Raw genomic sequence first — 144,179 nt, forward strand, 5'->3', positions numbered from 1 at the left:
TGTGATTTTAGAATTCCCTCAACAAAGGAAACACCAAAAGGGTGATCAACAACACCGTTCCCACTGACCCGGCCCAAGTAAGCCTGGCCCCTCAGCCAAAAGGTTTGCCCACCCCTGCTAAAACTCTTTTGGGCCGCCGTTCAGCTGTGAAATTAATGCATTTCACTTACTATTTACTGACTGTTCAATAATGGATTGGATGCAGTATATATGTCAGTGAAATCATGAAGCCAGAAGTGTATTTTTAACTTCCAGAGTAAAAATAATATCATTAAAAATGACTGAACACCGGCTGCACTGAAGCCCCCCGCCTTCCATTTGCTGTTGTCATCCATTATTTACACACACACGTACATTAAACTGAACCCGCTTTTTGAAAGGCCTTATTGCACACGTGTAGAACTCCGGGCTGCAGCCCTGCACGATCTGCACGTGTCCCTGCTCCCACGCAGCTGATTGCAATGAGCAGCTCGTTATCTGGCTTTGTGCTGAACCTGGTGATGAAGCATCAGGACATTCAGCGGAGGGAGACGTGTAAAACGTGCAGAGCTTCGGCCCTCGAGGACCTGAGTTTGACACACCCCTGCCTTATTGGGACCGGAATGTCTTTGGCGGGTTTGGTAATTTGAAAATAACACAAAAAAAACAACAACAACAACTGAAAAACCTGATAATGCACTGCAAATTTGAGATTAAACATTGCTTCGTTTTGTCATTATGTGGCAGCGCTTCCAAAGGATTGCACGTGTGAGAAGCACCTCTGCAGAGGAGTAACCCCGGGCGGTGCCGTGATTGATTTCCCTGTTACCAGGCGTCAGCCAGGGCAGCAGCCGGTAAGCAGCCTGGCCCTGAAGCCTACAGGCCACACCCCCATTTCTACTGGATTACTCTACACACCATCCACCATCCCTATCTGTCCTCTTTTCACAACTACTTCCCCTATAGTCCCGACTCATCTCATCTCCGCATTATACTTCCCTCTTTCCATCGTTCTATCCCTTTATGTCTCACTCTGTCCCTCCCTTGTTTCCTTTCCCATTTCCTTTATTGCAACCCTCCCCAATCTTTCCACTCTGCTCCTCCGTATAAGAGGGCATCATTAAAGGCTAATGTCAGAGTAGGAAGGAGGCCTGGGAGGATACTAAAATATTTTACTGTTTGTGTGTATGTGTGTGTGTGTGTGTGTGTGCGTGTGTGTGAGAGAGCGAGAGAGCATGAAAGTCACTCCCAGTGTGTGATGTCTCGGTAAAAAGAATGAGTCAGACTGCTCTTATCAAATCAAGCCCAATATTGCTGTCTCTATTTCCCTCTCGCCGTGTCCTGCATCACATGCTGCAGACTGGAAGAAGGACACTGCAAAGGGCTGGAACCAACGATTTAAATCAACTGGACATCATGCTTTCAGAGTTTCCAGAGGTTGAAGTTTTTTTGTTTTGTTCATTTCAACCTTTACTGAGCACGTGAATCCATCATTGTGTCATTCTTTGAGAGAAAAACCGGATGCAGTTGAATCGGTTGCTCTGTGTGTAGGCTCCTTTGTTAAAACTGTCAATGTGTCACAGCATGTACAACAACCTGTCCAGGCATTGTTTTAATGCTTTGTGTTATCAATGTCTTTTTTACTCTCACACGTCTCCGCCCCAACAGCCTCCATAGCGCTTTTGCAAAGCAACGTGTCGCACACATTGTCTTTAACTAAGGCTGCACGTTTCTTTTCTAACATCTAATTTGTATGAACATTACAGCGGAGGACGCATTAAGACCCAATCTACATGACATTTGAAGTGAAAACACATTTTTTGGGGGGCTGTATTATTCAGATAATTTGCATGGGAATGCAATCGTGATCGTTTGCATTCCCCCGTGGGGATAACTGACCCTAAATTCCGTGTCACTTTTTTTCAAGGGCGGTTTCTACAACCTCAATTCCCAAAGATTTGGGGGCAATAATGTATTTCCAATGTGGCAGCTTGTCAGATTTTGGAACATATTTCACCTAGTTCACAATCATATGGTCGACAAATATCTAGATTGCTGGAAATCCAATGTAACAATGATGTAAATCCCTAATTTACAGCATTAAACATGTCCTAAACGCAAAGCTCTGTTTTCAAATTCGCCTTTTGAAAAGCCCAGAATTCTGAGTCGAGTGCATTTTTCTGCAATTTTGAATAACTCAAGGAAATAGCAAAAGTGGGTGCAAACTGTTTTTATAACCTCTATGTTTGGCTTCAAATGATCTGTGCAGCCTCTAAACAAAAAAGACCAAAAACAAAATCACCATTTAGTCGAGGTCATGAAAAAGAAATACTCTATAAAGAAAACTTCCTTTCTGATGTTTTCTGCAAGATACGGCTCAAAGACAAAATTGCAGAAGTGATTATCTTAACGGAAAATAGCTTTTGTGTGTGGCTTCACATCACAAACACGAGGCTACTTAAAGTGTCTCAGCTAAGCTTTGAATCTCAGTCCACTTCTCCGTTTACTTCTTATATCTGATCTCTACAATGAAGCGTTTCTCAGTAATTCTCTGTCAACATGAACACAGCAGGTAGGAGACAGGCTCTGGCCTAGATACAGCCCCTGATCTTCACTCCCGGAAACCCCTGCGGGGATTTTTTTTTCATAACCTGAATGACAGATCTAAATATGGCCTCTGTCCCAGGCAAGCTTCATGTTTCACCCTCATCTCTGGTTTACCACTTTACAGTATTATTTCCATCGTGAGAACAATTTTAATATCGTAGAACACAATAGTAGCTGTTCTCAGGATATTCAGACATCCCCTAAAATCACGTTTTTATACAAACACAATCCTGTGAATTGGTTAAAAGATATAACACATTTGTTGAAGTAATGGTTTCATCCACCCATCTATCCATCCATTCATCCATCCATCCATCCATCTTTGGACTCAGTGTTTTGTCAGAGCGTAAGCTAACAAATAATGATCACGAAGAGAAACCGGAGAGAGAAAGATGCGAGGAATAAATGAGACGGATGGAGAACTTGAGAGACAAAAGCTGCTCATTATCGGGAGGTAAGAAAGAAAGAAAGAAAGAAAGAAAGAAAGACAGAGCCAGGGGCACAACTTGTCTGAAGTGTGAAAAAAAAGATATAAATCCTCACAGACAGCAACTCACAAGCAAAATTTAACACCTCTTGATCTTTTATGATGGTTCTGCATTTCCAAGCATCTACTTTTTCTATCGCTCCTTATTTCTTATATTCAATTCGTGTGCTTTTTGTTCAAGAAAGCCCCCCCCCCCCCTTCATTTCTGACATTTTCTTCTTTGTCTCTTGACTTTGATGCTCCTTTTTTTTTCACGGATCAACCAGGATTAAGTTTGAAATCTGACCTTGCAGCGTTTAATCACTCTTTTAACTCTCTTTGTGAGCCAAAGCTTGATTTACGTGTGGGAGTATATTACATTTTATTCAATGAAAAGCACTTGACTGAACTCTAAAAATGCAGATATGGACAAAAAAAAAAACACATGGAAAATAAAATCCTGCTTCTAACAGCAGCAGTTGAGCCAATGTAATCATATTTGCGCAAACCAAAAATAGCGCATCACAAGATTGCGAAATTGAAATCGTCCATTACCAGGCACTGGAGTTTTCAAGCAGAGGGAGCATGTGTAGGCGGGCCTATCTGTATTCACAATATGAATAATGACCGACAACTACGACACACATCTATTATATTCCAGAAACTGGTCACTCAGCATGGCAGAGTTTCTTTCATCGATCTGACGCAGCAGATTTAAGCCACTTTGTCAGCCTTTGGAAACACATCCAGCACTCACAGTTGGCTCAATCGACAGTATGATTTGGTTTTTGGTGCCGGGGGGGGGGGGCTGCACAGTGATTTAGCTGTTCGCCAACATCTTTTTCCTGACTCTGGGTTCCTTTTGTGCAGATGTGGACTTTGCATGTTCTCTCTGTGCTTGTCCCCCCCCCACCCACCCAAACTACAGACACACACACACACACACACAGTCCACCATTGTGGTTAATCGATGACTAATTTCCCTAAGGTTAAATATTAGTGACTACGTGTCACTTTACCTTTGCAATGTGAGTGAGAGAAGAGGTCAACTCTTCAGCTATAGATTAGAGGGCTAGCGACCTGATTTACGAGTGTCCGATTGAAAATATATGCCTTGTTAAATTAGAAAACTCGACGAGCGACGACGGCAGAAGGACAAGAGAACAATGAGTGTTGAGACAGTGGGATTTGACTTCCCATATTTAGCCTCTGCTCTGGCATCCTTCTGGCTGTTGCCTTCACAATCTCATTAGACTCGCATCACTTTGATCGCTTTCTTGTCACACTGCTGTTTTTCTGCAGTACGTGGTGCATGCACATCTGTGTACTTATCACCGTTAGCATTTAGATACAGGCTTGTGTTTGTGTGTGTGTGCGTGTGTGTGTGTGTGTGTTTGTGTGGGTGTTTTTGTGTTTGTGAGTGTGTGTGTGTCCAAGCTCACGCCCACAAAGCTGTCGGGAGTATGACTCATAGCTACACACACACACACACACACACACACACACACACACACACACACACACACACACACACACACACACACACACACACACACACACACACACACACACACACACACACACACACACACACATTCCCCAAAGCCCTGTCAGACCCAAGTTAAAGTTATAGTGGCACACGCAATCGCATTTCCACCATTTCTCATGCCGTCTCTCCCTGAATAGTTAAAGGGGGAGGCCGCCATAAAAAGCACACAGCCACAGGCGTGCGTATTCGTACACAGGCCTGGCTGTGCCCAAGGTAATTGGTTTGTGTTTAATGCAGCTGAGCAACACAAGCTGCCATCGCTTACTTTTTCATATTAATACATCTGCCGCCGACTCTCCTGCCTATGTGCCATAAATCTGACGTGACTTTGCGCTGCTTAAAATGCACTGCACCTTAACATTTGACACGGAGGTCTGCAAGATCTACCGGGTCTGCTCAGACTATCTGAGGTCCGACTGCTAGTCTGAAGAAATAACAGCAACTCTATCATCTGAGCTCCTGGTTTATGAAATGTCACTATGTGATTGCTTCATGTATTGCAATTTTTACTGTAAACTCTCGACTGTGGCATTTTGCTTGAGTAATGGCTGCCTTGAGGTAAAAGTGTCTAACTCTTTAAAATGCATTAGAGCCTGCTGAGGCTGTGAAAAAAACCCACTATTTGATAAAGAATATAGATCCCACACAAATGGGTCTGATCCCTTATCAAGCCTTTCAGCACTGACACAAAGCAATCGAACACAATGCATCTACATTTGGCCTCATCCAAATACTTTGGATCTCTTCATGAATTCAGTTCTGGTCCAAGGTTGCCCTCTTACAGTTGTGAGGTGTGTCCTCCTGTGTCCACAGCCTTTCTCAGAGGCAATATATAGAGGCCAAAGGGAATAATTAAACCACTGCTTTAAGGCGAGGGACATTTGCTGTGTCTCTATAATTTTAGTTTTCTGTCACATCTCTGTTCTCGCAATTAAAAACCTCATTTGTCCAAAATATGAATAAATAAAAGCTAATACGAACAAACTCTAAGGCAAATATTTACTCATTATGCAGCCAAAATCATGCACACTCGACAGAAGTGTCTTCAAAACCCCGCGACCTTACTTTGTGTTTGTGTTTTTCTAATAAATGTCATCAGCGCCTCAGCAAAGCTCCACCAAAGCCACTCGGGATGTCATTACACAACTGTTTTCATAGACTGAGCGATGCTCTCCTCGGTGGAGGAGTAAGGCGGCATTCATGTGTGCAACTCAAGATTTCCCCTGTACATAATGAAAACCGAGATGAAGAACTGATTGAAACGTTGATGGCCTGATCATCAAAGGAGCAACCATTGCCCGTATGGGAATCTGTAGCATTTCCCTCCGACGACGGCACACGGACAGAGAGACTGAGGCTCACCGGCCACCGTTCCGATGGCTGATCCCAGGAGGGCGTGGCCGGCCAACAGGGGGGAGTAGAGCAGAACGGATCCCAGGATGAGAAGGGAGGGCCCGAGTGCTCCACAAGCAAAGATCTGCCCCACGCCAAGAGGGATGCCACGCATCACCTGGGAAATGACAGAGGGGAGATGGGAACCGCAAGATTTAAATGCGAAGATTCATTTTGAGACACCGAAGCGTGTTCAAGAAAGCGCAAAAATAAGATGCGTGCAATAACAACAGAGCCTTTCTTCACAGTCCAAGTTCAGGTAAATGTGACCCGATTCTCTGATCACAAGTGACCCGTATCCGATCAGCTTTGTGACAGTGTGAGCTTGGCAATTCTGATATTTGCGCACCAGACCCAGGCCTCAATCATACACTTTTACTGCGACCGCTGTCTGAACGGTCAAGTCTGTACGCATGTATGTGTCTTCCACGTCGCCTGAGGAAGTGGCCCTGCTAAAATGTGAATAGTTGCTCACTCGTTTTTTTCCGGCATAACGTCAGGCCTTCTTCTGCACACGCAGATCACTTTGGGGTTCAGACAATGTTCACACTGCAGTCCGATGGAGGTCATGCTTAAAATCGATTGTGAACGATCAGGCGGAAAAGTCGTATCTCAGCAAAGGAATCGGAATTGAGCATCAAGACCTGCTGTAAAAAACGTAGCCTACATCATCTACACTTATCCGGCATTGTATACACATTCATAAAATACACAAATGAATTGGGTTTTCAGTTTAAACTACTACTTTATTAACTCTAACCTTAACCTAACCACAAACATTTTCTTACCTTAACCTTATTCAAGACATTAGCGTGTTCTAACTCCAGCAGAAACATCACATTAATGTAATGTTCACCTTAAAAAGTAATGTTTTTCGCCATGTTGACTTGGTTTTTATCCTCATGATGATGACAATAACAAGTCATCACACAGTGAGCGTGTGCACAGATCTTGTCTACTCTAACAGTAGTACCGTAATGCCCAACAGTTGGTGAGATGTGAAGAGTTTCCATGGTGATTCGACGGGTGCACCTGCCCGTAGTCGATGTTGACAAGTCATAAATGGTCTTTTAATTAAATCGCTGCCACACAAAACTGTTTGTGCATGCCTGCGTGTGTTTGTACGAGACTCAATATGCTGGTGTGCGAGTGCAGCCGGAGCAGCAGCCTCCGCTGAGTGACTGAAGCTGAAGACATTAAATATAAATAGGACCGACGTCATCATTGCCATCTCTGGAGAGCGGCAGAGGAAAGAGGAGAGGAGGGGGAATGGAAGGAGAAGGAGAAAAGGATGAAAAGGGAAAACGTGGAAGAGGAGGGAAAAAAAACATTGAGCAAAAGGGATTGCTTCAAAAGGAGCATAACTGTCATGCTATCTTTGAAAATGTGTCAGGATAGTCGTCTTGTCAACTACGAGAGGAAGGGAAAGGTGCGATCGGTTGAAAGAGTGCAAGTGTGAGGTTTAAAGTGCAAAAAAATAAATGAACTGAGGAGGATCAGAGATAAAACGAAGGAGTTTGAAGTCTTCGAACCCCAGGGGGACACACTAACGTGAATTTATGACATTAAAGGGACAAATTTATAAAAGACGCATGGACGTAAATGTGTGGGAATTAGATGCTGAGAGCAAGAGAGAGAGAGAGAGAGAGAGAGAGAGAGATGTGAAATGATTTACCAGAAACTTGTGGAAAATAATTATTGGGTGTGAGGTAAACAAGGTGCCGCGGGGTGTGACGCTTGTTGATGTAAACCTCGACTCAGTAATCGGGACAACAAACTGCTCAGAGGGTTCAGCCGGTGTGGAGAAGCTGGATAAGATAACATCACAGACACGCTGCCGAAATAAATGTAGCCGATTTGTTCAGTTGTCTCCGTCGGAGACTTTCATCATTACAGACGGTTTCAGCTCCACTGAAGTCAAGGCTGCCGTCAGTGTATATTTGCTAAAGAGGACTTTACTGGAACAAAACAACAAAGGAAGGTCTCGTCATGTATGGGAGTGTTTAAAGTGAGGCATTGATAATGTTTACTTGAAGTTGATGAATTATCACAAGCATTTCTTATTCAATTTAGGGTTAGGGTTTAACACATAGTGAGAACATAAGTGCAACCTGGATTGGTGTTTTGCTAAGATTATGTTTGACAAAAAAACTAAACAAAACTAACTGATTTTTTTTATCTGCAATTGTCTTGGACAACACAACATGTAGCAGATATCTGGGACCTTTTTCTTTGTACATCTAAGTTTTTCCTTTCTTTGAAAGTGACCGCCAAGGTTTCACTTTCAAGAACTGGACTCATCAATAGCTAATTGTTCCTTAACTGGTAGGCAGCCAGAGAACAATTCATCATCATCGAAATTGGCTTCTTCAACTTAAGGGGTGTGGAACATTAAAGTGGATCCCAGCTGACTGCATAATAATAATAATGTCTACTATACACATAGCTATTACTGCTCCAGCGCAGTGTATTTCCCTTCAACTAACAAAGGTTTGTGATGAAAATCTTCCAGTTGTTAATGTAAAAGTACTCATCTTATTCTAATGCGCTTTGTTAAGCTACTCAAATATGGAATCTACACAATTATTTCTTTATCAGACGCCTGACTACATCTGATTGAACAGTTAATTTCACGTTTTTCTTTGTTTGACAATTAGTATAGGTGATGAAAATGTCTATATTTTTACAATCTTGCAAACTACTACTACTAAAATTTAGTATAATCTCAATGTGAAGCCATTTTTAATGATGGTGAATACAGTGAAATGACCCCCAAAAAACTTATCCTATAGTTTCTGCATTCGACATGTTTTTGCAAACTCACTCTGACTTTGAAATATTTACAATTTTCTTGGCCCGGCTGCAGTCTCTTGCGGACCAGTTCTCGGCCCACCAGCTTTATATCTGACACCCCCCCGCTAGAGAGGGTTTAGAAATGCATCTATATGTAACATATTGATCCATGTGTATATACAGAGAATGTTTGTTGCTCACATAACCATCAAGTATGATCAAACTGCATATAATGAATAATGTGTGGAAAGATGTTGCCTTACTGATTTTGATCACATAATCTGTTAAGTTGGCGTCCAAACAAAAGCATGGTCATTTATATTCAGCCGGGCCTCTGAGGACTGAAATGCCAGCTGGTTCGCGGGGATCAAACGTCGCGTGCAGCAGCTCGCCCGCCAGCCTGTATTCTCATATCCCGAGCGCCAAGCTCAAAGTATGCACAATTCCTTTAAATACACCACGGGAACGTATTTATTTTCAAGTGCAACGCCTTGTTCGGCAGTCACCTGGGTAATAGACAGTGAAATCCACGCTTCAAGGTTTTACTGTTATTTGTCAGTCTCGTCTCTGTCTGCCACAGCCGCTGAATCCCCCGCAGACTGCACTCGTCATATCGAAACCTGCCACCAAACAGCAAATACTTTTTCATAGATTTATACAAAACTAGTCAATTGTGCATGCCGTGATTCAATCACTGAAAGCTGCAACAGTTTGTGCCTGATTATAATTTCCAAACAGCAACTCCACCAGTGACTGTTGCTAAGTAACTGGTGAGTCATCGCCGGCTGAGCTCATGCATGTGGTGCACCTATCAGTTTCCCGTTCACTCTAGAGTCAACGTTTCTACCCCGCTGAGACTCAACTCTGGCCTCAGCTTTGGTTTTTTTCAAGGTTTTATAATTTTTACTCATCATACACGATGCCACGTCCTAATGTTCCCCTTTGACGCTTCTAATGAGCTGCACCTGTTCTCGCCATGTGATTACGCGAGTTGCTGCTGTTTGAGAGTGGAGAGAACTGGGAATCTTCGAAGAAATTGCTGTTACTGTCAAGCAGAAGTGCTCTTAGGCTGCGTTTACACTGGACTCCACTTGAACCGTCGACAGCACTGCAGTGACCTGCATGCTATGGAAAATATGTGACTTTACATGCAGCATGCTGTGTTCAGTGTATTGAGTTTGTTCATACCATTATAAGTGGAGCTTATTAGTAGAATGCCTTAGTAGATTGGCTTTAGTAGAAAAAACCACTGAGGGGGATGCATTAAATCATCAGCAAATTACAGCTGTCGTATGATGTCAACATTAAAACGCGCCATCAAATCAGCCCGATATTAAGATTAATGCTAATTTCTTAAGGATGGCTAATGAAAGGCATCATAACAGCAAGTTTGGTAAAGTAGAGTAAATCTCACATGCTTGTTTGAATGAAAGTTGGGCCTAAAATATAACAAAAAATAAAAGATGAACACATCTGCACCAGTGACTCATCTCCGTATTTGTAATAATAATAATGATAATAATAATAATGTATGCTAGTTTCACAAAAATGATATAATTGTTTATTTTGGTTTTAATAAGGTCAGACATTTGTATAATGGTGGCAATATGAAAGAGTTCACCAAATTGAAGTGTTTATTTTTTTATCTACTCTAGTTAGAAAGCCATTGCTTGTCCAATATATCAGTGAGATTAATGTTTTACCATGAACAAGAAGATATGATGAGGCCTTAAAAAAAGTGACTCCAATATTTACATGCCAAAATACTGAAATTCCTTCCAGGTTGTATGTTGACATCAAAAGACTCAAACTCGCATTTTGGATTGACTTTAAATTCTATCCTCCTCTGTTCTCTATTATTTAATACACTCATTATTTATAGCAGGAACAAGTGTCACAGTTTGTGGATTTTCGGGAAAACGGGGTGTGTTATGGTGCAGCGAGCACAAAATGAGCCAGCAAATCATGAACGCATAAGAAAAAAAACAGACATTTTATGGCCTCGCCAGCATATTTCAACCGCCGAATATTAAAACTTCTGTCACATCGCAGCTAACATTATGACTCTCCTCTCTGAAAAAAGTTGGCTTGGACTCAGGGTGTTGTAAAACTGTCGGTATGGGTGAAGAGTGTGCTGCATTTTAAAAATGTGAGAGGAGACAGAGTGCCATGCTGTCAGGTTGAGTTTGTCAAAACATGCATTATGCAACAGATACAAGACAAGGTTTTTGGACATTTCATTGTATTTTGCACCTGAAGGTTTCAATAAAATGGTGTTCATGTTGAGAGTGCAGTCAGCCGTAACTGTTTGATTTTGTCAAAATATAGACGTTTTCATCACGAATACTCCGCGTATTCACAATAACGAACAACTTTGAAGTTTAAATTTAAAGGTTAACATGGTACTAATTAACTGGTCCGGCCCACTCAAAAATAAACTTGGGCTGTGTGTGGCCCAATACAGCATAAGAAAAGAATAAATGAGCAAATGCCTACATAGCTTTAATCATTAAACCTTGAATTGAAGCCCAACGTGATGGTAAATCCCTTACCTGTGCAGCAATCAGCGCCGTGCCGTTGCTCTCCAGCACCCCTGGTGGTACGGCGGGGTGGTGCGGGAAATAGGGGTTGTTCGGTCCAGTACAAAGGAGGTAGAGGATGATGATGATGTTAAAGGGAAAGACAGCGACGGGCAAGTCCCATCGGTCGAACAGTGAGGAGAGCCCGCTGAACAGAAAGACACTGGTGCGAGACAAGAGGGATGAAAAGAATGAGTGTGGGCCTGGGAGCCTTTCTGGGTCTGTTTGCATGTCGTCTCATATGTGTGAGTTTCCTCTCGGGGTCCAAAAACAAGAAGTTGTGGTAAATCGGCGAGTATAAATTGCTGGTGAAGACTGTCATCCTTGTTTTTGTGACGTATGTAAAAGTAGGGAAAATAGTCACACGAGTGTTTCAGAGCACTTTAAAATTTAGGGAAAAGATCGAAAGCTGTTAATTTATTCTTGTGATTTTTTGTTTGTTTTGTTTTAGGGGGGGGAGGGGGGGGAGGGTGGGGTGGGATTGTCGCTCAAGTGTTAGATGGAGCAGCTCCGTCTTCACTGGCGTGTGAAAGCGCAAAGTGCTTCGAGACCTCAGAGGTGAAACTGCCTTTTAAGTGCACTCCATTTATTATGGCACAACTATATATATATAATTTTTATTTGATTATGTTTTTATTTCACAAGATACTCCAAACGAACATGCAAAAACACAACAGCGAGAGGAAAATGTTTTATTTTTTTGCTGGGGGGGCATTTCACTGCATTTTACACCAGGAATAATAAAATTGTCTTTATGTTGAGATTGTAGTAATTTTCAGTAGCAATTGTTTGATTTTACTAACTATAAACATACTTCGTACACATGCTTGGTGCTACAACATATATATACTTTAAAATTTAAATTCAAAGGTTATTAATGCACTATTTTAACAGTCCGGCTCATTCCAGATGAGATTGGCCTGAACTAAAATGTGTTCGACGTCCCTGATGGAGATCCATGACATCAAGTCCATGTTTTTGGACCATGTTCGGACAGTGAATTCCCAAAACAAAACCCCATACGTGCGCAAAGGTAACATGCAAACTCTTGCGATTTGTATTCAAGAAACAGTTAAACACATAATGTTGAGCGTAGAGCGTACGATTCCTACCAGACAAGACTGTGGATAGTACTACGCTGGAAGTATACGAGACGCTATAGCAACAGCATTTATATTCATTAACACGTTGCAATTGTACACGTGAATCTGCCGCCCCTTGGTTACTGTTTACAGTAAAGACCAGCACAGTGTGTGTTTTTAATGAGGAGGAGTTGTTGGAAGCCTGCCATCGCTGCTTATGAGCGCCATTATGAGCCGTGCGTGTGTGTGTGTGTGTGTGTGTGTGACTCACCACGTCGCTGAGCCCAGGCAGACAGGCAGCAGCAGCCACCAGTACCAGTCTCCATTCGAGCTGAACACTCCCATTAGCAGAGACACCAGCATGCCGTTAAAGCCATGCAGACCTTTTGTTACTTCCCCACTATGCACAAAAACACAAATAAACAAACAAAACAAAAAAAAAACCAAGTCAACCCACTGTTTCGTCTTGCGTTTTCTCTACATTAAAGACAAACAAGGGTGGCACATCTGGAGTATAATACATTCTGCATCTTCCCTCGTGAAACATGCTGTTCGGTTTTAATGAGAGTGAATTACGTAATTCGGTGTGTCGCAACTAGAAATAGTTTAGCTGAAATTATTCTTGAATCGCAAAACAAGGTTAGCAGTTTTCACTCAGCTGTGGAGAAATATAGATCGATTTGCTCGATCGGGCTCAGATTCACGAAGAGCTGTGTTTGTTCTGGAGTTTAAGGGCCGAAAGTTCAATCGCTGCTGTCAGAGGCGAGAGTCTGTGAATTTTTCGCATTCCTACGCGGCCCCTTGATCGTGCACCTGTCCTGTCCCGTGATGACAGCCGTAAGGGTTGAGACCAGCACGCCCAGAGTTCCCAGCAGGCCCTGCCAGGGGGAGGCCCAGAACAGAGCGGCCATAATGAGCGCGCCGCTCAGCGGGTTGTTGGCGAGGATCACTCTGGCCACCCCTCTCAGGCCCCACACGGCCAGCTGCAGCGCAAACGGCTTGTCTGGAGACAAAGACGGGAAAAACACAGTCTCAAGAAGTCATTACTTTTTAAAAAAAAACAAATTTCGGCCTTTCATTTGCAGACGGGTAGGCGGAGATTTAAGTAACAATATGCAGCGGAAGCGATGGCGTCATCCTTGTGTTTGCAGTTTGCCTGATCCGATGAAAATGGATGCAGTGAAAGTCGTGGTTGTTTTTGACATTTTCCATTTTGTTCGACCGCCACATTTAGGAGAAGCTGCGCTTCTTTATCCATTGTCCAAATACACCAACGATGGGCCATCATCGCTGAACAGCAACTAACTTGTGCCATTCTTGACGTTGTGTTTCGTTCCAGGACGACTTTGATTGGCTGTCGAGGTTCAATGCTTCTCGTTTCACTGCCCCCTACAGGTTTGGCATGCTCATCGTAGCCCTGAATCAGGTGTATATGCAGGTCAGTGTAAATTAGGATTTAAGTTTTTTGTTTTTTTGTAAACGTAGAGGGAGAAATATGCATTTTTTGGGTACATGTAAACATGGCCTCAGAAGTTTGTGACCCCTCAAATGCTGAGCATATTTACAAAGCCATCGCAATGTGATAAGTAGGAACAGTCAGATTAAATAATGCATTTAAAAGCCTTTCAAAAATGAGATTATTGAAAAACCCTGGTTAAAATGTTTCAGTCTATCATCAGACTTCTTGTGGATTCTGTATGTGATGCAAAATAATAAAAATATCACTATTCCTGTCTTTAATTTAAATTTTGGGGGGAAATAAATCAACATTATTCTACCAGGCAGGTCATTTGAGAACGAGTTCTCATTTACCTTGTCTTGTTGGCCAAGAGGAAGCAAGGAGGTACAAAAAACAATGTGCAATGGGAAAAGAAATGCAGCAGTATTTACAGTGTTTACAGTGCTTTTTTGCGAAAAGCTTCTTCCTTCATTATTGGTTGTATGTTTTTTGTGAAAGAGGAGAACAGAATAAATGTGGAAAGTTTTCCTCACATCAAGGATGAAATTTCGTGTTCCCCAACCGTGAAACTTTATAAACAATAAATCACTTAAATTGCTTTTCTCTTTGGCTCTTTTTAAGGCTGAACTATTTAATTACCGCCCGTGTTAATAGTACGCCACTGACTGAGAGGATTCATTGTGTGGTTTAGGTGATCGCTTTTATGAACTCCTTTGTTTGTTTTATCTGCTTGTTCCTTTTTTTATTTTTACTGTGATGTTTATGAATTGTCAAGGCTTCTTTTCTCTCCTGCAGAGTCATATTTTATCTCTTGTAATTCTGTTTTATATTCCTAATTTGTGCAAATAAAGAATTAATAAGAAGAAGATGGAGGAGGTTGAGGATTTTTATTTACCATAAAATTCGTCACATCTCTACTCTGGAAATGGCTCTTTGTCGATTTTTGTTTTGTTGTCATTTGTCTTTCACTTGAGTCGTGACTAACATTCCTTTGCACACATATACAGAGATATAAAAGAAGAAAATAAATCTCACACAAGCATCTTGTTAATAACCATATACCTGCTTTAATCTGATAAATCACACCACATTATATGCTTTGTATGAGCATTTGAATTATCTCCTCGTATTATTATTAATTCTGTTTATGCTTGTCTCGAGCTCTGCAATGCATTGTTTGAACAATGCTGCATAATACAAATATTTTCACAACGAGGGGTGTTGTTAGTTTTGTGCTTTTTGTGACTAAATACAAAATTTATGGAAAACCTTTTGTCTATGTATGTAATTTTTTGGTAATTTCATTTATGTTGTTTTTGGATATTGTAACACAGCGTCTCGTTGCAGGCTCCATGGCTTCCCCCTCCTCTTGTCTGATTGTTGCCCTGATGGGCTACAGCTGTGCCGGAGTGTGTGATTGTCTTCACCTGCTGCCTGTGGTATATATTCACCATCTTCCATGTGTTCCGGTCATTCGCTTGTCTCACTTTAGACTTCTGTGAATTGCCATGTCCTACTTTCCTGAGTTATCTCCTGTGATCTTTATTTTGGGCATTTAGATTTGGGTTTTCTTTGGTAGAGATTGACATTGAAGGGCACATTCTTCAGAAACTACAAATTAATTTGATGCTAAAAGTTGGGCTTGAAGACAGTAATTGTATATGATTTGAAATATTTTGAAGCCTATTAGATGCTTCTTATTGTGTTAATCAAGAACCCCAGTGTGAAGTATAGATTAAAAATGGTTTTCAAAAAGCCATTACTAAAGCAAACATACAATTATGGGCTACTCCTTTTAAAGTGTCTTGGAATAGCACTTCAAAGTGAGTGGCCTACAAAACATGAACTCTGAGGAAATCATCCCCTATTCTATTTAAAGCGGAAACTATAGTTTTTGTACCTTTTATTGAGGGGGAAAGAAGAATTTCAACTTTTGTGTGTAGTTTCCTACCCTCCATGTACTTGTCCAAGTGTCCCATGTCCCCAGTGCACAACAGCAGAGAGTTGAAGACACGCCGGGAAAAGCTGGCATGTCTCCTGCTGGACTCTTCCACCTCAGTTTTGGTTTCCATCCACATCTCTGCAGCCGCACCACTGTAAATGTGGTTGGAAAAAAAATAAATAAATTGTGACAATCTTTGTTTCTTCTTGTATTTCCCCTTCTTTTGGTTCCCTTCACTCTTAAGTTTGTTCTTCCGGTGCTTCTTTCTCCTCTCCCCTCTGGCTCATGTCTTCTCCCCCCTCTCTGTCTTCCTCCCTGCTCTCCGGTGAGGTTTAAAAGGGGGTGACTTATAAAACCGGTGGGTAATGCATTCACTCAGCATTTGCCCTGCTAAGCCAGAGAAGACCAAAGTCCAACAGCATCGGCGTTGGTCAAGGAGTGATTGCTCCATCCCTCCCTCTCTCTCTCTCTCTCTGTTCACATTTCACAATCACCTTGTTGCTCTGTTCCTCCGTCGGAGTCACTGACATCTCACACCTCATGTTTGTCCATTTAAGCTACTCGTCCCCCCTTTTTTATTGCACAATGTTTGTCTTTGCTTCGTTTGTCAAGGCATTAACGGGCGTTGTATTATCTTAACCTTTTTGGCTTGGTGTGCACATGTGCTGCAAAACAACTGAAGGCAATGGCAGCATGTCAGATACCATCACAAAGGAGAATCTTTTTACTCCATCTGAACTGGTTTCTTTCTTTTTTTTTGGGGGGGGGGGGGGGTTTGCAGGTGGAAATCGCTGCACCATTTAGGAATCCCTGACAGCCCCTCTCTTTTTTGACATTTCTCAGTTACCCCTTTACTCCCTCCGTCTTTGACTTGCTTCAATAAATACATGCGCCTCCATCCGCTTGTCTCTGCTCCCCGGCTTGTCACATCAATCACACACTGGGGAGCTGAGGAAAAGCCCGGCAGACACACTCCAGAGTGGGGCCATAATAGGAGGGGATAGATGCAGGGAAACGTTGTGGAAATTACACTTTGACCTGACATTTTTTTTTTTTTTTACAAAGACAATAAACAAAGGACACGTGCAAGTGCACATCGACACCACATTAGAGGAAGTCGCCACCGTTCTCTCAACAGTCAATGTTTATTCATGTCAATTATTCATTTTGTGTGTCTGTCCTACTGCAGACTCATTATAATTCGGGCTTAAAGTCGCATAAACTCCAGACTGTGTCCTTGTCTAATGTGTAACAGATGAGAGAAGTACAGTAAATGAATACAGAGCCTCCAGACGTGTGTTGGCGGCAGTGACATTCCTCATTCAACCTGCTGGTAGTGTGACAAAGGAGTGTGCAGCTCTGCATTCATGTCCTGTTTGGGAGCAAAATATAGTGCATGCCATTGTTTTCATGTCAAAATGCATGTACAAATTTAAAGGGTTAGGTTTTAATGTAACTATTCACTCCAACTTTGGCATCAGACAGTCGTGAATCCACACAGAATCTGCAAAGCTTGTATGTGTGTGTGTATATATATATATATATATATATATATATATGAAAGGATATGCTACCACTAGATGGAGAAGCAACATTTCGAGCATGCCTTGCTACTTATTCACCAATATTACCTCAATAAACTTGTCAGCTGGTTTACACCAGCATTCCCAAGTTCAACAAGAAACTTGTTTTACAGCACTGAAAAAAACCCCAACAACATAGTAAAGCTCATATAGTAGCGGCATTAACTTTCTATTAAAAAAAATGTTAAAGTCTAACAAAGGTATACATCAATTTACTTTTTTTAATAAAAATAATTGGATGAATAAATCAAATACCAAAAAATACAACAATGAATAAATAAATTAATAACTTTAACTACAAACAATGTAAGTATCCTGGACAAGCCAAAAAGGACACACAACCCAGGCTAAACAAAACTTTATTTTTGGTAATAATAAAAAAAAAAAACTTCCAAAAAAAACCTGAAATAAGTACAAAACTGCGCAAGGCAAGCAATGATGAGAATGCAACTTTACAAGGGCTGTCCCAAAGATCACAGCCTGAGATAATCATCTGATGGTATGCAATTTTCACAAACACCGCCTCAGTGCACCACGTGGTGTGACTGCAGCTACAAGCTGTCAATAAACAATAAAAAAGAGGCAGAAAATGATGTGACAATCAAAGCAACACTCGCAGAAAAAGCTAAAATGTTTACTCATGTCCACATTCTCCATCGATGGCAAATTGAACTCTTTCTAAAGCTAAACGAGGCAAACAGCGGCATTCTCCTTTAGCTTATTTATTGCCCGAAGTCAGTTGTTTATTGGATCCATTCTGATGTAAAAGATTTTAGATTTAGATTGCACTTTTTTTATTGTACTGTATTATAATTACTTGAACTCTTATTTATAAAGAAAAAAAGGATTATGTGCAATTGAGTACATTCTTATTTTACCAATACTGTGGATAAAGCAGTATAGAGGATAGGATAGTGGATGTATTTCACCTCAGGCCAGTCACAAAAAAATAAATAAAAATAATAAGAAGAGATAAAAATGGGAGAATTGGGCTCAGTTTACAGAAACTCCCCAAAGCCATGAAAATGTAATTACTGAAGTGGCTGAAGGAATCCAATCTCCAGCGCAAACGAAGCGCAGAGCCCTGATAACATCGCAAACGAGGTGCTGGAATCACAGCCCATCTGGACTTCAAGATGCAATTTTCACACTCTTCATCACGGCATTTAGTCTCAAAGTTAGGTTTTTTTTTTTTTTTCCCCTCCAGAAGCCAACGCTGAAGGGCTCCCTTCCTGTTTAAACACTAAATCTCTAAATCTCTGTATGAGGCAGTTGTGCTATGAGAAATGAACAAATATGAAAACGCAATGATAAGGCGAACTGTTTATCAAGGAAATAAAAGAGAAAGGGAATGTTTTATTACTCTCTGTCTCCATAGAAATCTGTATTTCTCTCATTGTTCTTTCTCTCATAGAGACATTTTCCCACTTGAGTTGAACACAAAACAGGATTTCTTGATCACTTCCCCTGCGTATAAGAGTCAAACTAAAACATTCAGTTTTTATTGAAAAATAAATGTCCAATTATGTCACAGCAAACAAAAAAGCGACATGACACATCTGTATATTACTGCAGTACAGTAGGTATCTACTGCACACTACAATAAACGTCTGTGTAAAACAAGTGCAAATAGAAGTCACAACCAGAGTTTTATAAGTGTGAGACTTTAAATTCTTATGTGAAGAAGACACTTTTCACATATAGTGTGTGTGTGTGTGTGTGTGTATGTATAGATAATAAATCTGAATTCAATTGGCTTTCTTTTTCAATAATATGTTGTCTGCTCTTTCCTCATTAAAGGGCCACTATGTAAAATTAAAGTCATGCCTTTTTTGTCCATTGGGTGGTGGTGTTGAGTCACTTTACAGTCTGTCATACTGTCAGGCTGTAACTGTTTTGGCTCCCTTTTGGTTGATGGCTTGTTTTCAGTAATGGGTCCAATGTTTAACTAGTTTATATTAATCAGAGAAAATCATGTTATTATTTAGCCACATTGACAAAAACATCGATACATTGTATTCTCACTAAGAATGTATCTGTTCTGTTGTCTCTGTGAATGTTCCCGCTTGTAAACAATAACGTGATTCTTCATTTAATGTTAGCAGGAAACATTCAGTTCTCATTGCTCAAAGAGTGTGTTCCATTCAAAATAGTCTTACTCGCATCACATCACTGATGCGCTTGTACACCAAGTACAAAAGAGTTTATTTGTGGGTTTAAAAACTGTTTGTAATGTGGGTTTAAAGAGGTTAACAGCAAATATGTATGTGTTACGGTGAAACATTCAAGTCCAGGAAATATTTAACTTGATGCAAATTATAATTTAAAGGGCAGTAATGACAAGCTGAAAGAGAAAAGGAATAGAGACTGTCACAAAGTTTTGAAGTTGATTATATAGTTGGGGGTTGTATGACACTTGACTGCACATGCAGGACATATTTAAAGTAGTTAAATGTGGATAAGATGCATCTCCCAGCTTATCTTTGTTTCAGTTAGCACATCGAACAATACAAATCTGGTAGCTGCAACATTCAAGTCATAATCGATAGTTTCCAGTTTTTTCCAGAAAAAAAAATCACTAAATATTCAGTTTGGCCAAATTCTTAATCTAATACTGACTGACTTGTGCAAATGTTCTCTGATCTTGATAGGTTTTATTTTTCTTCCATTTGTATTTCTTGGCCTGCCGGGGTCCAGCTGGGACCTAATACCCGTTCAAGAGGATTTCTTAGTATTTGGATTGCAAAGAAGATATTACTTATATCCAAAAAAAAACCCCTTCAGACTCTTTGTTCAGGCATAATGTCCCCCGTCGCACACTTTCTACCGCTCACTAAAACGCTTGCTTGCGCGATGAAATTAAATCCAACATGTTGAAGACCCTGTTTATACAACAGTGAAGTGAAAAAACAAATAATTTTAGTGTTTTTGTTTCAGAAAAGTTTGTGTTTACACAGCAACATTTTGAAAATTATGTCAAAGACATAAACACTACACAAAACGATGTAGTTTTAATGTAGGGCCACCAGTGGATGTTGTTGTTAGTTTTTTGTGATGAAACTATATACAGCCTCCAAACAATATGCTGTCAACATTGACAAAAGTCAATGAAGTTTTATTGCTATTACAGGTGACTCTCAACTGTAAAACTACCAAGTCCCCGGAGAATGTGGACATTGAGTCATGACACTTTCGCAAAAGTAAAACTGAAATTGTCTTCAGATGCTGAATATATTTGTTGGTTTTTTTTTCCCTCGTATCGGCATACACACACATCTGCAGCATTTTAATTAAACCCGACTTCTCAACCATGAGTATCATTGAAACCGGCTCTTCTTCACAGTCGATTAGGAAAAGCATTGGAGAGTAAATAGATAGTGAAGGGGGGGACGAAGTGGATGACTGATGGATGGATCATTCGTGCTGCTCTGGTTGGAAAGCCCTCTGGGCGATGAGTGGAGCTCCATCACTCTGTTCATGGCCATCACTTTGTCTCTGCCAATCTCTCTTCTTTCTCACGTATCTCCAGATTTCTTTTATCTTTTTCCTATATGGAGGTATAGTGTGTGTTGACTAATATACCTTTCCTGTGTAAACATGCCACCCGTTCTCTAAATCGTCTGGTAACATTAAGGGTCATGGGTCAGGTTGTCCCCGACTTGGTCATCAGTCTTGTGCAGGTTTGAAAGCGCGGCCCTGACCATGGCTCTGACAGATTGGTAGCCTAACTGTGCTGCGTATTGATCAATCACATGATGAATGCTCCCGCGAGGTCAGTCTCCCCTTTTCGGAAAAGAACAAATCATCTCCTGCATACAGATGTGCCTCCATAAGTTCGCCATGCGATGATTGGTACATCAGACCGGTGCATCGCCTTCACCCATAGCCGGGTGGGACAGGCTCCAACTCGGTTTGGTTTATTTGGATTTGTCCCCGGATTTGTTTTTGCAGCCAGTGTCGTTCTAATCCACTTTGAAGACTCTCAGAATGGATTCTGCGAATCGGCTTCTCTATTTGTACTATTCTTTTAACTCGCAGCGCTCTCTTGTTTCACTCACGCTGAAACGAGGACATCCAAAACAAGTCCAGTCAAATGAATAAACGGCAGGAAAAGGGAACAAACAGCATGGAGGCGATGGGTGACTGATAAGCGTCTGTGACTCACCACCTGGGCCTGTGGGCTTCTCTGCAGGATGCCGTCCACAGGCTGCGAATTCTGCATATGAGTGTATGGATTAGGAATAGCTATGTGCAAATCAAATACACACCGACAAAGAAGTAATGAGAGTTTTTAATCTCAAAGTTTATTTATGTATCGATTCAAAAAGTGCTGCAATATGTTGTTTTCTTTTATAAACGTTTGTTTCAGTTGTGTATTATTGATGGTGACAGGCCAAACTGTGTATATCTCGTAGCTTCATTCTGCAATCCTGGAGTATCCTGGTGGTAAAAAAAAATTAAAAAAAATGCAGTTCTTCACTTGGGGAATCCCACGGCGGGATCAAATTCCAGCTCATATCCTTTGTCCTTGAACACGACACCAATCAATGGCACTCTGACCTCCCCTGTGAAAGTCATTAATGTTTGATGCTGTGTGGAATTGATCAAATCGTATATGTTGTTGCTGCAGGACTGGGCTCTACCACAGGCAGGCCTTCAATATTAGTATATGCTATTCTCCATTTGTACTCTGGTGGGGATATAACTCAACGCTAAGACACGGAACTGAACATCAAGATGCCAAAAGAAAACCGGATTAGAATGACAAAGATGACAAAAAGGTTCTTTGCACAGCTTTGTGTCACTCGTGCGTCGTAGGTCATGTAGATCCTTCATTAGTTATGTCTATTTAAAGAATTGGTTTCTGGGACGAAGCAACACACTTTAGAGTTGAGCTTTCATTGAATAAAATGAAAAAAAAAAAAAAAATCTATTTAAACTGTGATGTCGTTGCATATCCAGCTATTTTTTTGTTCCCCTATCAAATCCTCGATGCAAAGTCCTTGATCTTAAAATAGTTTTCACTGACTGCGTGTCGGCTGTTTGATCTGAGGATGTGAGTACAGCAGATTTCAGTGAAAGCTTGACGGGGACTTCAGCGCGCTCCTCCCTGCAGGCCGACCGTTAGATCAGCGCTTTATCTGGCTTCGTCTGAGTGGCTGCTGAAAAACAACGCAGAATGGAAGTAAAGAAATACGTAAGAGATGTGGCAAAAACTAGATTTCCCCCGTGTTTACAGCCTGTTACAAGAAATTCTAATCCTCCGAGGTGAAATAACGGCAATGTTCTTGTCTCTAAAATTATTTATTTCATTTATATGTAAACCTATTGAGGAAAACCCGGGAAAAAATGCCATCGTGCTATTTGAAGGGTCTCAAACAGCTTGCAAAGCAAATCCCAAATTCCATGCAGCTTGTATCCTCTCAGATCGAGATATTTTAAGTTTAAAACCGCTGAAATAATCCACAGATTTCACCTTTCATCACTTGCTTACAGCTCCAGACACGACACCCACCTGGTACTTTATGGCTGGTGAGATCATCATGATTCGAATTGCCACAATCCTGAACTAAATCAGAAAATCATCACACTGCTCTTCCCTGCTAAATAGGTCAAGAGCAAACTTGTTTGCTCCAGGGCTTTAATGTACTACATATATTAGCACACATAATTTGAGTGTACTGGATTTCAAGTCTGAGGTAGTTGGTGAAAGATCACAAAATCTTTAGATTATAGGACGTTTTTAAATCGAAACCCAACATTGTGTGTGCACTGGGATATTGTGAAACAAAAACTAGACTACTGGTAATTTTACAATTTCACTGGACTTGCTGTAGAAATAAATCTTTTTTGAATATGCAGATGTGTTTTTTTTTAACACAATACTGAAGATGCACTCAGGGAAAAATTCCTACTTTTTTTTCTTAAGTTCTTCACATTAATGCCTTATACCAACGTACTGAGCCCACCAGTAGCTTAAGGCACTATTCACACATTTCCAGTGAAAAAGCATTCACGTTTCAGAAGAATTTGGCATTTACACAAAAAACGGAAATGGTAGAAATGCTGAACATGATGAACTTAATGCAAAGAGGATTTTCAAAGCTGAACCATGCAAAAATACAGTTTGATGGAGATTCTGATTATGGCTTAATCAGAATACTGTTACAAAATGCTTCAATCTTGCAGTAATCTATGCTTTTTCTTCTTGGGAGGGTCATATGATTGAGATGACTGAAAACGGCTGTGTCAACCCGGTCGATAACTTCCCTTCTCCCTCCCCAGTGGCTGATCAATTAGTCAAGCGCAGCAGGCGAAGACAAAAGATCATTATGGAGGCAAAGCTCAAACAATCACCTCTGGCCCAGTGTGTGTGTGTGTGTGTGTGTGTGTCGGTGTGTGTGCTTGGTTGATTGCTGTTTGTGTCTGTCAGTAAACATGTAGGCTGTGCTGCTTCGGGTGTGGAAAATCATTAGGGGCTTCTGGTTTTCCGGTTCTCAGCCTCTTCTCCACATTCTCCCCCGTTAAAGTAGCCGCAACGATGAATCTGTCTGCCCACCCAATCCAATGCCCCGCTGAGGTTTGACAGATGTCATCAGTAATCTTAAGGGATATTGCTTGCCATTTTAATGTGGCAGGAAAATGTAGATCTCGGTCTGGTTGACATTTCCAGGATTCAGCATCAGCACACTCAGTCGGTCTGGTATTCCTCATCCCTCCATCAGTTTTCTTCCTTAGAATGTCTGCACTGTCAATATCCCGCACGCTTAAAAACACACCAGATCTGACCCTCCACTAAGTCCACCAGGTCAGCCTTACTCTGTTGTCTATGGAGCTCCCTACCCATGTTTACCCTTTTCAAATCCAGGTTGATTCTCCTAAATCCACAGAAGAGGAAATAGAGTAGATGGATTACTGATGTCAGATAGTAAGATTTCCTATGACCACCTGAAAAGACATAAACGTGTATCAATTTGTAGGCTCAGTTTCCTCGGAGCATCTTTATTTGGGTTAATGGTTGACCACAGAGCCCTTTTTAGATGAGTTCTGTGACTTCATCAAGGGTAATATTCACCTTTAAAGTGTCTCGGTTTGACAGAGTGCAATTCTCTGAGAATTTCATGCAAATGAAGTCTCTGCACAAACAAGGTTTCTGCAAGCAAACTGCCTCTTTTGCATCGAGCGCAAAAGCATTCCTCAGCCGCATCTCCACCGAGCCCGGCAGCTGTGATCTCCACCCAGCTTTTCAGAGCTGATGGACTACCCCCCCCCCCCCCCCCCCCCCCGGCCGGTCTGACCTCGAAGTGGATGACCGCCCGTCAATCAGCTTGACGGTTGTGACTCTGCGCTGCATGTTAGCCGTAGAAATTCATGAGGGAGTGAATGAGAAAAACAACCCGCAGCACCCGACTCAGAACCACATGAAGCCATTGAAATGTAATGGCTGAAAATATAATACAACATAATATTAATGTATATAGGTTAATGCAGGGGTGTCAAACTCTGCATACAAACGCCACAATTTAATTTGATCGACGATAGGTTCATTTCCACCTTGTCTTGATGAATATTATTTACTTTGTGATATTATTATGATGCTGTTGGATTTTTCAGTACCAACATTTCATTACGTTAAAAGGGTGACAGACTGAGTCAGACACAAAGAGGTTCAGAGATCATCTGCAAAGCATAATACTGTGGCTGTAAACAGGCAGAAATCACAGCAGTAAAAGTGGGTCCAGAAACAAACTCTACTTTTCAGAAACACTGCTACTGGTCATGTTCACCACAACCGTAGTAAATAGTTTTCTGTGCATGTTCAATAGAAGAAAATTAAGAATAATGAATATCTGTATACTCTCATTGTTAATTTGTGCAGTATTGTTCTCTGCTTACGTGACTGTGTGGCGTCATTACAAAAACAGCACCCACTAGTGGCCCAACATGAAAATTACATCATTTTCAGGGTTTATCTCTTTGCAAACAAACATCTTTAAAGCTTTTCTGAAATGAAAACACAACGATGAGTTTTCACTTGAAACGATGTCGCATAAACGGATCAAGCAGAACATGCAAAGAGTGCTGTGCCGCATACTGCCACACGATGCCGCCATTGATGACGCCATTACTTTCTTTCTAGCGCAAAAAGCGGCCATCACTTCTATGACGGATCAATCTAAATGTGAATGCCATGATGAGCACGTCGGTATTCGAAATGTTCCAGAGGCAAACGGAACCGCAGAAGATCATTTATCAAAAAGATGACCACAGCTGTTGGCCGAACGCACATGAGTGACGGAGAGTCAGCTAAAAGGTTGAAGAGGCGATTACACCGAACTTCACCTCAGACACGAGCGGAATGTAAAATGTGTGGGACGGCACGCGCGTGACAGTGTCTTGCATTGATCCTGGTTGGAGCGCGCTCCGTCTTTAAGGTCAGTTTTGACATCAAGGGTTCACTGTGACTGTGGGTCTTGTTGATCATGGAGTTCAGAGTCTGAATGAGTCACATCGTGCTGGCATGTATATAAAAACATGAGTAACAGGAAATGCATCTGAAACATGCAATGCACAAAGGACTGTATTAGACGTTTCGCAGGGTGCGTACAAATGGGACTGAATACAAAGTGAAGAGATAGAGATGTGGGAGGAGCAGGAAATGAGTGAGGGGGTGGCACGGGAGCGATCAAAGGGAAGTTTTTTTTTCCTGGCTTCAGGCTGCATATGCATGTTCACGACACATGAAATTCACACTGATCCCACACTCGCGTTCGAATGTGGGATCCTCCGTGTTCAGATTCGGTTGCACTTTTGATCTTCCCCCTGCTTTCCTCTCTCTCTGCAGACCGATAGCCACACCTTCCCTCCGTCTCTGCAAGTCACTGGAGGAGACGCAGAATGATATAAATGATGAAGGGGGATATGGGAGCGAGGGAGGGAAGACTGGAAACTTAATCCAGAAGACAAATGTCTACAAGGCAGCAGACTGTAAATAATTCAGTGGCGACTGCTGGGTATATCCCTGCGTTTCTCTAAACGCATCAAAAATAAATCAGGATCAGATTTGAATGTCCTGAAGTCTTTTCTAAATCTCTTTAACTGAATTAAGAAATGTGTTATATTTCAGTGTGAAAGTATCTCTCTCTCGCTCTCGCTGTCTCTCTCTATATATACTGTATATATAAGCCTTAAAAGTTTATCACAACTTACTTTTGCGTGAAAACAAATGTCATAAATGTGATGTAGAGCAGCCAAAATATTACATTGCTTCAAGTGCAGGAAGTCACTATAGCTGTTGCTTTCAAAGCAAAAGTCTCAAATTACAACGTATTAACAATGTACATTTATTGCCGATAGATCTAGTATTAACAAAGCTTTGGAGCATTTTCAGCATTTTGGCTCGAACTTGGAAATGTAATGCAGCTCTAATATAACTTGATTCACTATATTTAAGAGAACAATCAAGTCTAAAGGGAGAAGGTATGTCCCTCTATGTTATACATGCTTCTGTGTATGTGAGGAAAAGAGTTTGAGGATTATAGCCAAGTCTTTAAACTGTGTTCAGGCAGATTCCAGCCCATAACTACGCCTCCCCCCTAGCCAAAACCTTTGTTCTTATTGTGCCCTCCAGCATCCTCACAGCAAATAAGAGTCCCTAGAAGGCTGTGGATGAACTAACGCCCGACAAAATGAAAAATTGACTGACTTAGAAAAAACCAACTAATTATGGATTCCTTCTCCTCTCGGAGGACCAGCAGCTTTTGGTCAGCCAGGAGCGCGTCACAAACTAATCGGACAAAAAAAAAAAAAGAAAGTTGAATGGACTTTTGAGACTCTTTATCAGTTTAGGATTGAAAAATGTTTAGGAAGGTTGGATAAGTTGTGGGATGACATTTCGATAGTGGTGAGTGGGGCGACTGCTGAGCTCTTCATCGTAAATCACGAGTCAGATGAACATTTCTGATGAGTCTCTACAACTTTTCTTGAACTAGCTGAGGTGAGTAGAGTAAACATTATATTCTTGTGTATCACACTAATAAAACAATAACGCTCTTGGCTGCGTAAAGAAGATAAGCTGATGTAAAAAGACATTTGTTAGGAATGACTTCTCCACATGGTTGTCCAACGTTTAGATTTAAATCAGTTAAATAAGTATCTTTGTTTTTAATACATGTTGTTTATAGTTTGTAATCTGTACATTTCTCAAACAATTCTGTCCGATTTAACTTCATGTTGATTTTAAGGTACACGGCCACATTGGATATAAACTTGGGGGGGGGGAAACAAACTATAAAATAAAAAGTTAAAACAATTAAATATTTCTTAATGTTTTGTTGTGTTTTGTTGCTACGAATGTTGCAACGAACCACTGGAAAGTGCTTCTTCCAGTTCAATTGATGGTGAACCCGTTTATGAGTCCTGAGACATTTCAAGACAAATCAACGTGGTGTGTTTATTGTGGATTTATTTTCATCCTCAACGACCATAAAGCTGCCTTTAACATCTGCAGGCGGCTACAGGAATGACATTGAACTACCCTGTGTCCCTGTTGCATGTCTTATTCATTATCATCAATCTATCAAACATGTTTTTCACTCTGCGTTCTCCTGCAGGTAAATGGAGAAGACTTCTCGCTTCATTCCTCCATAAACACAGGGGACACACCTCAGTGCCAACAGCAGAAAGTTATGAGTGTCGTGCCAGGCATTTCTCTTTCATGCCCATTATCTCACACTACCTCCTTTCGGTTTCCTCCGCCTCCTCGGCAGGCTGACCGAGCAGGTCCGCTCAGCCTGATGGAGTTATCCGCCCCCTCACTCTCTCTCCTTCCCACCTCGGTTTTCTCAGCTCCAGTAAAGCTCTGCCTTCTGCCTGACACTCCTCCTCCTTCGATTCCGATGCTTCTTCCTCCATTTGTTATCATCGGCCTGCACGGCTCTGCCCTCCTACCTTGGCAGTGCTACAGTGCTCTGTTGCCATGACAGCCAAGGTAATGTCGAAGCGAGGGCTCACCAAACCTGTTTTTTAACCTTTTGTTACGTGAACAAATGACTCGCATGCACACAAAGACACAGTTTGCAGCCCTCAGGCGACTGCAGGCTTAAAGGTTCGGCCTTATAGACTCAACAAGATTTTTGTTGTCGATTTCATTTAGCAGCCACTCTCAAAGATGGGGCACCTGTGGCCTTCACACTGTTGCTATAGCAACCCAGATGGATCCCTCACTTGATCAGACTTTGGAGGCAATGCTCCAGCTTGTGTCTCGTGTGCCGGAGGCCACAGTTCATTATCCACTGCCTTCAAATCTCTGCGGACCGTCTGGCACACACGGAGATGATCTATAGGTCAGCTGGAGTTAACAGTGGAAATAAAGCCGGAAATATTTCATTCACAACTGTGGATGCTGTGATGAACCCCGGCATGGTGACCTGATTAATGTTTCATTCTCAATTCACATACCGTCTGGGATTGTCGCTTGAGCTTTGTAGTTGTGTTCTAGATGTTAGAAATGATCTGTCCTGCCGGGTTGGGGGAGCGGTGGTGGAAGGGGCCGGCTCCATCATGTTACTGTCTAGATAGAGCTGCTCAGGCTGGTTTAATCTCAAAACAGTTGGAAAATATTTGGATCAGTGTGATAGTTGTAAAAAATATATGTAGCACTAACAAGAGTATTGTATGTTGTCCCCCACTCACCCCCCGACCCCCCACTCTCTCTCTCTCTCGCCTCTCAATCTTCTCTCTCCCCATGTTGCTGCCTTCTAATAAAGGCAGCAACATGGGGAGATCTTTAGTCTCTTCCTGTTGCAAGAGCAAAAACTGTTCTGACTTCAGAAGGCTCTCAATCACATCATATGGTCTGCCCATGCTGCTGAACAGGACAAGGGCAAAAAAAAAAAAAAAAAGAGTAAGAGTGGGAAGAAAGTCCGATTTCATAACAAAAGCAAGGCAGGTGTGATCACAAAATAGCTAGAATACATCTTGGAAAATGGATGAAAGGACAAAACAAGGCACAGCAGACAACAATCACAGGGAAATCAGGCATGGAATATTGAGGCCTTCTCTGTCTCTCCTGCCACTTCACTTTGTCTTCAGCCTCAGGTAAAGTTGTCCCTGAAAGGAGCCGTTAACAAATCGTTGGTTCTCTGCAGCGCCGGCGATATGACTTCAACAATAGAGCAGCCTTGATAAAAGGCTTTGTGTCGAGCCAAGTCTTGCATGTACAGCATGTAAAAAGGACTTCCATGACTGAAACCTTGGTAGATACAAAAGAAGGAATATCGACTGAGGGAAAAAAAAACTATTTCTTGGAATTACATTTCTTGAAAATTACGAGTGTGTGTGTGTGTGTGTGTGTGTGTGTGTGTGTGTGTGTGTGTGTGTGTGTGTGTGTGTGTGTGTGTGTGTGTGTGTGTGTGTGTGTGTGTGTGTGTGTGTGTGTGTGTGTGTGTGTGTGTGCGTGTGTGCGTGCGTGCGTGCGTGCGTGCGTGCGTGCGTGCGTGTGCGGGCTCGCAGCATTTGACCCTAATCTTATGTGGACTAAGAAAAAAAACATATATCTATCTGTTGTGAAAAATTGGAAAAAAAAAAACCTTGCGGTAGAAACAAATATACACCAATGATTTTATTACGTCCTTGGCAATCACAATACTTACAAATCTGATACCCAGTGTACTTCAGTTTATCCCCACACCATAACGACAACCATACACCTTTGGGCACTTGCCCACATTGCTCATAAGTTAAAAAAAGTCCCTCTTCTACTTTGGTTTTCATGAGTAAAACCACTCATTAAGGTTTTTGACCACATCAATCTTGCCTTTGTTCCTCTTTGCTGCCAAGCAGGCCATGCAGTAATAGTCACGACCCCACCAAGGACGACATATTTTGTAGTTCTTCCTCCACCTGAGGTGCTTCTCGATCAGAGATGGATTGTCCTTGGCCGTCAGCAGGTACTGGGCCAGGTCCTGTGCTGTGGGGAAGTCATCAACGTGTATGAAGGCCTCTGAGGGCAAGAAACGCTCGTAGTTCTCCCTGGATGGACCCAGGACCACAGGGATAGCGCCGCTTTCCACTGCATTCCACAGCTTTTCTGTGATGTAGTCGGTGTGCTGAGAGTTCTCGAATGCCAGGTAGAACTGGTACTGATTGATCACCTTCAGCAAACTTTGTCTGCCCTTTGGGATCTTTTTGCCCACCTTCCCAAACAGGTCAATCTGGATGTGGTCTTTAAGGAGCTTGTAGTAGGCAATGCGTGCGAGGGACTCATCCCAGTGACTGACCCCCCAGGCCACAAAGCGGGGACGAAGCAGATCAGAGGGGGAGGTTCGTCCTTTGAATGTAAATGCAAAACGGCCCTGGGGTAGTTTATCCAACTGTGTCACTGGGATCAAGTACCCATATGGCAGAAAAACATCAGAGTCTTCACGGTAGCTCACTGTGAGGTTGTAAATACCTTCATATTTCCAAAGCCTCTTGGCATTTGTTGGGGACTCAGTGTTAAGCCATATCCACTTCTGTCCAGGTGGCCGCGGTTCCAGAGGCAGATAACCGATGCGAGAGGCGACATACTGGTGGTGGATGAGCACAGCATCAGCTTGACTATACAAGCTCCTGTTATCAGTGACCTTGCACCCACTGATGGCAAATGTCTCCCAGCAGTCGGATATTTTGACGTGTTGGCCAAACGGGTGTGCCCATACCAGAAGAAGCGTTTCCTTGCTCTTGTCCTGGGCGAGAGGAACAGATGGCTCAGCACTGGACGGGTCCGACAGGAGTAGGAAAAGAAACCCGATCACTACCAAAGAAATCAAGGAGTAGATCCATTTAAAAAAAGAGTCCAAGCTGTGGGACAAATCTGAGGTCATGTTTGCTCCGTCAGCTCTGTTGTTTAACAAACACCTCCTTGAGAAAGTGGACTATAAGGGAAGTGCCAGTTGGAATGTTGGCATGAAATAAAACCTGTTCCACAGCCACCTTCTTATTCACTTGAACACCTCTTTGTATTAAACGCCTCACTGTTTGGGTGTTACTTTCTGAAAATGGCTCCCAAGGTATACTTTTTTTCGGAAAGCAGTCAAGTCTGTCTCCATGGAAATGAGGGGAATTTTTATCCCCCGCCGTAGCCGATAGGCCCCGAAGGGGGATCTTGAAACAGTCCCGTACGTCCGTACGTCAGTCCGTTCGAACGTTTCTACCTATATCTCGGCAACCCCTGGGCCCACAGTGACCAAACTTCACATGTGGATACATCTCAGAGGGGGAAGGGATACTATGGTGACCTTGACCTAATTTGCCAATTAAGTAGGTCAAAGGGTCACGAAGTGCTTAAAAACACATTTTGGGCTCTGGAGGCCTAGGTTTTTGAGCTAGGGCTCTGAAATTTTATACACACCTACTAGTACTCTGGGGACACCCTCCAGCATACCAAGTGACCTGACCTGGACCTTGACCTTGAAGATTGGTAGGGTCTGAAGTTTGCTCGTCATGGTTGCAAAATTACGGAGCCCCTCTGGTGACATTGGTGAAAAAAAATTATTGCTTAATAACGCGTGGCCACTCCTTTGTTACTACAAGAAATATGAAAGAATATTACTGTAGGAATTTGGAGAAAAGTACTCTTAAACTTGAATCTGTTGGTTGAAAATAATGATCTCTCGCCTGTTTTCAAAATGCAATAAAAAGGAATCCTTCATAGGTTTATGCCTGATTCCACTTCAAGGCAATACTAGACATACTCTTTTGTTACTGCAAGCAATGTCGAAGAATATTACTGTAGGGATTTGGAGTAAAGTACTCTTAAACTTGGAGCAAAGTAACGAAAATAATGATTTCTCACACCTGTTTTCAAATTCCAATTAAAAAAGATTCTTCATAGGTTTATGCCTGATTTCACTTCAGTGCAATACTAGATATAGTCCTTTACCAGTACCAGTAAGATCAAAGAATATTACTGTAGAAATCTGGAGAAAAGTAATGTCAAACTTGGATCTGTTGGTCGAAAATAATGGTCTTGCCTTCATTAATTTGCTCCAGGTTTAAAAGTACTTTTCTCCAAATTCCTACAGTGATATTCTTTGATGCTGCTTGTAGTAGTAAAGGAGTATGTCTAGTATTGCCTGAAGTGGAATCAGGCATAAACCTATTAAGGATTCCATTTTATTGCAGTTTGAAATTAGATGAGACCATCATTTTCGATCAACACATCCAAGTTTAAGAGTAATTTTCTCCAAATTTCTACAGTAATATTCTTTCATATTTCTTGTAGTAACAAAGGAGTATGCCTAGTATTGCGCTGAAGTGAAATTGGGTGTAAACCTATGAAGGATTCCATTTTATTGCATTTTGAAATCAGACCATCAGTCTTTCTGTCAGCATTGCGGCCGTACGCTGACCTGTGTTTAACCGTAAAGGCGTTAATAAAAGTGCAGTTAAAATTGAGTGCCGGCTGACTTGACGGCAGTTTAATAACGCGTGGCCACGACTTATTTATCTCGTTCCCACGCCTTAATAACGCGTGGCCACGCGATTAAGCAATCTTTTTTTTTTCACCAATGTCACCAGAGGGGCTCCATAAAAAATACATGTATTTTCATATAAACATTTCTCCTCATTTCTCAGCAGTTCCTGGGCCCACAGTCACCAAACTTCACACATGGACACTCCACCTGGGGAGAAGGGGCACCATGGTGACCATGACCTAATTTGCATATCAGGTCACAGGGTCACTAAGTGCATAAAAACACCTTTTGGGCTCTGGAGACGTATTTTGACATAGCTTATGAAGAAGACCTTTCAGATTCTACATAATTATCTACTAGGACCCATGGAACACCCTCTAGTGTACCAAGTGTGCTGCCTTAGAGCTGGCTTTGTGAGAAAATATAAAGCCCTCCGGCGGGGGATTAGCCGAGCAACGGCCTTCTTGTTTATTTTTTTTTAAATGCTCCTGCTACGTTTCTCTGTAAACACGCGGTAAATGCAACTTATCTGAAGTTGCTAGATATCATGTGCGCCATGGCCGTAGTAAATAGTTCTTCTGCACATTAAAAAAAACTACGAAAATAAATAACAGTCAACTCATTGTCTGGTATTCTCGCTACATTGTTTTCAGTGTTACTTTCTGTGTAAATGGACATCATTTTCAAAACGTTGTTGTCTAAACACAAATACATTCGAAAAATGATGGATTTTCACTCCAAATATGTAAACGGGGCTTCAAATGATTCAATGTCATAATAAAAACAAGCTGAAATGCCACCAACGAGCTCTAGAAACGTTTGTTTTCTTCTCATACAGCTACTTTGAGACAAGAAAAAAAAGTTTTACAACTGAACCCTCCTGAGAATCATAAAAGCTTTAACATACATAGTATCCTGCTCTAACACACTTTTGCTGCTGTAGTAAAAAAAAGCAAGGCTTTAGCACTAAATTCACGGGAAAATCTTGCCTCTTGTTCATATCTGTCTCTGAGCTTCTGCTGTGGATTGTGAGCTACCTCTTTGTATTAAATACAACGTGTGTGTGTGTGTGTGTGTGTGTGTGTGTGTGTGTGTGTGTGTGTGTGTGTGTGTGTGTGTGTGTGTGTGTGTGTGTGTGTGTGTGTGTGTGTGTGTGTGTGTGTGTGGCATTTGACTCTAATCTTATGTGGACTAAGAAAAAAAACCTTGCTCTATCACCTCCAAAATTGTATGCAATCTTCTATGGACTAATATCTGTCTGCTGTGAAAAATTTGAAGGAAAAAAAAACCCTTGTGGTACAAACAAACATACACCAATGATTTTATTAGATTGGCAATCACAACACTTACAAATCTGATACCCTTTCATTGAGAAAAATCCCTCTTCCATTTTCTTTTACAAGTCACACCCAGCGTACTTCAGTTTACCCCCACCCCGTAACGACAACCATACACCTTTGGGCACTTGCCCACATTGCTCAAAACTTAAAAAAGTCCCTCTTCTACTTTGGTTTTCATGAGTAATACCACTCATAAAGGTTTTTGACCACATCAATCTTGCCTTTGTTCCTCTTTGCTGCCAAGCAGGCCATGCAGTAATGGTCACGACCCCACCAAGGACGACATATTTTGTAGTTCTTCCTCCACCTGAGGTGCTTCTCGATCAGAGATGGATTGTCCTTGGCCGTCAGCAGGTACTGGGCCAGGTCCTGTGCTGTGGGGAAGTCATCAACGTGTATGAAGGCCTCTGAGGGCAAGAAACGCTCGTAGTTCTCCCTGGATGGACCCAGGACCACAGGGATAGCGCCGGTTTCCACTGCATTCCACAGCTTTTCTGTGATGTAGTCGGTGTGCTGAGAGTTCTCGAATGCCAGGTAGAACTGGTACTGATTGATCACCTCCAGCAAATTTTGTCTGCCCCCTGGGATCTGTTTGCCCACATCCCCAAACAGGTCAATCTGGATGTGGTCTTTAAGGAGCTTGTAGTAGACAACGCGTGCGAGGGACTCGTTCCAGTTACTGACCCCCCAGGCCACAAAGCGGGGACGAAGCAGATCAGAGGGGGAGGTTCGTCCTTTGAATGAAAATGCAAAACGGCCCTGGGGTAGTTTATCCAACTGTGTCACTGGGATCAAGTACCCATATGGCAGAAAAACATCAGAGTCTTCACGGTAGCTCAGTGTGAGGTTGTAAATACCTTCATATTTCCAAAGATTCCTAGTATTTGTTGGGGACTCAGTGTTAAGCCATATCCACTTCTGCCCAGGTGGCCGCGGTTCCAGAGGCAAAGGACCTCTGCCTCTGGCGACATACTGGTGGTGGAGGAGCACAGCATCAGCTTGACTGTACAAGTCCCTGTTATCAGTGACCTTGCACCCACTGATGGCAAGTTTCTCCCAGCAGTCAGATATTTGGATGTGTTTGCCAAACGGGTGTGCCCATACCAGAAGAAGCGTTTCCTTGCTCTTGTCCTGGGCGAGAGGAACAGATGGCTCAGCACTGGACGGGTCCGACAGGAGTAGGAAAAGAAACCCGATCACTACCAAAGAAATCAAGGAGTAGATCCATTTAAAAAAAGAGTCCAAGCTGTGGGACAGATCTGAGGTCATGTTTGCTCCGTCAGCTCTGTTGTTTAACAAACACCTCCTTGAGAAAGTGGACTATAAGGGAAGTGCCAGTTGGAATGTTGGCATGAAATAAAACCTGTTCCTCAGCCACCTTCTTATTCACTTGAACACCTCTTTGTATAAAACGCCTCACTGTTTGGGTGTTACTTTCTGAAAATGGCTCCCAAGGTATACTTTTTTTCGGAAAGCAGTCAAGTCTGTCTCCGTGGAAATGAGGGGAATTTTTTATTTTTTTTTTAAATGCTCCTGCTACGTTTCTCTATAAACACGCGGTAAATGCAACTTATCTGAAGTTGCTAGATATCATGTGCGCCATGGCCATAGTAAATAGTTCTTCTGCACATTAAAAAAAACTACGAAAATAAATAACAGTCAACTCATTGTCTGGTATTCTCGCTACATTGTTTTCAGTGTTACTTTCTGTGCAAATGGACATCATTTTCAAAACGTTGTCTAAACACAAATACATTTGAAAAATGATGGATTTTCACTCCAAATATCATGTAAACGGGGCTTCAAATGATTCAATGTCATAGTAAAAACAAGCTGAAATGCCACCAACGAGCTCTAGAAATGTTTGTTTTCCTCTCAGACAGCTACTTTAAGACAAGAAAAAAAAGTTTTACAGCTGAACCCTCCTGAGAATCATAAAAGCTTTAACATACATAGTATCCTGCTCTAACACACTTTTGCTGCTGTAGTAAAAAAAAGCAAGGCTTTAGCACTAAATTCACGGGAAAATCTTGCCTCTTGTTCATATCTGTCTCTGAGCTTCTGCTGTGGATTGTGAGCTACCTCTTTGTATTAAATACGTGTGTGTGTGTGTGTGTGTGTGTGTGTGTGTGTGTGTGTGTGTGTGTGTGTGTGTGTGTGTGTGTGTGTGTGTGTGTGTGTGTGTGTGTGTGTGTGTGTGTGTGTGTGTGTGTGTGTGTGTGTGTGTGTGTGTGTGTGTGTGTGTGTGTGTGTGGCATTTGACCCTAATCTTATGTGGACTAAGAAAAAAAACCTTGCTCTATCACCTCCAAAATTGTATGCAATCTTCTATGGACTAATATCTGTCTGTTGTGAAAAATTTGAAGGAAAAAAAACCCCCTTGTGGTACAAACAAACATACACCAATGATTTTATTAGATTGGCAATCACAACACTTACAAATCTGATACCCTTTCATTGAGAAAAATCCCTCTTCCATTTTCTTTTACAAGTCACACCCAGTGTACTTCAGTTTACCCCCACCCCGTAACGACAACCATACACCTTTGGGCACTTGCCCACATTGCTCAAAACTTTAAAAAGTCCCTCTTCTACTTTGGTTTTCATGAGTTATACCACTCATAAAGGTTTTTGACCACATCAATCTTGCCTTTGTTCCTCTTTGCTGCCAAGCAGGCCATGCAGTAATAGTCACGACCCCACCAAGGACGACATATTTTGTAGTTCTTCCTCCACCTGAGGTGCTTCTCGATCAGAGATGGATTGTCCTTGGCCGTCAGCAGGTACTGGGCCAGGTCCTGTGCTGTGGGGAAGTCATCAACGTGTATGAAGGCCTCTGAGGGCAAGAAACGCTCGTAGTTCTCCCTGGATGGACCCAGGACCACAGGGATAGCGCCGGTTTCCACTGCATTCCACAGCTTTTCTGTGATGTAGTCGGTGTGCTGAGAGTTCTCGAATGCCAGGTAGAACTGGTACTGATTGATCACCTCCAGCAAATTTTGTCTGCCCCCTGGGATCTGTTCGCCCGCGTCCCCAAACAGGTCAATCTGGATGTGGTCTTTAAGGAGCTTGTAGTAGACAACGCGTGCGCGGGACTCGTTCCAGCGACTGACCCCCCAGGCCACAAAGCGGGGACGAAGCAGATCAGAGGGGGAGGTTCTTCCTTTGAGTGAAAATGCAAAACGGCCCTGGGGTAGTTTATCCAACTGTGTCACTGGGATCAAGTACCCATATGGCAGAAAAACATCAGAGTCTTCACGGTAGCTCACTGTGAGGTTGTAAATACCTTCATATTTCCAAAGATTCCTAGTATTTGTTGGGGACTCAGTGTTAAGCCATATCCACTTCTGCCCAGGTGGCCGCGGTTCCAGAGGCAAAGGACCTTTGCCTCTGGCGACATGCTGGTGGTGGATGAGCACAGCATCAGCTTGACTGTACAAGTCCCTGTTATCAGTGACCTTGCACCCACTGATGGCAAGTTTCGTCCAGCAGTCAGATATTTGGATTTGTTTGCGAAACGGGTGTGCCCATACCAGAAGAAGCGTTTCCTTGCTCTTGTCCTGGGCGAGAGGAACAGATGGCTCAGCACTGGACGGGTCCGACAGGAGTAGGAAAAGAAACCCGATCATTACCAAAGAAATCAGGGAGTAGATCCATTTAAAAAAAGAGTCCAAGCTGTGGGACAGATCTGAGGTCATGTTTGCTCCGTCAGCTCTGTTGGTTCACAAACACCTCACCAAGGAAGTGGAGCACAGAGACGAGATTGTCGCCACGTATATGGAGAAAGAGAACTAAAGGGAAGTGCCTGTTAGAATGTTGTCATGAAGTAAAACCTGTTCCTCAGCCACCTTCTTATTCAACGGAACTTCCAAGGTCTAATTTTTTCAGTCTCCGTGGAAATGGGGGGAATTTTATATATATATATATTATTTTTTTTTTTTCAATAAATTGTCAAATTATTTAGCCCTGGTGGGTTTAACCATGTATGCAAACCAGGTTTCATACCATTGACACATAAATGTGTCGAACAATTGTAACGAGGTATCATGAAGCTTACTATGTCCATTATTTGTACATAACTCCATTAAATAAAATCACTATTTGTCTCTTTGTACATGTTTTTCTATGTTTTCCAAATGTTTTAATGATAATCTAATAAACTCCAGAACGTGTATTATTATTGTATGAATATCTAGAATCATACAGTGTGATTTTGTATTTAAAGGCTTGAGTCAAGTGGAACAGCTACAGAAGCCCCATGGAGCCTGTGTAACTAAAATATATTTGAAGAGTTAACTTAAGTACACAAAAAGAAAGATGTATTTGTCACTTCTTAGTTATTGCAAAATGTTAGAAATACCTTTCCAGGAAAGTTACTCATAAATGTATTCAGTTCCAGCCGATATATAAAGTTTGTTGTTTGAAACTTAATTGAAAAAGAATGTAGAATTGATTCACACTATTGACTCGACTGTGGGCTACATATCGATGTACAACGAAGACTCCTCAGCTGAACCCATTGTTTCCTGCATTCATCTCTCAAAGACACCCATGCCAACACTGAGCATGCTAATATATGCGGTTACGACGAACGCAGCACATCCCTGCAGCCATATCACTCTGTGGAGTACTTATAGCATCCGAAGGGCTTGGAGTCATGTGGGAGTCTCGACGTTTCTCTCTGTGAAGATGACATTAACGTGGTTGAATGGTCGATGCCCCGGCTGCAATCTGCAAAGGACATATTAAAGCCTGCTTCAATAAACAGATACAAGCCAATTGTCTGAGCCTAATGGACATGAACAAAAGATATAGATCTTTTGAAAAGTCTCTCTGCTGCATTATTGATTTCACATCTCATAATTCAAAATGTATTTTGTGGTGTTGGTAAAAAAAAAAAAAAAAAAAAAAAAGATGATTACACAGTGTTAGTTGACAGTGTGACAGAACAAAAAAGGCATTATAGAGGAACCGGATGATGATAACAATTAATGTGTCTGAACATTATTATACAGCATTATTATACAATAACTGTCGGCAAAAATAAAGGGTTTACTCAAGTGGAAGTTTGAAAGATAAAACATAAAGTGACAATAGCTGTAAATACAAACTGGACATTTGCTGACAGTTTGTTTCTTGTCAAGATGTTTAGAGACAATATTGGTTGTTCTAGCTTTCGACAATATCGAAAGCTAGAACTATATTGTCAGAAATTACAAGACAAAACACCCTGTACAGAGTGCAACTTCGATCAATGAGCCTGTTATGGTCTCAAACATTTCCCGGAGTGCATGAATACTTACGAAATTTACAACTTTGCTCTGAATTACATGGTTTTTTTTTCTCCACTTTAAGTTGTTCTACTTCAACAGCGTCCTAATCTGGTTTCCTGCTGATTCTTCGCAGGCACGCACTGTTCTCACTGCTCTTCAGTATATTATCTCTCTGTCAGTGCAGTGTCCCTTCATTTCTTGGCCAATTTCATATTATCTTTGCTGAGTTGTATTTGCTCTGCGTGTTGTATTAACTCCATCAGCTCTTGTCCAGACTTCTTTGCTCTTTGCTGCCTGCACTCGGTGTCAGCTTCACCTCCGCCACCCTGTCTGTCTGTTACAGCTCACTCTGCTAACTCCTCACCCCATCTCACCTTTTCAATGATGTTCTATTTCACTGAGATGCACCTGCGGTTTCTCGGGACATATTTAGTTTTACAGATTGTAAAACATACACAAGGTTTTACTGTTTTGCCTCTTTATCTTTATCTTCTATGTTTTTCATGCCCATATAGCCGACATTTTATGGATTTTGCTTTATGTTTTTATAGCCCAGGTGGAAGATTTGTGTGTGGCAGAGGAGACCCATGAATGAAGAAGTGCTTCGGCCTCTCCCCTTTATCACGTGTGGAAAAAACAGAATTACTAAAGGTATTTGAATTAAGACTCAGGAACTGCCTAACCTCCCATGCAGAGTTACACATTGGGATCTCTTCTGTTTTTCTTGGTGATTTCAATCACAGTGTCGTACCACACTAATATATTGTCAGATATGTCTTTTGGCCATTTTCCCCTGAAACTATAGAAACATGCTTAAATGGTGACTCTAAAACTTGTCCAAGATGTATCCTGCCTTCGTCTTTTCTCTGCTAGGATTGACTCCAGCTTGTGTCTGGTCCATATTGATTGAAAGGAAAATAACAGAGCATAGAATGCTGGTGCTTTAACATTTTTTTGATGAGATCAAAATTACATTTGCCTTTTTATTTTTCCTAAATGCAATGTCCCGACACAATCCTGAAAAGTCCTCGGACACTGCAAAAGGGCAGTTCACTGTTGGCACAAGACTAAACCAGCTAAGTGTCTCCGTTGCAAGAGCTCAGCATGAGGAGGTGGGATTACAGAGATGGGATGAAGAGTGGCCCCTTTATTACTTTAAAGAGACGACAGCCAGGTTTTAAAATAGAAGGCAGCATCAGACGTTACGACCTCACGGGTCAGATCGACGGAAAAAGTACAGAGTGACAGAACATCATGCTTCCTCCGAGGCTCGGCCGTCAAACACCTGATGTCACTTCAATGTGAGATGCGAGACGGGAGAAGTGGAGCGTGAACACAGAGGGGCTTTAACCGAGGATATTTTGTGGTATTTCTGAGGGAAGAAAGAAGAGAGAGATAGAGTTGGGGGTTGGGGATGGGGGGTGAGCAGCTCACCAAACCACTTAGCTGATATTAAATTCAGGCCGGATGACTTCATCCCTCAGCACTTAGCCACTCAGCAGTTACGACATCATCAGACTTGGATGGCAGCCCACGATGATGTCATCCCGGGAGGGGTCACTTACACCTCGTGTTCTGAATATAAAATAGCTTTTTTTATGTGCAATAGATGTGTTGGATATAATCAACTTATTATGTTATCTTTCAAGGTGGTATTATGTGTCTGACATCTCAGGCAGGGAAATGAAAGAAACATGCGCACTCATAATTGCTTTCTCAGAACTTGCCATATTTTATAATAAGGTACGTACATTTACATTTCAGCTGTCTTTGTGCTCACAGTAAGGGGACAAAACACCTACAGTAAACATAATGTGGCAGACACAAGCTCACGCAGTCGCATCAGCGCAAACACTCACAGACTCACGCACCCAGGCACGCTCGCGCACATGCATCCACAATTACTGTCCCCAGTGCACTCAATCGGTTCCATTCTGTCGTCAAACAACCTAATTTAGGCTCTCATGTACTTCGGTAATGATATATGAAATACCACTTATACTTACAAAACATGTTCAACAAATCAACCAGAAAAGTACAAAACAACTGAACATAAATTTAAAAAAAAAAACTAAACAAAAAACATTCTACATCTTCATGAAGAAAACATTGTCATTATAAAATAAACTTTAATCACATTTTTACAGCGTTGTCAGATGGGTTGTTCGTGGGTTTATTTTTTTTAATTTTTTTCTGCGTCGTATATGATAGGCTCTAGGTTGCTATTTATAGGAGGAAGAGCAGAGGAAAGAAAAGAAGGGGAGGAATAGCGACATTTAAGACATTCTGCACTGTACAGAGTTACAGTGACGACTGGTTGTTGCCATGGCGATGATGCTGCATGTCACCAGGTGACTTTAGGTGACAGTCTTTGGAATTGTTTAAAGCTATGGGGGGGTTCTTCTTGATCATGCCCGGCCTCCCACTCACCCCCCCCCCCCCCCCCCACCCCCACCCCAATAACTTCAAAGACAAGTTTTTGAATGATTGATTGGATTATGACATCACTTGAAATGATTCTCCCCACAACATCAAAGTCACCCGCCCCACCCCCTCCCTCCCCCAAAGACTCAAAGTCCAATGGACACAGGCAAGCAGGACATCCGGCCCTGTCAGTCCACATTTGATCCGTTCCTGTGGTTCAGCAGGATTCGGCAAGGATGACGACGCGTTGAGCTCTCTAATCCTCCGACATGACGTGCCACCTGGCGATCTGGCGGCGCGGGTGGTCACAGATCTCCCTCCAGTGCTCGCCGGGGATGCCCTCCGCCGACGTGCCCAGTGTCAGGCGCCCGATTACGTTGTTGGGGCAGCGCGAGTTGCCTGTTTCCGAGTCCATCAGCAGCAGCTCCACACTGGTGTCCCTCAGGCCCTCCTCGGAGGGCAGGTCAAAGACGAAGAGCTCGTTGAAGACCGGGTTGGGGGAGCACTTCTTGACGTGGGTCTTCTTCTTGCACGCTCGCTTCTTTCCGTGATACATGTTCACCTTCACATAGGAATCTGGAGGAGAACGAGAAAAGTCCGTGAACGCCTATTCGTCCCGCTGGTATATTATTCCCAAAAACCAGATCAATAACGGCGATCGATGGAGCGGAAAAGATGGATGACACTGATGAGGACAAAATAGGCTGGCTGTGTAAACACTTGTGTGTGTGTATCCGTGTGTGTGTGTCATTTAAGTGCTCTCCATCACATCCTGCCCAGATTACTTTGCTGCTGTCATTGTGGAAACTATCACGGCATTTAAAGTAGCTTGGCGGTGTGGCAGGAAGCTAGAGATGATTTTGGTCTCAACTGTTTAAGATGAAGGAGATGACAGTGCAAAGATACGATGAAAGGCTGAGTTAACCTGTGAGTCCGCTGTTTTCGGTCTTGGGCAGGTGGCGAGCTTTGAGGACGACCACAGTCAGAGTGTTGGTGGTGGACTGGTAGCACAGGGAGAGCAGCAGCTCGCCGCGGCCTGACGACTTCTGTGGAGAGAGGAGCAAACGGGTGAGGAGAGGTGGAGGATAAAGATGGGGTGAAGTGAGACACAACCACAAGGTGACATACAACCAGATGACAGGTGGAAAAATGGACATAGAAGAAGAGTTTCAAAACAGAATTGCGCAAACCCATCGACGACAGCAAATGAACAATGTCCTGATACACTGTGATTTATTCTACAAAGAAAAACTAGAATAATGATTAATAATGATGAAAATGTGTTTTGTCTGTTCAGCCATAGCACATATGAATAGTTATAGTCTAACTGCAGATATTGCCTAATGTATTGTATTCATAATAGGAATCAATTGGTTTCATACATTTGAATAACTGCACTGATGCAGTTATCAATGGCCAAAGAGGCAACATTAAAGGAATTCCATAACATTATTTGATCAATTATGATATTTATAAAAAAAACACATCTAAAATTAATATAACTTAATAAGGCAAAATAAAATCCCTGAGTACTGAAGCTGAATTGAAATGCAATAAAAGTGTGTTTAAGAGACTTTGTCTACGAATTTGTCATAATATTGAATATTTCTCCATGCTTCACTGATTACATTTAAATGTTTTTTTATTTTATTTTTCTTGTAATTCTTTTTGTAAATTAGTTTTTTTTCATCTCTGGCACAAAAATCCAGCTCAGGAATGATTATAGTCAAGTGCTAGAAGAAGAGGAATCTGCATTCACAGTGTGGAATGAACAAGACATTCTCACAAACGAATATGCAAATCATGAGACTCATCATGAGTCTGTCACTTAAACATTCTCATAACTTAACTGCAAAAATGCATCGCTGAGAAACTGACTCCTCTTTCCATCAGAGCTTTGGCTTCCCCATTGCAACGCACTCACACACCTACACTGTACCCAGAGGGAATAATGTCTGGCATGCTGCGACCACACCTAAGAACATGTACAGCTTTTCTTCTTCATTATTAAACAAATACAAAGGAGCACACAAACTCCTTGCCCTGAACTAGAAATGCACCTGATGACTCTCTTGGAAACAGCATGCAATTATTGCTTATTACTGTTGTTCATTCTATACCGGGCAGACAAAGGGAGCCACCACCCTGTTAGCAAGAGGCAGCGGCTCTTCAGAAGTGACATCAGATGTCTTATAACAAAAGAATTCGATTGAGGCTCTTGATTACTGAACATAATACTGTTGATTCTCTCTCTCTTCAAAGCATCAAAAGAGGTTTGTCTTTAAATTCTTATGGAGTGGGGAAAAAGCTGACACACAGCCAATGGATACAGAGGACCAAGCAATTTCCCCCTGAGTTTAACTGAAAATCTATCAAAGGAATCTCAAAATAACCCTCTGCGAAGAAAAATCACAGATCTTACAACCAATGACTGATGCACAAAAGCATGTTCAGCCTCCTCTCTACAGGCTTATGAGATTTGTCTCCTCTGGGACCCAAATGAGAAATGCAATTGAAACAAAATATGGTTAGTATGAATGTAAGCAGAGCAGAGGAGATGCTGAGAAATATCATCCTCTTGATTGGGGAATTTCGAGAGAGCGTTCAGTGGAGATGGAATGACATTTTCATGCTTCTTAGAAACAAACTTCCATTTGCCCACACTTCTCTGGAGTGCTCTATCGTATCAGGGATCGTTAAAGATACTTCGGATAGCTTATATTCCTCCCAGGAAAAGTGAGATATGAGCATTTCCACTTCCATCTGGTAGGTGCTCAGCTTCCATTTTAGAAGTCCTCAGCAGAGAGAAATAATCAGCCCAGAAATCTTTAATTACTCTGATACTGGCTCCACATGCAACCTGAGATATGCTCACGTATGTCCGGTAAGAATGGTGCTGTTTACCGGACCACATATCAGTGATACGGATCATATCATCTAACATTGCCATGATTGAGCACTATATCTTAGAATTATATCTATGAGCCCGTTCCACTACAGTTGCTCTTATTACTGACATTTATCTGAAACAATGCCCGACTGGAAATGAACAGCTGTGCATTTGTGGTTATCTCAGCTGCCGGGAACAGCCGGTGTGGAGCAGAAGCTTATTGACCACCTGCCCACAGATCCCTAATTGTGTGGTGTTGGTGTCACTCCCTCTATTCAATACACCGTTGGGATTGGAATTATCACGTGATATCTTTACTAGAACTAGAGCTAGAACAAAAGCAGAGACACACTGGGAAAGGAAACGTGCAGCATGAGATCCACTACAGACATTATATTACATTGTTCTTTAAAAATATCAATATTGATAAAGTTCCACAGGATTCTGATTGGAAAAGCTCAAATCAAGCTTAAACAACAACAAACAGCCACAAGCAGCAGCTTTAAGCATTCTGGAGTTCATTGTTTAAAAACAAACAAAACCAAAGATTTGCATAATGAAATCATCAGCAGTTTGTCCAAGTTGGACAAATCATCAGTTTGCGAATTCTCGATGTTCCAACAGATCTCGCCTCGCCTTCAGAGGGATATAGCTTCCATCTGCCCATTTTTCTCCATTTATTCAGTCCTAAATATTTTATAACCCCGCCACAGAACTTCCTAGATGTAAAACTTGAGCCACCAAGCTTGTAATTACTGAAATGATTAATTTTTAAAGAATTGTTATGAAGAAAAAGTCATGCATTTGCATGATTTGAATTAATGCCTGTGATTTACATACTGTTACATCTCAGTGAATTTAAATGAATGATTATGCACCATAGAAGTGGGAGGATTTTGTGTGCTACAAATATTCAGGCTTTGAGATAAAAAAAAAAAAATACAAATCATTTTCTGCTGCTTGTTGAGTTGATATTTTTTTTTGCTATTCGAAGGCAAATATCCAATGAGTTTCCTGGTCTGATCCATTCCAGAGAGGAGTGGTGGTTTGACAATAGAAACAAGCAGACATTGTGGAATGGAGTGTTATTTTGGGAAATCAACAGATCTCAGATCTTACCTTGACGTTTCTCTTGATGATGTCTCGGCTCATGAGGACGCGCCCCTCAGACAAGTCGATACCAGACAAGGGCACCAGCGTTTCTCCGATGACTTCGTCACGAGAGAACCGGTCGAAGCTCAGCACCATGAAGTGAAGGGATAACTCCGACACCCTGGCCAGCGGGATCCCATAGAAGCTAAAGGTCTCGTCAAACGCCGGGTCCAGCGTCTTCCTCAAGACTCGGGTCTTCACCCGGTGCTTCTTTTCTGGCAGCAGGGTCAGTTTGATGTAGGGGTCGGAGGTCAGCGACTGCTCATCAGTTGGGCTCAGACCATGGGCTTCCTGGATCAACAAGCAAGTTGTGAGTCTACGAAATCAACAGCGATTTAAGATTTGACGCAACCTGCCAGCACAGCGAAACAGCCACGTACCTTGATGTGGACGATGAACGCCTTCTTCTCCGGTTGGTACTCCAGGGAGAAGTGAAGGGTCCCCAGGCCACTTTCCTTCTCCTCCGCCTGAGGCCTGTCCACGGCCGGGGTGGGTGCCTGGCTGGAAAGGGTGCTGGACGGGGAGGGAAGGTCACGGCGGTCCATCGCACCCGGCTGGGTGAAACCTGCATGAGGAGAAGGCAGCTCCAGGTCTGGGGAGCTTCGCACCTTTTGATGGTGGTGATGAAAAGGTTTAGTGGTAAAGTTGCCATTCAGGTCCCTCTTCTCCAGATCCAGATGCAGAGCCGTCCTCGACCCGTTTGGACTCAAAGCCAGTTTACTGGCGCTGGTCGGACTCATGGGCAGAGTAGCATGGCAGTTCCCATTGACGTCGGTTTTACCGGCGTCGTTGGATGCGTTGGCAGGCGCAGCGAACTTCTTCTTGCCGCTGAGGCTCTCCGGGTAGATGTCGACCCCTTTGAGCATGTGCACAAACTTGTAAGGAGGGGTCTTCTGGGACTTCGTGTTTTTGCGTTGGCAGCAGATCCACGCAAACGCTGACACAGTGAAGACGAGGCCAAAGACGCTCACCACAGCAACACCTACTGGCACAGCCACTGTGGGGGTGGACACAGAGCAGGGAGGAAGGAATAGAGAAGCCAATTACACTCTGTGGCGAACAGTTCCAGCAAATAAAGTGGAACAAGCAACTGCAGAACAATCACCAATATTCAAATCACACAACTTCAACCAATTTCATTTTAGCACAACAGCAATTGAAGGCTTTGTTGTATGTGGATGACACAGACTGAAGTCTTGACTCAGATGGACGGAAATTTTCATTCCTGTCTTCATTTACCAAACATGGTTAAAGATCATGATGCGGCCGGTGTGCGTAATGGCATGCTGGGAAAAAAAACATGCAACATCATAGGTGACTGATTGAGGTCTTGTTGGCAGTTTGGCAATTATGAAGAAGCTCTGATCATCACATCTGAATGATTGTTTGTATTTAAGCAGAATTCTAGCTAACCCTACAAAAAAATATATTTTTCAGACATAAGAAGTACATAAGAATGCATTGCATCCATAATATGTATGGTTTCCTTATATTTTCCTTGTGTTTCCAAGTTTCCTTATATTGGTATTGTAAACTGTTAACACATATAAATATATGTGTCTTATGTATTCCTCCCACCATAGAGGCAAACATCCTCCAACTCGGTGAGGAAAATGGTCACCACTTTTCAAAAACCATTTTCTCATATTCAGCAGTGGTGGTGCGTTCAGGGACATAATTCCTCTTAATAGCACTTCTGTTTCCTGGAGGATCATTATGGAGACACATTAGAGGGATATTGGCCGCTGAAAAAGCTTCGGTCCTTTTGTTTTGCGGCGTTGAGCTGTGACTCAACAACAGTGGAGCTGCTTTCTCATGCATCCCGTTTGATGGGCTCGTTTTAGAGGAAATGCAGACCATTTCCTGCAGTTAAGAGGGCAACCCGGTGGAAAAGCACTCAGGTCAACCCATACAAAGAGAAGTGATGTTTGATTATTCACTTTGTAATCAAAAGTGTGTTGAAGAAATCGGAAAATTTTTCATTGTTTATTTACAATTTCCCCATGGCATCAAGACAAATCTGACACTAAAATACATATTTTCACATAATGCTACATTAATACGTTGTTGTAGCAATAGTAAATGTATTATGGTTTAATATTTGTATATCTTGTTGGTTTTTAAAAAGAACTATTTTCTTAATCTGTTTGAGATAGTTGTAAATCCACATTGGAAGAGATGGCCTTAGGATCAGTTGGGTCATTTCAGTTTCAGATCACAGCCTCCGTTCACACTGTTTTCTCCCTCATCAATATTTCAGTTCGGGTTCCTGGGTGGAGTGGGTTTTCCAGACAAACAGACGGATGGATGAGGCAATACAATAAACAGGAGCTCCCCAAGCTTCACCCGGACCGGATGAAACCAGGTAATAGATCTGTGTCGATGTGAACACATATAAATACCTCCGCCCTTGTTAACGCTGCAAGATGGAGGCTGGAAATCAATTAAAAAACAAACAGAAACCACCTTTTTTTCCCCTCCCCGCCGATTACTCTCTAGTAATGTATTTTACTACAAATACATTGAAATGTCTGGGTAAACTCCGTCCCTTTTAAATCAAATGAGATGCGGGACTCACCGAGCTGAGCTCCATCCTCCAACACTGGAGCCATGATCGCTGTCCAAGGTGCTGAAATGTTCCTTCTGCTTCCACACGGCTTTCTCTCTCTCTCTCTCTCTCTCTCTCTCGGTCTCTCTCGTTTCTCTCTCCGCTTTAGTGAGGTTAAATTATAGAAAGGCTTTTCGTCTGGTATCAATAATTGAAATCAAACCACGGCTCTGTTTTCCCAAAGAGAGAGGCTGCTGCGTCCTCAGCCTGCTGCTGGTACCCTGCGATGCGTGAGAGTGTCTCAGAGGCGGCAACACCCCGTTTCTCCCCCCCCCCCCCCCCCCTCCTCCATCCCTCCATCCCTCCATCCCTCCTCCTCCTGCCGGTAACGCTGAGCTCATCCGTGCTGACGCAGTGGTGACGGAGGCTGGCTGTGAAATCAGGACCCCGGTGAAGCGGCACAGCCAATCCTCTTGATTGATTGTTAAGGAATGGACTCCCTTAGTCTGCATCGTATGAGTGTGTGTGTCCTTATTTGGTATTGCCTTCATTCATTACAGTAAGTGGGGGAAAATTGGCCATCCTCTCAAACGTACAGTATTAGAGAGTGGTCTCATGTTGGAATTTTGTTATGACTAATTGCTTTTTTGCTACTGGAACCAGGGTTTGAATCCCTACTCCCTACCTGAACCACGTTTTGAATCCATACCCCCTACCTGAACCAGGGTTTGTATCTCTCCTCACAATTTGCCTGCCCTCTCCTTTTCTCTCGTTGTGTATCCCCTCACCCCAACCAGAACTGTAGAAATCCTGTTCCTCTTGGCCTGCTTCTTAAAAAAAAAAAAAAAAAAAAAAGTTAAAAGTGGTTTATAAATAGTTGTTTATAAATAAAATTGAATTGGAAAAACATGCATGTGAAGATATTTGGTGCTTCAATAAATTATTCATAAAAAAGACAAAAAAACATCCCAAAAGAGTAGGAATTTTGTCGACATGGGGAAAAAAGTCAAAATAGATCAAAACAGTTGAAGAGAGACGGCAAAAGATATTTAAAAAGAAATCAGGCCTGATTCTGGGCTATGAACCACTGCATGAGCTTCATGAACACTTTCATAAAAACATGGACCGTGAACTATATTGAGACAGACAAATTCCCATGTTAAAAAGTCTCGCCTCCTATGAATCCGAAACCATTTTGAAATGGTCTCAGGCAAAATGTAAAACTGCTCATCGAGACACTTCAATCAAAGATGGAAGTACATTTGCTTTTTTTCTTCAGTGAAACAGATTGGTAGGTTTTATTTATCCCAACTCATGTAAACTGTGAGGACGAAGAGGGTTACTTACACGTGTGATAAGACACCATCGATGCTTTATAAACTACATCGCAGTTTAGTGGTTTCACATGAAGCCAGTGCGCATGAATCATTAGTTCTGTAGCGCCAATCCTTTAAATATTTAATACAGTTAAATACTGACATCTGGCGTCCAGAAGAAATAATGCAGCTATCTGGAAAATGCAATGTACTGAGAAAACAGTTGTCCTGTACATCCTTTTATTACTCGATTAACAATTTTCACTTGGATTTTCTGTGGAATGATGAGTTTAAAAAAAAAATGCAATTGATGAAGGATTCTGCTCCTTTTTCCCCAAGGTGATTTTTATCTTTCAATTACTGGCGGTTCTTCAATACTGCAGTGGGTTTTTAACGACAACAGGATGCCTGTAGTGGGAGAAAATTAGCAAAATTAAAAGGCTGCAAAAAATATAATTGTTGCAGAGGACTGACACCAACAAAGTGTTAAAAACAAACAACCTCAGAGGAGTCGGTGAGGAGTGGATCCTCTTCAGCACTTTTATGTATGTGTAATAACAGAGAAAGCAACAAAGGGTCAAACTGTTGGCTGAATGAATAGATGTCAATTAAGATTGTTGAATCAAATAAAAATCTAACAATTCCATTGCAATCATACTACAGCATCCATAAGGCAGAAACAAGTCACAGCTTGTTGGAAAGCTTGTTTGTGTGGTCGCGTTACTTTGTCTTGAACTCTGTCCTTTATAAAGTTTTACCTTGTGTTGTCTCCTGTGGAACTTTTCAGTTGGTCAGCCATGTCAAACCATCAGTTTTCTCCTTCTTGTTGGCTGTATACCTGTTTGGCCCTGCCTTAGTTTTGTAGCTGGTGTTTTTTTGTTTTGTAACATTACTTAAACTGTGGCCCACGATAAAACCTTCACCCCACACAGGCTGCCTCTTCAATCTAGTGCTTGTTACTTCCTGTCCCCACTTCCTCTTGCTGTACCAGTGGGTTCTTTCTGTTATCTCTGCTTGTGGGATTAACGATCATGCATCTGTGTGTTTGTGTGCTTATAGTTGTTGTGATACAGAAGAAGAAGAATATATGTATGGCTGTTCTGACGCCATGTTCATTCCACGGGAGGAACACTTTCTTCACTCCCTAATGCCCAATAAGCCTCAACAACTCTTTTCTATCGCACAATGCAAAAAATACATATTGTAACACTTGTCCATCATGGGCCCACGACAATCGCATAAAAAAGCAAAGAAATATTTTTTATTGCAATCATGGCACATTATTCCAAAAGCAGAAACCTCTGCATATCACAATCTGCACCCACCACACAGTCCAGACGTCCCTGAAGGCTCGCGTAAACAGACGAAGAATGCTACAATAACAATAATAATAATTTTTTTAAAAATTGTTTATTCACTCCGCTTAAACAATCTGTTGTTCCCACCAGATAAGAGATTGCTTGTGTTTGCCTCTTCGTGAAATGGAAACTGAATATGAAGGTTTTTAGTCAAATGAAACATAAGAGGTAACAGTCAACTGTTCTTTTTTTTTTTGGTGCTTTCTGAAAGAGAGTGAGAAAAATGCAACCTTGAAGGAGTTGTTGCCATTCCACACACACACACACACACACACACACACACACACACACACACACACACACACACACACACACACACACACACACACACACACACACACACACACACACACACACACACACACACACACACACACACACACACACACACACACTGGGTGGAGATATATGAAGCGTCACTGCATCAATCCTCTCATTCGTCACCGTCTTTGACACCCTGGTAAGTTACGGACACTTTAACTTTGGACTTGCTCATTTATTTGTAGTTTAACCAGCTTCCTCTAACAATAACAATACATTTTTTTGACAGTCAGAACAATAATGGCAGAAGCACAGAAAAGCAGAGGACTGGCTGGTTTCAGAAGCGTCCGAGGAGTTTCCCTTCTCTTCACGCTGATGTGCTTCTTTTGCTTCGCAAGCACAAAGACCAACACAGTCTCACTGGTAAAATCACAAGTTGGGCATTTACTGAATGCAATTTCATTTGTTATTTCCATTTGTTATTTTTTTTTGTTATGTAATGCACTTTATTACAGGGGCTCTTGTGTGTGTGTGTGTGTGTGTGTGACCTCAAAACGTATCTACCCGTCTGTTGCCTCTGTGTGTTTTCAGGAAAAGGTCAAGGCAAATCATCAAGAAGCAACTCAAAGAATGAAATGTCTGACGGTCGGTTGAATATTTGCTCTTTTGTTTGTTTGTTTGTTTTTTTACAATAATTTCTTACACAGTACTTTTAGTCATATGATTGGTTGCAATGCAGTAAAATGACATGTCATCGCAGTGGATAATCTGGTGCTCGTCAGTGACGCTCTAGTTTGGAAGGATGACGTGAAACAGGGAGTTGAGATGCTCGAGAGGGGAATTTATTCAGACATGCAGCCGGAGATTTCCCACACAAGACAACAGAGAGACATTCAACAGGCAAACGCAAACACAGGCATCAACATTCTGCCCTCCTCAGATGCTCCCTCATCCCATACATAAAGCAGCCTCCTCCTAATCTCCTCCTTCCAAGGTCTGTTTCTGGCATCTCAGTAAACTGCAGCAAAAACAATCCTGATTAATGGGCCCCAGCTGACAAACGCTCATCACATCGGTCGGGGTAGCACCGACCTGGCAGACGGGAAGTTAGTTATTATCAGGAGTGTCCTGGGGTGACGAGAACAAGAGATGTCTGTGTCTCTCGCGGATAAATCAAAATCCACATGTCGGCCAAAATAACAGTCGTGAAATACTTTTTTTTTGTGGTTTTTCTCCATCAGACTTCACACAAGAGGCTCATGGCATTTCATCAAGGATGGACGGGTGAATTCAAGAGGACCATTCACACACTGAAGCTGGAGGATGAGGAATTTTTCCACTCTCCTCCGTTCGTGTCCTTCCTGAATAGCTCCATGCAGAAATTGAAGGATTTAGACGAGTACATCCAGAATTTGGAGAGCCAAATGAACGAAACGGAAAAAGAACTGGAACTGCAGGGGAGAATAATTCAATGCCTTGACAGCCAAAATGAACTGTAGCTTTAACTCCAGTTCATGTGTGTCACTACATTTCTGGAGGTGGGTCTCATTAGATGTCTTTCAATCTTCAGTTTGTAGTGTCAGAAACAATGTCAAATTAGTTACAATTGCATGTGTTTTTGTTTGTTTTCGTGACATCAATGTCTATGTGATGAATATTAAACAACATCCTCTACAAATACTAACCGCTTAAGCACAGAGGAAGTGTGCTTCCTGTTTAGCTGCAGACGGCGTGAGCAAATTGACGCCCACATGAGGCCACAGGCTGATTTGTAACCGAAAGCTGGTTTCAGCCACCGATGCTCTTCTATTTCTGTATCAAAGATAAACATACATTTTGCTGCATTTATACTGCTTCTGCTCTGAATTTGCAAATACGATTACCTCATTTGTTTCGAATCTACTTCAAGATTAATAAATAAATCAAAGACTTCAAATTTGCCTTGAATTTTTCATGTTGAAGTAAAGTTTACGGGCAAGAGATTTGATGTTTAGTTTTACCAAAAAAGCACCAAACAAAAGCAATGGCTTTTATACTCAAAGCTATTACAGTTACAATCCTGTCGTCACTTAATTTCTTGCTCTGCACTTTTAGGTAAGGTGAGAGTCCAAGATGGTCTATTTTGTGCTATTATTTGCAAAAAGTGAGCACTTGCAGAGACTTCAGGTGTTATTGCTCAAAAAGTGAAAATGACTCAACTGTTGAAATGTAGATGAATGGTTTCCACAAAGCTCTGTCCAGATTTAACGCCACATGCATCTTGCTATGAGTTAACAGTGATGATTAACACAAACAGCTCAAGAATAACAAATAAGTGACGGGAGAATAGGGAAGTGACGATTGAGAGTGTCCTCACATTATCTTAGTGCCTTATATTGCTAACCTCCCTGCTGCTGTACAAATAGTCCATTGTGTTTTTTTTTTCAATAGTCTCTGTACTGATTTGCTGCAAGTGACGCTTAATGTGAAAATCGTTCCAATAATAAAAGAACAGAAAAGTAAGAGAAAAGGAGAGATTATTGCACCTCATGTCTTGTCTTGAAGCAGTTTATTTTAGTCTTTTAGTTTGTACGAGTCTGCGTCTCCAGGGAGAGCAGATGACGTCGCATTTGTTCGAAATTCAATTCTCTCACAACTTGGAAGAAGAGTATATGACCACGGGAAAACTGCAACGGTTTTATGTTTTATTACAAAAAACGACATGACGGAAACAATACACCTCCACAATCACAGAACGAGGCGACGGTGGCTCTGAGTCCGGTAAGGTCCGTTATTCATGAGTGAAATTATTGTCTTTCAAGAAGTGCTGCTTCCGCCTCGGGACGTGAAGTGGCAGATCTGTGCAGCAGCCGTCACTCCGTTTGCGTCTCGCTGCTTCCTCTCCGGGGGACAGCCCCCCCGCCGTGGCCGCCGCGGCCCGTCTGAAGCCTCTGCAGTGGATTGAGAAAAGCTCCAGAGTCTCTGACAGTGACATCTCTCTGGTTAAAGTCCTTTGGTGCCTTTGAACCCGTCGTGGTTTTTGGGATTTGAGTGGCCAGAGAGACAAACACAGACACAGAGACGGAGGAGAGGCGCTGCGAGCAAAGTGCATTTGTCCTTTGCGGTGGAAGCGATGGAGAAGGTAAACGACGACAACAAAGGTTTCAGGAGAACGACAATATGGCTTTTGCGTGCCTACACACGTAGACATTCCATCTTTGATTATTTTAGAACGTTTGAAGAACACAGATTAACAGCTCAGGCTGTTTGTATTTACATGGATTTACACGTCTCTCTCTCTCTCTCGTCCTGAGTGACTCGAAATACTCGGCCCGTGAGCTTCTGTCATCGTACGTAACGGGTTTCTCTCACATGCTCGGACATAAACTCACATTTGCATTCATACTTGTCTATTTGTGAGTTTCTCTTGATGCCACAGTTTCCCGCCGCTCAAAGGCGGTGGCCGCTTTTGCAATCCTACTCGTCTTCAGTTTGTTTGGAGGAAGCAAAAAACAACGACAAAAAAAAAACAGTTTGTTTCAAATACGCCTCCCGACTTTCATATCGAGCTCTCTTCACACCTTGCCAGCGGTGCGGGCGATTTGAACATCGGGAAGCTGGCGAGCTCCTCGTCCAGTCCCTTCAGTCCCTCGCCCAGCCCGTCTCCCAGGCCCTCGTCCACCTCGTCCCCCTCCCCCTCCCCCGCCTCCCGCTCGCCTCCCTCGGGCCTCACCCTCTCCCGCTCCCCCGTCCTTCCATCCAGCATGTCTGCGGCCAGAATCTCCGAGGCGAACTTCAGCCCGCCGCTGCCCGCGTTGCAGTTGCCGTACAACGAATTTCCGTGGCCGTTGCTGGAGTTGCTGTTTATCAGGGAGCTGCTGTAGCTGTTGCCGTGGTGACCGCCGTTGCCCTGGTTGCTGAGGAGCGTCGTGGTCGTGGTGGAGGTGCCGTTGCGTTTTTCCGTGAGCCGGAAGCCCTCGGACAGCAGGCTGGCACTGCTGGGCGACTGGGGAGTGGCCGAGGAGCCCAGCAAGTCCCTCCCCTTTTCTGACGACAGTGAGTTGTCTGGGAGGTGACGGCCCTGGCGGGCAATCGTACGCCGTCGCGTCACGAAATAGAGGAGGAACACGCCAAAGACTAAGCCTCCACAGAAGACTATAATGTAGATGGCCAGGACATGACGGCCTCCAGCTGTTGTCCCTGTCCCTCCTGCAATGGGGTCTTCCAGCGTCAGCTGATACTCCGCCCTGCGGCAGGGGGTGGGGTCTCTGACGTCTGGCCCCGCCTCCTGGAAGGGACAGACGAGTAAAGAAAAGTAGTGATTTTAGTAAATGTACAGTAATTGGAGAAAAAGGGGAAGAAAAACTAAAAAAGAACAAGTGAAAAATAGAAAAACACTTAAAAAAAAGAAGAAAAAAGAGAAAAAAACAAGAAAAAAGGGGGGAAAGGAGAAAAAATGTAAAGAAAAAACAAAGAAAAACAAAGAAAAGAAAAAGAAAGCAAGAAAATGGGAAAAAATTGAAAAAATAACATAAAAAGCAAAAAATGTAGGGGAAAAACAAAGAATAAAGAAAAAAACCCGAAAAGAAAAAAGAGAAAGGTGCAACAAAAGAAAAAAAGAAAAAAAAAGAAAGTGAGACTTCCTGCTCCTCTACCTGGCACGTGCAGATGTACGTTCCCACGTTGTCCTGGCTGACAGTCACCTCCAGGTCGGAGTGGTGCTGCCGGGTGTGTCGGTGGGGAGGATACTCCCAGCTACAGGGCCTGGGGGACAGCTGGACGCACTGCAACAGGATCCGCATGTCCTTGGAAACGCGCAGCACCCTGGGAGTCGGGGTGCAACGCCCTGGAGGACGGAACGAGAAGAGAATCAGCCGGGAAACAAACGGAGTGGAAAGACATATCTTTTGATGACGACAACGTTCCTCTGATTTGAAAATTCATTCGACTCGTTGACGCTCACCTTCACCTGTGGGACATTTTCTCAAGGCAGCATCCACCACATCACCTGGTCCGGGCCTGGGCACAAGACAATTTTGTACTTAATACAGATGATTTCAGATAAACTGGGTTTTGTGTCTATTTGGCAGTATACATGTAGGTCGCAGGTAGGTCACGGGCCCCCTGCTGTACTCACTCTAATGCAGAGTCCTCGCAGGCTTCCTCGGCTGTGCTCCACACACAGCCCAGTCCTCGGGCTCTGGCACACACCTCACAGGTGGTGTACAGAGCGCAGCCCACCGCTGGAACACGAGCCAGAGACAGGGGGCTGCCCACCAGAGCCCAGCTCTGGAAACACATACACAGTTTTTTTTTTACAGCTTATCTGTGGCTCACAGATATTTCGTGCAACATGCAGAGCATGTGTACGGACGCATGTTCTCTACCTCGTGCATTAATATGTTGTTAATAGGCTCAGGGGAGGGGAAGAGGGAACGCTCCTCCAGTAAAGTGGCGTTCTGGCCGACGACCGCCACCCGGTGAAGCTCCCCACGATCTGCAACACAAACACATTTACATTACAAGATTTATTATTGATTTTTCTTTTACGAGCACATAACTACCTATCCAGCCACAAGTCCACCATAGAGGGATAGAGAGTCACGCATAGTCACGTTGACAAGTGGAATCAAAGTGGAATCAGACAGTTAATACATGTTTATACCCACACACGCCCAGGAGAGAACGTTGTAAACCCCCGACAAGATATGTTCAATTCACCCGAAAACCCACAGCTTGTCTGCATAAAGTATTATTTTTAACCCGCATGCAAATGTTCGATATCCATATGCTCTGCCTCCTCCTCCCCTCACCTGTGCCAAGATGCAGCACCGCCCCCCTGCGCTCCTCCTCGCTGCCCGACAGAGTGACCGCCAGCTTGGTGTACTTGACTCCCTTCCGCACCAGCAGGGGCGCCGCGGTGACGCTGTTCTCCATCAGAGGGTGGTCCCGAACAAACGTCAGCACCTTGTCCGGGAGCTTGAGGGAAGACTCGAATCCCTCTGCCTTCAGTGCACTGTTCAAGCACTTTAAGGGAAGATCATTTTTGAGTCATTCATGAGATTGTACCGAGGCATTATCCCATTTATCCTCTGCTATATATTTCATACCTGGCCAGGTCTCGGTGTGGGAACAGGCTCAGGGTTGATCCAGTTCTCGCAGGTTTTCTTCAGCTCTTTGAAGGGACCGTCCATCGCTTTGGTGATGTCAGACAGACTGAAGACGCACACTGCGGACAGCTCATCGCGCTCCCTGCAATAGAGAACACAATGGTTAAATATAATGTTGAAGAAACGCAAAGGAAATCAAAAGTATTTGTTCCCAATTATCACTCGCCCAATGAAGGCTTAAAAGCATGTCTAAAATACATAGAATTGTTTAAATTACAAAAACAAGGACTATTGTTTAAAACTTTCTGGTCTACAAGTGTTGTCTTCCTGACATATTGATCTTTATTCTGACTTGTGTTTTCACAAAAAGCCAAACAACAACACAGAAAGCCATTTTAACATATCAGTGACTTTTTGATTGGTCTAACTGGGGGCATCTTGGTTAAAAATAACAAATCACACCTCACTCTTCAGTGTTATTAAGACACAGGGACTCAACACCTTTGCAAAACTGAAGATTTTATGGTGAACTAATTGAAATTAGTGCTGACATTTTTTTATTTTTTGTGATAATTTTCTATATGTATTTATGTATTAATAAAGTTTTTGTTTAAAAAAAACAACCTGCACCAGTGATATTAATATAAAAAAGTAATGTATTCTGCTGGCTGCTCACCACTGTGAGGTGAACAGTCCGTAGAAGTGTGTGCTGCCGGGGTCGCCCGGGCTGTGCTGCACGGTGAACACGTCGGTGAGGATGTTGTAGCGCTGCCCGCTGGGTTTGTCCTCGCACACCAGCTGGGCCTTGAGGAAGGTGGTCCATCGTCGCTGCAGCGTCTTCATCCCTCCCACATCCGACTGATCAGAGGCCGCAGAAGCACAGATCAGCCAAAGACAGTCAAGGGATCAGTCGGTCATTTTAAGGGGGGGGATGGGGAGGGGGGGGGGGGGGGGGTTACCTTGCAGACCCGAGCCACCCTGGGCACTTTGACTTTGGTGTAGAGGTCGTACTCTTTGGCCACCTCGGTGAAAAAAAAGTAGATTCTGTCGTCGTCTCCTGACGGGTTGCTGTCCTCGGCCTGCTTTATGAAGGCGGAGCTGACGAACTCCGGGTCTGGAGAAAACGCCAAACGCACAACTTCCCTCAGCGCTGCTGCGCGTCGATACGACGGGCAGAAAGACCGTGTTGGATGTGTGTGTCTCACCGCTGAGCCAGTTGATGGATCGCTCCGTTCGGATGCGCTCCTGCTCGGGGCCCGTCGCCCTGGAGATGTCAAAGAGCGTTCCCAGGAAGTTGCTGGTGGCTGCGGTGTAGAGGAGCCCGTCTGAAGAAAAGACAGCAAGCGTGGCAGATACGGTCACTGGCTGCTTATAGAAGAAACATCAAACCTTCACTTAAACGTCCACTGGTTCTTTACCCGCCATTACAGCCGTGTAATGCTGGCTGGGTTCAAAGGGACATTTGCCCTTTCCCGTCTCCATCTTCACTCCTCCATCCTCGGCTTTCTCCAGAGTGAAGGACGAAAGATCCTGCAGGTACGGCAAAAACAATACACTTTATTTCTATAGACTAGTGTTTATAAACCTTTTTTCGCGAGGGACTCAAATATGGAGAGAAATATAAAATCATTAAATAACAAGCCATCAATCTTGGATTGCGAGAGGAAATTGGAGCCACAGTGGCACAAGCAGGACCACTGACCACGATACTAAAGTGTAACCTGACACCAGAACATTCCGGTAGCAATTATCAGGGTGTGTCTGTGAATGTGTGTGTGCCACTGACCAGGAAGGCACACTGGGGATCGAAGGCGTAGGTCCCACACACATAGATTTGTCCATTTCCCAGAAACTCCAGCAGGCGGATGTAGTTCTTGCAGTCGACCTGCAGAGGGAGACATACACAGAGGAATGAGGAACTATACCTTCACCTCTATAATGGTTAGTTTAAAAGGGCTGACTCAGCCAAACACAATAAATATTCCATATATATGAATGCATGTTGTGTATTACAGTTAAAACTAATGGAGTAGTGATATATCCTCACATTGATTATGTTCTAAAAGGAAAAAACATTTTAAGATAATCTATATAGGTGCAAAACAAGGTTTGTGACCTGTATATGACAGTATTTGTAATTTATTTATTTTTTTGTATAATGATAAAACATGATCCCACAATAACCATACTGGGTCTCCACAGAAAGGCTGGATTGAATTCTGAGAATAGTTGGAGTGTCAATAAATCCAACAGGAAATTAGAGTCCCCCACTGGGGTGTGTTACCTGAGATCCCCACCGATGCCAGCAGAGACCACCTTTACCCACTCGCACACTCATATAGTTCAGTGCAGTTCATTTTCATGGAAATAAATACAAAAAAAAACACCCCAAAAAAGATACACGTTCCTTTGTAGAATCTTGTACACAAAGCAGGCGGTATATTCAGTCTGTTGTGGAAAAAAACAGCCCTGCTGTCCCACCCAGGTTACCATGAAACCATGACGCAGGACTATTTCATTAGGTGTGTGTGTGTGTGTGTGTGTGTGTGTGTGTGTGTGTGTGTGTGTGTGTGTGTGTGTGTGTGTGTGTGTGTGTGTGTGTGTGTGTGTCATTGCGTGCTGTTCTGGCTGAACTCCAGGCTTGAGTCACCTTCTCCTCATGGGACCTCATCCTCGATGATGCCCAGATCATGTCACCCAAATCACCCCCCACCACACACACACACACACACACACACACACAGACACACACACACACACACACACTCCGATACAGAAAGACAGACAGAGGGAGGCGGCGGGCGCTCAGGCTGGTAACAATGGGCTCAGCTTGGGATTAGCTATTTCCATTGGCCCAAATTAACTTCATTCATACTAATTGGCTTTATTCACAATCTGGCATTAAGTGGTTCGAACAGCTCCAATTTGTTTTATTTGATTGTGTTTGGATTCAGCCGTATTCTTGATTATAATTGAGTCGAAGAAAAAAAAAAAACCCAAAATTATTTGTTTTAATGTAAAAAGCATTTGTGGCTTCGAGTGCTCACAGTAGAAATTAAAGGTCCGCCACCAAAACATCTGAAAAGCTTTTCATGCTGGCATTTACATACTGAAAGCAATTTCTTCTCGGTAATTATTCTGCTGAGATTTGCCTGCTGTGCATAACTTTCTCTGCATTCACCTTCCGTTATCTCTTTTTCTACTGCAAACTTTTCTTCTGCTGAGTATTTTTGCAGTTCACCTTTTCTGAGCTGGTGGTCTTCAATTAGTATTTCTCAAAACACCAATTGAAGTTTTTCTTTGTTGTGGAGCAAAGTATACATGTTTTGTTTTTTTTTTGCAAAAACCAAACAGTTACTATAACGAATGACCGGAATCTCAACATAAATCCTGTTTTAATGATAGAAGATACCGAGAAATGTCCATAAAACATGTGCAACTGTTGCATTTTGCTGCCTTTTCCATGCATGTTTTTCCAAACGCTTTGAGGCTAATTTGCTGTCATTTATGGTAGCATCCCTGTTATCTCAGCTTGGGTCTTAATGTTGTGTTGTCTGCTACTTCGAAGAAAATAATTGTTCATTTAAGGTTAATTGTCACAGTTCGCTTGGTGGGTAGGGTTAGATTGGAGCCTCTTGCATGCCGATCTTGGCCCACGGGCCTTATATTTGATGCCCCTGCCATAGAGCATTTCCACAACTTCCCTCTTTTAATTCGCTGTTCTCATCAGCATCATGCTCGATCTAATATATTCACGTCATTGTAAAGAGACTAAATTAGCCGTCGAAGAGGCAGATGTTCCGTATAAATCTGTCTGTCAACTCTTTGGGCAAACGTTCTGCCGTCTCCGATTGACAGCGCATTTCTACGGGGACTCAATCCACAACTGCACAGTTGAAACTGTCAACATCCATTTCAGTTCAAACTGGAAACTCTCTAACCGCCATGTAACACTTAGCACAAGTGTTGACAGGCAGCGCCGAGCGTGGAAACCCAGCGTGGAGCACGAGAAAACCACAGAGAGTTCAAACAATAATCAATGATGCAACAAGAACTAGTTTTTCATTGAAGACTGATGATTGCACAATTAGCCACCCTGCGCCTTGTAATAAATGTGCTGCGAGGGGATCGAACCCCTGTGAAATGCAATTCCATGTGTAATTTCGACACGCCGGACTTCCTGTGGTTGATAAACACTGATAACCCTGTGTAATGTTAACTCGCCCCGATTTTGTTTCTGATTCTGCATGATTCATACACACACAGGCAGGTAGCCTGTCGTTGAGTCTGTCTATTTTCACCCATTCCAAGCTGTCCCTCTCCCTCCTCTTCCTGCTTCCGTCCCTCTCCTCCTCCCTCGTCTCGCACCTTCTCACTCGCACATTCATCTTGTAATCAGTGGCTTCGCAGAAACCCCCCCCCCCCCCCCCCCCCCGACAAAAACAAGCCTTTTCTTCTTCTAGGGGCGGAGAAAAACAACATGCAGATAAAATGGGTCAAAACTAATTGCACTTCCCAACAGTTGAGACACTGACCTTCCATTGACTTTATTTGTCGTTATTTTTGTCCTTAATTTTTGTTTTTTCCTCGATTGAGGCATTTTTAAGCGTGAGACCGCTTCACTTTTGTTGGTAAAATCCCCACAAAGCAGTGAGGAGGAACAGGCTGAATGCAGCTCCAGTTTTTACTGTAAACAGTGTGGACTCACAGAATAATGAGATGTACAGCCTGAGTGTACCGTACGCTCTATTTAATCAGTTTCCATAGTTAGTTACTGGACATCTGCGACTTTGCACACACCCTCTTATACTCTCATTGTGTTTGTGTCAGTGCGTGTGCATGCATACGCACACACACACACACACACACACACCCCTGATGAGGCCTTGGCATAAGTCCCAGAACTTTTCATGTGACGCCTAACAGCACGAGGTAGAGACACAAACACACACACACACACACACACACACACGCGCACACACACAGATTGTAGATGCTGCAACAAATTTTAGTTTTTATCTTCTGAGGATACTTGAATCCAATAAAGCACGTCAAAAGCATTACTGTGAGGATTTGCATTCTGGGAGATACTGCTGGTTTGTTGATGTCAATGAATTTTTACATTGATATTACCTGACAAACAACACGAGGCAGAGGGTTTTTACAGAGGATCTGAGCAGTTTCAGGACGCTTTGTTAGTTCAAAATGTTTTAACTGAGTCAACACTGAGTCAAACGACCTGCTGTTTCAGGAAGCAAGTCATAATTGAATGTCCTGGATGTTCCTGAGTTGCAACAGGAATAATGGAAGGCTGAGTCACAGTGAAACACACTAAATATACCTGCCGGCGACCTGTTGGGGAATTCAGACGGGTCTTTTAGGGTTTGTGTAATTCACAAAGTTTGAGAAAGGAGGAAGTGTGTTTTGAGGTGAAAAACACCACTGACGTTCTCACCTCGGTTTTTCCCTTGGCCACACAGGACCTCCTCTTCTCCTCAGGCACGTCCCAGATGATCTGGACAAAGAGAAATGACACGCGGGAAAGTCTGGATCAGTCTGGATCAGTGGCTGATTTGCGGTTCCTGTCAAACTCTTTTAGGAACCGTTCATTTTGGAACCCCACATTATTATGAATCTAGCTTAAAATGATCAAAAACATATCTACATCAACTTAATTAATAAAGGATTGTGATCATACGTGTGACAACATCCATCATGTGCCTTATCACAAAGGGGTGACGGAGGGAGGGAGGCCAGTAAACCCAACAGACCCGTTATTCCCCTGCTACAAGCACGATTAAATGAGCTTAGAAGAGGCCAGCGAAACTTAAATAGTATAATACATCAAAAATATAGATAAAAAAAACCATACTTGGAGCTCAGATTTGTGCTGCTCCGATGTTTTCCATTGAATATGGTTCACCTTAAAGATTTGTATATTGTCTCATGAGTCGCATTTAAAAATGTCTGCTCATCGATGGCACCTGCAGTAAATTCCGTTCTACAACTGTGATTGATGCTCGTCACACACGCGCACACACAGTACCCTCACCGTGCGAGGGCTTTGGTTCATTCTCTTGGTGTCCACGGCGAGTATGGCGTCCGTGGCTCCCAAGAAGAGCGTCTCCGACGAGCGGTCCAGCAGGAAGGTGCTGAAGTTTCCCATCTTGCCGAACGCCCCTCGCCCCAGGACGGCTTCTACAACCCGAGAGGGAAAGAGAGCGGGTGAGATTTCACTTGTTCACACTGTTTAACACGACGGCGCAGAAAGCATCTGCTTATTGCGTCTCTCTGACAGAATGAGATCAATTCACCAACATATTCCCGGCAAGAGGTTTAGAGAGATAAAGAGATGAGCGACGGAGTGATGAGAATAGGAGGGAGGGATGAGTGACCCCGGTTTCACCCGGCCCTCTCAGAGCCTCAGATTAACTGTTTTAATCTCTCTATTTCACTATTTTAGTGGCTCCTTCCTCTCCTAATGTATTCCTCCTTATATGTCTTTATTTTGATTGCGGTGTACTAAAATGCTGTTCCAATGCGGAGGGAGGGGGGAAAAAAAATCCGACAAAATTAATATCAAATGGATTCATTTTTTAAATAGTTTTCAATCAGCTATATTTGCCGGCTTAATCTAAAACCCGTGGCGTAAATCAAATCCCGGAATCCTTTGAATTGTGTTCCACTTTTTGTTTGCCACTCGCTCGTTCTCTCTCCTACGGTTTGTGCAACAGGACAAAGACCGAGTGTGAGTGTGTCTGTGTCCCAGCTGCAGAGAGGAAGGACCACAGCTGTGTGCAAGGCAGAGGGTGTGTGTGTGTGTGTGTGTGTGTGCATGTCTGTGTGTGTGTGTGAGAGAGAGAGAATGTTTGTGTCTGCATCTTTGGCGATTGTGCGAAGGTCCAGAAATGTGTGGTGTGAGAGGTGGTTACAGATTGCATGTTCTCCCTGTGTGTGCAAGGGTTCCAGTGTTTATCCACAGCCGATAAACATGCATCTCACAGGAATTATGACTTTGAATTGTACTTTGTGTGTGTGAATGTTTGTCTGTGTGATGTGATCAGTTAAGGGTCTGCAAATTGCGGCTCAAAAGCGAAATGTGACTCTTCAGCTCTCTGGAAATTATATGCAGATCAATTCTCATCCCATTATTAATAACAAACCCACCTATGGGCACGAATAAAGTAACCATGAAACTTTTTTGTTAATTTTATTTTCATACCTGGCTTATTTAAAAAAAAATACAATCAAAATACACACTTGATTAAAAGTGCTGAAACTGCTTAAATTGCTGTTTAGAAAAATGCACCGAACTGGTAAAAAGTCGACAAACTGATAAAAAATTTTAAAAAAACCAGGAAAAAAAATGTTTGGCCCAAAAAAAAGCTGAATTGGCTAAAAAAAACAACAAAAAAAACAAAATGTCAAGAATAGCAAAATGGCTAAAACAACCAAACGAACTGAATCAGTTAAAATAACAAAAGCTAAAACAGCCAATTCTAAATTGTAGTCATTAAAGTCATGAGTTTCGTAAAACTGCGTGTGTTTCGTGGCTCCATAATAATTTTATTTGGTTTAAAGTGACAAAAATGGCCATTTTGATGAGAAAGGTTTCAGACCCTTGGTTTCTTGTTTTGTCCAGCTGGGATGGACTCCAGCGTCCTGCGAGCCGGCGTCGGATAAATCAGTGACGCATACGACACAGACACTGCGCCACAGACGACACGTCGGGATGATTGATGAGCAGCTGACTCTAATGAGATCGGCACGCGATGTTCATTCAACATCAAACTATAAAGACCGCGAGCTGAATCCAATTGTAAACGTTCATTACAAACTACACTTGTGCAATTAAACACCTAATGAATCATGACTAATGATATTCATAGACATGACGACATTAAAACGCTGTGTTCACTAACACCTTTTTCTTACACAGAGGGATGGACTGTTGATTTGAGAGAGCTTTTATGTTGTCAGTAAAGAATAAGGGAAGTAATATATATTTGTCAGATAGTCTATTAGGAACTATTGAATGAGAAGAACTGGAAGTGCATAAACGCAAGGGAAACGCAGACTTTCTGTCAATTTAGACACCAATCAACCTGATATACATCTCTATTTACTGTAGGAGACTGGAGTTAAAAAAAAAAAACACAAAAAAAACAAAAACTCATTGTGCATGCAGATGGAGAACATGCAAACACGGCACGGAAATGTTGTGTTTGCATGTTATATGTTTCTAATATCAAAATTCAATTAATTCTGAACTCGTATGGTAATGGTAGAAATGTATTCTAGATATTGTAAATGTAGATTTCTAGACATGGACGATTCTTTTCTTGAAAAACAGCATGAAAATGCAACAATCTTGGATGGATATACAAATATTAACATGAGAAAAATGGTTATTTTAACTAAATTAAACTGAAAATATTATGTACTTGCAAACAGTGAGTGGCCATATTTCAAATATCATTGTGGTGCAATGCTTGATCACTGTTCTTGCCACAGATCTTCACAAAGATCAAATCTGATCCAACTGGACAGTGTAATTCTGCAGGTAGAGATAAGAAGGTGACACTGAGACACACTGCGAGGGGGAGTGGATCAGGCAGCAGAATCAAGATAGCAAACGTTTGTTTACTTCTCCAGCGAAGACAGCTGGTGAATGAGAGCCAAGTTAGAGTTTGATCGAGTTCAGAAATGACACTGAGGAAAAATATCTCTTCACTTTGAGGAGCACAGATGGAGTTTAGAGGAGTCCGACCCCCAATTTGGCAGCTGTCGCACTGAAAGATTTAAAACTGCGACGCCCATCCCGCTCCTTCTCTTGTGGGCTTCAAGCACCATGTCGGGATATTCTGATAAAAATGCCACTCGGCGTCGACATGCTTTTCCACTTAAGAGGGCCGTCTTACGTGTGTCGCTCAGTGAAATGAAAAGAGCACACCAGCATCTGCCTGTAACTGAATCATGGACCCCCCCCCCCCCCCCCCCCCACCCCCACCTTTCCCCCTCATCCAGCCTCATCTGCGTCTGTTTCCCGTAACATTTCACATGAATGTCATTCCTCATTCACTGAGGAGCCATCTGTTCAGCTGGAAGCCTCCGGGCGGTCAAAAAGCGCGAGCTGCTCCGATTTGCTCGCAGTGGGCCGGCGCTTCCTGAAAACCAGCCAATGCGAGGAAGCGGATTGAGATCGATACAAAAGGGAAAGAGGGATTTCTGTTCCGGCTGCTTTTTCATTTATTTATTTATTTTGTGTGTGTATGCGTGCATCTGCGAGAGAGTCTCGCTGTTGCCCCTGATTAAAAGTTTTCCAGTGCGCGGTCCTTCGTCTACTTCTAACACCCGGAGCTATTGAAATAAACACTTCCCTCCTCAATCTGTCACTCAGAGCTGACTTCAAATGATAGCCGAAGGGGATAAGAGGCAACGCCATGAAAACATGAGAGGCCCTTTCGGTCTCATTCGTCAGCTTTTTTTTTTTTTTCATATTTGTGTCCCTTTTGTCGCTTCTCTTCATCTGTGCTGTCAACCGTCGATCTTTTTGTCGCCTCACAAGACCAGCAGCTTCTTCAAACTCTCTTTATAGCCTGTTTCCTCTTACTGGGCTGATACACACACACACACACACACATGCAGAAAAGCAGACGTGAGTGTTACTGACACAGGCCAAAGGCAAGGTCTGAAGAGATGTCCTTGTAAACTGTACTCTCCGGCTGCATGGGACAAGACAACACACACACACACACACACACACACATTACATACACACCCATGGTGCCACCACCTGCCGTTCTCCCCAACGTACAGGGATGATTCCTCGAGCGACACCATCTGCCCCTCACACCTCTAAATCTCCACATCTTCGCACACCCCACAACCAAAAGCGCAAAGGATACAGAACGTTACAAGCTCCTCTTTTTCATGTGTCTTTTATCTCCGCGATGACATTTGTCGACGGCTGTCAGAGGAAACTCTGTGAATAAATTTGACTTGACGCACGACGCCAAGGAAGAGAGGAGGACGCTCTGCAGGTTGGGGGGGGGGGGTTCTATGCCAGCGGCAGCCTGCAGCTCACTGTGCATCAAAGCTCAGATCCTGCATCTCCGCACATGTGATATATGTAAGTGAATGTGTAGTGGGAATATTCCCAAAAAGTCACATGTTGCATCAAAACACACTCGGGCTTTGCTCAATTTGTCTTTACTTTTAGAGCACCGTGCCAGAGAAAACCAGCCTTTTGGTCAAAACTTGCAATTTTCTCACAATTAGTTTTGAAATCAATCCGTTCTGCTGTATTTACTTTTTGGTTCCTAACATTTGGAGATAACTTCTTGCTGAGCAGGTAAGATTTTCAGAGCTTATTGACAGAAAGGTGCTTTCTGTTGTTGAACCAGCAGAAAAGCGGTGTGAGTGAGAGGCAGATTAAAAGCTGCAGGTTGGAAAACTAAAGAAAAATGTCAGGGAGGCTGTAAAAATGGTCCCACGGGTGTGAGGGGAGCTGCAAACTGCAAAGCTATCATCAAAACTGTCACTCATTTTATAAGAATAACATTCTGGCTGCCAACTGTTGACTTCAGCTTGAAATCAAAAACATAGAATTAATTAGTTGTGACTTATAAACAAGTTAATCATCAGCATGTAGTCAAAACAGCATATAGTCGAAACAAATAGTTGCATGTACTGATACAGTACATGCAACAAATTCAAAACTATGAGTTGTAGACAATCACTTCAGAATGACTTTTAAAATTTTATGAAGTTGTCAACTTTTTCATCTTTCATTGTGAAACACAGGAAGTTCAGTATGAAACTAAAAACTGCAGATTAGTGTGACGGAAGACATGAAAATGTGACTTATGAGTTGCATTTGTGACATTTGGAAGCCCCAATGACAGAACGAGATGAATCATCTCTAAAAGACAAAACAGAACAAAAACCTGACCAGTCCCTCTGCTTATGAGTAAAACATGAAAACGTGAAGAGATGTACCCTGGAAATCTTCACATTTGCTTAGACAGATATTTTCAGTATGCATCTGTTAATATAGAAACAATCCTCATATTCACGTTTGTGAGCAAGTTACTATCACAATCCATTTAAAGTGTATGTTTTTGGACTTTTGAAAGAAAACATAGAAAACTTACATACATCACCAAAACACAAAGTCTCAACCCACAAGCCTTTTCTTTGTGAGTTGTGACCACTACACTGCAATTACTGACTGAGCGTACAAGTCTATCGAGTTCTGTTATCTGGGGTCTAATGAAAATGCCATTTGACTCAGGACAAGGAAATTACAAGATCATTAGATTATACAGTTTATTAAAGTGACTGCACTCAATGATTGTTTTCCTCAGTTTGTCACTTATAAATCTTTCTTCTTCTTTTTTTGCCAGCCACTGCAGCCGCACAGAAGAAATGCTCCTCCTCTCTGAAAGTGATGTTAATTAGGAGGAGAACTTTTTTTTTTTTTTCATCAAAGGGAGTCTTTAAAAATATAGCAGTGGTTACTCCATTAACATGCATTTGAGTTGCTCTAACATGACGTGCAATGCACCTGGGACAGCAAAGAGATCGCCAGTCCGACACAATAAAAATTATTCAGATGATGTGTCGAGCCAACCTGGTGACCTTATGCATGCTGAATATATAAAAAAAAAAAAATCCCACCCAGAGTAAAAAGTGACTGGTGTGAGTATAAATGAATAAGTAGTCCTAAAATACAAAATTCTCTCCCCTGCCATGAATCATTCATTCATTATACATTAAACATGACAGAGAGGCAGTCAGGGAGAGAGCCCAGCAGTGTGTGTGTGTGTGTGTGTGTGTGTGTGTGTGTGTGTGTGTGGGGGGGGGGGGGGGGTGTCCATTAAAGGTTTAATAAACTGACTTCTGCTGTGGGGGGACCATCCTTGGTCTCTGGCTGCAGGGCATTGTGGGACCAGACCAACCAGGAAGCGATAAATTATACACCTCCCTCCTTCATCTGTCAGTCAAAACTGACGGGATGGAGAGAAGAGATGCAGAGAGGCACGCGCACACGCACACACACACACACACACACGCTCCTGCCCCCTCTACTTCTAAACACACACACACACTTCTGGGCTCCTGTGGTGAGACAGGACACAGCTGCACCATCGACACAATCCCACACTCTGCAGAAATGCACATTTATAGCACGATCATCCACTCAGTACCATTTTCCAATTTTCCAGCTGCAGTTTCCTGGTGAATTGTTCTGCAGCAGTCGGGGGGGGGGGGGGGGGCAGACGCACTTCATAGGTTAAAGGGATCCATCAGCAGCTGATTGTCCCCGATAGACGGCGCATCCATTAACGGGGCTCCGCGCCATGCTAACACTTCAGCATGCATTATCCTGAACGGCTGCAGACAGCAGTGATCATCCAACAGAGACTTCTTTCAGGAGGACTCAGCCATACAGCCTAATTGTTTGAAAAAAATGATACTAGTTAAGGCTGATATTACCAGGTTTGATTGCATATTTTGGCTGTGCCGTTAGAAAAGGGATATATTCCATCCCTGCACAATTACGGGAAACTGTAACTGCTGCTACAGCACTGTGTCGTCTGCAAAAAAATTTACATTTTTAACGTTTCATGTGTTACTCGATTTTCATTTAAATAATCCCTCTTCATCTTTTATAAAAGGAATCTGCCGTTTAGAGGTTGTGTTGTTGAGCGAAAGGGAAAAGTTAAGGACCACAAAGAAGTTTTATATATGATCCTTCACATACACTAATACCATTACTTATTCAACATCATCCTGACTCAATATTATATTTTGGGATTGTGTGTCAAGTCCTAAAACATTACAATAGTTATGATTCATAACTCTCTAATCAAAGGGTTTCATTTGGTTTCTTTCTAGAAACTCAAAATTGACTCCAAAAAAAGCAGACGAACTGGGGAAATAAATAATAAATAAAGACTGCGGTATACTTTATATCACAATTAGAAAAATCACAGTGTCTGCAAGAGCGTCCAGACCATGAAAGCGGTCAGTGATTGCGCTCGTAATGTTTGGTTAACCTCTTGTTATTGTTCTTAAGTGGCTCATTGTCTTTGCTTTGATTGATGATTGAAGTCGACTACGGTATTCACGCACATCCTCTCTAAAGAGCCACGGGGAGGGAGGCCCGGGGCTGTTTGATGGATTAAATTAAAACACAAACATGTTCAAAATGTTTCCCTGCATCTTCTTTTAAGACTTTTACACAGAGAAAAACGTGGCAGTGTAATTTGTAGCATCAGTGTGTGTGCGAGATCAAGAGACAAGAAAGTCAAAGAGAGGGACACAAGCCTCCTCTTGTAGTAGTCACGGTCAATTTCAGCCTCGTTTCGGGCCAATAAACTGCCTCACAAAGGCATCAAAGCCCGTTTGATCTGCAGAGAGACTGACAGTCATTTAGCTCCCGTTAGCATCGGTCGCTACATGCCAATGCAGCCGAGAGCTCCGGCAGCGAGAACGCGACGGCGCCATGAAATGCATCACCTCGAAGGTGAAAAGTGAATTTCAATGAAATGATTGTTTACGTGAAAACACACAACATTCAGAGAGGTATTTATCCAATCTTCAGGTTTTGGAAAGAGCAATCACACCTCAAGAAGTCACCTTAGATCACAAAGTGCGAAATAAATGAACTTTTCACGTCAACGTACAAATATAACCGCTGATATAGAAACGGCAAAATGTACGACACAGACTATACAAACACTTTACGTCAACAAGGTCGCTCTTAACTCACAGCAGCTCGCAAGGTCGTTTTCTGCAAGCCTATTTTCTTTTTTGAGTGAGATATATTAGAGCCACAGCAAAGGGCTGCCTGTGCGCTACTGCGCCTGCAAATTTCATCAAGTCAAATGTTACAGCTTGTAAGAAGTTTAATGGCCGCCTTAATAAAATATCAAACCAATTTCGCCTCCGAAATGAAACATCTGAATGCAAAAAGCAGTTTGTGCTGTTGTGTGTATGTGTGTCTGTGTGTGTGCCTTGGGTTAAGTTCTTTATTAGACAGCAGTGTGCTGAGAAACCACAAAGTCTTTGGACCTTTAAAAGTGAAATAGGGTGTGTTTAATAGCGCCACATATGGCTTTTTATTCAAGTTATTAAACTGCAAGTTTTAGAGTTGTTTGACTTTATTTATGTTGCGAATCCAACCACAGTGATATATTATAGTGATGGTGTTCTGGTCTTATTACTAAATAGGGTGTATTTTAAAAGAAATTTAAAAAAAAGTGTCCATATTTTATAGGGAGCCGTATTCTAAAAAAAAGACCTTATCGTTTCAGGGAGTGAAAAAAATACAGGCAAAAGTTCATACTCTTTATTAAAAAAAAAGTAATGGAATCACATATTCTTAATCTTAAAGAAATTGAAGTTCGAATTTGAACTGAAAACATTTTTTTCCTGTGAATTCAAAAGCCTGGAGAGACTATTTTCACATAGTCACATACTTTATATAAAGGGCAAAACATAATGTAGCTTGTTGTCATAAGTTTGATAGTGTCTCAAAATCCGACACAAATTCAACTTGCTCTTGGCAAATGTGCACTAAATGTAAATAAATTAAGAATTGACAACGTATGGTCACTTAAGAGGAAGGTACGACGCATAGAATTCGGTGTGCAACGATACCGATACAGGTATTGGGTGCGATACTGCACAGTGTACTCATACTTGTAAAAGATTTCCGATGCAACCCAACGAGTATTACTTCATCTGTCGGCTTAACAGTATCGGTACTCGGTATCGGCAAGAAGTTAAAGGTTGGTACTTGTGCTTGTCCTTCAAAGAAGTGGTATCGGCACTTCGTGCATAAATTCTTTAAATAGAAAAACGTGGCTCGTGCTTTGAAGTGCATCTATCTGGATTTCCTCCTCGCCACTCAAGAGGTGAAGACATCAAAACACTAAGTGACCCTGAGACAAGGTCGGCGTCTCCTCCGAGGTGCTGCTTTGCTGGGGAACACACACACACACACACACACACACACACACACACACACACACACACACACACACACACACACACACACACACACACACACACACACACACACACACACACGCACACACACATTCAGGCCAAGCTGAGGTCCCGAGGGGAATGGAGGATTATTGGAAAATAAAGAGGAGGTGAGAGAGGAGAAATGAAGAAGGAGAAGAAAGTATATATAAGGAATGAAATGATACAAAAGACAAGGTGAGAAGGTGAAGTCAGCATGAAGGAGGTCCAAGGCTTCTCACTCCACCGCTCTTCCTCTTCTGCTGTGCGTTTCTACATTTCCCCGCTTCCTCTTGGCTCGGGTTGTTGCACCCGTTTGTGTTTTTTTTTTTTTTAATACGAAAATGAATTCCTTTGTGCGTGGATCCATATACGTACCATCACTTCTCTCCATTTCCCAGTTTCCCGTTTCCCTTTGAGTACCTCTTCCCAATTTCCCAACATCCCCCTCCCAACTTCTGTCTCCCTCGCTCCCTCTCCTCTCTCTCTGGCTCTGGGTGATAAGCAGTAGCACTACTAATCAGGATTGCCCTAAATTCGCCCATGCCCTGCAGGATTAGTGTGCGTGTGCGTGTGTGTATGTGTGCGCGTGTGCATGCCGGTTTGGAAGCAGTGTGCCGCCAGCGTTCATCAGGAGTGTGTACATAGAGTCCAGTGTGTATGTGAGAAAGAGTTTCTGTATGAATGAGTCATTGAGTCGACACAACACAGCTATTTTTATCTTACAGTAAGACTGTACTGCTAGAAATATATATATATTAAAAAAAAACATCCAGTTACATAATTGACTGCCCCAACATAAGATCCTATGCCATTCATTTCAAGAGAACTGATGACTGTATTCAGTGTATTCACATATGATGTTAAAGTATTGAATATTAATAAACTCAACGTGCAAATTAACATGTAAATCGCTTATTTGAGAGGCGGAAACTACGTTTTAAGTCCACACATTCCAGGAGCACGTAAATGAGATGATTCTGGTGTCAAATTACAAGCGCGCCGAGGGACCAACCCTGACGTTGGGATGATTTTGATGTGCTCGTGGATAAACGCCATCTATTCAGAACATCTGCAGCACTGCCCTCCAGGGGTGAGTACAAGTGAATCGCGGTCTCCTGTGAAATCTAAACGACCAGTTTATTTATCACACGTTTATTGTTCTATGGCGCAGAAGCCTCACTCACCTGCCAAGCTGTGTGTTTAAGTTCTGGCCAGTGGATTCAGACAAAATAAAGAGAGAATCGGTGTCGCTTAAATGCAAACAGCGCAGAAGCAACCATAATATTTGTTCCACCACAGCAGCTTGTTGTTGAATGTCTTTGGCTCAGGGAGTCCTCCGAATGAGGCAGCGTGTACGTGTGAAGTCACATAGCAGGCCCCGGTCTGTATGTAAATCATCGGGCAGCTTTTCTTCTCAATCTGAGGGGTTCGTAGAAGTCTGATAAACAATGCTTGAAGTACAGTTGTTTATCTTCCACCCACAACAGTGTTTTTTTAATGGTTCCGTGCATCATGTCCGAGATACTTTTTAAATATTTTTCACATGAAACAAAGTGATAAACTCAATGTACGTCGCCCCTCAACATGAAATGGACACCACTTGTATGAATGTTACAAGAAATTTGCATGTAAATTCAAGTCAGCAGCAGCAGGATATTAATCCAAATATGTACCGCCTTGTGCAAGAATTAATATAGAATATACAGTATGCCCTGATAGCAGCGATTTATACAGTGGGTGAATTGCTGAAAGGCAAAATGAAATGTGTGCAACAATCGATGCAACCGCTTGTCACAAGCTACATCAAACTGAGCACTCCTGAGATTCGCCAGCCGGAGGAAAAACGTTATCCTTTCTGACTGACTAAACACACAGCTTGTGTTGTGATTTTCAGTTGAGTAACAGTGCCGCCACAGATGTTTTCCCCTTGGTATGGAGAAAACAACGGGGGGGGGGGGGGGGGGGGGCAGTGAAAAAGAGACAAGAAAGGGTTTTAAATGGGCAGACAAAAGACAACATTTACAAAAAAAGCTGTGAGATTCACCCACTTGTGTCAAAAAGGACCTTCAAAATTGTTCACTCACAGATTTCTACCTGATGCATCTGGATGCACAAACGCTCACACAAGCGCACGAGGATACGAGCTGGTTTGTTTGCGCCACCACGCTCTGCACCCAGTCTCCAGTATAACTGGAAAATCCCTTTAAAACTCAATACAATTCACTGTGCACAAAACCCACGCTCCGAACGCTTCTCATTAAAAACTGCAGAAACTAAAATCTGCATGCGACGGGAAACACTCACTCACACTCATCCTGTCGTCTTCTGCCAGTGCTGAAGCAACAGCTGGTCAGTGTCACACAGGGCGACCTCTGCTCTCACAGGTCAGAGGTCGGAGTTTACACACTGTTCAAGCTGGAGGATCAATAGGGACACACGTGTGGCGGGTTAGCGAGGGGTCCAGGAACACGCATGTGCAAGGAAAAATATAGCTGGCAATATTTGAAGGCACTGAATTTGGCTCTCAGTTTTGTAAATTTTTGCCTTTGAAATTAAATATTAACGTCAGCGCAAATATTACATTTCTAATGATATAAGCCATTTGGACCACGTGACAACGATGGTTTGTGTAATGACTTCATTCCACCACACCCGAGACCCGATGAAGTGGAAAAATGGATAAAGGTATTGATATCGGCGTCATGTATTGGCGAAAACAGCTGTGGCATATTGGCATATTGGATATCAGTGAAAAGAGATCAATAATGTGCCTCACTGGTGAAACAGGAAGTGCCATGTATCTCAGCAACAATCGACACGGCACTCAATAGTTAATCAAGAGCCACTGAAGGTCTGCGCGTACTTTGGTACAAACCAGCCGTGACGCTTTCTGACCAAGGACAACCTGCACCAGGAGGATCGAACTGGTTTGAGATCATTTTCATATTGGTCAAAAATATGTCACAACAACATAGAAATAAGTAAATCATTCTTATAGATCAAAAAAAAGAAGAATCACAAGGCCAAACAAATGCTGCGAATCCCCAGTTGAAAAACAAACATACACAAAAATATAGTTGGTCTGATTTAATTCCTCTCTATACATCATATGGCGAATGAATGCTATAACATTTGTATAAATTCATGGCAAGAATGTGTCCAGGTGTGATTACAAGGCTGCAAAATCACCTAAAATTAAAAACCCACACAGCTCAATAAAACCCAGCTGAAATCTCAGCCTGTGTACAAATTGTTAAAACCGTAAAACTATTATATGTATAATAATGAATAGCCATAACCACATAAATGTAGGGGACACCCATCATATCTGGCAACGCTGGTCAGCCTGTGTAGATCCATTTTCAATTGGTTGTTAAGTACGAGCTGACAATATGTAGACAGCATGACCAGGGAATGAAGAAGGAGAATTAGATTTTTTTTTTTTTCAAACAGGGCCCAGCCTTTAACAGCATTTAGCATTTTAACAGAGCCGCATTTTGACAGAGTGCTTATCCATGACATCAGCAGTCACATGGAGAAGAATATCTGAATTGGCGTGTGAAAAAAAATCGGAATTGGAGTTTTCACATGGTCACAAAACAGGCGGGATATGAATCACGCTGAGTAATAAAATCTGAATTGGGTCGCAACTAACGAGGCCCAACTATGTCTCTTGTTTCAGGCTGCTTATCTTCTCTTCCTCAGGTTTGATTGCTATGTTTGATCACCCCGACATCTTTCACCTGTGCCTGAGTGTGTGAGTGCCATCACCTGGTGGATTGGGTATAAATGGGCTTTTCTTGTCTCTTCTAGTGTTTTCTGTGCCTCGGTGCTGCTTCCTTTATGTGTCCGTCTACGTTTTTAGCGCCTCTGCATTCCTGTGCGTCAGCTGCTCAGCGTCTGATTGTGGACATCGGTCCAGAGAACTTCTTTGGTTCCTTTGGATGTTTTGCCCTCAACTAAGCTGGTGTCAAGGCCTCCCAGGGCAATCTGCATTAGTGTGCCCTTCTCATAGCTGACTGCAGATATAGTTGCACTCATTCAAGGTGAAGAAACATCAGCATTTCAGGGAAACTGGTCAAGACTGTGAAAAACTACATGCACAGCTTTCATTGCATGCAACACACTGAAGGTCATGTTGTGCAAGAATACCACAGGTTTCTGTGTAAAGGTCACCACATGAACCCCCCCCCACCCCCCCACCCACCCACCATGCAGGATGCAGTAGGTGACAATGTGCTCCAGTTTACAAGGAATCAATGAGGTGTTTCTGACTCACTGAAACACTTACTGGACAGAGCGGTGAGCGAGTAATAAATGTTGACACGACGGTTTAAAAATTAACCAGAAACAATTTCCTGTCTGCTGCCGCTGACAAACAGCATTTGTACGCCTACACAGCTGTTCACACATGCACAGTTCCGATTTTTTGTGTTTTTTTATTTAGGGGGGGGTGTCAAACAATAGTCACATTTCTCACTTCCTAAGAAGATGACCGAGATCGAGAAGAGCACAGAAAAAAATAAACTGAAAACAGCTTTTAGCAGTCAGCCAGCAGCGTGGTCCATTAGTGAATCAGATAGTAATTGAGGCTAATAGGGCAGAGAGACGGAGCGAATCAATAATGAATACATCATTAGCTGACTCTTGGCCTGGAGCAGAGGACAGAAGTTAAAAACACTCATTTGGTTGGCATCGTGTTTGCAAAGGGGCTTCAAAACACAATATACAGCACAATCATAAAAGATGTAGGAAAAACTAGAGCAGTGCTTTGGTTCAGGTATGTCTCATTAACATCAGTCAATGCTACTTCCATCTGTAAAAGAAGAAAAACTAAAATCTATCCATTGCAGCATTTAGGAAAACCACAGACACACATGGCAGGTGACCCCACATCCTCAATCCCACAAGGCAGCCCTGTAATCACTCCAACACACTGCTAAATGGTGTCATTATACATTTGTTTCCATGATACAGAGTTCCATTGCATGGCATTTGAGAAACCTGACCTCATTATTAAACAAACGCAGCATGGTGGTTGTTTTTTTTTTTTTTTTTTCATAACAAAAGCCAAAGGTTGTTGGTGTCGTGTGTCTGATATTTGACATTCATCCTAATGCCCTCACAAGCCAGAGCTGATGTTCAAAAATGTTTTCTTTTTTGGAACAAAAGGGTCAGCTCTTTGACATTTAATATTAACATTAACAAACCTCTTTGTGTCATAGGATCCCTCAATATAATACACAATCTCTGCTTGTGTAATGAGATGGATATCATTTTCAGAAGGAAAAAGATAATAATACATTTGATTTGCATAATAATACATTTGATTTGCATGTGTCGTGCCAAAAACAGACCGGCTGTCAGAATGTGCACGGCCTGCTGCGGCGCAGGCGCACATCCGTCCAGCGACAGTGGGTGTATCCGAAACGTCATTCGTCTGTTTTTATGGCATCCATCAATCCATCAATGCTGCATATTAAGTGTTGCACGAAGTGAAGGATTTTCTCCTCCCGTTCCCGTTTAAGATTATTTTCCTTACATTAAATAGTGTAAATATAAATGATCCTGTCAGCACAGCTTTTGTGGTGTGATTATATTCACAATCACGAATAAAAGCTACTGATTACGATTGCAAGATGTGCTCCCTCTGCAGGCCGTGCAGATTCTCGCAGCTGGCCTTTTTTTGACACGACGGCATGGTCACGGGAATAAATAGTGTTAATGTGGGACTATTTCACAATACTCATCTATTCACATCTCCAAAGCGGCCATAGCGTTCGTCTCGTTTGAAAAACCCCACAGATTGCTTGAAAATGACTTACGTCAATTGCGCTGGGGTTCACGGTGTCTGGAGCCGGGCCTATTCTTGACTCGGAACAAAGTCGCCAGTGTGTTGAGTGGAGTTTGGCGGCTGATGCGGCGGCCAGATCAAAGCCAGCGACACTTAACCACAAGCAATTGACTAACCCTGAGGGGAAGCGTGCATGTTTGCGAGGGGGAGCTGTGCAAGAGAGCGAGAGTGCAACGCGGCCTTCATTACTGCCACGCCAGTCACTGTTGCAGCCAGATGGAAGAACCATCTAAACCAGATATTAGCTGGTGTAAATCTGCCCCACGTTTCACTCGCCAGGTACTCGGTGCTCCCCAGTGATCTGAGACTTTCGCTCGTCCTGAGTGGGGTGAGACGGTCTCAGCGGCTTGCCCTCGCCCCGCTCGCCTCGCCTTTCATTTGTCATTCAGTGGAAAGAACAATGGATGCTTTGTTTGCGGGACACAAGTGACTTTGTAATGCCTCTCGGTTCTCGCGTTACCAAAAATAATCGCCTCTTTCTGGAATATATATATGCGGCTCGGGCTCAGTGCTCCCTCGTCAAAAGTCAAACCGACACACACCTTGCCGTGCGCTTGTCGGCGTGTTTATAGATTTGAGGTTGTTGCACTCCGGTAGGTAGTCCTCAACAGCCACTGACACAAACATGACACCCTCTTTGACCCCTGACCCCCTCTTCCAATTCACCCTGACATTTTCACACACTTAGAGCCACAGCAACTGCGTTTCAGTATCAGCAGGTGTGTGTGTGTGCGTGTGTGTGTGTGTGTGTGTGTGTGCGTGCGTGATGACTGAGCGGAGAGGACGATGACCTTGCAGCTGCACGGAGGCCAGTCAAACAGTGTGTTGAAAACATGGAGAAATTCCAAAACAGAAAGGCAGAAAATGATAGAGGGAGGGGAAAAAAAAAATCCACGATTCCGCTACAAAGTCGCACTTCCGCCTCTCTCTTCTATCGTTTCCTCGGATTCTCACCCTCCGCACTCGGCTGCCTTATCAAGGTCAGCTGGATCGCAGTTTGTTTTGATGCGCCTTCAAATTGCATTTGTTGGCGGTTCACTCTCGCCGCGTGCGCGTGTGTGTGTGTGTGTGTTTGAGAGTGTGAGTGAAAGAGAGACAGCTATTTTAGAAGTTTGTTAGCATATCACCCAATCACACTGGAGGAACTCCACAGGGGGAGAGAGAGAGAAAGAGGAAAATAAGAAGAGGCACAAGAGAATCTGAATAAATAACAGCGAAAAATGAAGGATGGGGCATGTATATAAAGAAAATGCAAGCAACTTGTCTGGAAATAGCTTATGAATGGCTAATGTGGCTTAACCCAATAAAAATCGATTATTTTCATTGCTGGATGACATTGAAAGACAAGCCTGATTATTCACATGAGTGAATGGCAACACTTTCTATTATTTTTACATGTCTTTATTAAATTAGGGAGTTTAAACAATGAAAAAATGTGTTTTATTAAAATAAATAATGGTTTCACCCTCCACATCTATGGTTTATATTTTATATTTTACCTTAAAAAACGGAATATAGTTATGATATATGAGCTCTATAGTTATGAGCGCCATTGTCATAAGTGCATGTGTGTAAGGTGAATTCTAATCCTAACACCATTTCTAATTCAATATGGGACTGGTGCATTAAACTACGACAAGCAGTCATGAAGCTTGACAACCCCGCAACTGGAACTATGAAACCGTTTATACCAAATTGCTCATTTTTGAGTTTCTGATCACATAAAAAAGTGACATTAACAGAGTTCAACTAAATCCGACTGTAAGAAAAGACTGTTTTTCTTTATAGCTCTGTCTTTTTCTCCGAGGCAGGGACTTACTCATGTGAAACACAAAGACAAAAAGAAAGCGGAAGGTGCACAGCAGCAGCATTGCAATGAAGCCAATTCCATTTTCTGAGTGTGTGTGTGTCGGTGATATATAGCAGTAAAGGTCAAAGGGTTAAGTGCTCTACTCTTGTGAAATGGGTGCTGAGGTCCTCTGTGTGTCTGCAGAACTGGTATCTTTATCCGTCCTGCAGGCTACTGTCAGAATCAAGAGACCAAACTGGAAGAACAGCTGGAGCACCACCCATCACGCAGCCCCCTGTCTTTTTAAGGTGGATTTATCTTTGGGGGGGAAAAAGAAATACCTTCCAAACTACAAAACCAAAAGTCATATGGAGGAAGGATTAGCAGTGATCCAGAAAATCGTTCCTGATGATGAACGTTGCATCCGAAATGTAAAATGCACCCGTGAATGTTCAACTGTAAATGTCTTGGATGACAAACGTGTCGCTTGATGAAAATGTCAGTTTTCCAGGAAGATGTCGGGAACACGGCCTCCGGATCTCGAAGATTATAAATCTCCAGTCCTTGGTGATATAATCCCGTGGCCAAGAACACAAAATGAAAACATCAGGCGAGCAAAAGAAAATATTGCACGCAGGTCTTTATTTAGACGCTATAATCTCTGACTCTAATCCATTGTGTACTTTTGGCTTGTTATTCAGCGAATGTCTTCACAGCCACACCCCTTACACACACACACACACACACACACATACATGCTCACACAATGAAGCGTGAATAAAACATGCGTTGAAACTGTTCAGGGTGTGTGTGGATCAGTACACTCTCTTCTAATGTCCATTAAATGAATGCATCGGCATTCACTTTGTGCAACAGGCATCAACATCTCCTGTGCACAAGAAGATTCAATACTAATTTTCTATTCACTAACAGAAGAACAAACGTTTTTCAAATTTGAATAAGATTTTAACTGAAGGAAGATCCGCAATTTGAATTGTCTAACTTCATGCAACCTTCAAGTGTGGAAAACAAGTTAAATCGACTAACACACCCAGGCTCAGGTTTCAAGATCAAATGCACAAAGCGTATTAAATATCCTTTTTTCTCCCACAAACAAAGCGTCAACAGAATGGTGTGAAATGCAGCTTTACATTTTTACAAAGGTTTTGGGAAGATCAGGTTTGTATTCAAACAAAACAAATCTAAAAGGTAATGTAGAATTTAGATATGCATCAACCCATTCTTTTCTTCATACAGGTGAGTGAGAACCTTATAATCATGATCAGGATCAGGATCTTTGTGTGCATGAGAACGATGCCAAAAGACACACGTCTACCCTTTGCATGTGGAAAGCCTGAGAAGGTGTTCTTCTTCTGCATGACTTTTCCAGTTCAACAATGTGGTATGTGACGGTCATGGGCGTCTTTGTGATGCTACTGTACTGAGAGTCTGGTAATGTAAGACAGGTGAGAGCTTCTTTTTTTTCTCTGACACAGGACCTACAAACAAGTGTTAAACAAGAATTTTGGCCCAATGACAAGAGTTTGACATACAGAAAAGCAAACGCACAAGATCACACATGCACAGGGGACAGTCGCTGGTTAATAAATGATGTGCTTAGTTTCCACGTGGCTGAAGCTCCTGTGCTGATTCACTGCGCTGTCAGTGAGGGAATGCACACACACACACACACACACACACACACTGCATGCACACGCCATTAACTCCAACCGAAACACTGAACATGAAGCGTGACGTTTTCCTGAGCTCCGATGTCAAAGGCAAAGCATTTTAACACTGAGGCCATGTAAGGGAGTCAAAGGGTGATGCAGAAGTCAGCGAGGATTGTTTACACGAAAGTTTTTCAGTGTGCCAAGACAAAGCGGCGGGGGTGAGACAAAGTTCAGCCAGCGAGGCGCTGCTCCACAGCACCCTAACCCTAACCCAGCTCTGATGAAACGTCAAGAACTGATGAGTCACTGCGGGCTATCGTCTCTGTTGCCTTTTTAATTTCCCCAAAAAGACAAGTGAGACCTGATAAGTGCTGTCAATCAAGCTTCTCACGCAACAGAGCAACAAGAGTCTTTACAACGGCAAAGATTGAGTTACACAGGCAGTTCCAGTACGACAAGTATCAGCATCACGCCTTGTCTACTCGACAAGGTTTCAAGTGAAAAAAAATATATCATCGTTACTTTTTAGTTCACGAAAAGTTTCCCGTTCACAGGCAATGTTTTGAAAATAATATCCGCTTGCAATGAAAATGGCAGAAACACCGAAAACGATGTCGTTTTTCATGTCGGGCCAAAAGTGTCCCAGGAGCCTAGAAGTCATGACACTCTGGAGGCCCGCCATGTTTGTTGTTGTCCATCGACTGGCGTTTTCAGTGGCTCCAAGCATCGTGTATCCAGACACCCAAAATGCATCAAAAGTTTCCCATTTACACTTGACAATGTTGTGTAAACCAGGTCTGATTGATGTGCAGATGAAGCCTCATAACACCATTCCTGCAAAACATAATGCATTATGACTTGAAATATTCTCCAGCCTGAAGAAGGAACTTAATGTAAATATGTGGCAGGGGTGTCGTTCATTTCCAAAATTATTTATGTTAGCTGATGTGGAATATTTGGATTTTCTCTGCAAATTTGCTGTAAGAAGACTGCATTGTATTTGGCACTTTACAAATAAAGTTGAATTTAAATAAAAATTTAACAAATCAGTTAGATTTTTTTTTTTTTAAACTGAACAAAACTAAACTAATCATACTTTTTTGACTCCACATATATTATATATATTCACATTTACTGTCAGAAACAATGTCACACAAGATCCAATAAAGTTTTTTAACAACTCACCCACTGCATATTGGAAAACTATAAATATTCCCACTACTGTGGCTTACAAATATATCATTCATGACGCTGTCTTGTCAAGTTCACTATCCTTTGTTTTGACTCGTTATTCATGCCTTTTGTTCCAGCTCGCTCCCAAATGCTTTCAATTACCTTGAATTAATTGTCAAAGCTCCTGCAACAATTATTTACGACTGCAGTGCTGAAGCCAAGAAATTAATATTTAATTTGCCCGAAGAGAGCCGGGTTAAGTGATCATGTCAATAAAATTGCTTTTGAGATGGTTCTTGACATTTTGTTGTAGTAATGTATCAGCGCACACACTCAAATACGAGCTTCATCGTCACATAGCCGTCATAGAAATCAGTGTTGTCTCGTCGTGGTTTTTACAATACTGTATCCAAAACTACCACACATATACGGTACAACAAACCCCAGCAGTGACTGTGATCAATACAAAGACATTATGGCGTTCCTCATTTCTCCCCTATAATAAATTACTGACCACAAATCGATGTGCTCTTCCATATAGGGGAGGAAGGAGAGAGCACAATGCTCAGTGGCTGCCATTGTGTAATGCAGATGTTCCGTTTAGCCTCTTGTATAAATGTTTGTAAGATCAAGACACTAAACAGTGGGAGACGGAAAATACCACAGATGTTTCAGATTTTCTCCAAACACCCGTTAAAATGTGTCAGATGCCCTCTGCCGCGAAATACTAATGTGACGGTAAATGTGAAGCTTAAAAGTCTATGGAGCTTTGACATTTATATATATATATATAAATAAAGGGAGTGTTCAGAGGAAGTGAGATATACACGACTCACACACACATAAAGAGGCTGCATTATGGTGGCTTTCACCTCTGCAGCTGCATCTGTGAAAACCGCATTAACCATAAGTTATATCCCTCCCCCACATCCTGGCCCTGCACACAGGCTCACACCTTCCTCTACAAAGAGCGCTTGGCTTTTCAAATATGCATCAACCGCTCAGCTCACACTCATCAGAGATACAAAAACTGAATAGTCGCACGTCTCTCACTTCTTTATGGATGGATTTCCTCACAGAGCTGTGAAAGAATGAAATGAAGGTTTAAACCGGTATCAGGCAGGTCTGCCTTCCTCACATAACGATGAATCAAAAAAAGTCAAGACAACCCTGATTATATGACTCGAGCTTTTACAATGCACATACAAAAGGGTTTTGCGATCCAACTTTTGTATTTATAGAAAATTAAATTTGTGAAATCAAGACAAAAACAACATCAAGCAAGTCCAATTCATTTTTCAACCAGCTGATTGTCCTGTTAACCACATGCAGTGCGTATCACGGTTGATTGTTAAATCAGATTAAAATAAGAGTCTAATGATGAACAGCACGCTCCTAGATAATGTTTTGGTTTACATTAACACTAAAAGAAAGTGGTGTGAAACACATTTTAGTTGATGGGCTAAAAAAACACCCCTATTTCATCTTGAGTCGGTAAAATAGAACCGTAATAACCTTTAATTTAAACTTTAATGTGTCGTGAAAATGTTTATAATTTCACAAAACCAAACAGTTACCACTGAAAATTGTTACAATCCCAGCAGAACGCCATTCTTAACGATACCCTCGTGTGCAAAATCCAGTCAAACATCCAAAGAAACTGTTGCATTGTGGGTGTTTTTACAAATTCACCCTGGCAGCATGGCCTTGAGGCTAATTCAAGTTTGCTCACAGTGATTTCAGTTGCATTGTGTCTGCTACTGTAAGGAATTCCTTCCAAAAAAAAATCAATGTTTTCGTTAAAAATTTGTAAAAATTATTTGCATGGTTTGGCGGGCCGGATCAGAGCCTTTGTGGAAATTTTTGTATGGAAGAGTACAAAAATCTTTTGTTGTTGTACGAGTTCCTCTGAATTTGTATCGTAATGCCAAAGAGGCATCACCTTCCAACATACATTTGGACCTTCATTTGGAGAAAAAAGCCATAGCTGGGACACGTTCAACTGCAGTTAGCTTAGCTTGTCTTAGCATACAGAGCCTAGATTCGTGTGCCTGTCGGCGTCTGTGAAGGTGAATAATGACCAAAGTGTAAACGAGTTGTTTTGCATTGCAAACCGGCTTCTGGACTGTTATAATTATGAGAGCTCAAATATGGAACCGCCATAATATAGACGAGCACTGATCTCCTTATGCACAACGCACACCCGCAAATGATCTGAACGCTAAATTTTGCTCGCAAATTAGAAAAACGGCGGCGACGAAATAGAGGATGTTGGAGACAACGCGTTCGATTTCAATGCACTTTTGTCACATATATCATTTTGAGAGGCTCCAGTTTCTCTGGATAAACACGAGATGTTTATCCTTTTGGTTTATTTGAGTGATTCCGCTGAACTCGGTTACATGCAGACTGTTCAGTATCAAAACAACACTCACACTAGAATAAACACCCGAATGCGGTCTGGCCTGTCGTTAATCTTGTCAGTGGGGTTGCCTCCATCCATTTATCTATCTCCTCGCCCCTCCTCGGCACACACACACACACACACACACACACACACACACACACACACACACACACACACACACACACACACACACACACACACACACACACACACACACACACACACACACACACACACACACACAGTGACAAATTGCTGACATGGGTAGAATATTACAGAGTCTGGAGAAGAGACTCCCTGGAGTCCGACCCTCTAACCTGATTTCATATATCTCTCTCCTATTCTCCGTCCCTCTCGGGCCACAGTCCTGCATACATGCATACATATCCACACACACACACACACACACATAGTGTGGGCGCCTGCGCGCATCCTCATGAGCAGAGGTTTAAAGGTCATTTCCCACGATGCCCTGCAGCTCCCGGGTCCTCTGTGACGCCATCGTCACTCCGGGCAACAAGGGGAAATAAAGAGGCGGGGCTTTCCTTCCTGACACCGTCTCCCGATACAATGGAGACTCGCGCTGCTTTGCGGAAGTGCAGGAAAGGTTTCTCTGTGGTTTATGCAAACTGCTCGTATGTAAATGTTTGTGCTTGTTTCTCTTGACTCAGCTGCACTCGGAGGAGGAAACAGGAGAGCAGGTAGCCTCGGGGGATACAGAAATCAGAAGTTTATGGCCTCGGTTCATAAACCAAAGTACCGTAAATTCACAAAGAACCAAAAATCAAGCAAAGGAAATCACTGCGAATTGAAGCATAACTTAACAAGGAAGTATATGCAAATAAAGTAGAGAAATAAGTATATTGTACCAAAAAAAGAAGACAGAAGTTAAATACCAATATGGGAAAACACGTTTTTGGCTTTTCTAAGAAATCCCATAATAGTACGGAAGTGTCAATGTGAACACACTTCTGTACTTAATAAAACTAAACGAAGTCCTGTTCCTGCAACCATAATAAGATCTGTCATTTATACACTTTTATACGATCATATTTCATGCCACTGCAATTCCTCAGAAAAAACATTGAAGTGTGTTCAGAATAAATACTAAGAAAAATATAAAGGTTGAATGTACAAATCGCAACTTTCAGGGAAAGTTTTTCTTTTATATTGTGGCCAATTTGATTTTTTTTTATTACAATGATTACTGTTGCGTTGTTGCTACACTTAATTAAAGTAGACATATTCCACCTGAAAATCAGGACATCGGAAAACTAAATATAGATAGACTGGCAGCACAACTTAAGGCATCGTGTGGTTCACGTTGTTATTCCAAGAGGTTTAGAACGTCTTTTCCAAACGCGGAGGACGAAGCCCAGTGAGCAGGTTCAGGGAGGCTCAAGCTGACGATCGGCGTGAGGAGAGGAAAGATGAAAGACGGGAACAATCTGCTGTGGAACCTCCTGACGGGAAAGATGATGAAAGAAGAAGAAGTGCGAGCGGAGGCGTGTGTCAAAATTAGAGAAAATTCCTATATGCCTTTTGGAGATATTGCATTAGTTCATATGATGACAGACACACGTATTTATGTCATGCAGGCAGACAAAACAGTGCCTGAAAATCCAAAATAAGTTTTGGATTGTGCATAAAAAAATAAATAAGTGAATAACGGTGGCGCTTTAATAAAACATACAAAACTACGATCTGCATGCAAAAGGTTTAAGTAGTTGTATAAGTGAACACATGCTTCACTGTACACTTGCCTGGAGGCTGTTATGGAGAACCTATATCCCCAGGTACTGTCCGCCCCCTCACTCCTTCCCGCCAATCACACAAATATGCAGGACCTGTTCTACAACCACAATGATTAGCATGTGTGTGTGTGTGTGTGTGTGTGTGTGTGTGCGCGCGCGCATGTGTGTGTGGTGAAATAGTGAAATTGGGTCAGCTACAGGGGGGTCAGTCATCAGCTACAACCTGCCAGCTCGCCACGGTGCCAAGAAATGAGAGGAGGAAGTGAAAGACAGAGAGAGAGAGAGAGGGTGAGCGAGCGAGCGAGAGGCGGGCAGACAGGTTGTAGCACTACAGTGTGAGTATGAGGCAGTGGGAGAGGTAATTGCATTAGTCTTTTCCTGGAATGCAACTTTTACAGTGGCTGCATCCTCCATGTGCTTCCTCCTAACAGCTCAGCGGCTAACTGACACTGCTGCAGGGCTTGACCTCTTTTATGAGAACTTCAGGTTCCTATTTTCAACACGCATTCTGCATATTTAGTTACATTTCTATTAAAATGCAACACACAACTTAGTGCAATAATAGGAGTCCAGTCATCATCGAGCCATAAAGCAGGACATAGTCACTTTAATGTACAGGAATGGAACCAATATAACAATAATAGTTCATAAATGCATCTAAATATAGACACCAATGTTATCCTGCCTTTACAGTAACAACATTAAGCATAACAACTATTTGCCATGTACCACAGTGAGATCCATAGCGCTGTAATCGTTCATGATATAAGTGTATAGTATTAATGAGGTTATCACTTACCTGGGGCAAGTTGAGTGCTTTTCCCTACATATTTCCAAGCTGTTTTATTTACAAGCACATTCATGCAGATGTTTTATAATTGATGCTGCAAAAAAGAGCAAGTAGTTTCCCAGCAAAATCAGGCTGCTTCGTGTTTTTATACTCATAAATTGTTGATTTGACGGCCTTTGGACATCAACTATCTTGATATTGAGAGTTTTCCCTCATCCTGGCGTTTAAGTTTCTGAATGATATCTATCTTTTTCAGACTTTTTTTCAAACTGATCTCTTTCTTGTGCGTATTGCGGTACATTTTTCACTTCAAACAACAGCTATTGGGCTCAAAAACAGGAAGAAGAAAGATATAAAGAGAAGATATGTGCTCAATATAGCACAAGCATGCAGTCTCACCAGCAGGTTCATCACTTCCTACAGCAAATCAAATGCTGAAACTATAAAATATTGACAATTTATTCATCGCAATTAGGAGCCGGAGCGAATCGTAGATGATTATTGGCGAAGGCAACAAATGACTTAAAATGCATTGTTATGACCCAGGCGATGATTGTTATGGTTGATCTGCTGCGTCTGTGTGTTGCTGTGTGATTGGCTGATGCAAGGCAGGTGTGGTGATCGCTTGATTGATCTGGCACCTGACAAAGAGGACGCCGGATTGGCTCACTGCAAATCAGGGTTTGTTTTTTAAGCCGTCAGCTGCCAGACGCTCGCGGCTTCCGTTCCTGGTGCTTGGGTTGTGTGCCTGTCGTGGTGCTCCCAGACCAGAGACATAACAGCGTGTTTCTAGACTGCAGGATAAAACTTAGAGTCCATCATGCATGCAAACCTCAAACCGCTGAACCACAGCCAATGACAACTGTGACTCTATTAAAGGTGACCAGTCGGGAGTCATCAGATCACTCCGTCCTTGCTCCGATGGCTCGGCGTCTCTTTGTACGCACAAAGAGGCGTGAGTCAGCGCGGGGCAGCGACACAGTGCAGGTGCTGTACGCCCCTGCTCCGGCTGCTGTCGGCAGCAGAAATACCAGCCGTAACTCCAGATGAGCGCGAGGGGGGGGAAGGAGAAAACGAATGCGGAGTGGAGTTTATAAAGTATTGAAAGGAAGCGTCTCATTACATCCCGTCTGCGGAGATGCTCGGCACAACTCTGGAGAGATGCTGCGTCATTACATAAGAAACATCAGTCGTTCGTGCGTGAGGACGGCGTGCGTCACGATGTGCAGCAAAAACAAACAGCACAATGTGTGTGTGCAGGAGATACACACACACACACAGGAGCAGAAGTTACCTCAGTGCACATAACTGATGTTGACCTCTCATATTTAATTCTCCTTCCCGACAAACCAAAATATTTCCCCATCTCCTCCCTCTTCAAGTTAAACTGTGCTCCTCTCTCTCTCTCTCTCTGTCTGTCTCTCTCTCTCTCTCTCTCTCTCTCTCTTGCCCTCCCCACAGAGTGACTTTCCCTCTCCGCCACCTCTCCCTGTCAGGTCCGGCTCCATCCACTGTGTGAGCCAGCAGGGGTGGTCGCTCTCATCTAATAAGCCCCTGTCACACAGATTAATGCCCGCTGATGATCAGCCTCCCCCCGGACCGGGTCGGACCAACTGTCTGGCTGATTAAACCCAAAGGGAGCAACTGAGCGGGTCACACGGAGCGGGCGAGGAGAGGCTGACAGAAAAGTGGAGAAAAACTCCTTTTTTCACCCCCCCCCCCCCCCCCCCCCCCTTCTCTCAGGCTGCCGTCGCTCGACACGACATGACAGCTCACATTGACTTCCCACTTTTTCCTCTTTCCCTGCTTTCGTGCCCCTTTCAGTGATGAAAAGAAGAAGAAAAAAGAAGCTCTCCCCCCGCGAGTTCTCCTGCTTTCTTATCCGACTATGATCCCTCCATACGTTAATTCGTAAAACTGATTTATTCCAGAATCTACCGCCTTCCTTTTCTTCCACCCTGCTTGTCTGTCGTCTTTCCACATTTCCAACCAGGATCTCCGTCTTATCCTCTTCGAAGCTATAATCCCGAAAACGCATCAGCTCATCCATTTCATAGTGAGCTAATTTTACTATAAAGACTCTTGGATTGTCAAGGTGTATTTCAAGGTATTGGCTGGATAGCAATGCATTCTCTAAGAAGGAATGACATACTCGCCTCTGTGAGCCAAAAGCCACATTAGTAACCCAGTAAATGTAGATTTCTGTCATTAAAATATTATTTTTATTAAAAAAATACAAATATATCAAATTAATCTATTGATTCTAAATCACCTGAGACCATACACTTCATTATTGACCTGTTTTTGGGGGTTTTTTTGCAAACAAAACGGGACGATTATAAGTTGAGAAGGTCTTATTTCCCAGTTTTGGTATCAGAAAGTTGGTGACCTAAGTAGTTGGTGAAAGGAGATTTCTTAACTCTCTCTAACACCACTGCCATGTTGATCCACATCAGACCTGCTTCTGGAAGCTCTGATGCATCTCCAACTTTTTCAGTGGGAAAGTTTCAACTTGACCCCATTCAGACGGATTCTTCCCCACTGGGAAACGGGACTGGGGGAACCGACCATATGCTCTGCATTCACACTGGCATTTTCAAACCTCCGAAAAAAAAGTAAACACGCAAGAGATTTCTGCGTTGTAAAATTATGCAACGCGGCTCACATAACTTCCGCAACAAAAGCTTTTGTACCTGGATAAATGATCTCGTGGGATTACTGCGGTGGTGTTTTTTTTTTTTTTGTAACCAGCTGAGAGCTCTCCGTTGCTTATGAACTCTATCACGGAGTCGGAACTGCAGCGGGGAATTGTCCTCTGCAGATCCGCTGCGAGGATACACCTCTCTTATCCGCTGGTGTGTTTGCAGTGGAGTGTATTGACAAGTGGAACAATACCCGAAATTCAGATTGAGTTTCCGTTTACGGGACTCAAAATGATGGATGAAGTCTTTTGTGGATTAAAGAAAAGCTTTTGATCAGCAGCAAGAACAACAGGACGCAACTTTAATCTCATCCACCCCCCTGCTGTCTTAATCAGCAAAAGGCCTTAAAGCCTCTTGAGTAGCCTCTCAATATGTAAAAAAAAAAAAAATCATCTGTTGGGCCTGATTTATTGGTGTTTGCTCGTTTGTGCCAAACACACCGTCCTGTGCAAATCCACACGCTGTTGCATGTATCTTGTATTGCGACATTTGCATGCCGTTACCTCTGGAGTTGCTCATGTGTGTGTGTGGGAACACCTGAGGGGAGGAGCCTAACTGGTCGCCTTCGGGAGACAGTCACATGTGAATAAAAAAACTGGAGCACTCAAAACAGAGTGAAGGAATGTTTTATTCTGTGTGTGTATGTGTGTGTGTGTGTGTGTGTGTGTGTGTGTGTGTGTGCCTGCATGTAAATGTACATGAATTTTCAGTGTGTGTGTGTGTGGCTTTTTGCTCCAAGTGGATGAAGATTAATGACCCTTAGCTCATTCTTGGCAAACACCAAGATCCCGTGAGTGCGTGTGTGCGTGTGTGTGTGTGTGTGTGTGTGTGTGTGTGTGTGTGTGTGTCTGTGTGTGTGTGTTTGACCTAACAAGGAAAGCTTTGTCCGCTTTTCAGCTGCACCTCGACCTGCTGATCAGCCTCGGTCGGCTTGTGAATAATGCAAGAGCGAGCAGAAACTGTAAACGGCCGCGAAATCTCCAGTTGCATTTTAAGGAATGATAAAAATCACTGCGCACTTTCGCTACACATAAAAATATATTCCCGGGCTGAGTTGGAGCTCAGGCCCCGCTATTAAGCATTTTGTGTCCGACAGCTTCCTCTCCACGGTTATTTTCATAACATTGGCGGTGCATGCGACTTGACATCTTTATCAGAGGGGGTTGATATCTGCGAGGCCACTTTTACAAGCACTGACTGCTTCACAATGGTCGGGCTGGCTCGCTGACAAGCCGTCAAGAGTGAGCACACCCATACAAAACACACACAGATACGCAGGCGCACAAAAGCAATGAATTAGAAGAGACAAAATATATACTTTGTGCATTTCGGAAAGCTCTTGGTTTCACTTGGTACTGTTAACATTAATCTAGTTGTGTGGCTCTTTGGGCCCGTTTGACACTTCTTTTGTGGATCGGTCATGTGACTTTCCGGCTGACAATGCACACATATCTCTGCGACAAAGGTTGTCGCTTAGTTTTGTGGTGACGAGCAAGCATCGCCAGGGAACTGAAAGCGTTCGTCGATGCTCGTCGCCGGTCATCCGCATTTTATTATCCACGAACTGCTATAAAACTAAACGTGTGAGGAGAAGAGTTTGAGATTTAAAGAAGCATTAGCATCTAAGATAGAACGGCCGCTCCGTCTTTGTCCCGAGTTGAGTTTTTTTTTTTTTTTTTTTTTTCCATCTCCGAGGGCGTCTCTGTTTGAAGTGCAGCTACGATGACACGCAGACTCCCTGCTCATTCATAATGCAAACCAGTCGAGCTGACTAAACCAAACACACCCATGATGCTCAACGTGACACACACTTTGTACCGAGGACACAGAACACGGAGCAACTTTATTTTGCCGTCAGAGCACAAAATAATTAACTATCTTCATGCAGTTGCGTACAAATTTTGACTTTCTCTTATTATCTGTCTCCATGTTTTCTTGAATCAGCTAATTGGTCTGTTACATACTGAGTCACCCTCCAGTTGGCTTGCTCGTCGCATCTTTCTTAACCTTTCCACAAAAAAAGAAAACAGTCTCACTATTTATAAATGTTGTTAATGGGCTTTAAAATAGAATGAGCTTGGTACTTTGTGTCTTTTCCAGTGAGTGTATATTGAGCGTTAGTGTAGGAAATTCATAAATGTGTACTTTTTTTTTTAGAAAATAAAGTACGCCGCTATTTGGGCAATGAAAAATAACACCAGTCTTCTTAATGTGGACGCTTTACCCCATCAATGTTTTCACAAGGATGAAGGCAGAAAATCGTTTCTGATTCTTTGTTGAAGTCTGAAGCACATAAAACCATTTTAATAGCCTGTAAAAGATAGTTTTTTTTCCCACTATATTTCACAGCTAAGTTCGTTCATAAAATCTGAATTATTTTGGATCCAAATGCTGGATAATCGCTTGGGTGTGTTCAAATGGAGACTTAATGCACAGGATGCAACTCCAAGTCGAGGCTTATCGTTTTTCACTTGATAGCATTAATGACATTGGAACCAATTTGTTCTGGTGATAAAAAAGTAATTGTAGGACAGTAAAACTCTAATAAGATTTCTAAGATGTCAAAAAAACAGCCGGGTTTTCACATGCTGGCTTACCTACTTGAGCGAAGTGATGCTATCTCATTCAAACTTTAAAAGTTTAACCCTGGTATGCAAACAACCTATTTTACAATGTTTCTGCTTTATATGCCATTTATTACTCCCCATATACAGATTCTACAATAGATTTTCAAAAACAAAGACTCGCCAGATGTATTGGATTTAAGTTTAAAAACTGATTAAACCCTTCTTTTTTTTTTTTCAACAAAATTAGCCAGAATGAGCTGAAGCGCATCAGTTTAAGCTTTTATCCCTGGCTAATTTTTAAACCAGACTAAAGTACAAGAGTACAAACTGGTACAATGTTCTTGCTTGGAGCTTTCATAAAAATATTTTGTCGTAATTTAAACTAAGTTCACATTGAAAACATGACAACATCTGAAATGTTTCAAATACATAATGGCCAGTCTCTCCTGCAGCCATGGGGTAATAAAAGGAATCTAAATGTAGTTGTTTTCAACACATTGTTCAGATCTTTGACAGCCTTGACAGCTCTGTTTTTGAAATCAATTTGACATTTTGGAGCTTCAGAGATCCTGTTGTGTGGTTTATTACATAGATTGTTGGCTCAGGTAGGGACATACTGGCTCTCAGGCCGATCATTCAGCAATTGTGTTAATCATTCACACAAGATTATCAACATAGGCACCTAAGCCCTGTAGGTCACCTGATCCACTTCCTGGTCTAACACATGAACACACACACACAATTCATAAAACACTCTCGAACACACCTTGTCTAACATACACACTAACATGCACTCTCGAACATGCACACATACACACGAAATCTAACACATGCACAAACACACACATACCTACACTTTGCAGGAGGTCATTAATAAAATAATTTTACATGAGGGTTGGGACAAGCTTATTAGTCCATGTCACACCACTAAATTCCCTCTTAAGCACGCGTGCACACACACACACACACACACACACACACACACACACACACGGTCAGACCTGACCCATATGCTTGGGTGGGATAAGTCCACTTTAAATCTTAGTGTCTCTTTAATGCAAGTCTTCCAAGTCGGGCTCTCTGCACAATAAACACACACAAACAGTCCTATTAACAGATTGCGCCCCACTCAGCCCCATTAGTTCAGTAAGCTGAAGGCTTTCATTTGCCAAATTAAACTGCATTGGTTGAAGCATTTGTTTCCCCCAGAAGGACTTTGTGTTGAGGAAACACTTTCACGGGGCTCTTCGACAGTGAAATAACAGAAACAGGTGGCATTGTTTACATGGGGTTTATGTGTATGTGCGGGTGAAGTTGGGAATGTTAGAAGAGGATATTAAAGGTTTGAAATGCCTTTCTTCCACGGATGATTATGTGTGCATCACGGCAATGTTAAATATATAAATTTAAATAAATTTCAAAACATGGCATCGAAGGAAAATGTTGGTTTTTAATGTCAACACATGAATTAAAGTTGATCAATGAATGAAGAAAAAAAAATAAAGTGGTTTTTTTTTAATGTTATTTTTGCATACAAGTTCTCACTCGCTTGCAACACAGTTTGCCAACACAATAAAAGATGCGATGTTTTATTCATTGCGTGGGTTTGTCCACGTCTGTGCGCATGCGGTGCCGTTCTAACACACCAGACAGAATGATATTAATCTAATCTGAACTGCTGGGGTCTCATTTCCATTCGGCTCCACGTGGACCGGGACGGGGAGCCATTATATAAAAGCACTTAAGCTTATGAGGTCGGCGAAGACGGGGCTTGAGGGGGGGGGGCTCGATGCCACAGAACCATCTGACTGTTACAAAAACTTTTAATTACACACTTAATTCAGTGCCACACCGTTTGGGTCAACGTATAAAATCACAGAACCGAATCAAGTTCTCTGGGGGTTTTTTTCTCCTCATTTTTGTTCAGATCTTTGATCAGCGCTAATGTGCTCTTACCGTGATGCCACCGTCTATTTCTGTTGTGTAGCGCTTTGTGATGTCGACATGCTCTCCAGATCAGTGTGATAATGCTTTTAGGAGGCTTTTCCAGCCTGAGTGATGCTGCACACACACACAACCACAGGTTTTTAGGGAAGCCTGTCCTCCATTGTGATGTTAAGCTCGAAGATGAAAGTATGGTGTCTGTCTGGCACTAAAGACTCTCTCTCTCTCTCTCTCTCTCTCTCTCTCTCTCTCTCTCTCTCTCTCTCTCTCTCTCTCTCTCTCTCTCTCTCTCTCTCTCTCTCTCTCTCTCTCTCTCTCTCTCTCTCTCTCTCTCTCTCGCAGACACACACACTCTCACTCTTCTGTATTCCCCGCAGACACACACACACTCACACAAAATACACAAACAGGCTCAGCAGACACCTCAATTATGATAATGTGGCTCAGCATTAATGTATCCTTACAGCACGGCTGGCTTTCAACCGTGTTGTGTGTGAGAGTGTGTGTGTGTGTGTGTGTCCCAGACAGCAGGAGAGGAGGGGCAGCTACTGGATCTCATTTAACGCAGGTTACCGACTCCCTGGCAGAAAAATAGGGAGACACTGAGGCATTCAGCATTTTTAGCTTCCAAGACATTGTTCAAATGAAGGAAATATTTGCAAAACAGAAACAGAGTGGCTCGTGTGTGCAGGGAGAGAGAAATCAAGTGGGAAACAAACAGAAACAGTCAAAATAAAGGGAAAAAACCAACATGAGGGCTTTATTTCCAGCACATGAGCCTGAGGGAGATGAACCTTTTTTTTTTCTCTGAGTGGAAGGAAGTCCAGATCCACAAATCATGTACAAAATATACAATCTGAACAACGTCAAACAATAGAACTATACGATATCAGCAACCTACGCCACACCAATATGCAGCACTTCAATGAGACATCATTAAATATTTTTGGAAATCATCCAAAACTGATGTATAAATGAGCCAAAATGCATTTTATGAGCCTATTGGCTTTACTACAAAAAGCCTTTGGCAAATCTATTACAGTGTAGTGAAGGTTAACAATTAGCCAGCGTCACCCTAGAAATATCTTTTGCTGTAATACTGTGGATTTGGGTGCGTTTCAACTGGATGGATTTTGATCTTTCTCTCTCTCACACACACAAAAAAAGGCGATTTGGGCCAAACCTGGCAGCGCAGAGAGTTGGCAAAGTTATATTGGCCTGTATTAAATATCAAAGCCCAGCCAAAACCTTGAGTACAATACAACCTATAGTGCTTTTTAATGAGGCCTTATGTTTATTTCCATATTTCCAGCTCAAAATGTGGTGAAGGGTATTTCTCTATATCGGGGGGGTCAAACATAAGGCTCGTGGGTCAAAATCAGGCTCCCATTAGGCCAAATAACCTAGCAAACTGTTGAAATTTCAAAGAAAATTGTTTTCTAATAAGCGCAGCGGACATAACACACCCTAAAATGTGTTTGACACCGACCGCTCGACACAGTCAGTTATCGATCAGCGGCTCAACAAATTGAATTCCCGGCAATCAATGATGCATTTTAGCAAAACGTGAGCAAAAACCAGAAAAACGAACACGGTAGGTCTCCTCTACAAAATATTGAGCACAAAAAGCAGAGTCCACTTCATTGAAGTAGCACATGGCTCCTCTGAGAAACACCTCGAGTGGTCAGTTCTCAACCACTCCTCTTCTTGAAAAGGTGTCTGCTCACTCACTCCACTCTGTCCTGAGCCTATTCTCCTCAACGCAGTCGTTCCCTTTCTCCTCCTCCACCTCCTCCTTTCTTCCTACCGCCTCCTGCTTCCTCCTCTCCCAGACCTCCCTCCCTCCCTCCCTGTAATTACCACCTCAGTCTCCAATTAAAAGAAACCACAATAAAGGGAGTGGAGGAGGGAGACCGAGGGGAGGAGAGGGTCGGCGGATAGAAAGACAGAGGGGGGTTATTTAATGAGCGGTTTGTACACAGACCAGTGTTCGTGCTCCAGATCTGGTAGCCGATACAGGTAATCTTTAAAACCCTCACCTTGTTTCAGGGCAGAACATGAAAGAAGGTGTGTGCTCGTGTGTTTCCAGGCATGTGTGTTTGTGTGACAGAGACTGCAAACAGTTTTTCCTTTTGTGTTTTGCCTCGGCCCGTTTCCTGCCATTGAGGTTTCCCATGTTGCCCTGCTTTTCCTTAAGAGCACACAAACACACATTGGCAGATGCACAACACACACACACACACACACACAAATTCAAATGAAAACAGAGGAAGAGACAGAAGGTCAATATGCCAAAAAATAAGAGGAAAGCAACAAGTTATGGCGAGAGAGACAACAACAAGCAAGTCGATACGTAAAATCACACCAGAGAAACGCTCCGCAACAGAAGACTCCGTCGATCGATAAACACAAAGTAGGCACAGCAGGGTAACCCTCACTGGCGAGATGTCTTTGTGTGTGTGTGTGTGTGTGTGTGTGTGTGTGTGTGTGTGTGTGTGTGTGTGTGTGTGTGTGTGTGTGTGTGTGTGTGTGTGTGTGTGTGTGTGTGTGTGTGTGTGTGTGTGTGTGTGAGAGAAATGGGCCTCGCGGTTGTGTGCCAGCTAAGACTGCCAAAAGACACACACACACACACACACACACACACACACACACACACACACACACACACACACACACACAAAAGGAGTGTGAGAGAGGAGAGCGGAGAGGTGCTTTGATTTAATGCGCCGCCAAACTGAGAGCGGCGGCGAGGAAACAGATAACTCGCTTCATTATACAAGCACACACACACCGACAGAGGGTAGCCACAGACGACCTTTATCGCTTTACCCCTCCCCTTTTTTTTTTTATTAAATTTTTTTTTATTCACCAGATCCAATGCTCTTTGAAGACCGCGCCGACTTTATGACCAGGTGTGTTTGCTTGATCGTAGCAGGAGCGGTAACTCGCTCTGCATGGGACACTGAACACCCTGTGGTCTCTCTCGCTCTCTCTCTCTCTCTCTCTCTCTCTCTCTCTCTCTCTCTCTCTCTCTCTCTCTCTCTCTCTCTCTCTCTCTCTTGATAACCGGTCGAACCAGAGCGTGGCAGTGTTTACAGCCGTGGACCAGCTCAACCAGACGGCCCAGTTCTCTTCCAAGAGCTCGTGTAATTACCTCCCAGTCCCATAATTTGCTTGTTTTCACTTGGCTAATAACATCTATAAAGATTACTCTCTACAGTGACCTTTTCAATCACATGGCTCCCTCGAGAGACAGTTTACAATAGACTGCGACATAATCCCACATCTGCTGTGTGCTAATCAGCTAAAGACTCTCTTGGATATACATGCACCGACTTTGATGATGACTTTTTAAACCTCCGACGTGTTGAAATGCTCTCTGAGGCAAGAGCACGGGGTCAAAAAAGGCCTTCGTCACTTAGTTTCTATTGTTTGGCGGTGCATAATCCCCAAACGAGACTGCATAAAGCACAAACAAATCTGATCCCCGAAGACCTGGGGGGTGAAGGCGGCTGCTGCTTAATCCAGTCTTAAACTTAGACCAGTGTCAGGTCCCTAAAATGCACCGCAGCTCGGCCGGCTCCTCGCTACTGCGGTGGAGTGGAGCTCCAATCAGGTAACTTCTATTTTGGGACTAATGCCAGGCAATCATTTTGTTTGTGGATGTCTAAAAGGCAGAAGATTACCGAGGCTTAGTGAAACTTCCGCGGCGTTGTTTTTACCGTCAACAATCTCCATTGATATTGGAAGCCTGGAGGAAAGTGGAGCCCACACAAGCAGTGAACACACACACACACACGCACACACAGACACACACACACACACACATACATACACTCAATACTGACAGTAACTTTGGTGATTCTCCAGATCACACCGTTGGATGAAGTTTAATTTCTTTGAAATGTTAATAAGCACAGGCATCGCTGACGTGAGAAAGCAGTAAAAATGGAATTTCCTCTCCATTCAAACTCAGCAGTCTGCACACGGTGGCTTTCTCCAGCCTCCCAACTGTCACCCGGAGTGTAAAAAATGCCAGCAGCCGCAAATCTGGTTTAAAAAAAAAAAAAAGCTGACTGCTCACTGCAGCGCCAATGTGGGAAGTGTAACGTGTCCACCTTTTAACCAACTTCTGGCAGCCGGACGACAACGTGCAGGTTCGTGGTCTCAGCTGAGAATCGAGGCGCAGGGAGATAAAGTGTTTGTTTGTGTGCATGTGCGTGTGCGTGTGTGTGTTTGTCGAGCAGGATAGAGATCCAGGAAGTGTAGTATTCTGCTCACGAGATGGGAGTGAGGGAGGAGGGTGGGGGGGGGGGGGGAGAGAGCTGTGTGTGTTTCCTTCCTCCCCCTTCTCCAACACTCCTCCCTTTGCCTTAGTGCTGACACAGGCGCGACACAAAGAGCAACACACAAACACACCAACACACACACAGCCTTCGTCTTCAGTGTAAATAAATCACATCAGAAGCTCAAGTCACTCAATTATGAATCAGATACCCATTACAATCCAAATATCTGCGTTCCTCTCGAGGGGCAGCAATTTGGAAAGTTTCATCGGGAGAAGCCGAGGAACAGAGACGCATGCGAGCGTAGACGGAGCCGAATATGTACGGAGTGCATTCACACTCGATAACGAATGCACTCGTTGACCTGGAATCACACACACAAACACAAACAGCTCAATCAACTGAAACCTTCTGTTGATACCAGACATCCAATCTGTCTGAGCACACGGCCGCCAAGCCTCCGGGGATCACCGTCTACCTGCGACGACGCTCGACTGCGCTCTCGCTAAGAAGCCGACAGGTTAAGTAGATGCAGAAATACTAAGAGGATTGAAGGAGACCCCGCGTGGCCCCTGGTCTGACTTTTGACGCCGTGAGGCCGATCACGTCCCGGTTGTCTGGCTGGCTTTGTCCTGAACAAGACCGATCAATTATTCTCTCCCTTTTTGTGTCTAATGGCATCAATATCTCTTAGTTTGTCTATATTTTCAAACTAAATGTTCCCAATTAGGGACTTGTTTTTGTGAACTTTGCCTTTTGTTTTCCATCCTAATGCACGTGTGTGTACGTGTGTCTGCCTCCAACTGCCTCCCAAACACTTTAGTATATTTTAGTATCATGTGTTTTGTTGAAGACTTAAACAAGCTTCGCTTTTCAAGATTTCACATGCACAACCTTTGTCCCGGTGTACAGTACTTGAGTATCTCTTAAGGTGAGTGAATGTTACCTGTCACAACAGTCCTTGAAGGTCCCTTGAGTATAAACAGAACATAATCTTCTGCTGCTGCTGCTCCGCTGAGTCTCAGTGTTCTCAGTGTTCAGCAGAGGATTTGTTCTGTTTATTCAACTGAAATGATGAGAGAAAGAAAATACTGGTTCCACCAAATTAGCAAATTCTGTTATTTTGTGTCTAACATCATTATGTGAAGTGTGTAGGTGGAATACAACACATTACTTTTTAACAGTGTTATACACTTCCACATTGTATTTGCTCGTCACTGTGTCGTCTGTGCCGCTTCTCCTTCAGTTTTACTTCACCTTGAGCTGCTGACCAATACAATCAATACTGATTTATATGACTGATGGGGGTAATAGACCGGAGTCAGCAATATTGAGGAGCATAGCCTCTCAGGCAGGAAAAGGCATGCTTACTGATCCTGGGTCTGTCCAAATTCTATTAACTATCTAAGAATATAGAGTGAAAAGGTTTCACTTTTACAGGAAATTGAATTGCATTAATTGACTTTTTGACCTGCTCTATCAGATTCAGGGTTATTTTGGGCCAATTTCATTTAACTATAGGCCAATCGTGTCAAACATGCAGCCTGTCGGCCAAAATCTCAAGATGTTCCAATTTGGCCGGCCAAGCCACCAAGCAAATGGTACAAATTTCAGACTGACATTAGCCTCAAACCCATGCTTTCAGGGTGAGTTTGTAAAACTCGTCAGGTTTTTGGGACATTTCGCTGCATTTTGCACCAGAAAGTTTCATTAAAATTGGCTTTAGGCTTAAATTTCCCGTAATTTTTGGTACACGTTTTCTGTTTTCGTGAAAATATAGACATTATCATCACATATACAGCTCCACAACAAAGAAATGTAAAGGTTATTATTGGATAATATAGTATTATTTTACCACTTCGTGTTTTTTTGGGGACTGTTTGAGAAAACATGCAAAGTCAGATCCCAAATGGGGTTGATGTTGTGAGGCCAGAGTGCTAGAAATTACCCCACCATGCGGCTCTTTACACGAACAAGTGGCTGATATTATAAGCGGGCACGTTAAGTGTTTGAAAGCTGAAAATGGTTCTCCCAGTATTAGGATTGGTTTTCTATCAGATGGGATTTTCACGCAACAGAGGGCCGGAGAGGCAGGAGATGAGAGAAGAAAGCAGGTGTGAATCCCAATGAGTCGATGATATTATGCTGCAAGCCGTCATCACTCCTTTCTGGAAGAAAGAGAAAAGAAAAAAAAAACCCCACACTAATGCGCTTTCAGCTTAAAGCCTTCAAAATGAAAAATGTAACTCCAGAATACTGAGCAGCCTCGAAGAGAGCAACGCTTCATGTCATGACACAGCACATTTCACAGGATTTTTCAGAGCGCGGGAGTGAGAGCGAGGAAGGAAAGGAGGAATGAATGAATGCAAGATGAAGGAGAATTCCACCGTCCAACCCACAGCATCCTACCATGTGTTTGACCTGTGGCCTGCAGGTTAAACTGGCCTCGGCGCTCTTATCTAGGGGAGGAGGGGGGGGGTCACATGAGAAATGAGACATGCAGATTCGGGGGCAGTGCAAGTGTTCCAATCACGGTGATCCAATGAAGGGGAATCTGCTTGTGTTACTCGTCCGTGTGCGAGCGTGAGAGAGGCGGGGAGAGTGTGCATGACCTTTGACATCTGACTCTGTTCGCCCTTTACGCGGACAGACCGCAGTCACAGAAATGCCTGTGTGGGCCGACCATTGACAAACAATGTGCGGGTGTTGCATGAACAACTGCGTGCGTGAGCGCCGCTAATATCATTCTCAGAATCCGAGGCTTCATAGAGAGGGCATTATGAGGCAACGCGTATGAGAGTCTAATGAACTTTACTGACCAACGTAAGAAGGAGGGAGACAATCTTTAAAGTGGGATGTCAATGACCGCTCAGAATTTACTTCTCTTACGCACTTTTCATTAACTTCTTTCCTCTCCTTTTATGCCCGAGTCAGTTTTAATGAAAAAAAAAACGAGTTGTGGTGCCTTGATTTTGTGAAGAGACTTAAGCACAAGCTGTGCGTCACGACAACATTTCAAACGAAGATGCGTCGCTTTTGGGTTTTCGTTTCAAAAAAGATTCACGTTTGCACAGCAACATATTGAAAACAATGTCTGGTTAGACAGGTGAGGGCAAGTAGTTGGCGCTGTTGTTTGTGATGAAACCACGCATTCGTAGAGAGAACAATAACAGACATTTGTATGGACAGACAACAAAGTTGGATTGTTATTATGATGTCCGTCAACTATAAAACTACCAAGTCCCAGGATAATAAGAACTGGCAGTCATGACACTTTGGAGGCCGCCATTGTAGTTATTATCCATCTACTGAGCCTGTGCACAAGACGGAGCGTTTTCAAAAAGTTCTACCTCGGAGGGCCGTTTACAAAAATCTCAGTGGCACAGAGTGCCCAAAACACAATCTAAAGTTTTGCCTTTTCACTTGAACACGCCGAGTGCCTCTCATGGAAAGGACAGCAGGAGCTGGGAAACAGCCCCATAAAGCATAAGAGAACATAAAAAAAAAAAAAAAATGAAGTGGGATGAGAAAGGAGAAGGGAGAATGAAGAATAAAGCTGAGGGGGGAACAAAGCAGCGAGACATCGACACGCAGCCACTTGAGGTGTTTCGGCCAAAGAGGGCCGCCGCAGATAGGAAAAGGAGGTTTTAAGAACGCACTCAAGCTACGTCCGGGGTGAGGGCTTATCAAAGCTGAGAGAAGCGCTAAAAGCATTCCCTGTTCTTATGTGCTGCCCAACTCCAGCAGGACCTATCGAGTACACTTTCGTGAAGCGGAGGGGATGAGAGGCTGCAGAAGAATGGTGGAGGATTAGACAATGGGAAGCAGGGATAAGAAAGAGGAAGCTGTTTTCGTGTCTTTGCATAAGCGCGTCACGCTCCCCCAGTGGGAGAGACAACAGCGCAAGCCCCAACCAAAAAAAAACCCACATAATCTACTGTTGTCCACATGTACTCTCACAGGCAGAGCTCGGTTCAGACGGTTTAGTGGTTACAAGCTTCCTGGCCTCATCCCTAGACACTTCTTCTATGTGGAAACGCAGCAAACACGAGAACGCCGGACGGCATTTGTCAAAACAAGTTCTCTTATAAACATCGCTGTGTGTCACTGCACGTGAATATAAAGGCCACAACATGTCTTAATAATATGACGTGGGTTTGTGAAAAATCAGCTTTTTTTTTCCAGCCGGCCGAGCAGCGGCTGCACAATTCAACACAGCAGACGCATAGTTTAAAGTGATATACATCTGAGAGTGCGTAACATATTAGTAAGTGCAGAAGATCTGATGCATGAAATACATTGAGACACCGATCGCTTAAACTTTAGCCCAGTGCTCATCGTTTCTGGACGATATGAGCCAAAGTCTGTAGCGATTAAAATACTGTGTCTGACTAAAATAAAGGAGAAATGACATTGTTTACCCTCACAGATCGCAGATCCGTGATCACAGTGTAGACGTATGGAAATGAGATGAAGTGAAAAGCAATTCATTTTTCAAAATTATAAACCGACGCATCCAGTTTGTAAGCGTTAATATGAGGCAGATGGTAGAGTCAGTTCAAAAGACCATCACAGGAAGTAGTATTTTCACGCATCAGTGAGCGCCAGTGGTAGATGCTTCCTTGTATATACATTCTGCCTGCTCATTCAGTGGGATGCATCAGGTTTTGCATGTGAAATTCACAATAAGCACAGGCTAAACCAGTTCTAATAAGCTCCACCTACCTCTCACCCGAAACACATACTCGCACAGAAAACGGAGAAAGGATGGTGTCAGATGTAATTCCCACATACGTCGACATAAGCCAAGTACAAATGTTGACATGAAAACAGTAGGAGACCACAATAGAGCAAAACATCTTGAGTCACTAAAAGTCACTGGGGCGAGAAATCCTTGCAAGGAGATTCTGTTAAGCCGCTGTTGACAGCAAACAGCAAAAAATGATTGGAGGGGGAAAGCAGGTGGCTGCTGGGTGGCCTCCAGAGCAACATCAAGCTCTGATACCTGCATAGTTTCTGATTAACCATGCTAATCAAATTAAAACTCCTCTCTGCCTTCGCCCTGATCTGCGCGGCCGCGGCTCCAGCGGGAGCCAGACTCTCCCATGTGTGTCGACACCCTAATGAGTTTCATGTGAGGGGCATTAAAGCTAAACCGGATGAGGGGCTGCTCCCATCCAGTCGCAAGAGAAACGCATGCAAAAAGCATGGCGGTTTCACGGCAACGTCCCTTTTTGTTTTGCACGCTGTGACGTCACACATCAGTCTTTTAAATTCTAAATGATTTCTAAACATACAAACGGCCACATTTCATCTCAAATAGTGTCCTAATAAACTTTTAAGTTTAGACTTTAATGATTTTCTTTGTTGTGGTAAACAGAATGTATTCTTGAAAAATCTAATAATTCCTACTTAAAATGACTGCAACCTCAACATGAAGCCCATTTTAAGGAAACCCTCTGCTGCAAAATATCGGGGGGGAAAAAAAAAAACTTGCATTATGCATGTTTCTACAAACTCGCCCTGCCGGATGGTTCGGCCAGATTGGAGCCTCTTGCATGTCGGATTTGGCCCACGGGCCTTATGTTTGACACCCCTGCTGTAAAATGTCTACACAGCCTTATTTGTTGCTTCTTTCAATTAAAACCCGACTGTCTTGTGGTAACTTCATTACACAGTGTGTAATTTCTGCAGAGCAGTTTAACGGCCTCGCCCCCCCCTCCCCTCCCAAAACACATAAACAGAGATCCAGTGCAGTTCCACATCAGTCTAATTAGCCACTCCACCAGTTGTTATGATTGTACAAGCACAATACAAGCAGATGGATCATAAGTGCAACGAGGCAGACAGAGAAGCGCATCTCTTCTGACGCAAGACAAATGTCACGCATGTCAACAAGGATATAGCAAGAGAAAACATTTGATCTTCTGGTGATGCGTAAAAAGTCACACGGTCAGTACTGGCATGCTAATTCATACTCTGAAAACACATGAGCGTCCGTCTGCGTGTACGTTTAGCAGAACGCAGGACGTCTAGATGTAAACCCTGCTTGACACAAACACATCACCAAACAAGTGGCTTAAAAAAAAACAAAAACTACAGTCTTATGTAAGATGCTTTCTTCACTCATCAAAACACAGCCCCGCCGGCACAGGGACACACACCCTGACGGGGCTGAAACTAGTTTAACTCCCCATGTGAGACTCTTCAGTGATTTTAATCAAGACAACAAGCCGTGCGCTCAGCATGCGGCCTCTGACACTTCTGATTGAGCAGGAAAACTGCTGCTGCTGCGTGACATTTAGGCTCCTGATGCACTTCTGCTCCTTTGTAGAGCCTCCATATGAATGCTTCCCAGTCTGCTCCGTCCAACTCACGGTTATTCATTGGCTCTCAATCAAACTGTATCTGTTGCGAGGCTGGCGTGCCATAGGCCACTGTTGCATAATGACCGAGACAGAGAGGGAACTCAACAGACAGTGCATTCATTCGGCAGATGAGCCTGACTCTCTGCACCAAACAAGTGCCCAGAGGAGGAATTTAGATGTAGGTCGCGAGCAGATTGGAAAGACAAAGGTTTAAAGCACAATAAAGCCCCGCTGCAGCAGTGGGGCAAAGCCCATTAATACAGTCAGGTGACTGGAGTGCAGGCTAATGGTCAGTGGATGGGGTGACGCAAGATCTACATCTTTTCCTCCTGACTGGATCTGGATGTAAACACCATCACATGGTAAAGAGAGAGAGCGAGAGAGAAAGAAAGAAAGAGCAGGCCAAGAACAAATAACCAGCCACCACGTACAAAAAAGGGAATGCAAGACAACAACACGGAACATGGAGAGATAGATGGGAAGTTATTACCTGCAAACAAAGAGAAAACATTCAACAGGGACAAAGATACTCAAACATACTACAATCCCATCTCGAAATCTGTGTGACTTATTATGTTGTTGTGATGGATGTCTCCTGTCATTTTCGTTCTGTTTCCAATTTTAAGTGTCAGTCCCTTTTTCAGAAAACAGGAAGGCTGGCAAGTCTGTGCTTCTGACCCTGACGGTCACAGCACAAAGAGGGAGCTTGTTAAGAGAGCCCCGAGCTCAGACTTATACAGCCACACAAAAATCTGTCTGCTTTCTTTTTTTTTTTTTCAAACATTGTTACTCTGTAACTCAGTATTTTACACACCACGGAGGACAATCATTGTGCTCAATCTGAACATAATCCCCCAATAACATTTTACACAGAACCTTCAAGCAAATATGCTTTAACTGGATTACTCGTTAAATCTCTGCATCCCTTCTATTGAAGCAAGATGCTGAATCACTACCAGCTTGCAGAGCCGCTGATCCTGACCTTTGCCTTCTCACTAGGAGGGCAAATGAAAAAGACAAATTCCCCACATGCGTCAATCCCTCCAGCGCGAGAGCGCGTTTTGACTGAACTGTCCCTTTAAATCGCCGCTACGCGTCTGGATCGGCCCCGGTGTTCCTGCCCAGTCTGTGTGTGCACTTGTTGTTGGCGTTGAGCAGAACAAGTCTGGCACCTGCTTGCTTCGCCAGCATCACCATTTATCAAGCCACAATAAAAGCAGAAGGCAGCGGCTTGGCACCGCGCTCCGGGTGCGTAAAAAAACAAAAAAAAACAAGGGGTTGCGGAGCAGAGGTGGATTGCGCGCACAGAGCGAGATGAACTTTAGTGTGAGGCTTGTTTTTCGTCAGAAACCGACATGTATCATTTGCATCTCTGCAGATTAGGTGATTCACATGATGGAACATGCAAAGTCCTGCAAACTTGCATGTGTTGTGAGCTTTACGCGCGATTGTTAACGCGCCACCTTTCATCAAGCGTGCACCCATTTTCACTTCATTTGACTCATCATCCAAAATAAAGAAGGCATTTTTTTTTCTCTAAAGCGTGCTTCAGTGTAGTTTATCACCATGCATGACTTGTTGTTGTTTTTTCTCCACCTGTGCGTGGCACGGATGCACTCACCTCCCAGTCCGCCCAGGGTCGCAGCCCCGGAGCCACCGGAGAGCAGCAGCACCAGGGAAAGGACCAGCATCACACCGCAGAGGGCCATCCTGATTCCAGGAAGGTGGTTCTGGTTTTGATTTTTAACGACAAAAGTCCCGAACTCGTGGTTTCAGCTGCGACTCATCCTTGATCCCGATCGGCGTCAAAGCGCACAGTCCTGCTCAGCTGTCAGCGCCTTGTTGGTGATGATTTACTTAAAAAAAACAATTTAAAAGGGGAAAAAAAGCCTCCAGGAATATTTGATCTTGTATTTCTGCTACAGGTTTTGTGGTTTCCCGTGCGTTTAGAGCTGCACAAAGCGCGCAGAAGTGCGAGCGTGTACGTGTGTGTGCATCCGCTCCGCGCAAAGCGTTTTATTATCCACAGCAGAGGAGCGACAAGCTGCTAGGCAGTTGATGCACTGTTGTAGTTGTGTCCGTGCTGTATTCCGACCGCAAACTGCGCGTCAAAGTAATCCAAAAGTGTGCGCAGGAATAATGTCCGGTGTCCTGGGCTGTGATGCGCCGCGCAGCCCCGGCTCCGTGCCCCGGTGTCGCTCCTCTCGTCCCGCAGCTTACAAATAAATGTCCGCTCGCTCTCCGTCCACGATTATTGGAGGAATTGCACGCGATCCAAACCGTCCCAGATCCGTAAAATGGTAATAATAATAATAAAAAGCAAAAAAAAACCAATGAAATTCAGAAGCGCAAATCCCAAGCCGTAAGAGCGGGTTCACAGTGATATATGGAGGCTGGTGACCGGCTCGAGGATGTGCTGTTATAAGGCGCGAGCGAGCTCCGTTTCGAGCCCCGCCCTCTGCAAGAGGCAGCGTCAGGGACGGCAGGTAAAGGCTGACGTCACGGCTGTCAGGTGCGTTTTTTTTTGTTTTGTTTTGTTTTTTAACATTGATGGGTTTTTTTTTCTCGTATATCTAATTTTATTTGTGAGCAAATTCCATATTCATGAGTTTGAATTCTCAAAACAAAAACCTATTTTTTTGGTGTTTGAATCAGAACTAGACCATTAACAGTCAAGATGTAATATGTAGGCAAAAAGTTTATTACAGATTATTACACAGATTTATATGTTTTTTGTTGAAGCAAATATGCTTGTGTGTTCAGATTCAGTTCCCACTCTGGTCTTTTCAGGCCCCGGCCCAATGTGGTCTCATTTCCTTAATCCTGTCTGTCGTGCGTTGGAAGCCATAAGGAGGTGGAACACCTCGAGAAAAGATGATTAACAGTAGATGTTAGGTCAACCTGGGAGCCTTAACCACCCTAATAATGCGTAGAACAGATGTATTCAATCCTTGGAAGTATTCATAGAGAGGCAGTGCTGTACATTTAATGGTTTTTTTTTTTTAATGATTGACTGTGTAGCAGCCCTGAATCCTTTCTTTTCCCACTTCCTCTCTTTTTCGCCCCAGGAGGAAAACCGGAGCGGCTGCCAGTGCTGACCGGACGATTTCACGGGGCGTGGGTTCAGACATGTACCCCGACTTCAGGATAAAGGGAGGGTTCAGAGAGGAGCAGGGATTAAAGGATTTTGCTTGATGAAGGAGATGGGGGAGGACTCGAAGGAGGACAGGGGTCAAAGGTGAGGCAGCGATGTTAAAGGAAAACCAAACGGGGCCAAGACGTGAGCGGCGCCGTCTCTAATCGAGGCTGATTAGCCTCACACTGTGCGTCTCTCATCTTTATACAGCCGATGACTTTTGAATGACTGAACATCATTCAATATCACAATGGACGTCTCTATCAGTGGCAGCTGCGGCGACCGTTGGAGCGGAGGGCGTTCTTCAAACCTTTCTTCTGACTTTTTGACAGGGTGAGCACATTTATCAATGAGCACACTGAAAGTCATATCAGTATTCATGTAAACGGCGTAATCCTAGATGCTTTGTAAGCTTATGGTTATGGGAAATCTCGTCACCACACCCGTTTTTTCCCCTCACCAGTACTGTCTTTGTGCATCCATGCGTGTTCATCTGATGAATGTTGTTGTTTTACAACAGTGTAAAAAAAATGTGTTAAAAAGATATACGTATGCACTTCTGGAGTTCAAAAATAAAAGTTCAAAAATAACAGGAGTTTGAGTTTTATGTTCTTGTTTATGCATCTGTTTCAAAAGAAACCTCAAATTAGACTGAAGCATCAATTATAAAAAGCATGTAAACACATCAGATCTAAATATTACTATCATTTGAATATTCAATTTTTTTAAATCAATGTAAATGGGCTCACTGTCTGCATGAAAGTCCAGATCTAAACTTGGTAAAAACACAATTTCTGCATCCAATTGGTTATCGGTTAATTTTTTTGTCCATGCAAGTGATGTATCAATCTCCATTAGTCAAAATTTTTTTTAATTAAATAAACATTGCATATATGAAAAAGTAAATGTAAATTAACCAAAGCGCAAACAGACTTTAACCATAAATGGAGCCTTTTGTAAAACAGCACATCCTGTGGATGACTGAAGCTATGAGCTTCCTCTAAAGAGCCAAACTCTACAGGAATCCCATAACACGGCAATCTCTCATTACATGCTGTGCAGGCTTCCTTAGTCCCAAATAATCCACTTTACTGCCCATTGAACACATCTGCCAGTGGGATGAATGACACAGCCGGTTTGCCGCCAGTCAGCCACTGAGAAATCGGCTTGTTTCCTTCAGATTTGGTCAACGTTGCCTCCAGGTGGTCACTGGCACGGGCAAGCGTAGACAGGAAATATCCACCATACTAATCCCATCAGAGTGCAAACAAGCATGAACCAGGTAAATTTAACATAATCTTAAAATATGGCCTCCTAGTAAATAGAACGGTTTCAGAGTGCTGCCCTCTTATGGACAGGTGATGCAAATGCTGAAAATATAAAACGGCCTTTCTTTCTGGATTGTACTGGATCATGGTATTTCAAAATATATAATTAAAAAAAAAAAAAAAAAGGGGGTTAACAAAGGATAAAAAAAACATGCACAGATGCTGTCATAATGATTGAAGCCGTCAAATCATTGTGCCCACCCCGGCTTGGATTGAAACACGAAATTAGCATAATTTGGGCGTACAGATTGTCATAAATTAACTACGAGCACCAACCAGAGACGAGCATGGTGTTAAAAGGATTGCCACGGCTGCTTATCTGTCCCCGCACATTAATATTCAAACCCTGATGTAAGGAAGCGGCAATACGTGACCCTGCACTCCTTTAGGCAATATGTGTGTGTGTGTGTGTGTGTGTGTCAGATTGCACGGTTCCATATGTCTGTAAATGTGTGATTCCACGTGGACACCTCCTCCTGCATGCGTGTCAGCTAAGGACCCAGACGGCGGCATGTAGGTCAAAGGTTTCTGTGCTTCTGCACAAATACGTGTGTGTGACTAATGGCGGCAGGCCACCGGTTGGAGATGGAGGGATTGTTCTGGAGGGAGGGGTACGGCCGAGAAGAATAACTGGACGGGGGAAAGAGATGGAAAGGGACAGACGACCTACCTCCTTCCAGTAAATGTGATTACACGGCTCAGAATTTCTGTGGGAGCTGCTCCTTGATCGGCGTGAGGCAAACACACACAGACGTGACATTGACCTTGTCCTCTGATGTCATGGAGACACGGAGACGGTGGTTTTTGCTTGGAAAGTGGCAATGCTGTCAGTGGCCCTGTGCATTAAATCTGGCGAATCTGTGACTGCTCTAATTGCTCTGTCAGTAACGCATGCAGGCATGGATATTAATTCTGTTCCAGTGCTTACTCAGTCGCCGCTTGTGTAATCCTGTGTGTGTGTGTGTGGGAGGGAGGGAGGGAGGGAGGGGTCACAAAAGGCGAGGGACTTCTGCCCCGAGGAACAGAAGGGCAGACATCCACTCAAACACAGAGCAGAAGCACTCATTTAGTTAACAGCTTTCATTTCCTTAATTAAAGTGGAGACGTAGTGGAGCCTTATTGTTTGCCCCACTATCTCTCTCCCTCCTCATCCCGGCCTCCCGTCGCACTTTCCACTTCTTGTGCGGTGTCGGCGCACATTTACCCCCTTCTTCTGTCTCGTTTTATCAATCGAGCAAAAGCATAAAAATGCGGCATGAACAAGATTACAAGACGAGAGAGAGGGGGTCAATCCCTTACCGCCGAGAGATATCCACTCCTTTACTGATTGTATTGCTACTGGCTGCTCGCCAAATGATTTACCCCCTGCGTTTCACCTCCGCTGAGGAGGAAATGGAACAAACAGCCCAAAACCTTTTTTCCCACTAATCCTCCGACAATGGATTCTGCTGTTTTACTGAGGGGTGGAGACGGGAGGGATGGAGGTGGCGGGCCTGAACTGCCGTACCGAGCCCAGGTAAGCCCACAGATCTGGATCAACGCTCAGCTCGTAGCATTCGACTTGCTTCGCTCCGCCCCAAACGATCCATGGAAATGGGCATTTATTTTTTACCTGTGGTGTGAATGACACGCAAACGTTGACTGATACAGTGAAGCGTAAAAGCGATCGGGAGGGTGTGAATGGCACAAAGTCCTCCAGAGGTTAAAAGTGTGATATGTGAGGACCACTTTCTCAGTAAATTGTGTCAAACCTGAAAAAAAAACAAAAGAACAGAGTGAAAAAACGATGACGAAAATACATTCTGCATTTCTAAACTTGCTCCTCTCGTTTGTATACTGGTGTGAGAGAATTATTTTAAATATGCATATAAAAACTAATTAACCCAACAGCCTTGGCATGTATTCCTATGATACCAGCTCAGCCTGCCGATGATACAGCCATGCTCACTTTGTTGTAGGACAATGAGCAAACAGTCCCTACCCCGGATGTGTAAAAAAGAAGTTAAAACTTCAATTCTACCTTTGAAGCTCTGATCTCAATCTCCAGCACCGGCGGCTCGCGGGAAACCTGCCCGAGATCGAACGCCGAGCGGCGCGGCCACTTGAGGTAAACGCTTTCAGTCTCATTTGGCCTCCAAGGTGAATGGCTGCAATTACCCTTCATCAAGCTTTGATTGCAGTTTTCATTCAGTTTGGCTTCGCTTAGCGGCTCAGCGAATACAAGTGTTTTGTGTGATGTCATCTCTGCTTATTATCTTGCGCTAAACAGAGCAGCCGTGTCAAGATGACACAAAAGAAGAGGTCAAGATCAGGGCTGCAGTTAAGAAACATTAGGAGAAAAAAAAAAAAAACATTTATAATTTTCAAAGAATCTGCTCGGCTTTTTCAATAAGAACACCAGTGGAATTTTTGGATATTATTTTTCTCTTCCTCATATATATAGAAGACTAATCCCAGAAATGTTATGACTAAATGAAGTTAATCTCTCCGCATTTATGTCACCCCACAGGCCACCACAGTCTATACATACCAGAGTGGCTTTTTGGCAGTGATCAGAGTGTTTCATGTTTCATGTGTGAGACATTGCAGGTATTTGTCGGCGTGCAGTCATCAGGGGCGTGTTTGTGTTTGTGTGTGTGTGTGTGTGTGTGTGTGTGTGTGTGTGTGTGTGTGTGTGTGTGTGTGTGTGTGTGTGTGTGTGTGTGTGTGTGTGTGTGTGTGTGTGTGTGTGTGTGTGTGTGTTCACCCATGTGTTTCCTATGGCTTGATTGTGTACAACAAGTAAATAATTGATATCTTACCATCGTGTCAGCTTTTCAAACAGGGAAGGATTGCACACACACACACACACACACACACACACACACACACACACACACACACACACACACACACACACACACACACACACACACACACACACACACACACACACACACACACACGATATCCTATTAAAAGTCTTGTCTGATTAAAGGGATAATTTCGGCTATAATTATCCTGTACGTCTGTGGCGTAGCCGTTGAGCTGAAATATAATCGTTAGCCTCCCCCTTCAAAGAAACCAAAGTGCTTTGTAAGACGAACACGGAGCTATTCATCAGAGGCCGGTCACTCCAATTGAATACCACTAAGTCCAATCAGCTGACGCTCAAGGCCTCCCAGCCAGAAGCAGCAGCTCCACAGTAACACGCACGCCATGCATATGCCAGAAAACACATCAGATCTACGTCTGCATATTGAATATACAGTCAAACTAACAATCCACATTGCTTTTGCTATTATTTTGTGATTTTTGTATCTGGAGTGTGTGGAATCTTAACTATATGTCTCATTTGCTTGATAAAAGTCTGTGCTATGTCACGCAATAGTCTATTGTATGGCTCAGTTAAAGTCTAAAGTCCAGAAAATAAATAAGCCAACGCTTGTTGAGCCACTGTTCTGGTGGTGTTTATGTGCAGAATAAAGTTAAATAAAGAAATAAACAAAGGCCCCGTTTCAAGTGAAAATCCATCGTGTTTGAATTTTCATTTCAGAAACGTTTTGTGTTCACACAGAACTGAGAGACACTATGGAGTTTTCATGTTGGGCCACTAGTGGGTGCTGTTGGTTGTTTTTCTAAGGAAACTCCACACAATGCGCAGAGAATAATACGCCATAAACATTAACAATGTCACGTAAATGGACGTTGATATGGACAGAGATGGTCAACTATAAAACTACCAAGCCCCAGGTGAATATGGACTGGACATCCATCTACTCGCGCTTGTGTAGCGGAAGTATTGACTATGGCCGTGGCGCGCACACGCAGTAGCAACGGTTCAGAAAAATGGACTTTTCCCTTGTTTAGACAGAGATAGAGCGTTTCCAAAAAGGTCCTTCTTGGCAGCTGTTTTCAAAAAGTTACATTTTCATTCTTGATTTAGTCTTTGTGTCAGTGACATTTAGTTGTTTTAGCTGCCTTTTTTGGAATTTTTACATTTTATTTAGGTCATTTTGTTTAGAGCTGCAATGCCACTGCTTTCATCTCAAGTGTGATTATTTTGTTCGTTCTCAATTTTGTAAAAAATTGGCTTCCTATTCTGAAGGTCTTCAGTTTAAATATATATGTTGTTTGCGCTTGTGTTGCTTTTTTTCCCCTGCAAGCATGAATCTTAATTCTGGGATAAATGAGGCCTCTTGACTCCTTGGGGCCCTGAGATCTACTCCACTTGGACCATTTACTAATCTCTCTGAGATTAAATCCATTTCATTTGACTTCATCACTTCTGGAGCGAACCGGCATCTCAACAAACCCATGAACTCTGGCCAACGTTCTCCCCGCTTTGGCGAGGTCGAAAGAAAAGCGTCCAACATGCATAAACCAACCGGCGCCGGGTTTCCTCTTAACAAACAAAGGTAAATTGTAATTACCCGGGCATTACTCTAACCTAATTCCTTACGTGTTATGTTCTGGGAGATTGATTCCACAGCAGATGGTGCTATCAATTATTGAGTCTGTGAAGATGAATCTGCCCTCAATCAGATTAAGTAGATTATGCCAACATGAGCTCCCTTATGACCAGGACTCAAGCTCCTCATCAACATGCACCATCGAGATGCACCAGCAGCACCATTAGCCATCTTCTTAGCCGTGTCAGTCTTTCTGGCCCCGTGCGTCTATCCATCGATCCATCCATCGTACTTTCCTCAGTTTGAACTGTATAGCACCCCCCACATTTGGTTGCGTGTGTTTAATGTATGCCATTTATGTTGGGGGGGGCGGCGGGGGGGGGATTTGACCTAAATACGTTGAGTTTCTCCGCGCATCATCCCGCCACATACCACGACGGCGCCGCCGCCGCCAACGTACTCCATGTTCCCGCCCAATCCAACGCACGTCCCCTTAATCCTGTTAACCCACTCCTGCTGCGTGGAGAAGCGGCGAGTAGGAGAGCGCCCCGGGGCGAGTACGACGCTGTACCCCTCCGCCCTGCTGGGATCTAATTGAAGGAACAAGTGCTCGGCACAAAGTGAAGCTCCTCGGCTCGCTTGTGACGGTAATACATGACTAGTGTTCACACAAAAAAAAAAAAAAAAATGTTTTTTTTTTTCTTTCTCTCTGATTCACAGCGTAGAAATTTGAAGAACAGGATTGGGAATGTGGGGGTGCGGAGAGGGAAGACGGAGAAGAAGAAGCACATTTAAAAACGGATGCTTGAGGCGTTGGGCTGGTTAGAATCGTCTGATCTACAGGTGTGGCAGCAGCGTGTGAAGCATAGAACACTTTGTTCCTGATTGTTTTCGTTACATAACATTTCTAACGGAGGAACTCTTTTTACAATGCATGATGGATAATTCTGGAAATAATTCAAATAGAAATGTTTATAGCCCGGGCCACCCTGTCCCCCTTATGGGGGTCTCCATGTCTCGTAAACCTCCAGTGTGAGACCACCAGGGGGCATCGTAATGAGGTGCCTCAACGTCTAGTGAATATTTATAAACCTAAAGAAGGAAATTCAACGTATCATGCCGGCTAAAAAGAGTAAGAATGCAAATATTTTGAGGAGTGGATGAATTACAAACACAAGATTCATGCAAGCGACATGTTAGTACCAGTGGATAAACACCTACAACATGAACTAAGGTCTCGTTTACAAGAGTGAAAACGCATCGTTTTTTACGTTTTCGTTTCAGAAAAGTTCATTAAGAGTCAAAAGAGTTTACTTTTAGACATGATAGAAGGGAATTTGGCTTTTTTTTTTTTTAACTCATTTTTAGTCCTTGAGTTTACAGTATAATCTTTAATCTAGATTTCAAAATCTGATTTCAAGATTTCTTATCAAGTAAAACATGTCGTCGGAACATTTTCGAAAAGTTTCATCTTCGGAGCGGTTTAGAAAAAGTTGCATTTTCACTCGTCGTAGTTGTGTATACAGACACGGTGCCATCAGAGGGGAATTTATACAACTATGTGGAGCCACTTCACAGCCAGCATTAACATAGGCCTACTGAATTTTTACATTAGTAAATGGTTAAAATCTAATAAAAAAAAATGTTTGTCTATGTTCCTCAATGAGCAACAAACCAATTGCAGAGTATATTTTGTGCCACAGACATCAATTTTCGACATCATTGCCAACTTTTTCTCCTCCACTAAACATGATTTTCTCTGCTGCTATTGTGTAGGTGGTGATTCAGACTTTCATTGTAGTGGCGTACAAACAAAACGAGGCTATTCCACTCCGAGACGTCCAAACCGCTGGAGGACAATGCATCACCAGATAAGCCTGTCTCTTTTTTTAGAAATAAAACGAGTTGATGACCAAACATTTTCAGATTCTGGTGTTTTTACAAGTCTCTGCCTTAAATTCCTAGTTATTTAAATGACACGTTTTTAAAGGAAAATGACAATAACCACATGGTCGTAGTGGACATGTGACAGGATGTTTACTTATAGGTGATCGGGGTCACTGTTTCTCCTCGATGAAACCTTGACCTCACAAGTGATAAGACTGCGCCTCTGTTTGCTCTCGACAACATGTTTTGATCCAGACTCATGCAGAAAAGACATCTTGAGTTAAAAGCGAAGGGGGAGGGGCCGCTGCACTGTCCATCATTAGCAGGCAGTGTGCTTGTACAGTAAGAGCTTGTAACACGGGAGGAGTGACATTGAAGTTACATCACAATGGCAGATTTCATGGAAGATCTTTTTTTTTTCTGCTGATACATACTTGTACGCAGAGTTCCCCGCAGTGTTGGGAGGAAAACTGCTGTGGATGGCTGATAGCACAGAGATTTAACTCCTTTACAGTGAGCAGCTTTTCGACTGGGGCTAGGTTTTATTGTTTTGTTTTTTTTTCCCCCCTCTCTTTCTCTCGCTGTTGGCATTATATCGGCGCTACAATGTGGGCTCCAGCAGATGTGGAATACTCCCATTTCAGCATCGCTCTGCTGAAAATGTTCAAGGCCTTTCAGTGTCAAAGCATTCATTGTTGGAGGGAGTCGAAATCTTTGGCAGTAGTGGAGTCAGGCATATTAAACTGTTTCAACGCTGTCACCACAGTGAAGCAACTTTGAGTTTGGTATTAAACTAAAAATGTTAATTAAACCTATTTAAATTTGGAAAAATACTCAATTCACATGACACCTTGCAAGTTCCCCATATATGGGTGGAATTTATAATATAACCCTCTACTTCTCTCTTTCAATCAAGAACTTCACATTTTCATTCACAGAACATGCAAAAACACTGTCATAATATTGAATAAAAAAAAATAGTTTGTACGTTAAGCCTTACTCATTCATTCAGAGGAAGGAGGGGAGAAAAAAATCACACTGCAGCCAGACTGTATGCGATTACACTGGAGTAATTACACAGCAGCCAGCGTAGAAAAGGAGAGGAGCTGCTGATTACGTGGAAGAAAAAAAAAGATTAATTCATTCAGCTGATTCAGCGGCTGATTACACAGATTACATTGCTCTCTATACATCACTGATGAAATAATTCTCAGTGCGCACACGTGTAGCAGTGCTCTGCAGCGACTGGAAATCCTATGTGGAAACTGGAGGGACGCTTCTGGCATTTTGTAGGGAAAGAAAAGGAAAAATAGTCTTATTGAACATAAAGTGTGAATAGAGTTTTTTTGTTCTGGGTGAAAGCGTCAGTGAATTTGATATATTAGTCTTTATATTTGACTTATTTGAAGTCACTTCAGTACCAGTATGGATAGCAGGCGATTATGATTTGCTGATTACAGAGCTGCCCCCCGCTGAATTGAAACCCTAAGAAAAAAGGGAAAGAAAACTTGAACTTCCTCTATTTTCACCTTTTTCTCTAATCATTCACTGCACCTCTAAAAATAGTTTTTCCAACAACCCCTCAGGCATCTGATCGGCCACTTATTGACTGTTGTCATGATAGCAGTAGCGTCTGCAGGATAAGACTTCACTTTCCAAATGTCCGTTTACTCGCCATTGTTGATGTTCACAATGTATGGTTCTCTGCTAGCATGTGTATGGTTTCATTACAAAAACAACCAACAGCACCCACTAGTGGTCAAACACGGAAGCTACATCGTTTTCAGGGATTTTCCACGTAAAATTCAAAACGTTGCCATTTAAATGCAAAACATTTCTAAAATGAAAAGGACAACGGAAGCTGCCTATTTTTGTTTTGTTGTTTTTGTGTATGCTTTTGTACCCCCGACTTTAACTTTGAGGATTGATGAATCCCCGCCTGGGGTATTTGGAACCCGTAGTCACATGTTGAAGAAGCTGCATGTTTTGTGTGTAAAAGGCCATAATCGAATTCCCATCATCTGATTTTCCATTTCACATGCTTCTTACATTCTGTCGATCACAAAATACCAAAGACGCAATACATAAAACAATCCTTTCATTTCTGCATTTAAAAGAAAAAGAAGATTGAATTCCAAAAACAATGGAATAAGATTTAAAGCCATGTGAGTTCACCGTTGCCTGACCTCATGTGTCCATGAGTTTTCCATTAATGAGCTCTTTCGACTGGTGAACGAGTAAAACATGAAACATGGGTTTTCATAATGTCTTTTCATCATATTCACTGATTCATCAGCCTTTCCCTTTCATCACTGCAAACATTCCCTTAAGTGATTCGATAAAGGAGGGAGAGAAACTGGAGACGGCTGAGGAGGAACAAGCAGTGGTTGTCCGACTGATGGGAAAATAAAATTGCTTGTATAAAAAAATGCAACATATTGAGATCTCGTTTTTTTCTTTTAAAAAGAGAGAGAGTGGCACGGTTCAGTAATCAGCATTGTGAATGTGGCTTAATAATTCTATCAGGATGGAGAACAGGTTCGAAGTGGGAGGAGAGGAGAGAAGAGGGACGTATCCTGCTGGGTGTCACACGCTCACATGACAACGGATCCTTCATTTCAAAGATTGAATTCACGGGGTGAAAGAAGGAGAGACGGGCAAACCAGAGGGAGGAGAGGGAGAGTGGCATCTGTCCCTCCTTAGCATCTGCTGACTGACTGATTTACATAGGAGGAGGGGAGAGTGTTACGTTCGTCTTCATGCCCAAAATAGAGCTGGCAAAGTGAGCAGAGAAAATAAATGATATGTTCTTTAAATACTGTATGAGAGTAGAGGATATATTATTGAACTGTGAGTCGCTTTTAAGGAGAAAAAAAAAAATGGGGGGGGCGTTCATCCAATATGGAAAGGGACTCAGACTGCATGTCTAACGCTTCTTCTCCTCCTCTGTGTCCACAATCTGCCGAGTGTGTGTGTGTGCATGTAGTCCAAAAGCTAGTCAGCCTCACTGTTTAAAGAGTTTTATTTGAAATTGTGGAGGGGAACAAAAAAAACAACTATCCTTGGCTCTGTTTCATTCAAGCTTCAGAGAATGCATTTCATTGTGACAACAATTTAACAATGAGACCATTTTGCTGCTGAAATAACAAAAACCTGGGTAGTTTTCATCTGGCTGGATTTCGATTTTGCAAACAGAAAGACAAGTCGGGCCAAACGAGGAAACACAGAACGTTTGGAATGATATGTGTGTTTGTGTTTCACCAATGGCTGCAGTGCCACAGTTTGAGACGGCGGATCGTCTTCCAGGAGAAAGTTTGAGAGTTCACTTGCTCTGAATGGACGTCCTGTTAAATGCGTGCAGCCAATCACCGTCAAGTAAACGGGGTCTAACTGGAATTGTGAGAAAAAAGTGCGCTGATCTTCCGCGTCACTCATCCTACAAAACGTTGTAGGCAGTCAGTAAAGGCTCCCGTTATCAAATGTGTCAAATAATTGTAAGTCACTTTGTGGTTGTGACTGTTTAACATTCACACAAATGGATGCGGCCCCGTATTTGCCAGTATCACCATCTGCGACATGCAGAGCAGCTGTAAACCAGACAATGAGGCTGGTGTCAAATTACATGCACTTGAAGCTGCACACTGGCAGGTCAAGTCCTGTTCAAAGAGAGAATTCTTGGAAGCTGTCCAAGTCACAGAAAGCAGGCTTTTTTTTTTTTTTTTCTTAAGGACGGGTCTTAAAAAGATGGACGGTACAACAGATTGTGTCAGAAGAAAGTTGGCTCGTTGACTGGCCAGTGTAGGATAAATGGGGATTTTGTTCAGAATGCTACATGAAAAGATACTTGAAATGAGGGCAAGAATATAAAAAAAAAACAACAAAAAACAAAGACCTCTTTGCAATTCTTTGGCTGATTCTCTTTGAAGGTGAAGAAATGTCCAAAACTACTAAAACAGCGTTTTCCTTTTCAGTGTAGACAAAAAAAATCTTTGATGGCCAAATGAAGAAAGGGTTAGGGTTATTTAGTTATTTATTTAGTATTTGGCATGTCTTGGTTCATGATGGGCTACCTTTGAAAGGCCAAAAAAGATGAAAAGTGGACAGAGGGAAAGTTGGTACAAATAATAATTGTATGTGAAATGCCCAGTAAAAGCTTTCCCAAGTCTGTCATTGACCGTGACTTCTACAAAGCATCTAAATAATAAAACCCGCCAAATCAGTAAATCACGAAAGTCACTGTGACCCGAACCAAGTCTGATCTCATCACGCTGTGAATTACACCGGAGTGTGCTCCGGCGGCTGGCATGTGATCACTTTATACAAAGTGCAGTTTGGTGTGTCTGGCGCCGTCACCGTGCTGGTTGACGTCAACCCGCAGTGGCAGCTCCCGTTGGAGACATAATTACTTCGAGTGTGTCGTGATCACAGGTTGTCCGCCATTGAGGCGAGAATAGAAACACTTTTTGACACCGTTGTGGGGAAAAAAAACAGAAAAATCTCCCCTTTGTTTCTCTATTGATTGCACGAACAGGTAAGTCTATGAGGGGTAGATTGAACCTGACAGGCTCGGTTGCCCGTGTTACCCCCGGGGCGGAGAAACGTACCGAACGCTGACCTGTCATGGGGAGAAAAATGTAGACAAACACGTGGAAAAATCACCAGTAAACGTCACAGAGAATCACATCACTTTAGGCAGTCAGTCGCTGCTGCGAACGTGTCATCTCATTCTGATGATTTCTTTCAGCACAAAATGAGAAGGAATCATCCGGGATTAGGTTCTGACACTTCTTTTCATTTTTTTTTTTACAAGGATTTGACGGTAAAGTCTTGCGAGTGAAAGAAACTGACAAAGAAGGATAGAACTTTTAAATGGGATTGAATGCTCAGGATCTGACAAGGTAATACGTTTTTTACTCCCAGGTCTCTTAACTTCTAACTTGAAAAGTATATATTTACTTTTCATGTCTTACATATTTGACCATTTTTCAACTTCGATCAATGTAAACATGTCTTCCTCACTCTCTTTAGGGCCAAAGTCTGATGAAACTTCCCCAACACAAGGACTTAAATAAACCAGATTCAATTTTAAAAAAGGAATGATATGTCATTTTCATTAACAAGAGTAGTTTTTTTGTACTTTTTAGTTTGAAATAATCTCAGTATTATAATATTGAGGAGAAGCTTTGATTGGTCCAAAAAGGCCAAAAAAATGTCTACTATCCTACTACCGTAATACCTCTGAAACCAGTACATTGTTTTTTTTGTTTTTTTATTAATATTGATGGTCATTTACAGCAGAAATGTAACATCATTACACACAAACGGCAATCGGATTTTCTCAGCTGTTGCTTCATTGCACAGATAACTTGGAATATTAATTCTTGGTTGTTGCATAAAGTTGATCGCAGCATTGAAAGTCAGAAAACATTGTTCATTAGTGTTGTTCATGGTCTAGCTGTTCCTGAATGATGTCATTTCATATGCAAAGGCAGCAGAAGACTGAAGAGACGTGAGTCAAATAACTTCTATGTGCTGTAAAACAACATTATGCTGATGTTTCACACCGCCCACAGCATCTCGAAGACATAACTCAAGGTTCTTGGCACTGCCCCAAGTTTACCCCCAGGATACAGATCTAAAGAGGGCAAGTCTTATTATTTTCACCCCTGCAACATTAAATACGGGCCAGAATTCTAAGGTCTGAAGCAAATGGAAAGCGGCAATAAAGTACTGATGTTCAAAAAGATTGGTCCAATTACAGCAACCCTTTAGCAAAGCATCACTATCGGTGGTTTACAGCCTCGGTCCGCATTGATTTGAAAGTCCATCTGCTCCAAAATGGCCAGTTTGAATGATTTTGTCCTTATCGGGATCCAGCAAAACTTCATGAGAAACAGTGTATAATATTTAGAGTAGAGAATTGTTTACTAGTAACTGCACTAAGAAGGTATGGAGGGAAAAAAAACTTAAAACCAGGACAAGACGCACAAGATGAATGGCTGGTTAAAACCAAACAAGATCTAATCATAAACTAAGGTAAATAATTTGACATATTAACTCGACAAAGCAACAGCAGAAAGCACATTGGTTCTATACAAACAGAGAGTGAAAAGTTAATGAGACCCAGGTGACAACAATCCCTTAAAGGAAAGCAGCAATCACCACAGAGCAGGACAGCCGGGACACACCTGACACAACAACACAAATAAACCCCACCGCCTATTAGACACAATCCTCCGAACGCTTTAATGGACTCTTTTCAAAGCGACAATTGCACTCTTGAGACAGACGTGTTTTAGAAGAGCAGTGGTGAAAAACTCGAGAGAAAAAAGACTAATTCTGTTCATCCATCTTCACCCTGCTTGGTCCCTGTCGCGGCGAAGAAGCCCAGACATCTCGGTCCCCTGAAGCTTCCTCTCAGCCCTTCTGGGAGGAAGTCAAGCTGCTCCCAGTCCAAACCCGGATCTCTCCGGCCGGTCCTGGGCCGACCTCAGGCCTCCTCCCAGTTACACATGCCTGGTTATCCTCAAGTGGGCGGCGGTAGGACCGATGAATTCTTCTAAACAGACTTATTCACTTGGACGGCGGCGTCTCTGGCGCTGCCTCTGAATAGTTCCGCTCCTGCCTTACCGCAAGAAAATGTACTGTAATTATTTATACATGCTCTTCAGGAATCCATGAAATAATACGTGATGTACCCCAAGGCTCATTTCTGGACGCCTTGCCATTTCATTTTTTTGAAATTTCAACAACCACAACAAGATTAGAATTTGGACAGAGGATGTGCTTGGTCTCCAACTGCTAAAGATGGAAATGTGGACATCACAGCATATTTGATCTGAGGCAAGTTTGAATATTTTAAATCCATTTCTTTCCTGGAGTAGCTGCCCAATCATTTCATGATAATACAAGGATGTCGCCACCATATTTTCCGAGGCATTTGATTTGTTCTCAGGAAGCAATCAATCTTCCTCCCATCTATTTTTGCCGCCCAGGGTTTCCCTCCGTGTGCTCATTCCTTCTTCTTCCTTCTTCCTTGCAAACACTCCCAAGCTTCTCCCTTTGAGCTCCTTCAAGTCCCCGAAGACAGATGGGGAAGCTTTGGGGGATGGGGCGATGGCGGTGTCGATGGGGGGATGGAGGTAGGGGTGTGAAGAATAGTGTTCCCTGATTGTCAACACCCACACACACACACACACACACACACACACACACACACACACACACACACACACACACACACACACACACACAGGAAGCGGCTCCATACCCAGTGGCACATATGAACAACTGCTGCCAGTCTTTCAACACAAATCCCCCTCCAAGGCCTCAGCATGGTTTAATTGGCGTAATTATATTTGCGTAAGGCTGTCCTCTTTCAACACTCACACACGCACACACGACTGGTTTTAATAGGCAGGATAATTGAATATGGTTCACTCTCCAGTGCCCTGAAGGGTCCATCTATCTGAATTGCGAGGGGGTCGAGTTCTTTACATTTACTTACATAAACAGGTGCACGTTTGCCTTCCGCAGTTAATTATAGACCCGAAAGGTTAATAGTTTTATAGCTGATTGACAGAGGTAAGTTGTCATGACTGAATCAGTTACATCCAGAAGATAGCCTCCTCCGCATATGAGCCCACTAACAAAGTTGTTGTACTACTTTTCATGCATGGATGCACACCACCTTCAAGAACAATGTTAATGAAAAACAGTAAAGAATAATGAGGGAAAGGCTTGAAGTGTTAAATGAATTTGACATTTTCCCAGGAGTGACTTCTCGTTTCTAATTATTATCAGGTTAATGCAACTTAATATGTGAGGCTTACTGAATGCTTGCTCCTTTGTTCAGAATGAGAAACAACAAGGGTAACGACATAATTATCATCTGAGCAATGCAGTCAGAGACCCTGACGGAAATACAAGAATTTTCTTGTTTTAACTACAAATGGGGGGGGGGGAAAGCCTTGAAGAGGAACATGAGAGGATATATTTAATGTAAAGGGATTATTATATATATATATATCTTAATGGAAATTATCTTCTGATTCTGTTATGTTGCAGGATCCTAAACCACTACACCTCAATTAGAAAGATTGGACCAATGTGTTTCTATTTCTACTCCTGACAATCTCTAAACTGTTACTGCATTCAACTGCAAGAGATAATGACTGAATCTCTGATGAAAGAGTGAGTAAAAGCCCACCAGACACCCAAAAAGAAACCCAACTGAGCAGTTGTTCAGTTTACGTTTGATTAACATGAGCATATCGAGTTTCTCTTTGTTAAATGGTTCCTTCTTATATGTTGTTCAGATAACGTGGTTAAAGGGGATTCAATCTACTTCATCTGAATAGAAGAGAATGTGTGACGTGATTAATCTGCACAATGTCTGGAAATAGAAGGCTTTTAACTTTAAACATAATGGTAACTTTCCATTTATTGCCTACAACTGCCTCAGTTGCGAGTCTAATGGTTTTACATAATAGTCTATTTTATGGGATTTAACTAATTAGAACCCATTACAGAACCTTAATTTCTTACTGAGAACAGAAGTTGAGTCAGTACTGATCAGGATATCCTGTTACCATGTTGGTCTGCTGCAGTGGTTGATCAATAAGACAGACGCAAGTCATTTGTAATAATCTCACAAATGTACATCTGCTGGACACTTATCAGACACACAGTTGGTACTTTCTTGAAATCAATCCACCTATCGCCAACAATGTTTTTTTCCACTTCTGTGTTGTAGAGTTGTGGAGTCGATCCCAACTGATTATGACTGAAGACAGACCATCAGATTATCGGTCTCATCAGAGAGACAGATAACCACACTCGCATCCGCTAATATATGCAATTTACCAATCAACTTCAGAAGTCCAAAAGGTTTGTTGTGAGCGTACTTACCGCACCAATCAGCTCCTTCTGAGGTTTAAGATTAAGGTTTCAGGTGACGTTTATGCAGTTTTGCCTCTCGGCAAGAAGGTGATATTTTTGAATCCGTCTTATTTTCTGCATGTTCTCCCAAAGTATACAAGTTTTCACACACTCCAAATTGGTGACTTTGAATGTGATTGTCTGTATTTGCTGTGCACCCTGCCTTCAACCATAGCGAAGGATGGATAGACACATGTCACCTGCCCTATACTTTATCATATTACGGATGTAAGGGTATTTTCAGGAGATGAAAAAGGGTCAGAATCCTATTTTCCAGTGAAAATAGCGCCTTCGTCTTTATTTCAAACCAAAATAGAGAACCAGACAACAGAGTAACATGCGCTAAAAGCACTTCACGCCCACAATAAATGCAGAGCAGTGCCCGTCTCTCCCCTCCGTCGTAATAATGGTTTTTCGATTTACAGTCATCCTCACCATGACAGCCTTCGGTAAAAGACGAGCAGCAGAGGTAATAAAACATGAAATCCCAAAGGTACAAGTAAAAAAAAAAAAAAAAAAGAATAAATAAAACAAACTGTTGCCAAACCATGAGTTGAACTCAATTCTGTAGACTGTTCCTCATGAGGCACGCTTTTGTGTTTCTCTGAATTTTTGATTTGAAAAAAGCAATTGAAATTCTAATCCTTGAAAACAAAATAATCTTCAGGAAATACAAAGATGAAAACAAAACATTTTATTTACCAGTAAATAGCCAGAAACTAAAATAATAACACACACTGCATTTCACCCCGTGGGTCACGATTGTACCTTGATGTGTCTCATCTGAAGAAGTTGTTGAACTTTGAATTGATTGTGTTGAAGTGGTTATTTGTTACAAAGGTTATTAATCTAGCGTGCTCGCCTCTCATACCAAGTACATCATGGTTTGTAGTAACATTATTCCAACACAAGCTCAGACAATTTTTTTTTCCATTTCTGTTATTGCATTTCATTAAAATGCAGCATTTCATTAAAATCCCCCAACCCCTTCCATGTTTAATGAAATAAAATGAATTTAAATGAATTGGAAAAACGTGCAACCGTTTGCTTTCTGGTGCTACATGTAAGCATGACTATTAAAAAAAAGAAAAAACATGCCATAATTCATGTATTACTCAAATGTATTCACACAAACAAATGTTGCAGTAAATCATCTCAAACTAAAGTAAATGATTCCGAAACGAACAATAATGAAATCACATCTAATCGTCTTCCCCTTAAAATGATTTTAAGTGATGTATAAAGACAAGGCTTTTTAGATATTCACCAAAGTCCTTTTTTTCTTTCTTTCTTTTTTTTTTTTGCTTTGTTATCCATATCTCCCTTCCCCCTCTCTCTTTCTCTCTTTCCCACTTTCTCTCTCTCTTTTGCTCTCCCTCTCTCTCTCTCTCTCTCTCTCTCTTTCATTTATGAACCCTCACCTACGCTATCCACCCTCCCTCTTCTCCTTCCTCCTCCTCATTCCACACACACACACACACACACACACACACACACACACACACACACACACACACACACACACACGCACACACACACGCCGAGCCCCTCGCCTAAAAATGAAATGTGAATTTCCTTCTCTCCCTCTCACTTTCACTCTCTCTCGCTCTCTGGATGAGGGTCTCTGGGTCTTTTGTTCATCCACCCGCTCATGTGGCCTCCTCCGGTTGCCGCGGCAACGGCGTGTATACATACTGTTGCTCCGGGAGGAGAGAGATCGAGATGTGGAACAGAGAATGGGATGCGGGGAGAGATGAGAGAGGCTGAGCTGGATTTGATGGAGTCCAAGGAGACGGAGGGATGAAGAAAAAGGATGGAAAATGGTAGAAATACAGTAAAAAGGTTTTTTTTTTTTTTTTTTAAAGCAGGTGAATGTGGAAGGTGAGGAAGACTGTGGGGGATAATGAAGACTCACAAAAGAGCAATGCAAAAAAAAATGTTATAATGAGGAAACTGCAGACATCCTGCTATAAGAACAGTGACGGTTTTCTTGCTCTGATTATTGTGCATCGAACTAAAATACTCTCTTTCCTCTAAATCAACATATATATGTAAGTCCTGGTTCAGTGCTCAGCACTTCTTCATTGTACTTTATATCCATTTGTTAGGCAGAACATATTCTTCTTCTTTTTTTTTTTTTAGGAGGCAGCAGCAAAGTTAGGAATCACATCATCTGTGCCCTGTTTCAGTGACGTGACTGTCACACACACATTTAAAGCAGAGCCACAGTCACACTGCATATGCTCCAAATCAGAGCATCAGCAAAATCTAGTTAAAATGGAAATGTTCTGCTATGGGAATGCAAACCACGGAGACAAATCTTCTCAATCCTGACATCATTTTGCACATTATTTATGTTGAACTTGACACATTTTTTGCTTTAATTCATATTGCGGAAAATATGTCATCTAAAAAACAAAAAGAGTATGGGAAGGCAAACAGATGTTTCGCTTATTTCTTTATTTTCAATATTCTGTTTGTTTATTTGAAAGGGAAAGAAACACGTGAGAGATAGTGTTAAAAAAACATGAAGGAGTGGGCAGTAAAACTGTAAATGATGCTAAAAAAGGAGGAGGGCATATAATGTAAGCAGAAAAAAAATGCAATGAGAATAAGAAAGAAGAGGAACAGGGTGAGAGAGAGAGAGAGACAGAGGAAAGCAATAAATAGCAGCGTTCTCACCCGGGCACCATCTTCTCCCACCCAGTTGTCTGTGTTTGCCGTATGAGAGACCCTGTAGGAATCCAAACCCTGCAGACAAGCAACCATCTGCCATCCTGGCTGCGGTCCAGTTCTGCTCTGTCGAGCCAAGATGGCGCCCAGTCACGCACGTTCAGAAGAACCGTACACCCCCCCCCCCTCCAAAAAAAAATAAAACACAGTCAAAACCAAACATGCTTTATAACATATTAAGATGTCTGGAGCAAACGTGTCTTGTTTTGTAAAGCTAAAACAATGTATCGGCCACTACATTTAAATTAAAAAGTTTATTTCACTACTGATATTAACTGTGACGAGCACAAGTGGCAAATTGGTAAATATGCTCAGGCAACAAGCTCAAACCAACTCATCTCACAAAATGGCTATTTTAAAGCGAAACTGATCAAACCAAACATATAGATTCATTTCAATCCAGAAGATAATCGTTTTAACTAAAGGAAGCCCGGAAGATTCTCCTGTTAAAAGCTGTTGACATGATGCTTCAGGAATAAACGGATGCAAGAGGTAAAAGATGTTTTCCTTAAATCCCTATGTTACCAAAACAGCGAGTGCCACATATAAGCAACTAAGGCCTCTCTTTACAAGCATCGTTTTTGTTTCTGAAACGTTTCGTGTTTACACAGCAGCATTTTGAAAATAATTTCTGTTTACATGGAAACAGTATAAATGCTGAAAACAGTGTAGTTTTCATATTGGGCAATGACTGGGTGCTGTTGGTTGTTTTTGTAATGAGACACGCACACGCACAGAACAATACAGAACAATTTTCTTCACAAAATTTGTGTTTCTATCAGTCGAGGAAACACACATCCAAAATACAACAAAAGTGCATATTGTCATGTAAACAGGTGTGAAAGAGCGTTCCACTATTGTTATATTCCACCTTAGCATCTTACTGGTAGACGATCAATACTTCCATTATTTTCCTGAGATGCTCCCGCTGTACAGTTAAGCTCCACCAAAGCGTTGAACCCTTGAGGTCTGTGTCACACGGTGTTTGACGAGCCAGTTTCCCCCACGAAGGAAACACACCGCAGGGGCGCGGAGGCACAGCTGTCACACTCGGTTTTGACATGTGGTCGTGAAGGCCGGCCAGAGGGAAACTGTCGCCGTGAAATCCAGATGTCACCAAGGGCCAACCGTCAGGGTGCATGTTTCACGTGTGTGAAAGGGAAGTAACGATGAAAAGAAGCCCCTGTAAGTCTGCAAATAACCAGTGTTATTGGTCTAAATTCAATTTTTAACTTTTCCTGTCGGTCACTTGGTGGCTCGATTTTCATTTCCGGTGCCGCCTATGAGGTAAGGTGTGCCCTACAATGGGAGATTGATGAGAACAATGCAGACAACAAGCAAAATAAAGACAAACGTAAAGTATATCAGAATACTCACATGGAAAGAACCTATATGAGGATATATGCACATATATGAAACCTATGTGCAGGATATAGGCACATATATGCACATATATGACAATATATATGCTGCATATATGCACATAAATGCTGCATATATGCACATATATGACAATATATATGCTGCATCTATGCATATATTTGCCACATATAGGCAAAATTGCCCACATGGAAAGAACCTATATAAACATATATGTTTTAATATAGGTTTTGATATAGGTTTTGAATATATGTGACATATATGTACACACACACACATATATATATATATATATATATATATATATATGTACGTGTGTGTGTGTGTGTGTATATATATATATATATATATATATGTGTGTACATGTATGTACATAAAATATAGGAAAATGGCCAATTTTATATATGTCACATGTATTCAAAACCTATATTAAAACATATATGTTTATATAGGTTCTGTCCATGTGGGTATGGATGTGAAGCTGACATGAGACCATTACCAACAAGGACACTGGCTGAACGTTAACGCAAAGTGACATCGGCGTGGCGTCGCTCGACGAGCTGACTGGTGGAGTTGGTGGCGGCGTGCTTGGCTGGGTGACCTGCTTACAAGAGGACTGATAGGCTGAACCATGGCGTTGATACACTGCCGAGCAGCGGCGGGGAGGAGATAGACGGAGACAGAGGAGCTATCGGTACCCGAGAGATTACCCACGCCGAGCTGCACATACATGCACACACACACACACACACATGCACACACATCCCGGGCTGGAGAAGGATCATGACATGATACTGTGATCTCCAGCTAGAGCGAGACTCGTTGGCATCACTCCATCGCACAAAACACACACACACACACACACATAGACTATTTCCTGGCAGTTCTCCATTATAATCATCTCCAGTCTCTCTCATGCATATACATACACACACACACACACACTGCGGTTGTAACCAAATTAAACAGAGACTGTATGGATGTTTGTTCTGTAATTCGAAAATACATATTCCACTTTAATTAGTACAACACCCTGTTTATTTTTGAACCAGTGATTATAAAATCTGGAAGAAACAAAACATTTTCTGGAGAAAATCTGCTGTTGACCTGAATCGCTGAACAAAAAGGGGGGAATCATGAAAATATGATGTGCAGAGACAAAAAAAAGTACTAAAAGAGAAAGTCTGACCACAAAAAGGGTTTTAACTTCAAGTAGTAATGTACAAAAAGCCCTGAAATGACCTGATCTGTAAATTAAATTGATGGTTGCTAAGTGGTTGCTATGGTGGAACTAGTAGTTAGAAGGGTGGTGCCAAGTGGTTGCCGTTTCATTTAATTATTAATTTCTCTACTAAAATCAATACCATGTATAATGAATGGATGCGTATCCATGTCTCTCTCTTTACGTCACAGCTCCATTCGGTATGCATCAGTATTTTTGAACAGAATGAATGTTTATAAATGTAATTCCTCAACTAAATTTGCAGACATTTTTTTGCATCGACTTTGACTTTTATGAAATTCAACCAGAGACCTAACACTTTTTTTTAATGCAAGTCAGCAATCCTGCCCACAGTAGACAGTATTTCATGGGGTTACTTATTTAATCTAAAAGTCACTTAATGTAATTTTTGTGCAGCTCTGCTGTGTGTGTGTAAGTGTTGACGATATCGATGCGTAAATCACAGTAGAAGTGAAATTTATTTACCTTTAGCCTATGGTTATAGAAATACATGGAATTTAAACCAACCAATAAAGGAAAAACGTACACAATTGGACATTTATGTCACACAGGTAAAAATAAGTAGAGCTCATTTCTTTCCTTTCATGTTGTTGTTTGCACTTCACAGCTGTATTTCATCCCACATGCCAAATGTCTGACCCATCTGTTCTGATAGAAACTGGACTGGCTTGATATGTGAATCTACCACTTTTCAAATGCAGAGAGAAACTTTTACCGACTCAGCAGAACGCCGGGACCTACTTTGCACCTCACCCAAGTTTACGTTCTGAGCAACGTTATGCAGATTTCATGGAGGATGTTATTCCGGTTTATCTCTGCTGGAGTTTTCACCACTGATATAATCTACAACCATCGCTCGGGCCGATCCATACCAGGTCAGAGGGGATTATAGTATGTGTCACCCGTGTCCAGCGCCGATATAATTACAGATTACATGTGATTACACAAGTCACATGTGTATCGGTATAATCCCGAAATCATTCTGGTGAAAGTCAGCATATTTGGTTTGTTTGTGTGACGACTGACACTGAGACAGATTAATAGAGAGCACTTAATCGTCTTAATAATATGCGTGTAACAATATGCTACCATATAATACAGTTCGTGCAAACAGTCCCCAGTCTACTGTATATCTGTGTTTGTAACCTTACACGTGTGTTATTGCCAATGCATACATTGATCACGCATGCAAACGCATGCATGTTTAAATATGTGTTCCAGCCTCTGCTGGTGTCATGCGGTGGAGTGCTGAGGGGGCAGTATTCTTCAGAGAGGATTGTCACATATTATAAAGAGGCCGTTAATGATGTGGGGGTGTGCTGGAGGGCCGGGTTTATAATCTGCAGGATTAGTGCCAGTGGATTGAGACTGGGATTAAATTCGCCAAAGCATGGGCCGCTCCGGCAGACGGGCAGATTAATGTGAGGTCCTGTGCTTTTATCAGTGGCGTGTCCGCGGTTCAGAACAGGAAACAAGACTGCACTAGGGAGATAATTGGGGTCATTTTAAAGTCGGTGATAGGTTTGAGAGAAGTGTCATTGTATTTGAGATACACACTGATGTGCCAGTACATTGGTGATGAAATCAAATATACACAGAGGCTAAGAGACAGACAAGATTCACCAGAACTGGCCGTGTTCATGTTTGAGCATATTTGTACTGGGCGAAAAGCAAAAAAAGAAAAAGAGACAGGGAATACACACTGACTGCTCGAGGCTCCCGTGATGCAAACATGCCAGATTTTTTTTTTTTAAGGTGGGTCCGACTGCAGGGCGAAGCCTCAAAGACACGCCAACTCAAAGAAATACCCACGAGCGCCATCGTTGAAAAACACATCCAACAGTGTCGACTGTGAGAAAGAGGAACTCCCTCTAATATAAACTGAATAAGAAAGCCCATTTGCACCTCAAAGTGCACACACACACATATGCGTATGCGTGCATACGTGCGCGTGCACACACACACACACACACACACACACGTTATTGTGAAATAATAAAAAGCTTTTACTTTCCACAAACTTTAAGAAAAAGAAATTGCTGCTTTGCAAACCATTCATCTGTTTTGTTTGCACAAGGGAACAAGAAAACCTATTGACAATTCAGCTAAAAAGCTCAGTCTTGTTAATCATTTCATTTAAAATATCTTTCTGTTCATTGCCTGAAGGGCTGGAAATTAGTTTTTCACCTAATTTAAACAAATGTATAAAGTTTTTGTCATTTTCTTTTTTAGAACTTGCAAGTTCCCTCTTGCTCTTATGCCACACACACGCACGTACGCACGCACGCACGCACGCACGCACGCACGCACGCACGCACGCACACACGCACGCACACACACTCTCTCGCCTGACCTTTAAACACTCTGTCAGTTTTTTTTTATAGCTTTGTTGAGACACAAACAAAACCTGAAATTGCCTGTGGGCTCCTGCTCACAGTCTCACGATCAATGCTTTCTGACATTTGCAGAGGGGGGGAGGGCCTGTGTGTGTGTGTGTGTGTGCATGTGTGTGACTGTGTGTATGTGTGCGCCGACGATTTTGCATCCATATTTGTTTGTACGAACAAAACAACCAGTGGATGTCTCGGACAGGTGAGGTCAATTTTTATTAAACTCGGATCCCAAAACACATCTGCTTGCATTCATTAAACCACACAACAGTCCCCCCCCACCCCCCCCCCCATTTATTTTTCTACACTTCACAAATCTAAACTGTGTCCATCCTGGGAAGGTCAAAGATCACGATCACTTCATAAATTAAGCTAAAAAATGAAAAAAAACTTTTATTTCTATCTAATAAAAACTTCTATTCATATTTTCAATCCATTTAAAAACTGTGCACATGAATCGGCACAGTCATAGAAAGAAAACCTTTATTATTGCGCAGGATAAAAACACTCTCTGTCCACTGCCAAAATCAATATGCGTCCAGCTATCCCAGCTAATGGAAGGCAAAGAAGCCGAAAGAATCGACAGTGTATGTACAGTGGCAGCGAATCAATATGAACTACTGAAATCACAAAAAAAAAAAAATACTACAAAACGATTAATTTAGGATGGGAGGGGGAAGCCCACAGAACGCACTGATAGTTACAGCAGCTGTGCAATTTTTAAAAGAGTGTGAGATACATGGCACAGAAATGTTTTAGCGTCAATGACCTATTGGAAAATCGAGCTCGCTCTCTGCAGTCGTTGCAGTACGAAGCACAGCAGAGGCGGTCCTGGCAATTGAAACGCAGCGGCGCTCTGCATTCGTGCACTTACGCACACAAATTGACACTGTGATGCCTTCCTGTGGCGTCCCGTGGTTGAAGCGAATCCGATCAAGTGTATCCCGGAGGAGGAGGAGGAGGAGGAGGAAGAGCAAAATGTCAGAATTAAAGAAAACAACAGAAAAAAAACACACACACACAAATCCCTCTGTTCTTGTCCTCGCTTTGTGAGCGGCAAACCCCTCCGGCCTCGATTCCACAACACAATGATTTTAACTAAAAACGGAATACTTGTTGCACTTTGGTCGTCTGTTTACACGACAATGGTGCTCAGCGTAAGAAACTGTGATAATTCAATGTGTTTGGGCCTTTTGCTTACATGTTACTGAAAACAACTATATCTGAAAACTCCAGTCAAAGTGGAGATTTGGAACAACCCTGTCTTTCCGTTTGCATGTAGACGCTCATGGGGAGACGGAGTTTTAAATCATAGCATGTGACAGAAGCGTCATCTGTTACAGTTTTTCAGGATTCTGATTGGCTCATGTGGCTTTATGCCTTTCATCACACTGCCACCCATTGTGCAGCTTTGTGTAATTAAATTTTTTTGTGGAAACAGAAGTTTTTCCGTTTTTGTAAATACCCATCTATGTGTAAACGTGGCCGTATAGTTGAGAGTCACTCATAATAGCAGTACAACTCGTCCATATGAACGTCTGTGAACTTGTCAATGTTTATACTGTGTTTACATTCCTACAGCGCCTACTACTGTCTCTACATGAAAACAACATTGTTTTCAGCATTTTTTCCGTTGATGTGTAACCAGACATTGTTTTCAAAACATTGCCATGTGCATGCAAAAGCTTTCTGACGTGAAAACACAAAAACGATGCGTGTTTAACTGGAGAAACGTTGCTTTTAAGAAAAGCTTTGGACCGAGAATACTCCGTAACCACTGACATAGTCCATCCTCAAAACAAAAGGTATAGGAGCAGGACTGAATGCCACATTGCCCAACAGTCAGCGATCAACAAGGTCATCATCATTATCATCAGCTGCTGATGTCCAGGACTAGTAATGTCTTCGTATGTCAGCAGTGTAAATTGCAGCTTTTTGCGACATTAACTGCAGAGCGATGTAAACTGTGGGGACATTTTCAAATGTGGCATTTATATTACTTATTTAGTGTTCCAGCTATATTTAATCCTCTCAGATTGAATAAATGTTTGAAAGAGCAGCTTTTAAATAGACAAAAGGAGCAGATAAGTTGAGAGATAAAAGATTCATGAATCACAAGATGGGAATGTGCTGTGGCAGCAAGACAATGGCTTTAAAACCGAAAGGTCAAAGGGATTTCTGAGACAAATATCACAAGACAGACGAGCCATTTACCTTCTCTTCCACAAAAAAATGACAGATATTTCCAGTTACACTGTGCAGGCTTCGACGCAGAGTTCTTAGAAAGAGTCCTCGGCTGGCCTCGGGCTGTCCTCCGAGTCTTGGAAGGATGTCCAGCTAAAGGTTAGGGAGTGCTCCGGGGTGAGGGCACCAATTAGAGGGGGGGGTCAGAGTCTGAGCCAGTTTATTTGATCTTTTTCCTTTTGATAGTCATCTAGGGTCTGATCTACCAGAGCTTTGCGTGTACAAAAACATGATACTGGACGCACACACACACAAACACTCACAGGTGGAAACTGATCTGCTCACTGAGGATCGCATCGAAAAGACACTATCGATTTGGCTTCTTGAATTTGGAATATTGGGTGTGTTTTGCAGATTGTGTCAGATGGATTTATACATAAGGCACAGTGTGGTTTTCTACGTCTGAATGCGGTCACGTTGTTTATTATTGTTGGTGGTGAAAGCCGGCTCAGCCCAGAAATGCTGCTGTTGTTGTGGTGTGAGGCATCCTCGCTGCTGGCTCCACACCACTTCTGCACGAGGACTTGTTTTTAGAGGTTTTCTGTAATGCACATCAAATTCTGATCTGAAATAGGTACGTAAAAATGTTCCTGGCTTCCAGGCGTGACAGCAAAGGGGGGTGGGGGCGTGTCTAGAAACGGCAGCGTTGAGCCCGAGCAAACAACTGCAAAACAACTGACTTAAAGTTGTTTGTACATCTGAAACAAACAAGCACATTACGGGAAATGCCTTCTGTCTAGACGGCCTAAAGATCACAACACGGTGACACCCCGAAACCGACGGAGACGCACTGAGACCGCAAAGCCTTGATGGCCGACAACAATGGGATTGTAAGAGAGTTAATACCCGCGTTCAAAAACAGCCCATGAACCCCTGTATCCTGTTTCATAATCCTCTTTCTCTTTACACCCCAAAAACACTCGAATAATCAGCTTAAAGGTGCCGTCCACCATCCTGGAGGAAGATTGTTGACATTTGAACTGAGCAACCAAACAAATACACACTTTGCTTTAATATTTGATTCTTCGTTTGAGTTTAAGACCTAAAAAACAATAAAAGTTGCAACGCTTCATGATATTTCCAAGAAAAGGATGGAATTACTCTACTGATAAGCTTGAATATAAAGGTTCAACATGTTTGTTTTTTTTATATTAAAATAAAAGTCCAATTTCTTTGATATGATTCCAGCCAGAACTCAATCATACTTATAATACACTCTACTATTCATTCTTTCAAACACCGGCCCCGTAATCCACCTGAGCCTATTACCTTTTGTTTAAACATTGAATGGTTTTGTATTATCCATCTCAGGCTACCAATTGTATCTGTCATTGGCTCTGACTGGATCAATGGGGCTGATTTAATTCAGTGTGACCTGTCAATATCTGTAACTGATGCTAATTTAGATGTAAATGATACCATCCCAATAACACACATTGCAAGTCAAGGGCATAAGGAAACAGGACGCTGTTCTAGCAGAAGCAGACAAAACTATACAAATGGGGAAGAAAATATTGTTTTGCACGATAATGGAATGACCACAAAGTGGATTTCAAAAATATACATACTAAAAAACAATAAAAAGTGGTCAGCCATAGAGTATAACATTAAACTGATATACCGTTACTAAAAGATAATAAATTGTTTTGGTTTGACTTAATTAGCTTTACTCAGCATTGCAAACTCTATAATGTGAATAATGTGTTGAACCAAAATGTTTCACTGCTCTTCTTGAAGGTCAGAACCAAGGAACCTGTATAACAGTGACACGAAGTAATTTAAATACCAGCATGGACTCTGTAGGTCTTGGCTCCTGAGACATGTGTGGTCACTTTAATGGATAATCTGTCAGGACAAATGCGAACGCTGTGTGTGCGTGAGTGTGTGTGTGCATGTATGCGTGTGTGTGTGTGTTTATGAAGGCAAACGCTTCAGCCACCAGCAGGCTACTTTGACCTTAAAACACGAGTTTAATCCCCCAATGAGGAGCCCCCGGTGTCTCTATTCACCCTCTGCGACTCCAACACGCCAAGATACACGGACACACACGCGCAAATGAACACACACACACACACACACACACACACACACAGCTGGCTGGCCATGAGATGCACCCCCTACTGCGTGGGAACATACCCTCTTGACGGGAGAGCGTTAAAGACTGTGTGTCTGTGTGTTTTTTTTGTTGTTGTCTCCGTGTGTGTGCGTGTGTGTGTGTGTGTGTGTGTGTGTGTGTGTGTGTGTGTGTGTGTGTCCCTCTGTTGCTCAGTCACCTGCATGCATTTGATCGTCCATTATTTCTGTGTGTGTGTGTGTGTGTGTGTGTGTGTGTGTGTGTGTGTGTGTGTGTGTGTGTGTGTGTGTGTGTGTGTGTGTGTGTGTGTGTGTGTGTGTGTGTGTGTGTGTGTGTGTGTGTGTGTGTGTGTGTGTGTGTGTGTGTGTGTGTTCTTCAAAGAGGAGCTCAGAAGACAAGCATTAACAATGATATCACTTCAGCCCCTATGAATCTCTTTCTACCTCCCACCGGGTGAAGAGTGGTGGGAGTGGAGGGAAGAAAACGGGAGTGTCAGAAATGAAAGGGAAGTGTGTTTGCGCCTGGTGGGTGATGAGTGTGTGTGTGTGTGTGTGTGTGTGTGTGAGTGTGTGTGTGTCTGAGAGGGGGGAAGAAGGGTGGCGTGGGGATGTAACGGGAAAATTGACGACAACAAAGGGGTGCTGTTGTTGGCATGTTGCCAGCATGTAAATCAAGGCTGCAGAGGACAGAGACTTTATTAAAGGACGAGGAATAAAAAAAAAAAAAGTCTCCCTGTGATTTGTGCTCTTGCTTAAGATCTCTTTGTTTGTAACGTTCTTTCTTTTCTGTTTTCCTTCTGTTCTTCTTTCTTTTTCATGTTGGTCAGGTACAGCTGTGTTTACTTAACAGAGGCATCCTGATCCTGTGAAACCTCTATGCTTTAGCAAATTGATGATGTCAACTGTTCCCAGTGGTTCTCTTTAAGAAAGTATTGCGAAATTCGGGGTGTGTTCACACTTGTTATATTTGGTTTGATTCAAACAAACCCTGATGTGATTGCAGTAGTCGGTGGCTAGAATGTGGAAATGCTCATACAAACCACAGTGCAAACCAAACAAGTTCAATTGAAGTCATAGAATAAACAGACTTAATACGATCTAAAGGGTTTATGTGTGTCAATACAGCCGGGCACACAGTGTTGTTATATAAGCTCCTAATGAATGTCATTAAATTGTTAAATATGGGATTTGTGTACGTAACTTTGCCCGAGTTCAGTTTTAATACAGTGTTTTTCAAGTTTGTATTTTGGTCACTTCTTCACATCTGGACCTTGCTTTCCTGGATTAAATACCAAAACAACAATGTTATGTACTTAATAATTATATAGTGATTAGCTGTACAATGTATAGTGTATTAATATCAACATTAAAGAATATAATAGGCTGGATGAGTGGTATATATTTTTATATTTTATATATACTAAAACAGCCTTTAACTCATATAAAATTGCTTTTCTGTCTCGATTTGGCAGAGATGAGTGATATTATATTGGATATCATTGTTTTTACTATTTATCTGCTGTTTCAAGACTGATTGCAACGAATGAAGTTGTTTTATAGCAATGACAATAAAGTTGTCTGATTCTGACGTTTTCTGATATTTAATTCACAGAGGCAACACAACAAACACCTCCAGAGAATTCTAATGTTGCAAACCTATTTCTAAAAATGATATTTCTCTAAAAGTTCTCCATGTGGATTTCTCTGGAGGGCTTCCATTCAGCGTGGAAGACCTGCAGCTTTTTCTCCATCCTCTCATCTTTGTCATTAGCAAACCTCCACACGGAGCTCGCCAGGAAGTGGAAAAAATGTAATTTTCTTTGGGCAAGACCACACCGATCTCCACTTCTTATCCTTTCTTCCTTCACTCCACTTGCCTCTCTACCTTTTCTCTCTCTCTCTACTTCTTCTTCTACTTCTTCCTCCCTCTTTCGCTTTCTTGTGCCGGGTCTTTCATGTACAGATCAGAGAAGCCTGCCACTTATCACAGGGGTCTGGAGAGGCTTTCAATAAAAGCTGGCGTTACATGCCTGATTGAACAGGGCACACACACAAAGAGGCTTCTATCTCTCCGTCTATCCTTCCCGAGGATGTATCTCCACAAACACGTTTTTCTCCAAACAATGTCGGTCACTCGTCACTCTTGCGCACATGCGCTCAAGTATACTGGCCTGCTCCAGCCCTTGTTCTGTCACAATGGGATTAGCGGTGTGATTCTTCCACTCTTTTTAAGTGGGCACACCACCAATCCACTTACGATGGACTCCGCTGAATACTAAAACGAGTGAACAGGAGGGGAGGAGAAAGGGAAGGACGGGGGGGGGGTGAAAGTCATGGAACTAGAGAGAGGACCCAAGAAGAAGGAAGTTCAACCAAGGAGAAAAAGCGAGAACAACAACATGTCAGTATCACATAAAGAGGAAATACAACTTTGTGCGATAATGAATGAAGGGAGAGAAAATCACAAAGGACAATTGGCATCACTTATTGGCAGAGGTGAGCCAATAACTGCATAACTACACACACGTACACACACACTAACACACACACACACACAAGTGAACCTGTTGCCAGGGTGACAGGAGCCCGTAGAGGCCCCGCCCTCCCCTGCTGCGTTTCACACAGTGATGTCATCGGTTGCCGCCGGCGCCGGGTGGGCCCTTAGCCAATAGGACAAAGGCACCGGAGGGCGCAGTCTGTCCTTGTCTGATTTTAACCCCCCCCCCTCAATCTTTTTGACTCCCTCTCGTTCTCTCCTTTCATCAGGTGCTCTCTCTCGCCCGCCCTCTCAGTTCCTGGCCCGCTTTCTTTCTGACTTATTCAACTCAATCAGTGGGCGGCTGCAGAAGTTGAGGCTTTAGGTCTTTCAGCTCTGATGAAAAGTGAACGTGATTAGGGCAGTTGGGAGAATTGTTCACAGCGGGAGAGGCCACAGCAATTATTCTCAGTAGATGCAACTTTTGTTTTGACATTTTTCATTTTTCCGAGCAGGTTTCAGCAACTTCTATTGGATGAAAGGTTAAGGGCTGTTCTCAGTAACCCCCCCCCCCAAAAAAAAAAAACATTTAAATACTGCAAGTCAACAATATTGAAGGAGGAATAAAGAATTAATTGCTGGAGGTTCTGCAGCTGCATAAAACTAGGCCAAAGAAGTGGATCGGCTTATGATTGTCTCGTACGATGAATTAAAACATTGCACATCACGCCAAAAACTATTGAATTGCCATCTAAGCAAACCCAAACACTGATTGCATCATCTTAAATATCTCCATGGCATTTCCCAATGGTGAGACCATGAGCTCAGCCAAGGACCAGCTGAAGAGATAATTCTCTCCTCTTGGTTGGTCTTGGGGCAGTTTGGAGTCTCCAGCAGAAGACCTGGAGGAAGTTGTGTTTTCTCCGACATCTGGGCTTCTTTGCCCTTCATTGAGCTTCTCACAACGCTTGTGAACAAACCAGGAGGAATAAGTGGATTATTGACAGCCCTACCTTCTTCTTCTCCTGTTCAGTCAGTCAGTCATCCACATGAATGCCGGCAGGCATGTCAGGGCAGTAACTAAGAGCTCTCGTCTGTTCTGGACCAGCTTCTTCACGGTTCCCCGGGTGTATTATAGTGTGATGATCTCCCTTTACACAGTCTGACACCAGCTGTTCTTGGCTCGTCCATTCTGGTGTCCAGTGGAGGACTGTGTTGGTGATGCAGTCCTGCTCTGTCTTTAGGACACGCCCATTCCATCTCCGCCACCTCCATACTCTCTTGATTATTGAGAAGTTGTTGGTTGAAGATGGTCTTAGGCTGAGCATCCATCTGAAGTTGTCACGACGTGTCATCTCCTTCCAAAACTCTCTCGCCTGTAGCGAGCAGCACGAGTCCCGCAGTGGAACGTTCCTTCTCCTTCCCTGTTTAATTAGCGAATGTCTTCCTGCTGATGTGTGCACTTCTGGATGTTTTGGCCTAAAAATGAAATGTGCATTGATGGCACACTGCTATCTTGAGGAAAGTGATTGCACTATTGATCAAGTAAATGCGGGTTTCTCAGTAAAGTCTGCAACATTTTCTTATTAAAACATGGAGTCCACAAGAACAGGGCATTTTGTTGGCTTCTGCTTCTGCTAATTTTTATATACAAAGGTTTCACAAGGGCAACCCCCCCCCCCCCCCCCCACTAAAAACAAAACAAAATTTACATAAATTAGTTCATTTTACTCACCATGCTTTGCCTTACATACTAATTCCCTTTTGGGGAAACGTCCTTGCCCCTTCCCTTTGCTGAAGAACATGACAGGAAAGTTAGAAGTGCCATTTTCTTATGTCTGTCATGTCCTTACACTGAGTTTCTATCCGCAACTTTGCTTCTATGTCTTACGTAATGCTAATTTATTCCTGACTCATTTGATGCAAGGGCTTGAGAGGCACAGCGTGAAAATGACGAGGGGGGGATTTAGTATTTTTTTATTACTTGTTGCTGTCAGCCTCCAGAAAGAAAAAAGGGCTGGCTCTCTTACTTCAAACACAACTCAGGCTGAACATTTTTTTATACACAAGTTCTTTTACAGAGTGTTGTGAAAGTGACAAAAGTGGATTTAGACGACTCACTTTGAAAGTCCACTCCAGCTCTCGTAAGGATTAAATGAAGCACTTTTATTCCATTAGTGTGCAAAAGCATTTAAAATTATAGAGGTAGGAATAAATAGATTGAATTTACAATCTAACATTTGTGCAACTTCATTTAATTTTTGTTGCAAAATAAAGCTGAATTTTGATAAAAGTTAAAAAAAAAACTGTTGCCAGAGCTGTATCCTTTATATACCCATGTAGAAGAAACCAAATGTAATAGTTTTCACTAATGTTTTTAATTTATAAGATAACCTGTCACCTAATTTACATACTTAAAATCGTATAAAAAATAGACAGAAAATTATGATTTCCAAAAGAAAAACAAAACAAATAGAATACATGTTGTCTAATAACCATGCTTTTTTAAAACTGATATGCATATATTTACATTAAAGTGAAATATCGATTATCAGATGCAAAAAAGCAGTAACCTGCAGTTTAATGTGTGTGGGATTGCGAAGTTATGGAGTAGTAGTAGTAATGATAATAACAAATACTTTAACACTGATGTACAATTAACAACATTCAAAATGCTTTTAGACAATATGAACTGTGACACAATGAACAACTGGGGTTAAAAATGTGAAAGGGTTGAAACGGAAATGGCATTTTGATTGACTATTAACAACAAGAGCTTCCCAGATGTAAATAAAACAATTTATAAAAGCCAATAGAGACAATCCCAGCACAAAATCTCTTCATTCTAATGATTGCTTGGGTTATTCTGGGCACCACTGATCTGCTGTACCCCCAACAAGGAGCACTTCAGATACTTCAAACTGTTTTTTTGTTTTTTTTGTCTCCCACGTGAAAAGAGCTATTGAAAAAAATAGGCATCAACTGTATTGGGAAGGAAAGAGTGAATGGTAACTTCCTTTGGTCGCTGTATTTTTCACCACCTGGTGTTTTCCTCGGCTCTCTCAGCAGCTCTGCAGGGATGATTGCCGTTTCCCCATTACATTGGCAACTCCACAATAACTCAGAGAGCAAAACTCTCACTTCAGGAGACATTTAAATTGCTGATCTAAGAATAAAGAATAATAAAAAATAAAAAAAAAACCGGTTATTTCTGTTTCTCCACCTCCAATAAAAGTAGGACTTATATTGTTGATTGCTCTCTAAAGGCTGTTACATATTTTCTCTTTTCATTAAAGACAAATGAGAAGGAAAAGCTGATTAAAAAGAAGACGTATAGAAACCTCATTTCTTAAAGTGCACGTTGGTTTTATATTCTTCCTCGGAGGTTTGCCTGAGCGTGGACGTTCCCCCCGAACCTTCTCCATTGTCCTGTTCCACTCTATTTTATGTGGCGTAACCTCATTTTATCCTCCGCCTTTACACCATTTCATCCCATTTCTGCAAGTCCCTGCACGCAGTAATAATGTTTCACTGCCGTGAGTCTCTCTCCTCTTTGCCATTATCTCGCACTTTCTGCCATCCTTTTTTTTTTGTCACGGGGGAGAAATACAGCCACGGTTGTTGTGCTTTCTCGTCCCAAAAGCTGCAGCCTACAAGGACTCTTCAGAGCAGATAAGAACACTCTGCAGACACACAGACAATAGTTGATAAGACACTGGCTTTTTTTTTTTTTTAACGACAGCCATCCATTATGCAACCCAGCGTGTGGGTCTGTGTGTGTGTGAGTGTCCATGACATGCAGTGAGTCCCGGGTCAGTGAAAGGAGCCACTGGGGCGAGACTGATTGCTAATTATTGCGTTGGATGTTGGCGGCGTGCGGAGAGGATGAGATAATGGGGGACAGAAGGGAGCAGAGGTACCGTCACAGACCTTTACCTGACACATAAGACACGAATACAACCTGAAACGCATTTACCTCCTGTGAACATGCATGCTCCGAATTTGCCTGAATTGGTGTGCTGTGATTTTTTTCCCCCCCTTTCTCTCTGTGTAATCTGCATATGTACCT

The 144,179-nt window shown here is 42.6% G+C and overlaps 6 protein-coding genes across 6 annotated transcripts in view; all 6 read right to left on the minus strand.

Moving 5' to 3' along the window:
- LOC308147305 (urea transporter 1) overlaps positions 1 to 15,885 on the minus strand; it is a gene marked incomplete at both ends in the record, with an annotated part of 18,413 nt that extends 2,528 nt beyond the window's left edge. Inside the window, 5 exons of the mRNA XM_080519412.1 lie at positions 5,964 to 6,111; positions 11,339 to 11,528; positions 12,719 to 12,847; positions 13,261 to 13,450; positions 15,858 to 15,885. Of these exons, the coding sequence (XP_080375538.1) occupies positions 5,964 to 6,111; positions 11,339 to 11,528; positions 12,719 to 12,847; positions 13,261 to 13,450; positions 15,858 to 15,885 (685 nt within the window). The remainder of the gene's footprint in view (positions 1 to 5,963; positions 6,112 to 11,338; positions 11,529 to 12,718; positions 12,848 to 13,260; positions 13,451 to 15,857) is intronic.
- A 14,219-nt stretch (positions 15,886 to 30,104) lies between these two features.
- LOC308147306 (3-galactosyl-N-acetylglucosaminide 4-alpha-L-fucosyltransferase FUT3-like) lies at positions 30,105 to 31,296 on the minus strand (the record flags this gene model as incomplete). The annotated part of the gene is made up of 1 exon (XM_080519413.1): positions 30,105 to 31,296. The coding sequence occupies one exon, from the start codon at positions 31,294 to 31,296 to the stop codon at positions 30,202 to 30,204; it is 1,095 nt and encodes a 364-aa protein (XP_080375539.1). The 3' UTR covers positions 30,105 to 30,201.
- Positions 31,297 to 34,392: 3,096 nt separating this feature from the next.
- On the minus strand, positions 34,393 to 35,498 carry LOC308147307 (4-galactosyl-N-acetylglucosaminide 3-alpha-L-fucosyltransferase 9-like; the record flags this gene model as incomplete). The annotated part of the gene is made up of 1 exon (XM_080519414.1): positions 34,393 to 35,498. One exon carries the CDS (start codon positions 35,496 to 35,498, stop codon positions 34,404 to 34,406), a length of 1,095 nt encoding a protein of 364 aa, XP_080375540.1. The 3' UTR covers positions 34,393 to 34,403.
- Positions 35,499 to 36,832: 1,334 nt separating this feature from the next.
- LOC308147308 (4-galactosyl-N-acetylglucosaminide 3-alpha-L-fucosyltransferase 9-like) lies at positions 36,833 to 37,858 on the minus strand (the record flags this gene model as incomplete). The annotated part of the gene is made up of 1 exon (XM_080519415.1): positions 36,833 to 37,858. One exon carries the CDS (start codon positions 37,856 to 37,858, stop codon positions 36,833 to 36,835), a length of 1,026 nt encoding a protein of 341 aa, XP_080375541.1.
- A 4,324-nt stretch (positions 37,859 to 42,182) lies between these two features.
- Positions 42,183 to 48,580, minus strand: syt4 (synaptotagmin IV; the record flags this gene model as incomplete). The annotated part of the gene is made up of 5 exons (XM_080519138.1): positions 42,183 to 42,502; positions 42,852 to 42,972; positions 45,936 to 46,259; positions 46,349 to 46,965; positions 48,547 to 48,580. 5 exons carry the CDS (start codon positions 48,578 to 48,580, stop codon positions 42,183 to 42,185), a joined length of 1,416 nt encoding a protein of 471 aa, XP_080375264.1.
- A 5,540-nt stretch (positions 48,581 to 54,120) lies between these two features.
- sema4f (sema domain, immunoglobulin domain (Ig), transmembrane domain (TM) and short cytoplasmic domain, (semaphorin) 4F) lies at positions 54,121 to 107,880 on the minus strand. Its single transcript, XM_080519265.1, has 15 exons — positions 107,511 to 107,880; positions 63,593 to 63,738; positions 62,996 to 63,055; positions 59,327 to 59,425; positions 58,959 to 59,070; positions 58,746 to 58,865; positions 58,500 to 58,654; positions 58,217 to 58,398; positions 57,541 to 57,682; positions 57,244 to 57,457; positions 56,818 to 56,927; positions 56,568 to 56,719; positions 56,394 to 56,449; positions 56,086 to 56,276; positions 54,121 to 55,718 (listed from the first exon to the last, which is right to left on the minus strand). The coding sequence occupies exons 1-15, from the start codon at positions 107,596 to 107,598 to the stop codon at positions 54,990 to 54,992; spliced, it is 2,556 nt and encodes an 851-aa protein (XP_080375391.1). The 5' UTR covers positions 107,599 to 107,880; the 3' UTR covers positions 54,121 to 54,989.
- Between the last annotated feature and the right edge of the window lie 36,299 nt (positions 107,881 to 144,179).

This window comes from Blennius ocellaris, assembly GCF_963422515.1.
Source record: "Blennius ocellaris genome assembly, chromosome: 23".
NCBI lineage: Eukaryota > Metazoa > Chordata > Actinopteri > Blenniiformes > Blenniidae > Blennius > Blennius ocellaris.

Excerpts from the sequence above, each read along its gene's own strand:
- sema4f (XM_080519265.1), bottom strand. The coding sequence starts at position 107,598 with ATGGCCCTCTGCGGTGTGATGCTGGTCCTTTCCCTGGTGCTGCTGCTC. Across the intron at positions 59,071-59,326 it reads ATCCCCAGTGTGCCTTCCTG|GATCTTTCGTCCTTCACTCT; the intron begins GTCAGTGGCACA and ends CCGTACCTGCAG. Across the intron at positions 58,866-58,958 it reads TTACACGGCTGTAATGGCGG|ACGGGCTCCTCTACACCGCA; the intron begins GTAAAGAACCAG and ends TCTTTTCTTCAG.